The following is a 120,103-nucleotide window of genomic DNA, read 5'->3' as shown; positions in this document are numbered from 1 at the left end:
CGTAGCAACCTTATTTCCACATCGCAAATCTCAGACGAATGTGCCCAAGAACCAGCCAGGGTTGCGGGCTTGTCCCGCAAATCAGTCCACCTATCAACGAGATCGTCCTAGAATGCCAAGGACAAGCAGATAGTCGTTTATTCCTAGGAAGGACGTTGCCATCGGATCAGTTCCGATACATGCTTGGCACGAAATTCGACGACACAGCTCGAGAGATAGGGGCTTTGGTCAACTCCTACTTTATCGTTGCTGTCAATTGGAAAGCATGCAAATGTAAAATAGAAGTAGAATTGAGAAAGGTATTATTGATAATTAAAACGATTGTATACTTCATGCTATATCAACACATCACCACAGTAGATATTTCCAAGATCAAACCCATGTTCGAACAAATCGTTCCAAGGAATATCAGCGCTTGGCGTCGGCTGAGCCGAACTATGATCTGTTGGATGGTGACCTTTTAGACCAAACCAAGACATGAACTCCGTGTCAACCTGGTTATCAGCAGGGTCAAGATTGCTCTCGAAGAAGGGCAAAGTTGCCCTTCCCAGTCTTTGAATAATCCCCACGCTTCTCTCTACGACCGCTCCTCCATGGGAGATATCCCGAAGGAGTGTCGTACACGACCTGATGTTGGACTCCACTACGTCACGCGTGAGCTCTTGTCTCAAGGCGGCGCTGGCTCTGAGTGAGTACAACATGGTAACGCCCGCCATGAACAGTGACGTAAGAGCCACGAATGTGTAGGTGACTTTGTTTTTGGCGTAGAGCGCCGCATAACAACTGATAAGGCTTATTGACGAGTCTGCGCAATGGCGCAGGGCTTCGATGGTGCTGACCGGTGATGCATGCGATGGCCTGTACAGGTTCATGATTGCTTGGTGATAGGCGATTTGGAACCATTCAGGTGTTTGGTGCATGGATGTTGGGACCAAGTAACGGGGGGCCGAGATGAGCCATTGGTTTAGTCTGGTATGGTGTTGAACTCGGATAACGTCGATGTTGCTCCCTTCAAGATTTGTGTCTCCGGCGGAGTGCAGGGACTTATAGATATCGGCATTGATGCGGCGGAGCTCGATGATGTGAAGGAATGTTGACAAATCGTTCACATCGGGGCCGAAGCTCAACGGTGTTTCTTGAGATGGGTTGGCGAGAACGTCATCGGAAAGAGATAATGGTAGTGGCACAGTAATATCTGCATCTTGGATCCCGAGGGGAAGGCCGAGAGACATAGAGATGCCCCGGTCCATGGTGTAGACGCACCAGAAAAGCCTCTTACACATTTCTGCTTCAAGAGGTTCCTTGGAGGCGATTGTCTCGACGCGATGTAGGTTCATGCCTACAGCAAGCCTTAGGGCTACGCCTATCGCGTACCATAAGTTGACCGACTGGGGCTCATTGTTGCCGTAAATACAGAGCAGCAAGAGACACTGGACGCTGTCAAAGTCATCAGTTGCTAGCGCACCTCCCAGGCTGGCGGTGGCCGACTGAAAGAAGTCATCTTGCAACTGCCTATGTCGCTCATCCGTGCGGGCTCTTTCCGATGCTGCGATCGCCAGGACAATGTTAACTTGGAATAGGGACAAGTCACCGACTGCCTCGCCTTGGGAGAAGGGCAAATAGTGTTTCTCAAGAAATGTGGGTTTGTGTAGGGCAGGGAATTGAGGCCATCGACGACTGAAAAAACCCTCAATCAAGTAGTTGTTGTCTTGTAAGCTTGGGTGTATCACAGATACGGGGCCTTCCGGCGTTCGTCCGGTCGAAACACCATCCCACAGACGGGACGGGCTGTTTAGAAGACTCTCTTCTCCAGTCCTTGACGTCCCTGTTCCTGAGAATGTAGGACGTAGAAGACGATCGGTGTGTATTCCTATCAAAGCGTGTCCTTGCTGAGAGGAATGCTGGCCGGTACCTGTGTCCAGGCTATTCGCAGTTGGGGGGTGTAAAGAGTCCGCTGCAACATCTCCGTTGGCGACCGCAGCCATCAACGCCTCCAGCTGCGCGGTGAGATTCTCCACTTGACTTCGGAGCCGATCACATTCGCAGTCAACATTGGCTACACGGACAAGGAAGCGCTCCGAAGGTACGCATGGCGTGCCTGCCGCCGAGCATTGCCCGCATATCGGAAGTTGTCCGTCGCACTTTACATGAGCCCCTGTCAGTTGCTAGACATCTTCAGGCCGGTAAAGTCGGAGCCCTTCTTACCTTTTGCTTTCTTCTCCGACACCTCTCGCACGCTGCGACTCCACGTTTGAGCCCCCGCCGATGGGTTGTTGAGCGTGTCCGGGGGTTAGAGCTACCCAGGGGCGTTAGTCAGCCACATCAAGCGCAAAACTCCCCCTACTCACATAGGGGGCGAAAAAACAGGGTTTCCACGCAAAAAAGGGGGTTTCTAGCTAGTCGCATAAAAGTTACGTTTTTCTCGTTTTACTACTAAAAAACGTCTTTTTTAAAACTACGCTATAACTTAAAACTACGCTTTTTTTAATTATTTCGTTTAATCCTAGCTACTAGGATACTTTACTAGAGTAATACTAACTTAACGCTTACTAAATAAGCTATATAAGCGTTATATACTATATAATATTAAGCTTTCTACTTTAGCTACTCTAGTAAGCCTCTATCTATAGTACTATTAATCTAAGCTATTACTAAGGACTATAAAGTATCTTATATAGTAGTTAAGAAGTATCTAAAAGCTCTCTAAGTTAGTTATAACTTCTCTATACTACTTAAAAAAAGTAACTAGCTAAAAGTAGTAATAGAAGCTAAAAACTTAGTTTTAGTAGTATTTATAATATAGCTTAATATTATTAGTTTCTTAGTAACTCTAATTATTATTAAGGAGATAGCTAATACCCTCTAAACTAGCTAAAATAAAAACCCTATTTTAAAATACTTTATAAGATCCTAGAAATCTAACTACTTAGAGTTCTAAAAAAAATTAAAAATTAAACCTATTAAGGTTTATTAGAAAAATATTAAATTTAATTTAATATTAATTTAAGACTTCTTTAATTAGTATAAAGCTATAATTTAAAATTATAAACTTAAGCTTTTTAAGATATAGAATACTAATAAGTCTAGCTACTATATTAGCTACTTTAGTAGTTATATATATATTATTTTACTCTAAAGATAGTAGAAGTAAAGTAAACTATAAGAAGTTATTAATTTAGTTAATAGAAAGTTATATACTCTTATTAGTATTAATAATACTATTAGAGATATTATCTTAGCTTACCTTATTTTTAAAATATAGTTAATTACTACTTAAGCTAATTATAATATTAATAAAAGTATTTATTTTATATAATCTCTTATTATTTTCTCTAATTAAGAGATTATAATAGATTATATTAAGTATTTTAATATATATTTATTTAAGTAGTTAGTAAAATTCTAATAGTTTAAGTATATAATAAAGTTATAATTTAGTATTAATATATATAGAAGCTACTCTAATTAGCCTAAGATATATAGCATAATACTAAATACTTATACTAAGTTATATAGAGATATTCTCTAAAAAGAATCTAATATAAAGCTATATTATTTACTCCTTTTTAATAGCTTCTCTAGTTATATTAGCTTAGATCTTATAAAATACTATATTAACTTTAATATTATTATTAGTTTTTTTCCCCCTCACGCTATATATTTACTTTAACCTATAGATATAGAGGTTTTCTAGCTATTTAAGAAAGCTTACTAGATAGTATTATAAAAGTTTATATAAAGTAGTAACCTTATTTTTATTTAGAGAGACTTTATTAATAAGTTTTAGTAGATAATAGATACTATATTTACTTTAGCTAATATTATAATAAGGTTTAAAAAGTTAAATATCTAGCTAATTAGAGATAATATAATCCTCTCTTAATTAGTTAAATATATATAATTAGCCTAAGTTAATATTCCTAGTTACTTATTTTACTACTTATTAGATAATAATAAGTTTAAGAGAGCTATACTATAAATAGATATAATTAAGTAATATTATACTACTAAGTAAAGCTCTCTTATTTAAAAAGGATATAAAGTAATTAAAGCTATAATTAGTAAGAATAATCTATACTATAAGAGAAGCTAAGAGTATATTATTAACTATAATATATATATAAAGATATAGTAATATAAATAGTAAACCTAGTAAAGTATTAAACTAGCTTACTTATTTATTACTAGTATATTATTCGTAGAGATTAAAGAGTATTATAAGAAGTAAGTAATTAAAGTCTCTAAGAAAGAGTTTAAGTAGTAATATACTACTATAAAAAAAGAGGCTTAGTAGTAAGAGAAAGCGTTATAAGTAGAGTATAATACTAATAAATACTAACTAATTAATAAGTATATAAAGAAGTTAAACTTTATATTATAGTTAAAATATATTAAGAGATTTAATAACTATATTATATTTAATTTAAAAGACTTATAATAATATAAAGTACCTAAACTTAAGTAGTAGATTAATCTTAACCTTATACTACTACTAAAAAAGAGTTAAGATATTATTAAGTATTATATAAAGCCTCTTAGCTGCTTTAATATTAGAGATCTACTAACCTTAAGAGGGTACTATATTAATAATAGCAACCTAGAAGTCTTTAATAATATTAATAACCCTATTAAAAAAGATAGTAATAATACTACTTTAAGTATTAATTTAGTTAGCAACTTAAGCATTAATAATAATAGTATTAACGCTAATAAGCCTAAGTTACTACTATTATTAGCGCTAGCTTTACTAGCTATACTAATACTACACTAAGCACCTATCTTCACTATATAAGAAAGCTTAGCATACTTCTATACTTATAGTACTACTAAAAATAACCCTCTAATAATACCTCTATTAATATAAATAGTAAAAAAACAGAAATATATTATTAATAATATAGAAAGTAATAATATAGTTATCTTCTATAATATATTAACACTTATATAAGATATATAGATATTATATATAGCGGCACCTGCCCACAGGTGCCCCAGGTAGCCTATGCAGCCTAAGGCCCCCTAGTGCCTTCTTCTAGCCTTCTAGCCAGGCAGCCTACTTAGCTAGATTATCACATAGATCACTACTACTTATTTACCTATACCTCTATAGGTTATAAGCCCAGCGCTCAGATCGCTAGCATCTACAACCTCAAATTAAGTGTTTTTCTACCCTCACAATATTCTTCTCGTTTTTTGCAGTTATCTACGCGTTCGCGCAATCTAATTTAGCTAGTAAATAGTAATACAGCCTCTAATCGCTCTTAACACGTCAGACTACCACCACCCACATAAAAATTCACCCCACTAAGCAACATATTAAACAGCAATATTACCCTACTCTCTATAACTCACTTTAACATATTAATCGATAATATCTTCCCTCTCTCTCACTTTCTCACCACTCTACTTGCATCCCTCTAAACAACTAGTAATATAAGTAAAAGCATTAAGACCTTCTTATCTAGCATTCCCTAGCTAAAAGGTGAATCTAACTAGCAATCATAGCTAGTTCTTATCAACACTACTCTGTAATTAAACTAAGTCAAGAAGTATATTAATAAGGATATCCCTAAGCCTAATAGTAATAATACTACTAAGGAGATATAAGCTAAAGAGCATAACACTACCTTCACGCTACTTATTAGCTTATACAACACTCTCATTAATAAGTTACTCAACATAAGATAGAAGGATAACAGCAATCCCTTCACGCTTATATAAGCACTTAAGAAGTATATTCCTAAGGTTTCTAAGGATGCTATTAGCGCTCTTATTAATAAGTTTACTAAAAGCTCTACTTAAGACTATAAGACTTTTTATAATACCCTTAAGTATATCTAATACCTTTAGACTTATATTACTAACCTCATAAGTAACTCTTCTAACTATCTATAAGCTATACTACTCTTAAACTACTTTAAAACCTAACTACTAGATACCTATAAGCACTACACTAATAATAATAAGAAGCCTATATAGACTAATATTATTAAGACTATCTATACTCTTATTTAAGACAAAGAACAGAAGATAGGTTTATCACTCTATAAGAATAGATCCCAGCCTCAGTTATTAACCTTATATACCCCTCACACTAATAATAATAGCAATAACTTATTAACTAATAAGTATAAAGTAACCTGTGTTTACTATAATATAAACTACCTATCTAAGAAGTATTAGATAGCTTATCTAAAGCTAATCCTACTAACTTATAAGAACTAAATAAGCCTTCTCAAGAGGGCTAATAAGCATAAATGCAACAAGGACTATTAGGGAGATAGCATTAGCACTACTCTAACTACCTCTATCTTTATGAAGAGTTTATCTAGTATTCTTAGTAGCTTAGCCCTTATCAGCATCACTATATAGGATTATTATATTACCAGCCCACTAATCTACACTGCTATTAACAGCTATATAATCTATCATAATAATATCATTATTAACTCTAAATACTCTAGTTATCTCTTCTGTAATATAAAGCACTTCATAAAGTATACTCCTCATAATAACCTATTTCCCTTTATAGTTGCTAATAAAAATAATATCTATCCCCTTAGTATTAGTACTATATTCTTTTAGACTTATAATCCTCTTAACCTATCTAAGATAATCAACTAGACTATTAATAATATTAAGTACAGCCTGCTAAGTCCTGCTAACTTACTTAGCCTTAGCAAACTTTATAAGGTAGGCATTAATTATAACTATAAGTCTAGCAGCCTTATATATATAGATAATACTCACCCTATCAGTAAGGTTAAATAGATTATAAACGTCATAGTTCTCTAGACCTACATAACTTCTAATATGCCTATTAACACTACTATTACTCTCACTAGCGTTTGCTATAACCTTAAGCTAACTCTTAAGATAATATATTATTACTTAATTTATGCTTATCTATCTAAAGTTATTAAGGCCTGCTGCTATATAGGTATTATATTCAGCAAGGAGGAGATAGAGAACTTCTATTATAAAGCATACTATTTAGCTAAATTAATAGAGATTATTAGCTATAATTCTCCTCTACCTCTCACTTAAATTAAAAAAGAGATATATCTTAACTTTATTAAAATTAAACCTCTATTAATAACCAGCAAGCGCTACGCCCTATATTTTCTCAATAAGTACAGTAGATATTACTAGCTTATTCTTATACTTAACTATTACTATAAAATTATTCATAATACTATTAAGAACTTCTATAACGTCTTCACTAATATAACTAGCCTTAACATCAAAACCTAAGTTTATAATAATACTCCAGAGTTTAAAAAGGTTCTTCATAATCTATACTTTACTAACACTTATATCAACTTCACTATCACTAATACACCTTCTATAAATAGCTCTATTAAGCATACTAAAAAAACTATTATTAAAGCAGCTTACATATAGTTAATTAATACTAACTTACCTAAAAAGCTTTAGGATTACTTACTTAATTCAACTATTTAGGTATTTAACTTTCTACTTTAAGACACTAAGGGTAAGATAAGCCTTCATAAGATTATAGCTTATGAACTTAACCTCACTACTAATTGTAAACCGCCTTATATTAAGCATCTTCACACCTTTAGTTACACTACTTATATCCACAAGAAAGGTGTTAACTATCCTCCTCATTCCAGAAAAATAGAGGCTTATACAATAAAAGGACATCTTATTAGATATATATCTCTCTATAGCTATATCTACTATATCTATATCCTAGAGAAAAAGAAAGTTATCTACTACTATAATATTTACTTCTACAAAAGACTAGTAAACATAATTCTTTAACTTACATATAATACGCTAATTGCTAATAACACAGAACATAATATGCTATTTAATAAGCTAGATCTTTAGATCTAGCGCAGCATAACCATAAGCACTTCTAATTCTCCTAAGAAGTCTCTAGAGATTACTACTATAACGCTAACATCTTTAAGCGCTAATAATAACACCCTTAATATAGCTATAGAAAGATTAGACTTAATAACTCTACCTCTAGATAAAATTATACTTCACTTAACCCTATAGTCCCCTTTAGAAGATAATATAGTTACTATAAACTATAATAAGAAGGCTGATAAGTATTATAACAGTGATAGTAACTCTAATAAGTCCTTCTGCAGTATTATTAACTAAGAACTTAATAGTATTAACCCTACTTATAAACAGCAAACTCATAGAGATAAAGCTACTAAGGCTGCGTAACATAATAAGACTACCTCTACTAAACCCTATTAAGGTAACCTTAAGCCTCCTAGTTACTATAAGCAGCTCTTTAGCATCTATAACTATAACAAAAAGGCATATATTACCACTAATATTTAGGTATATAATAATACACTTAAGTACTCTCTTAACACTCTCACTATTACTACTATCTCTAGAGCGCTTCTATAAGGCTATAGCATTCTAAAGACCTTTAAGTAAGCTAAAAATAATCCTCACTAGCCTAAATAGAAAGAAGCTTATAAGTAAGAGATCTAATAGTTTATTATAAAAAAGGTCTATAAACTTATCTACCCTCCTTATAATACTAAGGTCCTTTCTAGCTAATAGGTCTTTAATATTAAGACTACTATTAATAATATTATTGCTTAGTTTAAAGCTTACTAGGTTATATATAGTAATTTTAAGCGTAAAAACTAGGCTTCTTAGGAAGTTTATATAGCAGTCACTATAGCTATAGCTCTTTAACTATTCCTCACTATTACTACTCTTTAAAGACTTAAATACTAGATATATAACTTTAACTTTGCTTTCCTTGCAGCATTAATTCCTAATAATATTAAGATCTATATTTATCAGCCTACTAGCTTTAGCACTAATAATAGTAAGGTTTAGCTTCTTAAGAAGGCACTTTATAGTTTATATAAAGCCTCCTTCTAGTAGTTTAATCTTATCTACACTAAGATGAATAAGATCAGCTTTATTCCTATTAATAGTAAGCTCTATTTATTTATAAATAAGGACTAGTATGCTTATACCTTAATATATATTAATAATAATACTATTACTACGCCTAATAAGTAGTATATTAAGAGCATCTATAATAATCTTAAGAAGGTATATACTCTTAAAAAACTTAGTAAGGCTATATAGTTCCTTAGCTTCTAAATTAAACGTAGTATCTTAACTAGGAAGATCTTCTTCTTACAGCATAAATATACTAAAGCTATCTTTTATTAATTTAGCTACTAAGATCTACAGCCTATAAAAACTCCCTTCCCCTCTTATAAAGAGCTTCTTATTTAATAAGATAAGAATAAGTGTACTATTATAAAAGCTGAGGAGTATATCAAAAAGACTAGCTACTTTAACTAGCTCGCTCAGAGTACCTATATTAATATTACTTACTATATTAGTAAGCTCTACTAAGTAAATAGAGGCTTATCTTAGATATATCTACACTTCACTAAACACCTCTTTTACTACCTCTAAGAAACCCTCTATTATAGTATTATTATTAGCAGAACTAATCTAAATTAAACCTTAGCTCTCTATAATATAGCAGACTCCTTATTTACTAATAACTAGCTATCTTATATCTCTATTAGAGGATATATTATCTTCTTTAGCAGTACCCCTATTACTTAGAAGACTAAGAAGCAGACGTTTATCACTCTTAGCATAACTAAGGCAGAGTTTGTAAACTTAACGCCTACTAGCCTCACCTTTAAATAGATCAAGAGATCTATTAAGTAGATATTTAATACTAAGATAAATACTCCTATTCTACTCTTTATAAATAGTACTAATATATACTTTTACATTATAAATCTATTAAACTAGGCTTATACTCACTATATTAATATTTAATATAAATAGATTATTAAGGAAGTACTTATAAATAAAACCTTCATGCTTCACCTTATTAATAGCTTTAAGATAGTTACTAATAGCCTCATAAAGTCTCTTAAAGTATAAAAACACTATAACTTTATTAGAATACTTAGATTAGTAGATAGATTAGAGGATAATATAGATTAATATTAGCTAGCTCTAAGATTAATTTAATCTAAAGCCCTAAGCTAATTAGAAGATAGGGATTACTTAGTAGTTTAACTAGAGATTAACTAAGTTAATATAAACTTAAAAACTCCTCAGTTTTAAGCGTTTTAGCTCTTAATAAGATTTCTAGCGTTTTACCTACTTTATACGTATTAATAGTTACTACTAGGCCTTAGAGCCTGAGGGGTAGTATGGTAGCACCTGCCCACAAGTGCTCTAGGTGGCCTGTGCAGCCTAGGGCCCCCTAGTGCCTTCTTCCAGCCTCCTGGCCAGGCAGCCCACTTAGCTAGATCATCACACAGATCACTACCACTCGTTTGCCTGTGCCTCTATATTATATATATAGCTAGATAGCCCTACTTAAGAGTAATATAATAATACTACTTTTATTACTATATAATATAGTTAAGGCTGAAAATTATATCACAAAAAGTTATTAATTTAGTAGGTTAATACTGAAAAATGCTACTTTTGGTGATCTAGGTAGAAACCCCCTTTTTTGCGTAGAAACCCTGTTTTTTCGCCCCCTACGTGAGTAGGGGGGCTAGCGTTAGCCTGCGCCGCTTGGACCCCCGGGTAGGCGTCGGGATGTTGTCGGCCTGAGCCGGTGATGAAGATGGAGAGGCCCCGTCGGCGGTCGTGTCTTCAGCCATGGATGATAAAGACTCTAATTCTCTCACTTCAATTCAATTTCAGGCTCTCCCATTGATGAGAAGTTGGTCGCGATCTCATTCCAGGGCATACTGTCTTCGGTCTGAGAAGGACAAGAGCCTGTGAAAGAATTCGGGGACACTCCGTCGGATCGATCCGAAAACCCCGTGCAGAGAGTGGGGCTTCGCTGCGTTCGGGAAAACGCCGCTGATGACGGGCTTTACCCGTTCGCCCCTCACTGTCTGTACCCGAGTGAGTGGGATGCACCTGCGCGTCATGTTGGCTGCTGCGTCTCAGAAGAATTCCAGAATATCAACTGCCTTTTCTGTCCTCAATAGGCAAAAACCAAGCCCAGGTAGGGCATTTGCTAGTAAGGCCACAATGAAGTAAGTTATCGGATTCAACACTGAGCTGATTCCTAACTCTCTCAAGCCCACCCAAACCGCAATCGGCCCCGCCATGTCTCTCGGCCGACTGCTGGGACACGCATGTTCATGTCTTTGACTCAGCAATCGGACCCTTCGCAGCATCCCGGGCTTACACCCCGGCCCAAGCGACCCTTCAGCAACTCTTGAACTTCAGCTCAAGTTTGACCAAAGACAAAGCGCTCAACATCGTGTTGGTTCAGCCTTCGCCATATGGAAACGATAACACTGTTCTGTTACATCTGCTCCGAAAACTTCGCGATGATGGGGCCCAGTCTCCCCGAGGTATCGCGGTGGTCGACATCGCACGTATCAGCGACGAAGAACTTTGGTCAATGCACGATCTAGGCATTCGAGGTCTTAGGATCAATATGCAAGCCGACGGAAAGAGTACTGACGTTGAAGCTCTCCGCAGGGTGGTGATCGAAACAGCCGCAAGGATCAAGGTCCTTCCTAACTGGAAGATTCAACTCTTTTGCGCTGCATCAATATGGGAAGATCTTTTTGGCACGATATCAAATCTTCCAGTCGAGGTCATCGCCGACCATGTAGGCGGACTGCAGGGCTCCTCTAAGCTAAAGCCAACCAGTGGAACGCAGGCGATGGATCCGACCGAACAGCCCGGGCTCGGGTGTCTGGTCAGACTGGCTGAAGCTTCAAAAGTGATCATCAAAATCTCAGGACTTTATCGACTCTCAAGCCGTGCAGAGTCCGGATACGACGACATGGAGCCGGTTATCAAGGCCCTGGCTAAGAGAGTACCTGATCGTTTAATTTGGGGCAGTGACTGGCCACACACCGGCGAGGGCAACGATCGCTTGAAACGAGGGAAAGATGCCATCGAGGAGTTCCGAGTAATCGACAATGAGCTTATTGTAAGAAATCTCAGGAATTGGATCGGGAGCGATGAGACGTGGGGGAAGGTCACGGCAAGAAACCCGAAGAAGTTTTATGAGTAGCGAAACACCCCTATTCCAACCACAATCTCGTCGAGACTATGTGTTTCATCAACAAAAGCATCACTTCTGTTATTCATGAGTGAAGTTGAAAATCTTAGTATCAATGATCGCAGCTGTCAAGAAGGGCGCTGGCACGCAAAGGCGACATTGAGGTATCGGATGTAACCGAAGAGCCAACCTCGGAGACCGGAAACACGGGCTAAACCCGTCTCGGTTACTGCGTTGCACTCCATCCGGATTTCATCCCCTTAATGCTCAGTGAGTGCCTTCTGGTGAATCAATCTTTGACAACTAATTTCACTGGCAAAATGGCTTCACTCAGAGCTTTAAGCGGCCGAAGCGCCCGCCCGCTGGCACCATTCACCACATTATCAGGTCGCTTCTCTTCAGCGGCGTCGATATCCACCAAGCTCCAAATTCGCGCCCAGAGCAGTTTGCCAGCAGCCTACTACCGCGGCGGCACATCCCGGGCCATCTTCTTCCGCCATGAGGACCTTCCGGCCGACCGCTCCGAGTGGGACCGCATTTTCCTCGGCAGCATCGGCAGCCCGGATCCGTACGGTCGGCAACTCGATGGTCTCGGCGGCGGCATTTCCAGTCTTTCCAAGGTCTGTGTCATCAGAAAGAGTGACCGGCCCGATGCAGATGTTGACTACACCTTCGTCTCTCTTGGCATAAAGAATACCAACGTCGACTACTCCAGCAACTGCGGCAACATGAGCGCTGCAGTGGGCCCCTACGCGGTGGACTCCGGTCTCGTTGAGGTTCCTGACGGAGCGACTGAGGCGACCGTGCGGGTCTTCAACACCAATACCGGCAAAGTTATCGAGTCCATCTTTCCTCTAGATGGGAAGGAGGCCGCTGCTCATGGTGACTTTTCTATTGACGGCGTAGCGGGCACGGCGGCGAGGGTGCAGCTCAAGTTTCTCAACCCTGCTGGGTCTCGGACTGGGAGGCTCTTCCCGACAGAGGCTAAGGTGGATGAGATTGAGGGCATGAAGGTCACTTGCATCGATGCTGGCAATCCTTGCGTCTTCGTCCAGGCTGCGGCTCTTGATGTCGAGGGAACCATCACTCCTCAGGGGATTGAGGATCACCCAACACTATTGCAGACGTTGGACAAAATCCGCCGAACCGCTGGTGTGAAGATGGGTCTCGCCGAGACGAAAGAAAAGGTGCCTGGAAGCGTGCCGAAAATCGCGATCGTGTCGCCACCACAGGATGGGAAGCTCAACACCCTCGTCGCGCGGGCGATGTCGGTCGACCAGCCTCACAAGGCCATTCCGGTCACTGTGGCGCTGGCCGCAGCCGCAGCTGCTACTGCGGAGGGCACAGTTGTATCTGAGTGTGTCAAGGCAAACGCTGGGGCTGGTGGTGACGTGAGGATATTCCACGCGAGTGGGACTCTGGATGTAGCTGCGGATTATGGGAAGGATGGGTCTCTGGAGTCTGCGACCGTATACCGAACCGCACGCAGGCTCATGGAAGGAAGGGTGTTCTGGAAGTGAATTATTTTGGCGTTGACTCGTACGAATGGGACGATGAAGGACAACCAGGCCAGCCAATAATGTCAGTCGCTAAATATAGTTGGAGTCACACACTCGTTCAGCTTCTCAAACGGTTGGCTGCTCCAAATGGACAGGAAAAGTGCATTTAGATCAGGGTAGCACATATTGCGTCAGCATGCAGTTGCATCCCTTACTTCATGAAAGCCTAAGGCCTCAAATCAACCAACCTCTGTTTCCCCTCTTTTTGGACGTCGTCTTTCTTTCTCATCCGCTGTTCTGACTTTTGTGTGCTCTGTGGATTTTACTCACTCCTGTGTCGTTACTGGTAGTCGAAACGTGGTCATCGTGTAAGCTCAAGATGTGGCTGATCAACACCGGCGATCTTGAGTCTCTTCGTCTTGTGGAGTTCCTGGGAGACCCTCCCAATAGCTATGCTATTTTGTCCCACACTTGGAGTTCCGACGAGGTGACATTCGAGCAATTCAATGATCTACAATCGTCGTCACTTCGGGTTGATGAAATGCAGCTGGATCACGGAGATAAGAGTCTATTCAATTCCAGTGGTTTCCAAAAGATTAAGGGAGCAGCGATTTTGGCGAAAAGACAGGGATTTTCATACCTATGGGTTGATACATGCTGCATCAACAAAGCCAGCAGCGCCGAACTATCTGAGTCTATTAACTCGATGTACCGATGGTATCAGCAAGCGAAAGTATGCTTCGCGTATCTTTCAGATGTCAATTTTACCTTGGCTCAAAACGCGAACGAAACGAGGTCCGCATTTAGGAGCAGCCGTTGGTTCACCAGAGGTTGGACATTACAAGAACTCATCGCGCCCCGGGTTGTGGAATTCTATGCTTCTGACTGGTCTTACATTGATACAAAAACAGTAAGTAACAAATCTCACCCCAAGACATCATTGTCCTCACACGACACAGGCTGGAAATTATGCATTTTGTGGGATCTTGTCTGACATTACTGGCATTGACCTTGATATTCTCGCCGGCAGGATGGCCCTACACGACGCCAGTATAGCCGACAAGATGCGCTGGGCTGCCAAGCGCGAAACCAAGCGCAGGGAGGACATCGCCTACTGTCTGCTTGGTTTGTTCGATGTCAACATGCCTCTACTGTATGGAGAAGGCTCCAAGGCCTTTATACGTCTTCAGCAAGAGATATTGAGAGAGACAAACGACCAGTCTATATTTCTTTGGGCAATAGAACCCCAAGGCGCTTCGGCAATCGACAATCTCCACGGACTACTTGCTAGCTCCCCCGAGTCATTCTCACGCCTTGAGATGAATAACGTTCGCCCGATGCCACCATTAGAATCGAACGAGAGCGTGCCAGTCGGCATCACAAGTCAAGGTCTCCGGACAAGTATGCAGCTCATCCCAATTGTCCCCGAAGGAGACGATTATTTTGCCGTGCTGGACTGCACGGTTTCCACGCCTTCGACACCTGTCGCAAAACAAGCGCCTTGTATATTTCTTAGGCGCCTATGGGGTGACCAATTTGCTCGCATTCCTTGGACAGTACCTTACGGTGTGCAATTTGTGCAAAACAACCTGGATGGGTTTCAGCGAAAGGGCGCAATCACCACAATCTACGTTAAACAAACCCCATTCTACATTCTGCCGGAAATTGAAATCAGAACATACGCCCAGGGCGATTACAGCGACGTTGTGTCTTCTTCAATCTCGATCATGGAGGCGTATCCGCCAGATCGATTCAGCACGACCCAGTCCATCGTGCGGACTGGTGAGCCCAAGTCAGGTCAAACCATTGTCATCCTGCGATTCGGAGATCATCTACTTAAGCCGCTGTTTGATCTTTCTGTTGGCCTGTTACGCATCGGAAAGCAATGGGAAGTGCAGTATAAGAAGCACCCGTACATCGACACTCAGCTTAAAGAAGTATATCTAAAGGACCCGCAACTTGTGTTTGAGTCTGGAACAGAAGTATGCGACAAATCTGGAGACGCAGGGCTTCTGACCATCCATACGACGGAACAAAACCAACGTGGTAGACGGTTCGTACAATTGGAGGTCTTCTTTACGCAGCAGCCAAATCCCGCCACTTCGACAAATGGGACCGGGTACGCGATCGTGAACGCGGAAGCTGCCATTACAAAAGCGAGCTTTGTGACAGATATTGCCGATCTGGTCGCATCAGCAACACGCAAATGCTGCTATCAGGATACCCTATGCCGAATAATTTCCAATCCTTCACAGTCCCCAGACGGAGTCAGAACAAGACCAGCGGAACGAGGTCGGGATTTTGCAGCAAATCTGACCTTGGATGTCATCAGCCATGACAAACCATACGCAGATATGGTTCGCGCTATACATAAGAAGGATCTATCCAAGATCAAATCCTTGGCCGCTGAGAATAAAGCTCTGATTGAGTGTCAGGCGGAAGAATTCGACGACTTTCGACCTATTCACTGGGCCGCTGCTCAGTGGACTTCTCAAGATAAATTCCGGATCATTAAAAAGCTGATCAACCTGAAGGTAGACGTCAGAAGTCGGACCAGAGGCGGATGGATGGCTATACACCTAGCCATCTTGACCGAGAACTTTCCAGTTGTGCTCTATCTTTTGGAAAAGTCTAGACGGTCGCGTGGCGAGTGGGACTTAACAACTGCAACAGGGGAAACCCTCTCGCACTTGCTTGCCGCGTATGCACAAGACCTGTCGTGGGGCGATAAATATTGGATGTCGAATACCTCCAAGGGCAAGGTCATAGACGCCTTGGTCATCAGGCGCATGGCAGAAACTCGGGTGAATTCCCGTGGTGAGCTGCCTATTCACAGGGCTGTTGCCAATGGAAACACTGCTGCGTTAGAAATTGGCAAGCTACTGGAGACTGCTGATATCAATGCCGCAGACAATGCTGGTCGCACCGTGCTCTTTCATGCGGCTTGTGGTGGAAGCAGGCAGATCATTGAGAGGCTAACCAATGTGGGAGCTTCACTTGAGACGGCCGACTCTCACGGTCGGACTCCGGCGCATGCTGCTGTCATGGCTGACCAGCCTGACGCTCTGGGTATACTGCTAGACCTGAACGCCGACCCAGACGCGACGACTACTGCTATCGGACTAACTCCTCTTCATTTCGCATGTCTTTACGGATTCTCGGACTGTGTTGCAAGGCTACTAAATGCTCCGAAACCTGCCGCGTTGAATTCTTGGTCAACTGATGGTGCATCTTTCCAGCCTATACACCTCGCCGTCGCAAATCAACATGCAAGTTGTATCGAAGAGCTTTTCAAGGCTAGCTGTAGCATCAACGGCAGTTGTAACAGCTATTTGAAGCTAAAGGAAGCACAAAACGAATGTTTAGAGGAGGCCGAAGTGGTATTTCTCCCCAAGCTTATGGCACCGCTCGAGCTTGCCATGTTTTTGGGAAACAATGAAATAGCTTCCTTGTTGTCGGCTTTATCCAAAGATATCGTACACGTGGGGCCGTTTTATTAGATTGCTTTTGTCGTTTCATAGACATGTCAAGCTGTTTTGGCTGAGATAACAGCTTAACTTCGTCGGATTGACATCTCAGTAGACGTGAGAAGGTCAGAAGAATCGGTTTCACGATCTTCAAGTGTGTACATCCCCGGGAGAGCCACTGTGATGACTTCGGTAGGCCCTAGGAGCGAAGTTATGGAATTTTGAAGGGAGCCTCCTAAAGTAATTGGCAGATAGGAACACGGCGCCTGCAAAGACAACTTATGTACGTGGAGATAAACAATACAAGGACCCTGACAGATATACGCAGGCGGCAACAAGGTCAGTGACCCTGATAGTCGGTTTGGCAAGGATATCGCTACAGGGGTGGCCACGTCACACAGCACTGGCGACCTTACTGGTAGGTTCAGCGAGGTATCATTGGTACGAGGCTAAATACATCTGTTATAGTAAAGCCTCTTTCTCCTGTTTCCTCTTCGCCATCAGGTTCAGTGCACTTCCTTCTCTGAAGTACTCAATCTGCTCGCCTGTCAATGTGTGGCTCAGCTCGATGCTGAAGCTTTCTCGACCTGCTGTTGTTGGCGTAATCCTGACCTCAACGTTCTTCCCTGGTTGCAAATCCTTGATACCTACAATACTAATGCGGTCAGAAGAGCTGATCCGGTCATAGTCGCTTTCCTTCACAAACTTCAGTGCCAGCAGTCCTTGCTTCTTCAGGTTCGTCTCGTGGATTCTCGCGAAGCTCTTAGCCATAATAGCCACGCATCCAAGGTAGCGCGGCTGTAACGCTGCATGCTCACGGGACGAGCCTTCTCCGTAATTGTGGTCTCCGATCACAACCCAGGGCTGCGACGCCTCTTTATAAGCCCGCGCGGTACCCGGAACATCGCCGTCTTCGCCGGTCAACCAGTTCTTCACTTGATTGACCTTGCCCGTTTCGGCATTCACAGCTCCAATCAGGGTGTTATTTGAGATGTTCCCAATGTGGCCGCGGTAGGCGAACCACGGGCCAGCGGGCGTGATGTGGTCTGTTGTGCACTTGCCCTGAACCTTGATCAGAATAGCACAATTTTCAAAGTCCGTTCCGTGCCAAGGCTCAAAGGGGGCCAGTCTTTGGAGGCGCTTCGATGTCTCAGCAATCTGGACTTCGACTTCGTTGCGACCTGTTGATGGTGGAGGGCTGTAGACGTAGTCCGTATTGGCATACCCGCGCGATGGTAGTGCATCTCCACCTGGAGGCTTGAAGCGGAAGTCAGAGCCCGATGGGGTGACTATAGAATCGGAAGTCGGGTTGAAACTGAGATCGTCTGAGAAAATCTTCGCCATAACCATTTCTGGTGAGGCTAGGAAGATGTGAGTGGCTGGGTTTCCATCGAGACGGCCAGTGAAGTTTCGGTTGTAGGATGTGAGAATGGAGTTCTTGACGCCCTGAATTCGAAGTCAGCATCTTTTCTTGTACCTCGGCTGCAATTGAGCAGCTTACCTTCTCCATATCTTGACGATCCCAAGAGCCGCAACATGGGCCACAAGCATTCGTCAACAACTTGCTTCCGAGCTCTTCAAACACCTGAAGTACCCCATTCTCCTGCAGCGTCTTCCTTGTTTGCTCACTTCCAGGTGACACAAAAAGCGGCATCTTCGGCTGAAGCCCGGCATCCAATGCCTGCTTCGCCAACTCCGCGGCCATCGACATATCTTGAAATGAGGAATTCGTGCAAGAACCAATGAGTCCTGCAGTCAAGTCCTTTGGCCAACCTTCCTTTTCCACGGCGTCTGAAAGCTTTGAAATTGGCGTTGATAGATCGGGTGTGAATGGTCCGTTGATGATGGGCTCCAGCTCAGAGAGGTTGATGTCGATGATTCTGTCATACTGAGCATCTTCATCCGCGCGCAACTCAGGTGATGCAAAGCGAACTGCATCGGCGATATCGTGGCGGTGTGTCGCTTGCAAATACGATCTCATCGCCTCGGAGTACGGGAAAATCGAAGTTGTGGCGCCCGTCTCAGCGCCCATGTTGCAAATGGTGGCCATGCCAGTTGCAGAAAGAGACTCAGTGCCGGGGCCAAAGAACTCGATGATAGCTCCAGTCTCACCTTTGACTGTAAGAATGCCCGCCAACTTGTTGATGACATCTAGATGCTTGGTCAGAAATCAAGGTAGCATAAGGTAGCTTTGAAGCATTTTTACTCACCCTTGGGCGTAGCCCATCCCGACAGCTGTCCCGTGAACCTCACACCAATGATATGCGGTGCAGTCAACTCGAAAGGCAGCCCAGCCATCACGTCAACCGCGTCAGCGCCGCCTACACCAATCGCAATCATGCCCATTCCGCCCGCATTAGGAGTGTGTGAGTCTGTGCCGACCATCATGCCTCCCGGAAAAGCGTAGTTCTCAAGAACAGTCTGATGGATGATTCCAGCGCCAGGCTTCCAGAATCCCATGCCGTACCTCTTACATGCACTTGACAAAAAGTCATAAACTTCCTTATGCGTGCTCAGGGCTTGCGGAAGGTCTTCATCCTGGCCTGTGCTGCCGACGATAAGATGGTCGCAGTGAACAGTCGTAGGCACTGCAGTGGAGTCGAGACCAGCTGACATGAATTGGATGATTGCCATCTGAGCTGTCGCATCTTGGCATGCGATTCGTCGAGGACGTAGTTTGAGCTGCGTCTTGCCACGGTGGAGGGGCTCGTGGCCGATATTGTCGGCATGAGCGAAAAGCACCTTCTCTGAATACGTCAGGGGTCGCCCAAGTCTGTAGTAAGCGTCAACGCGATGTTCAAGAATCTAGGATGCAGACTTACATCTTTCGACTTGACTCAATCCGACGCGTGAGGTCGGCATAGTCAATTGTATTGTCGGTCTCAAATCGACTCAGTCTTGCTTTGGAGCTGGTCGAGCTCACTGATGCCAGGCCTCTTCTGAGGCTAACATGTCGCTGGTGGGGTGAGCCTCTTGATAGGCGCGCCAAGGGTCTGGATGCGTGGAGGTACATCTTGGACTCGGCATTGACTGACTAATACCACGGTTTGTATTCGCCAATCGTGGGACAGGTAATCTTTTTCAAACAATTCATCTTTGGGTGTTTTTGAGCGTTGCAGGGGGCGAATATGACTGCGAGGGCGGTTGATCGGAGCGTTCCGATGCTCCTCAAGCAAGCCGAGGACCGTCGGCCCAAGCCGAAAGTGTCCCAACTGCTCTGCACCCAAGCTACGCAACGATTCCGAGGTGACGATGCTTTCACTTGATTTAACGACCCAACAAAATCCCTGATATTCTAGGCGTGTATTGTGTGCATGTGAAGCCACTCCTTCGTCTACGTGATTATCCAACCTAATCACCAGCCACGCCGGTCACACGCTCCCGAACTTCGGCGTTAATCTTCTTCATGACCCTGACCAAAGGTGCGAAATCGCACTCCTCCTGAGCCGCTGTCTCGATACTCTGCGCAACGCGGTCTAACAAGTCCAAATCAGCAGTCGCATCCTCCTCGAGACCCGGAGAGTTGATCATATTGCTAGCGATGTGGGCATATGCAATGTGAGCCCGGTAAGCGCCCAAGATGTACGAGATGGCCTCAGCTGCAGGGAACCTCCAGACATGGAGCATGAGATAGGTAAGCTCCAGGATCCGACGTGATATCCTGGTCGACAGGTCTGTCTTTGGTATGTTATCATCGGAGGAGATCGGATTAGGCGAGTTCGTCTTGAGGAGTGTTGCCTTTCGAAGCATGAAGATGATGCAGGTGTAGCCATTGAGCAATAGATCCCCCAGAATCCACAGGTTGATCATATCATTTTCGTGTGCAGATCGTTGAACCCAGTCCTCCTGCCTGCTGTTAGTGATCCCTGAGCACTCGACATATTCAGGACTAGGTCATGACTCACGATCCTCCATTCTTCGAGCAGCGACTCAATCTCGTGACAAAGAGGCTCAATAGAATTTACAGCTTCAGATTCGTTATCAAGCGTTTTGATCATCTGAAAGAAATGGATCAGAACGAAGGTTAGTCGGCTGCGGACGAGAAATGCAATGGTTGGCACTGGCGCATCGTTGTTCGGAGTCGAGTCGAGCGATAGCCACGGCAAGTTAACCTGCCAGCTGTCAAGACTTCGGAACAGCTTTGCCGGCTTGTTGTAAATCAAGTGATAGAAGAGATCCGTTTGGATAAGCTCCCACATGCCTCGGCGGTCGTCATCGGTTCTCGTGGAACCGGGTTCAGTTACTGCGAAGTAATCGTAGCCATCAAGACTGTGCAGGTGAAGACCTTTGGCATAGTCGCAAGCTAGCTGGTGCATCTCCAAACTTGAGTCAAAGTCGAACATTTCCGTCGCAACTCCAGTCTAAGAGCAACCTGTCAGCGTATTGACAGATTTTGGTGATGATAGGCTTTGGCTCACCATGAAGATGGCAGCAATGAAGTCCGTTATTGATCCGGTCGCTTCCTGCTGCCATGTTGGGATAGCACGCAAACAGCATAGGTAAAGCTGCCTCGCGTACTTTCGATCGGGACTATGGAAGGATCTAGTGTTGAGAATGTAGCATCCACGCCAAAGGATGACATAGTACACGATCAGAATACAAGGGTCGAGGGTGACATGTTTCATGGTCAACATGTCGGGTATCATCTCAATCATCTTCCTGTCAACAAGACTGAGGAACGTTTCCGTCGGCGTATAAGTGAAGTAGTCTGTGCCAAGGGGTAAGCAATCAATAAGAAGTAATCGTGCCTGCCGGATAGTCTCACTGTGGATCCAAGTCCTTGCAAGCTCCGGTGGGATGAGAACACCTTCGGTGGTGATCGCTTGCAGCCCAACAGTGCGCTTCAACCTCAGATCTCGGACCCGATCGAAGGTGTCACTGAGAGTGGAGGCAACATCGAGTGGGGGAGATCCCGGAGAAATGCCCTCGGATGGCTTTGTTCTCAAATGCAAGAGCCCTATGCTGTCCTCAACAGAAGGAATCGGAGAAGGATCCCCAGAAGGGCTCGGGGTTGAGTAGGGTGTCTCAGAGACATCATCGGTAGCACTGCAAGTAGACTTCTGCCGTCGCGACGAGGAGCCTGCAATAGGAGATGAAGGCTTAGGCGAATATTTGCCCTCAATGCGTTGCAGCCGCTCGAGAATCAACGACAGAGTCTCGCTTTCAGAACTTTTAGATGGATAGAAGCTGGTAAGCTTTTCATATTGATAGATGATGTGAGATGGAGCCAAACCTTTGATGCCGTGGTATCTCTTTCCTGATACTCTTTCTAGTCCGTCGCTGTGGATAATGGCACGAGAGACCTTGACTGTTGCATCGTTCGCATGTTGGGGTGTCTCGGCTGCACCTGACCTTGACTGGTATTAGTCAACTTGCTCTTATGGAGTCTTGTTGGTCAGCACGTACCTTCTTGCTTCTGCAATTTGTACACTGGTTTGTGATTCATCAGCCAAATTCCCGGCAATCTGTCATCCGATCCCAGCACAACGTTATGTAGGTCTCGGGAACATTGCCTCGAGGCGGAATAAGATGGGTGTGAAATGGAAGCTTACCGACAGGCCATTCACGACAACAACCCCTGGCCGATCCATGGAGAGTCAAAAACTCGGAACATGCAGGCAGAGTGCGAACGTCCGGGGTGACAGCCAATGCGCGGGGGCAGCAGATGATTCAGGGATCGGAAGTACGATTGGTGAGTACCGTGGGATGAAAGCGGTCGATATTGAGAGATGGAAAAGATGGAAAGTCCCAAGAAGACGCCAACCTGACGCTGATGGATCACGTCGTTTGTCAAGTCCACGCCGCCGAGGGCACAGCGTTCTCCACAAAGAGATCTGGATTCAGAGTCATTCTCGCCGATTGACGAATGAGAAGCTTCTCATCCGCAGCTAGTGGCCCACGTTCCCGAGACTTGGAAAACACGGATCGTTAGCTGCTCCCAGCTTACATCCGCCATTACCCCATTGGGGAGCTCCATCTGCAAGCCGCACCTCTCGGCGGGGTGGTTTGCTCGATTCCCATTGAACAACAGTTGCGAATGCCAAAAAGTCCCCACTTATCCGGCACTTCGCACTCTCCGAAAGTGCGGCTTGCCCTCTCGTCCCGCTGTTTCTGCATGCCGGGGGCGACGCCGGATCGGCCAGCCAAGGAACTTCGCACTTTCCGTGAAAACTTCATCATGTAGGTATTCATTTCGAAACTTTGACTTTGAGGCCTTCGAAAGAGTCATTCACACGCGGTGAAGCTGACCGCTGGAACATTCGGGCCCCGTCGCCAAGGACATTTCGTATTAGATGGGATACTTGAAGGCTTCGTAGTCTGCTTGTTTTCTCGTATAGTCGGGCATAGAGGTTCAGGTTTTGGTTTGATCTTTTGATTTACAAAGACTTACGTTTGATATCATATTATCACCTGCAGATACACCCTTTTGGTCGATCTTATCTCATCTTTCCTCCCTCTTAGTTGTCTCTTGTCACCCTAATCATCTCACGACCGCCCCCCAATCAGCTATCGCATAAGCACGGTTCAACTACACAGGCGCCCGAAGGCTTGTTTTCGCAATGCCATCAACGGGCCTCTTTGAACATGACGTTCACAAGACCGGTGGTCACCAATACCACCTGGATGCCGACGCCACCCCGTCTGGCCAGTCTGATGCCGAGATCTCAGTCGGCGAGGAGATCAATGAACTAGCCAGGCGCTTGACAAGCGCATCTCACCCTGGTGGCCAGGGCCACTCCTTGTTTCCTGAGCCTTCCGACAAGACACTCAACCCCAACAGCCCTGAGTTTGACGCTCGAAAATGGGCCGCCGAGTTCTACAGGATCCAGACTCAGGCACTGCTTGGCAACGCGCCAAACACCGCAGGTCTAGCCTTCAAAGATCTTCAAGTGTACGGCTTGGGCACCACTATGGACTATCAGAAGACTGTTGGCAACTTCGTTCTCGAAGCAGCATCGCTATTCTCGCCGTCGAAGAGACAACAGCGTATCGATATCCTTCACGGCTTGGAAGGCGTCGTCCAGAGCGGTGAGATGCTCGCTGTACTGGGCCCCCCTGGATCTGGCTGTACCACGCTTCTCAAGACCATTGCTGGCGACACCCATGGCTTTTATATCGCCGATGGAGCGACTCTCAACTACCAAGGCATCTCACCAGAGGATATGCGGACGAGCTTTCGGGGAGAAGCGATCTACACTGCCGAATTTGATTACCACTTCCCCTATCTGACAGTCGGAGAGACCCTTTACTTTGCTGCCAGGGCACGATGCCCCCAGAACATGGACCTCCCTGATGGCATCTCCAAGCACCAGTACGCGGAGCACCTGCGCGATGTTGTGATGGCAATGCTTGGTATCTCTCACACCAAGAACACCAGAGTTGGAGATGACTTCGTGAGAGGCGTTAGTGGTGGTGAACGCAAGCGAGTGTCTATCGCTGAGGCAGTTTTGAGCTATGCCCCGCTCCAATGCTGGGACAACAGCACAAGAGGCCTTGATTCCGCGAACGCCATCGAGTTTTGCCGGACTCTCCGAATGCAGGCAGACATCTTCCGCTGCAGTTCATGCGTGGCCATCTATCAGGCGCCTCAGGAGGCGTATGATGTGAGTTGAATCCAGACCGCCCAAAGACTTATATGATATATCAGAGTTACTTTCATGTGCTAACTGTGGATGCAGCTTTTCGACAAGGTCGTGGTCCTCTACGAGGGCCGACAGATCTACTTTGGGATGGCGACAGAGGCAAAGGCCTACTTCGAAGGCCTCGGGTTTCAATGCCCTGAGCAGAAGACAACTGCCGACTTCTTGACGTCTATGACCAGTTCTGCGGAGAGAGTGGTCCAACCGGACTGGAGTGGAAAGCCGCCGCCACGGAGCTCTGATGAGTTTGAGCAGGCTTGGAGGGAGAGTCGAGATCGCCAGCTGCTCCTCAATGAGATCGACCGTTTCGAATGCGAATTTCCTCTGGGAGGCGACACTCATGCCAAGTTTTTGGCTACACGACGAGCGCACCAATCCAAGCAGACCCGTCCGTCTTCGCCGTTCACCCTGTCGTTCTTTCAGCAGGTCAACCTCAATCTCTGGCGCAGTTTCAAACTCTTGATCAGCGAGCCATGGATGACGATCACCATGCTTTCCACCAATTTCTTCGAATCACTCATTATTTCCAGCATCTTTTACAACTTGAAACCTGACTCGTCGACTCTGTTCAACCGCATGCTCCTCATCTTCTACACTATCCTCATCAACGCCATGGGTAGTATCTTGGAAATCCTGACCCTCTACGGCAAGCGCAAGATCATCGAGAAGCATGCGCGATACGCCCTCTATCACCCGAGCAGCGAAGCCGTAGCCGCCATGCTTGTCGACCTACCCTACAAGCTGCTGAACTCGCTCTTCATCAACATCCCGATCTACTTCATGACCAACCTCCGACGTGAAGATGCGGGTCCCTTCTTTTTCTTTCTGCTGTTCTCATTCAGCATCACGGTTTCCATGTCCATGATCTTCCGCTTCCTCGGCTCGGTCACCAAGACGATCGCGCAAGCATTAGCACCCTCATCCATCATTCTATTGGCCTTGATGCTATTCAGCGGCTTCGCCATTCCTCAGGGCTACCTTCACGATTGGATTGGTTGGCTACGCTGGGTCAACCCGGTGTTCTATGCCCAGGAAAGTCTCGCACTGAACGAATTTGTCGGGCGCAACTTCAGCTGCGCGCAGTTCGTCCCCTCAGGCGCAGGCTACGCTGCTTCTTTAGTGGAGCCCAGCGAGCGAGTGTGTGACATTGGCGGTGCGGCGCCTGGTGCTAACTTCGTCAGCGGCGAGGAACATCTTCGCGTTGTGTATAACTTTGACCCGAGTCATAGATGGAGGAACTTTGGTATCTTAATGGCCCTCACGATCTTCTTCATGGTGTTGTATCTTTTCGCCGTTGAGTGGGTTTCTTCTGAGAGATCTAAGGGCGAAGTCCTTGTTTTCACCCGCAACGCCCTGAAGAAGGTGAAGCGGGCCACGAAAGACGTGGAGAACACCGGCATCAGCCACTCGTCGTCGACAACTCAGAACCAGAGTGACAGCGACAGCCCGGACATCGCGAAGCAGACTTCGGTGTTCCATTGGCAGGATGTGTGCTACGAGGTACAGGTCAAGAGCGAGACTCGAAAGATTTTGCAGCACGTCGACGGATGGGTCAAGCCAGGCACTTTGACTGCTCTGATGGTGAGTTTGAACCCACCCTCTCTTTATCTCGTATCGGTGCTAACGTTTCGCTTGGTAGGGTGTTTCGGGTGCTGGTAAGACCAGTCTTCTTGACGTGCTCGCCAGCCGCGTGACGATGGGAGTCGTGAGCGGTCAGATGCTCGTTGACGGTCATCTACGAGATTCTTCCTTTCAGCGCAAGACGGGCTATGTAACCCAGCAGGATCTCCACCTCCACACCGCAACCGTTCGAGAAGCCTTGAGCTTCAGCGCTGTTCTGCGACAACCTCAGCAGTACAGTCGGGAGGAGAGACTGGCCTATGTCGATACCGTCATCGATCTTTTGGGAATGCAGGAATATGCCGACGCCGTGATTGGCGACCTAGGCGAAGGACTCAACGTTGAGCAACGCAAACGCCTAACCATCGGCGTCGAACTAGCTGCGCGCCCTCAACTGCTTCTTTTCCTCGATGAACCCACGTCTGGCTTGGATAGTCAGACATCCTGGTCGATCTGTGATTTGATGGAAAAACTAACGAAAAACGGCCAAGCCATTCTCTGCACGATTCATCAGCCATCAGCGTCCCTTTTTCAGAGATTCGATCGGTTACTACTGCTGGCCAAGGGAGGGCGCACCGTTTACTTCGGCGACATCGGCCGCAACTCCCATGTTTTGATTGACTACTTCAGCCGTCATGGTGCCCCAGCCTACAAGCCTGGGTCGAACCCAGCTGAGTACATGCTCGAGGTGATCGGGGCAGCGCCAAAGGCCCACACCGACGTTGACTGGCCGGCTGTGTGGCGTGAGAGTCAGGAATACCAGTCGGTGCAGAAGGAACTTGCGAGGCTTTCGGGTAGCCAAGACGAGAAAGGCACACAGTCCACCGCTGAGGTTCATGACTCTGCGGCGTATGCTGAGTTTGCGGCGGATTTTCGAACACAAGTGCGGGAGGTGACGACAAGGGTCTTCCAGCAGTATTGGAGAAGCCCATCTTACATCTTCTCGAAGTCGGTCGTCACGTTTGGTTCGGTAAGTTCGGGTTTACCAGTCTTTTCTTCCGCAATCCTAACCATGCAATTCTCAACAGGCACTGTTCATTGGCTTTACTCTCCTGGGTAACGAGAACACCGAGCGTGGTCTCAAGAACCAGATGTTCGGCGTCTACATCTTCCTTTTTCTGTTCAATCAACTGGTCCAACAAATCATGCCCGCCTTCGTTCATCAACGGACGATGTACGAGGTTCGCGAGAGACCGGCGAAAGCGTATTCATGGAAAGCCTTCATATTAGCAAACATCATCGTTGAGATGGCTTGGAACTCGCTCATGGCCGTGTTCTCATTCCTGTTCTGGTACTTCCCCATGCGCCTCGACCTGAACGCAGAGTGGACGGACGCAGTGCACTCACGTGCGGTCACACTGTTCTTGATATGCTGGGTCTTCTTCCTGTTCTCAAGCACCTTCGCCCACCTCCTCATTTCAGGTCTGGGAAGCGCAGAGGTAGCCGGTGGCATTCTCAACCTGATCTTCATCCTCATGTTCGCCTTTTGTGGTGTTCTCGCAGGGCCTACCGAGCTCCCAGGCTTCTGGATATTCATGTACCGAGTCAACCCTCTGACCTACGTCGTCGAAGGCTTTCTCAGCGTGAGTCTCGCAGACGCGCCTGTCACCTGCAGTTCCAACGAACTGCTGGAGTTCAGTGCTCCAGGTGGTAGTACATGTGGCGACTACATGGCGTCGTACATCCAGAGCAACGGCGGCTATGTCGTCGATGGGAATGCGACTTCTTGCCAGTACTGCGGTATGGCCGGTACGAACGACTTTTTGTCCAGCATGAACATTAGCATCGACAATCGGTGGCGCGACTTTGGTTTCATCTGGGCGTATTGTATTTTCAACATTGCTGCTGCAGCGGGATTGTACTGGCTTGTGAGGGTACCCAAGAATGACTTCAAGAAAAGAAGTTAGAATCTGATGGCTACGACAAGAATTGAGTGTGCTTAATAGAAGGGGCAGAATTTATGTTAATTGATTAGATTCAGTTTAGAGCTTCGAGTAGAAATTGAGGACTAGATAATAGAGCCCCAAAGGGCAAGAACCCAATCAGCAACACCTCCGTGAGAGGAAGGGAAATTCAGACTGACTCGAGATTTACAAGCCTAGGTACGTGAGCCTCAATAGCTGCAGTATCCGTGGGTTCGTCAGTGAGGGATCGAAGTTCTGTTGTTGGGCGCTGTCAACCGACTCTATCGGAAGTGTCCGATGCCTCAACATTAATAGCCATCGGCCCTATCCGACAGCACTAATTACACTCCATCTACCTGATAGAGGGTCTCTCAATCACCAATCAATACTCGGACTCATCATAACTACAATTCAATCTCTTGACTTTTCTTAAGGAGAGTTGTTCCAGCTGACTTCTATTGCGCGGTACGAATATTGCCAACCAAATATTGCACGATGGCAACTTCAGCGTCAGCAGCGTATGCACCAATATTCGGGGCGGTCGAGAAACGCAAGACCCCATGGCGGAATCTGATGGTCGGCGCATGTATGAACGTTATTCAAGGTATGTTAGCTGTTATTTCAGGAACCTGCGTTTTCCACGCCTGTCCAATCACATGTCCTGACATCAGCTACAGTCACCACTCTGGGGCAGCCCATGGAAGTCATCAAGACCCACGTAAGGCAATGCAAGCCAAGCTCACTATGAGGACTACATGCTTACCAGACTACCTCGTTTCTTTGTTCAGGCCAGTGCCAACAGAACCGATACTCTTGGTGACGCTGTACGCAAAACCTGGGCTCGTGCTGGGATTCGAGGATTTTATCAGGGTCTCATACCATGGGTTAGTATCTCATCGCCGATGGTCTCTCTCTTGGGATTATTGTATTGATCTTTTTTACAGGCTTGGTTAGAGGCCTCAACGAAAGGCGCCATCTTAGTCCTTACTTCTACAGAGGTTGAGTACTACGCCAAGAGATCTGGCCTAGGTACCGAGATTGCTGGTGTATTGGGAGGCATTGTTGGTGGTGCATCTCAAGCATACCTTACCATGGGTATGACTACCGCGAGATCATGCTTCAAGCCCACAGCTGACACGACAAACAAGGCGTAACAACATGTATGAAGACTGTCGAGGTCACAAGGCAAAAGACTCCAGTGACAGCCGGCAGAACGCCAGGAACCATGGAAGTGTTCCTCCAGATCCTACGCACCAAGGGTATCCGGGGTGTAAATCGAGGTGTCAACGCAGTAGCCCTTCGTCAAATCACGGGCTGGTCTTCAAGAATAGGCATTTCAAGAGTAGCAGAGGGCCAGATCAAGTCGTTCCGGGGCAAGTCGCCGGAAGAGAAACTAGCTCCCCCAGAGAAAATTGTTGCATCCATCATCGGAGGTGCGCTTAGCTGCTGGAACCAGCCATTTGAGGTAAGATCTTCCTATTCCCAGTGTCGATGTTGATACTGATCATCGTTCATGACTTAGGTTGTGCGGGTTGAGATGCAGTCGCTGAAGGCAGACCCCTCCCGTCCGCAACAGCTCACGATGGCTTCCACCGCGAAGCATATCTGGGCAACAAATGGATTGGCTGGATTCTTTAGGGGCGTTGTACCTCGAATTGGAGTTGCTGCCTGGGCGACGGTATGTATGGTCGGATTTGGCGACATGGTGAAAGATGCCGTTGGGTCGAAAGCTTGAAATAATCATGGGCATATGATGGGGTCGGTCGCGGCACGGGGAGACCGCAATGGAGTATTGGGATTAAAGGCTTTAAATCAAATTCATGCAGGCTGTAGTACATTACATACATCGCAGACTCATCAAGGAAAACACCGATTATCGACGCCATACAGCAGAATAATACACCCATCATGATACAAACGCCGAGCATCTAATCCTGCCATCCGGCCATGGAGCTTGTCATCTCCCAGTCACCGCTGGCGCATTGTCTCCAACTGGTCGACACAGTCGCTTCCTCCGCCTCAAGCGTGCCGTCATCGGCCTGACGGAATAGTGTGATGTCATAGCAGATAGCCATCGACATCAATCCGATCTCAACAACATGCGGCTTGTGCATCTTGTAGCTCAGGTACCGGTCGCTCTCCTTCAGCACCTCCTTCAACGTCGGCTCCGAGCTCTCGGTGTACACCTCAGGATCGCCAAATAGCAGCGGGTTGCACATGATGGCGCCCTTGCCAATGTACTTCAGTGCGCTCTTGGGCTTGTGGCACAGCGCACCCCAGAGGAGCGTCTCCATCTCGATGGCCTTCGCGTGGTTGCGCTTCGCGATGGTGTTGAGGGGTCCCTCGTCCTCCGACTCGTCGTCGGTGTCATACTCGCGGCGCGGCTTGGGCTTGGGCTTCTCTTTCTTCTCCTTCTTTTCCTTCTTCTTTTTCTTCTCCTCGCCGTTCTCACGCGGAGGGGATTGCGAGGCCGACTCCTTGCGCGGGCGGCGGGCTAGTTGCTTGCCTTCGGTTTCCTGGCCGCTCGCGAGCTGGGGCTTCTTCTTCTTCTGACGCTCCTCCGCACCAGGGCCGTGAGGGGAGGGGTCTGTGGTGAGACCGAGGACGGAAGGCATGTTGGCGTTGTTTCTAAATGTTCTCGGTCGCTATATTGTAGTGTGGGAATCAGATTTAAATCGCTTTTGTGTCGATGAATGCGTTCGCTATGTTGTTGTAGATGGAGCAAGTGGTACCAAAAAAGAACAGGCTCACATTCCCGGGTGCAACGAAAGAGGGGGCACCAGCTACTTCAAATGGGGGGCAGAAAGGCAATGGGCAAAGGCAACGGGCAGACGTTACGTGGTATGATGTCTCCCGTCACGCGGCCCCAGCGCCCGTTGACGTCCTTTCTCTCTACATTCGCCGGCCGAATGAAAGATTTCTTGCTTTCCCGACCGAGGTGACGTCAGTTATCGCGACTGGAAGCTGGTATCGAGCAGGGTTTCGTGGGGGAAAGCTGCGTCGATTGGCGCCCCGCACTGCGCGGAGCATGACATCAGTCTTGCTGGCGGGATGTCACTGTGCGGCGGCCTGCAGGAGGTCCAGAACGCTGAGTCATCACCAACAGACAGGGATTGATCCCTGTTTCTGAACATGGAACAGGCGCGTTCTCGCATTCTGAACATGAGATGTTCGAAGTGATGAGGGCCCGGGAGAAGCTCGTAGATAGAAAGATGTGGTGTTTTCCCCACAGGTTGCCGCATTGTCGCTAACAGTTGAGCCACAGCCGGGGCTTGAAGCCATCGTTTCGCCGTGAGTCCCGCTAAGCTATTCTGGTCTCTAGAGTTGTCGGCTCGCTGATGGCTGACCACGATGCATGAGAAGCTACTGCTGAGTGAAAGCGTTTCCCCGCACTGGCTGCTGATGGGCTGCACGTGTCTGAGAGCGCCGTTGGCAAGTTCTAGCCGTTTCGCTAGCCTGTGTGGAATTTCAATTTAGTGATAAGCTTCTTCCAAAATTTTGTTTGGTTGTCTTGGTATCTCTTCCCATCGCTAGTCTTGTCTACATAGTACCCTTTTACTTGCAAAATTATTCGCAAGGAGAGAAAAGTCTAAAAGGAAAATAGAAATTAAAAACAGTAGGTCGTTTCTGTCACAGTAAATGCTACTGATTGCGCACCTCGAAGACATATCACTCGGCAGCCATTGAAAGAAGTTCAGATTAAAACGATGACAGGTGAATTGCACTATTCTTACACGATGATGCCACTTTGTCAGTCTGTCATTTTTCGCTTCCATTTATCTACCTCGATTCATCTAAGCCTTTCATGTTGTCGATAAACACTAATTGGTGAGGGCATCCACCAAGTCCTTGAAACTTGTTTGTTCCGTGTCTATTATTCTTCATTGAAACTTTTGCGTCGCGGCACGATTCATCCAACCTTGATATATTTGCCGTCCTTGAGACGTATGTCTCTGATGCGTTGAGCCAGCAATTCCTGGATGACACGCTTATCTCTCTCATGGTCGCGAGGGCTCACGCATGGCCGCAGCGAGATTGTGATGTCCTCCACCTTATCAAGCTTCTCTAATATTTTAACAAGCAACCCAGTCGGCATCCCCAAGCTTTCATCGTTTTCAAGATCCCATTCCACATGTATTCGATTGACTTTTGAACAAAGAGTGGACGGCATGCGAAACCCCTTGTCGGCCACATCTTTAACAGTAGTTACTGCATGATCGAAAGCCCATGTGAGCGGGAAGAGTACGATTCCGCACCTCGTAGACAGTTCAAACTCTCGTAGGACTGTCCTCAAGGACGATTCAATCGCCAGATCTGCGTTGAATCTTGCAGTAACATCAAGTTGTTCCAACATCCAATTGAAGGCTCCTCCTCCATCCTCTCGGCACTGTTGATTTCGGGCCTCAAATAGTCTGTACAGCCTTCTAAGGACGCTCAAATTCGCTCGGCGATTGATGTATGTAAGTGGACAGGCTTTGGATATCTTATTGCAGATGATGCGGCAGGGATCAGACAACTCGCTTTCTTCCAAAAAGGCAAGTTCGTTTTCCCAATAGGGGTAGTATCCTAAACGCCAGAGATTTATTGCTGGAAAGCGACCTGTGGAAGACATGAAGAGCAGTGAAGTTGCTAATTCAAAGATGATATCTTGAATCTCGAGGGGCAGATCCGTAAATTGTTTCTTGCGATGTTGTTGATCCTGCTTCGCCTTCAGATCCTTTCCTTTTTTGGTAACGTATAGAAGATGCTTTGCCAAGGATGGTGCGGATAGGCGTTCATTCTCTTTTTCGAAACACATACTGCCATTGATGAAATGGAAGTCATGCCCATCGATGCCATCAGTGTAACTCACGGGATGATTGTCGGCTTGCTTCCGCCACCATATTCCTTGCTTATCAAAGAATACGGAAGGGTAAGGAACCTCCATCTTCTTGACGAAGTTCCTTGGTTGCTGGAGAATGATGCAAGGGGGTTTCTCGCTTGGAGCTCCCAAAGATATTCGTTATTCGCACTTTTGCCTTCTGTCGCTAATGGGGTAGTGTAGTGATTGATATGGAGTCGCGCCCGATCGCGATTCGTGTTGCCGTTGCTGGTGGCGGCCTGCTGAGCAGGAATTTGTCAAAAGCCATGCATGCGTATGAGTTGTGAAGAAAAAAAAAAATTGAGAAGCTAGTAGTCTTTATAGCTAGGAAATACGTTACCCTTTGGACCTCTCTCATCAGGGTTACACGGTTGGAATGGACCTTCATCTTGTAAACTATACATTACCTTGATCGTGTCCCTAGAATTTTGAGGCAGAATTGGTTTAAGTCTCGAGGTTCGATGTTATTGTCTACAACGATTCTGGTCGTGATATTTGTAACTTGTCGTAGTCTTTGGTGTTTGCACTGGCGAAGCAGATCGAAGTAAACCACCGTAGTCGAAGACTGATTTGAATATTGCGAAGCGTCACTCTACAGTTTCTCATCACTACCTAGGTACCGTTCCCCCATTATTGTCTTGATACATTGTTACAAATTCCATCGAAAAGACCGTCGAGATACCTTCAGCCGACGTTACACGGTATTGCAACACCGGCACAGCATGTACACCAGAACCGAAAGCTCGAGGCATCTCTCCACTACGGGCAATTTCTATGACAGGATATTCAAGATCGACCAAGCATGGGTATCAATGTCTCCTCGAATAGCTCTTAGAATAAATATCTTGAATGTCACGCAGGGAAACGGATACAAAGTTAATGCCGTTGTTAAGTCCGATGCTGCTACCTTGCTATGAACGACGGGCATCCCCATCCTACTTCGCGAACTCCGCAACTCCACCAGGATTGCCCATGATGGCTCCGATTCAAGCGTTTGAAACTCCGCGAACCCGTCACTAGACTTGAAGACCATTCTCTTGGTGATTGCTCCAGACACGTAAGATGTCCTGCAAATTTTGTTGGCATTCGAAAGGGATGGCAATCAAGGGGAGAGTCTGCGAAATGAAATGACAGCTCATAATAGAACAGCTTCTTTTCTCCTAAGACGTCGGGATCACTCAACCCTGGTCTCAGAAGGTATACTCCACAATCTCAAATCCGACGACGTCGGCGATCCTCTAATTGCGACCTCGAGTAGGCCAAGGATTCCCTCGTAACAATTGAGATCCACGCACCATTCTGCGGATGGATCCCGAGTCCACGTCCCCTATCCGCCGGAGCCGCGGACGGATCTTGGCATACACACAATTTGCGCTTTTGAGGCATTCTGATATCAGGGGTACTCAAATCACATGGAGTTTTTAGCACGAGTAAACAACTGTGGTGCGCAGACTGGGAAGTCGTGAGAAGCACAGGGCACAGACAGCCCCAGGTTTGAAGGTGTCCCAGCGACTGCCCTCCATGAAACCCTGCATGTGCTCTCGGACTTTACTCTACGCCCGCGAATCTAAGGTTTATCATACTGCCCGAGGTCAATCGATGAGTGGCATCATACGGTTAAGGTTGGTATAAAGGTGACGGAATCGAACGCGGACTGGCCGGTGTTCTGCCATCTCATCAGACCTCTCACTTCTCTCCTCGATTCGAGCGGCTCTTCTCAGTCTAGCGCCGCTTCCAAGTCTACCCCAATAACCGCACATCGCACCAGTTCCCAACATGTCGGGCCTTCAAACTCTCTTCGCACCGGCTCCCGAGCCCAAAACAGAGCTCGGCCGCTATCGCGTGCTCTCCTCCACCGCCGGTGTCAGGGTCTCCCCACTCTGCCTGGGCGCCATGTCCATCGGCTCTGCGTGGTCCTCGTTCATGGGTTCCATGGAGAAGGAGGACTCGTACAAGCTGCTGGATGCGTTCGTCGACGCCGGAGGTAACTTCATCGACACCGCCAACAACTACCAGAACGAGGAGTCCGAGAAGATCCTTGGCGAATGGATGACCGCTCGCAAGAACCGCGACATCATGTTCGTCGCGACCAAGTTCACCACCCAGTATCGCAAGCAAGAGCTCGGACCCGGCAAGTGTGTCAACTACTCGGGCAATCACAAGAAGTCGCTGCACCTCTCGGTCCGTGACTCTCTCAAGAAGCTACAGACCGACTACATTGACCTGCTCTACATCCATTGGTGGGACTGGACCACTTCTATTGAGGAACTTATGGACTCCCTCCACATCCTTGTTGAGCAGGGTAAGGTCCTGTACCTTGGTGTTTCTGATACACCCGCTTGGGTTGTTTCCGCCGCGAACACCTACGCCAGAGCTCATGGCAAGACCCCGTTCTCCGTATACCAGGGTCGCTGGAACGTCTTGATCCGCGATCTTGAACGGGAAATCATCCCCATGTGCCGCCAGTTTGGTATGGCGATCGCACCATGGGATGTCCTTGGAGGAGGTAAGCTGCAAACCAAGAAGCAGCTCGAGGAGCGCCAAAAGGCCGGCGAGGGTCTTCGTGCCATGTTTGGCCAGGGTCAGTCCGAAGAGCACCGCAGGGCCAGCGAAATCCTTGAGGAGGTCGCAAAGGAGCAGGGTACAGACAGTATCCAGCAGATTGCTCTTGCATACGTAATGCAGAAGGCGCGCTACGTTTTCCCCATCGTTGGTGGCCGCAAGGTCGAGCACCTACACGACAACATCAGGGCCCTCAGCCTTCACCTGACGGAGGACCAAATCAAGAAGATCGAAGGATACAAGGAATTCGAAATCGGCTTCCCTATGAACTTCATCCTGGATGATCCCCGAGAGGGGGGTCCGACACCTACTTTGGTGGCCGCGTCTGCGCCGATGGCGTGGCAGCGCAGCGGTAAGCCGATTGGTCATGAGTGAGTGCGGCACTTAAAAGAGGGTTTGCGGGACGAGGAACTCATATCGCGATTGGTGCACCAAATGCAAATCAATTGTTGTTTTATTATCATTAAACATCTGGTCTTTTACATTCGTGAAGGTTTCGTGTCATCAATCGTGATGGATCTCAGCGTCAAGCCGATGATCTGCGCTGTCACGTCTCTAGTAGTACATAATCCTACACAGCAGAACTCCTCATATCATATTCGGAAGCTTTGGAACTGGATATTCCTTGGGCTTTCCGATCAAGGTTTTCTGCGAATCTGCAGATCTCGAAGACCCGCCAGAGGTTGATGAAGACGCCCCCGCCGTTGACATGGAAGCTCCCGAAGACGCGAGATGCAACTTGTCTTCTGGAACCTCCGCAGATCTGCGTGAAACTCTTTCTGAGCGTCTGGTCGACTTTCTGACCTTCATCTTGATGGCTTCAGGGAGATACCGAGTCTTCACCGCAGTGTCTCGGAGTAGAACCCGTAGCACGGGCAGAGTTGCCACCATGATAGTGATGGCGGTCTCCGCGGCAGCCCACACAGCCAACTGTGCACCACCATCTGAAAAGCTGTCAGCGCAGTTCGCTGTTTGGTCTGAAAATTTGTGAAACTTACGAGAGAAGTCACCCGTTGTGTCGTTCACGGAGCGCATGTAAGACGCTTTCACAAACGCCGCGATTCCGGCGCTGGGTCGGATTAGCATCAGACACCATAGTTGCAAAGAAAGTTCACTCACAGTACTCCCATACTAAGAGCCACAGATACACCGATTTTCTCCTTTTTGCTGAGAGTGAGTCCGGACGATTCTTCGGCTGGTGTCGGGCGCATGAGAATCATCCAAGGAATGGCGGCCAGGGCTAGATCGAGGAGGCCTGAGTATACTGCGAGGGAGAGTCAGTACAATGTATCTTGTATGAATCGAACTAAAACGGACGCAACTTACCACTGACGAAGATGCCGAATGATACCACCCACTTCAGGTCGTAGCATGTTCCATCGCCAAAGGGCTTCCACCTCTTCTCAAGAGGCACGCAGCCGATCCAGAATGATAGGGAGGCAAAGGCGAAGAGGATGTTCATCGATATAATAGAGAACCAAACAAACGCCTTCTTCCATCCCTCGCACATACGCAAGAGTGAGATGGCGAAGGCTGTTTTGCTCCAGACCTGGCCGACAAAGGAGCATGTGATCGAAGACAAGCCGACGATGGCAAGCGTTGTAATATTTTCAATCGTGATGGGAAACCCTGGTCGTCCAAAGCGAGACTTGATGATGAACTCATTCAGTGTAGCGTCTCCAGCTAGAACAACCTGATACCATGTTAGTGACTTTGATAACCTGGCGTGGCTTGTGGTGCTTACCCAGGAAGCTATGAGAAGACCATCCTCGAACCTGAACTTCGTATACGAATATGATATCTTGCAGTAGATCCTCAAGCCAAGGAAGATAGCCGAAAGAACAACGAGGATCCATAATACCGTCTGGATCCCTTCAGCAGTAGCATCATCATCGGCTCGAATGTTGAGGGAAAGCGTCGTCGTATCGAGGTCCGCTGTAGATAATTGCGTCGTGTTGATGGACTGTGCCAAGGAGCTCAATGCTTGCGCCCGGCTTCTTGGACAGTCAAGACATCCGTGAGGAGGCACGACGGCCATCGTTGGTATCCGTGCTGGTTACCGATTGTTGAAATGACAGCAGCAACCTCATGGCAGATACACCTAGCACATCTCTGATGACGATCGAGGTGGGTCGCAAGCCGTTGTTATAAGATCACCTGAATATGCGCAACGTCTATCAACGGCGAGAATCCGATATCCCCCTCCTTCTCCCACTTCGATGGGACCGGCGAGCAGCGCCGTTTCATTATGTACCACGTGGAGACCGTGGACCACGCGAAGACTTGACAAGCATCTTGCCAGGATGTCCATGACCAGATGGCTCTGCTTCCCAACATGATTTCGCATCACGGCACTGAGGCGGACGTGGCAGCGTCCGATCGAGCACAGATCAAGTCTTTCGATATCCGCCGGTGGGCAGAGAAATGGAGGCCTGAAAGGCAAAGCGCAGGCTAGTGTTTGCGACTTTCTGGAATCCGTGCACGAGAGCGGGAAATCCACAAGCCTGAATCTCATAGGACGGAGACCCCCCTTCGGCCATCTGGAGCGATGCCATGATTGCCAAGGGGCAGCCGACTCTTTGACCTCCTTCGTCTTGACTTGCCAGCATCGCCAGGCACAGATTTGTGGAGCCTTTCTTGGTCTTCTCGCTTTCTCTATCCACACGATCCCCGTACGGCTGATCTAGGAACCTATCGAACACTTCCTTTTGAGTTATCACCACTGTCACAGCCGTGTCGCGTCTGGGGAGAGATCCCAGTGTGCACGGTCTGGTGGTGGTTACTACGGCCTTGTCTTCGAAAAGCTTACTTCTTCAACAGATGGGTGGCGTAGGGTAGTCAGGGTATTCCCGGATTCCCGTCCAGCCCTCCATGGGCGGCAACTCCTGAGCTTGTGCTCCGCCTCACGGGCAAATGTCCTGGCGGTATCGGATTCTGGGTCGTCTGTTATCCTTAATCCGGAATGCCGCACTTCCGCTGCACATTTTCTGCACGATTTTCTCCCATCTTTAGGGCCAACGATTTCTCGATTTCGCGGCAATGGTGAAAAGGTAAGGAAACGGCAGCACTAGTGCAGGAACAGCCCTATGACTTGCGCATCGTTCTTGGAGCTAGGCGAAGCTACTGTTCCCGTGCGGGGGAACCAGCTTCTCTTCAAGGGTAATACCCAGTATGCGCCTTATTCAGTCGTTGTATGATCACCGTAAGAGACAGGTGAACGTGTATAAGACAGTTCACTATGACGAACCATCAGCTTAGCTACTGTAGGATACCTCGCCCTGTCATCACGATTCAGCTTCTTCCCCACCCGCGCGTTTCCGAGTTGCGGCGGGCTTTCCCACACGGTTTGCGGCTCTGCCCCAGGTCACCTTACCTGCACAACATTGCCGCAGGCGAGTCGCTCATCTGCTTGATGGGACGAAGGACCGCCGACACAAGCGGCAAAGTACGCTTTCCTTCATGAAACCCTGCGGTTTTCTGTCCGCTCTTGAGTCCGTCCACTAGGCCGCTGCGCGCCCCCTCCACCTGCGACAAATCGGGAATTGTTTGTGCCGGTGATGGGATCATTTAAAGAATAGAGTCCTCTGTAAGCGCCTTTAACTGTCGACGATGTGAGTCCAGAACACAGCTTCGCATGGGCTGGTTCGTCGTTGAGAAAGCCAGATCTTAGAGCCGAGTGTGTCATCGAAACATCAGAAGTTTCCACGGGAAAAACGGCCACCACGGCGCCATCCAGGAAAGAGCACGGTCTTAGTTGAAGCTGCACAGACATATTTTATGGGAGATATTATATGGCCAAGTCGTCTCCCGCGTTATAGATGCACGGCATTTTTAGCTCCTCGCTATCCATGCACCTCAACTTTGCGTCTGATGACTCAGTTATTATACACCTCTGCATATCTGAAAGGTTCGTCGTTCATACACCAGGCTTGAGCTGCAGCCTGCAGGCTTGGCTTGGTCCTTGCAGCGTCAATCTCTCGGTTTCTCATGTCAGCTCTGAGAGAGCTGAAACCCCGGCAGGGTATCCATAGCTCGGCTCGCTGCGCTCTTAGGAGGAAGCTTTCTCTTTCTCTTCGCCAGCTACCCGTGGGATAAGCATATTTAACCTCCACGGCAGGAGCCTTGCAGCTATTAGCGCCGATGATCGTGCATATTTGACGCGTCTTGGCTATATTAGCCCATCCCTGAGAGCCTGAAGTGCCGCAGGGAAGCAAGCAGTAACAGTTTGCCCACCTGTCGGCTGCAGCTGTGCCATCGGGATATGAACCGCGGGCTTTGAACTCAAAGGCTGCTGCTACTCCAACTAGACCACCTGCTGGCAGCAGCGCCGACTTCACATCTCCCGTCGGCCGCTTTTCGAGACCCGTGTTGCTGAGAAATCACAAACCCCGAATCCTCGTAGCGAGGGCGTTCCGTCGATATAGTTGCCAAGTTGATGGCCATGTTTCTGATAATGTCGATCAAGTCAAAGACTCTTCGAAGTGAGTAAAATGTAATCAGGGAGGAATTCTTCGCCGAGATGGTGTGTCCAGAGCTCGGAGAGCGAGAAAAGGTCCGAGCAATGAGGGGAACTCAGGAACATCACGATGAAAGCGTCAATGAGACAATATCGTAGATCAGTTCAAAGCGACTTTGGACGATATTCGACCCTATTCTCCGCCGGCGCTAGCTCAAAATCGTGAATGCGGTGCAGTTGTGAACTAGTTGATCGCAAACACCGGCCGCGTCGACGAGGAGCTAAGACGAACAATACCGTTGCTGGTTGGGCATCACCCGAGGCATCTGACCAGACGCAATCGAACCAGACGAACTCAACTGAACATGCGGAATGAGACTGGCATCTGAGGGCCAATCTGTGGAGGACAGCCAACCATAGCTCCTTCGACGCGCTGCGGGCAAGACGCGCCTCTACGAAATTAGAAACTGATACATGCAGGTCATAGCCTTAAGTGGTGCCGTTATCCACCCACATCGGATTTTTTGGTCTCGCTGTGAGGGGGAAGCTTGTACGTCGCCAAGAAGCGAATGATCTGCTGCGGCCGCCCAAAAGATTCGCCTGCCTAGCACAATCTGACGAGATCTGTAGAAAATCTAGTACGTGTTTCCCTTTTAATTGGCAGCGTACTCGCGGTGTCAAAACACGCGGCGTACTGAAATATTCTAGAATGGCCCGGGCCGTAGCAGCGTCCTTGAAGTGGCAAACAAGTCAGAAGTAAGCTCAGCCCCGTTTTTGATTAGGTTTAGAAATTTTCGACTGCGTCTTGACCTCCTAGATCGCTCTGCGCCGTGACATCGTGCAAGTTGGCCGAAATATCTGATACCTTTTGGCAACGGTAATGAGGCCATCGTGTAGCACATGATTGGACTGTCACCATTTGACAGATTGGTCGGCCGAAAGTGAGCGCTTGACAGCCGTCTTATCCGCACTTGCTGCTGTGCGTGTCATGGCGCTGACAGAAACGTCGGTGGCTTGTCAACTCGCAGTCAAGTTTGGAGCTAGTCATCTTACATGCCGCTAAACTTGGCCTAACCAGTATGGACTCTGCCCCAGATCTCCCAAGATCTGCAGTGATTGTATCCTACACAGCCCTGGGCGATTTAGTGGTAACACAAACTGCATTGGACCAAGCAATTAACTTGACTGATTCTTGATGTTTGATGCGTTGGTGCACCGCAGACTCTCCAAAAGAACAAAAATGGGGCCGCCAAGTCTCACAGCAAGTGGCCTATCACCTCGTCGCTGATTAGTCTCGTGATTTCGAAGTTGCGGCGCAGCAGCTGAACAAAATTCCAGCGTGATTCGGTTAGGCTGCCGTATTGATAGTAGCTCCATTTCGAGCTCGAGTATTTAACAGCGTGGCATAATTCCAGACGATCAATCTAGAAGAAATTAGATCGCCATTCGCCAAACAAAGTCCGATTTGAACAGCAAGTAGGTATTTTACATCTATGTTAGAGTGTAATGCAGTGCTGATATTGGCCAGGACCACAAGATAGCATTCATCAAAATGGTTTTCTGGAAGTCATCAGCCAAGGAGGGTGGCGACGAGGACACCCCCAAAAAGTCGCTTTACCAACGCTATGAAGACAAGAAGAACGGCCGCGACAAGGTCATTTCAGACGAGGACCTCCTGAAGTACACCGGCAAGACGAGGGAAGAGATAAACGCGTGGGCCAAAGATCGACCGGGCGTCGCAGGAAATCAGGCCGCGGGCACACTTACTGCCGGCCCTGCAACGGGGTTTGGTGGCATGGCGACAGCCGATGGCTTCGGCGGATGGGGGACTGATGCGGGGTCGGAACCGAAATATCCGCCGCAGCAGAAGACGACTCGGGCGGAGGGTGGTAGTGGTGTCGAGTCGTCAAAGTAAGAAGTGTCACGATGGTTGCGAAAACGACGACGACGACAACGGCAGGGTTATTATTAGAAATGGTCATGGCAGATAACGTTCAGACGTGTGGGCCCGTTCATCGCGTGGTATCCTGGGATGCGGGCGGTGGAGCTTGGAAACACTCGTTCGTCCGGAATAGTTTTATCTACTGTCTCATAAGATGATATGATAATGTCCACGCCCTATGCATAGCAGTTATTCAGAAACTGCTTTCGTGTATCCTCAATCGTTTCTGGTTACCGTCGGTGCACGACAGCTGCAGTCGAAAGTGATGATGCATACATCAGATGGGCTGTTGTCACTTTGATTTGCCAAGAACTTGCTGAAGGTAGTCACAAAGTATCTTTAACAAACAGAAACATTGCGGTCAAGTAAGCTTGTTGCCCAGTGTTGCCAAGTGAATGAGCGTAGATCATCATTGATATGTGAGATCATTGGGAGCTGGGAGCTCCACCTTTGGATGCCGCCGCCTTCGTGACCCCATGACGGCCAAACAAGGGTGTAAATGCTTTCTATGCGCAGATAAGGGTCTCATCCTTTCAGCCCTACGATTATTGGCGACTCGGAAATGTTCTGTGATGTTCGTGAAAGCCGCGTTCTGATTAGTCGGAGCTTGTTGTAACCGAGGCGAGCCCCGGATCCGAAGAGGATAGTAGCCCTGCTAGATAACTTCGTTTTGGCACCTCCATGTCGTTTCTAGCATTATGCCATCACATGTTTGAAACAAAGTTCAACATGCTGGATTATTCACAATCTTGAGTTGACCTGAGTCAGTTCTTCCAGCTCCAAGTACGGGCAAGCTGAGATGGAGACTGATATGTTAGGCTACTCACTGCCCCTACCTAGTCAAAGACACCTTAAAGGCGGGTTTTGATTAGATTCCGCAGAGACAGGCTGTCATGCGTGTTCTCACCTACCATCACCCACCTTGTGCGTATGTCGTTCCTTTTATTTGGCGATGGCCTAGACAACCAAAGGATGACCCACGTCACGTCTTGCTAGCAACACACCATTTCATAGTCATGTACTCTTTCTCATTAAGCTCGTTCTGATGGCTGATCAGAACATATGTACCTTCCTTAAGATAATACTATCTCGATGACGTTACGATCATTCGGTCGAATCGTACAACCCTGCGCGCGCGAAGATGGGCGTTGGCCAAACATCCTCTCAGCCATAGCTATTTCTATTTGGTCCTTTATGGGACAGTTTCTTGGCCTTGGATTTGGCATCATTTCAAGCCTTGGGCTTGTTCTTGAGCTCGACTCTCAAGTGCATGCCGTCAACAGGCTTCGAAGTAACCAGATCGGTCTATTACATTGCGAGTCAGTAGGAGCACGTTGTGAAGCGGCGTTCATAATCAGTGCGGTACTTACAGAGAACAGGGTTCCCTTGGTCTTGTAGTATCCTCTGTCATCGAGTTGAGGCTTTCCATCTTCCGTGAGATCCAGCTCGCCCAAGCCAACCTTGACAAACTCGAAATGTCTCGCGATAATCGCCAGCACAACCTTGGACTCCAGGTTTGCAAGCTCGGATCCGGTGCAGCGTCTAGGACCTCTCTCATACGGTCTGAAGGAGCTGTCGGGGATGTTGGCAGCGTCGGGGCCGAGCCAGCGCTCGGGTCTGAACTCATCCTTGGTCTCTCCGAAGATCTTGGGGTCTCTCTGGATGATGTAGGCTCGCGGACTCAAGCAGAGACCGTCGACAACAAGGGGCTGGCCATTGGGCAGGGTGATGGTGTAGTTGGCACCCTTAGGGGCGACACGAGCGGTGGTTCCGGGCGGGTGGAGACGCAGGGCCTCCTTGATAATGGCGTCGGTGTCTAAGTGGATTAAATGTCAGCATTTTCAATGTTGCATCAATGATGAGTGACACTTACAAGGGAGTCGGGCCAAGAGCTTTCCGGCCTGGGGACCAGAGAGCTGCTCGATGACGGACTTGGGGCTGGGGTCGGGACCGAAAACCTCGTCGAGTTCTTCCTTCAGATCCTTGGCAGACTGCGGGCGTCTGTGAAGCTCGTAGAAGCACCACTGCAGCAGAATACTGGTCGTGTCGTGGCCGGCAAACAGGAATCCTCGGCAAGTGTCGCTAGTCTGTTGGAGAACCTCGGGGGTCAATACGTCGATGTCGTGAAGACTCAAGGCTGCTACACTGCGGGATGCAGTCGCGAGGCCGGCCTTGAAGTCTTTGTGCTGTCTGATGATCTCTTCCTTGAGGATGGCGTCGAGTTCCTTGTCAAGACGTCTGATCTTGCGCTCGTTCTCCGAGAAGTATCTCCGAAGCCAGTGCTTGCCCAGCTCGCGCTTGATGTAAGCGTGGGATAGGGCGCGGTATGTCGTCAAGACCTTGCTTTGCTTGCCCTCAACCTGAGCGTTGAGGTCCATGTCGAAAGTCACAATTCCGATGACGTCGAAAGCCAGGTTCGTGGTGTACTCATCAATGTTGAAGGCCTCTCCGGAAGCAGCCTTCTCCTCCATCAAGTTAATGAAAAGCTCCGTCTTGTCCAGAATGACCTTGACCAGGGAAAGAAGATGCTGAGGCTGCATGCCGGGCAGAATTCTCTTGCGAAGACCCTTCCATTCCTCGCCGTCAGTGGTGACAAGAGATCGTGCTCCGACCAAAGGAGCAAGATCCTGCATAGCCGGGTGCTTGGGGACACTAGTGCTGTACTGCTTCGTGGGCTTGGTGACCTGCTCTGCGACATCGTTGTTGAGAATGAAGAGAATCATGAAAGACTCCATCGGGCGCCAATCAACCAGGAGAACGGGAGGGAAGCCAAGCTTCTGAGCTTGCTCGTAGAGGAGTTCATCTACAAAATCATTCATGTTAGCGACTCTCGAAGATGTTTCAATGTTCGCCATTCGCTAGCAAGCGGCGATGGCTGCCTGCGCGGAACGTACCGAAAGACCTTCGAGGGTCGCCCAGCGCAGCGGCCTTCTCGATCCATGGCCAATGTCCTCTGTTCGGGTCGGCCTCCTCAGGCTGCGGGAAATGTGAAAAAAGTTTGATGTCGAGGGGATCAGCCTTCGACCTCCTCAGGTAGAAGACCACGGCGAGCGGGATCGCCGCCAAGATGAGAAGCTTCCATTGCAGGAGGGGAGCTAGAGAAGCCGCGTCGAGCTTATTGAAGACGCTGAGCAAAGCCATCTTTCAATCTGGGGGAGCTGCACCGACAGCTCGACTTGCCCGCGAATGAATGAGAAACGGTGGCTCAGGATGGAATGCCCAAACTATCCAAAATTTCTGCCTGCGCCATTTTTGGAGGGGTACAGCAGGTATATATTGGCCGAGGAAAAAAAATAAACCACCCATGTAACTGTGTGCTTATGACGAGCGTCGCAACGGGCTCCGACGATGGACGATCGTCGGTAATGCCACCCTAGTCGCTGTGCCTTGACGAGGGTTCTTCAACAGCAACCCATGTGAAATGGTGCTGTACGTACTGGACAACAGGTACAAGCAGTTCTCCGGCTGCGAGCCCACCAGTTCTCCAAAATTTGCCCAGACAAAATTTCCTGATTGGAAAGAAGCGTCAGCATCACCTCCTCATTGAGCAGCTCGCCCGCACGTCGAGTACATCTGGCAGTTGACGGGAAACGCCGCCCATTGCCGTGGCTGGGGGAAATGAACAGCCCACTACCCGTTGAGGGGTTCATCCATCCCGCTTTCCAGTTAAATTGCGGTTAAACCGACGTAATGCCAAGCCCCAGTGTGGATGGGCCTGTGGGTGGAAAATTCTTCAATGGCGAGACTCTGCGATGCAGCTCCTCGAATCAGATGCATCTCATCTAATCTGATGGCATCTTATCTGATCCGATGTACCCTCCGATGTTACCTTCCTCATACAAAAGCGGGTCATTAGCGGGAATCCGAACCCTCAATGCGCCGACCACGGCATCCCGGAGACATCCGCATGCAGCTGTCCTCAAAAGGGCTGATGGCGCCGTCTCTGTCCCGGTCGCAAAATTATGTGTGCTTCGTGTGCATCTGTGGTTCAAAAATGGCTGCCCTGATCTGATAGCATCGATGATAGCCTGCCATGCTGTCAGCAAACCGTCTGAACCTTAACCAAATGTGGGTGTCTGTACATCGAGAGCGGAGTCAAGCTTGTGAAGAACATACGAGCTGTGCTCCAGTCCAATCAAAGCCATGGACTGGCAACTTGTGCGGAGAAATCTGGGTCAACTTCCTGACGCCATCTGCGCTAGCGGCCGGCGGGATGCCTAAACACGAGAGGGTGTGAACTAGATTGTTCACATCTCGAGTCCAGGTATTGAAGCAATTCAACCAGGCCGTTGTAAAGGTATTTTTGGGAGCTGTCTTCAGGCTTTTGCCATCTAAAGATATAAAAATGTAGTTCTGCTTACCTGCGGAAAAGCAGCCCGGTTTTGAGACATTGATACTGACATCAATCACACATCTTGTCCTTAACTACCCTGACACGTACACTTCGCCAGTGCAGATCAATTACCTTTTCATCTTCAAAGAACTTACTGGATTCTCTTCGGGGGAGACTTGTTAACTTGTAACATAGGTCTTCACTGTTTAGAAGTAGACCTTGCTCGTTCAAGCCTCAAGGTCTTCGAGACCCCGATCATTGACTGCCCGGACTGACGATATTGAGCTTTTGCGTCACGAACATCTGCTTAGTAAAGGACGAGCCTCATACGCCTCCCGAACGTTCGGGTCGTTGGGGCCTTCGCCATCCTTGTCATACAGTTGCCAAGCGGGGTTTCTCCAAGAACCCGTCGGCGATCCCACATCGGATAGCATTTCACATAGGGCCATGCTCTTATCAGTCGGCAAGGATTTCTGATTAAGGCATTTGATGTTCAGCTATGGACAGATAGAATTACTTGTTTTCTTCGGAAGCTCCCAGTATGGTGATTGCACCCATGCAGCATGCAGTCGCAGAATTGACAATGAACTAAACTCATAGAGAATGAGTGGTTTTTCAGTTGCACGCCACAATCTTAAATAGGCGAGAGGGCGAGTGTACTGGCCAAGCTCAAAACATAGATATAGATATGGATGACTGTTTCGCTTGTAGCGAAACATGACTAACTGATGTGAAATTATCTTATCACGGCCTTCTTTTGCATGTAGATTGAAAGATATTGCTGTTTTGGTGTAAGGTTCTGGGGCCAATCTTGTTTTGTTGGTCGCGTCGGGGGGCTCTCAGCTATGTTGGTCGGCGCTGCATGTTGGTGTGGCTAGGTAGATAACTCGGTGGCCTACCCGACATAGTCTAGGCAGCATTCAAAGTCGAGGTCAGGAGTTTCTTTCAATCGTGTTCTATGAAACTTCATAGCTTGGTATGTACGTTCAATACGGAGAGACGTTTATGTTCTGATTTCTCTCGTAAACTTCGCTTCCCCTCCTTGATTTCTTATGGTCCAAAATATTCAGTTGAAATAGACGACCTCAAGCGACCGTCGATGAGAAGACAAAAGTGCATTGAAGGCTTGTTTCCCTCAAAGACAGAGGTATACAGTGATTTTATATGCAATTAACGTTCCCCTTTGACCAGAGTGGCCTGAAACGATGAACCTTAAGATTTTCTCCAGTACGACTTACTCCATGAACTGTTCCATGTCGCTACCGACACTCAACCTCCATACTCTATCACGAACCTACGCAATGGCTACGGACTAAGAGACACCAAAGTTCTTGACGAACTTTGCGTGTGGAAAAATCCGAATCTAGTGCAGGAAAACTAGTACAACTATTTTGTTAACTATACCACATAATCATTTGACAATCCACTAAGTTGCTTCGACTATTTCAGCATTTATAACCGTCTGTAGAACGCCTGTTATACGAAGTATGGAGATATCCCTCGCCTTGCCTATGTTTCTCACAGTCATCCTTGGCAATGGAATTTATTTCGTTCGTGTGCCATCAGTGCTGAAGCACTGAGACACCATAGTCAAAAATGCGTAGTTCGGCCAACTCTCTTTACGAATGATGGGTTACCAGCCGCTGAAAGCCCATGTTTCGGTTTTCAAGATAAGCCCGACACCAGACTTGATGTCACTACGTCCGGCATCGACTCATATCTCTAGCATGTGGGTATATCCTTGGTTGGACTGAATTCTCAAGGATCTGAGTCTCTTTGGCTAAGTGATGCACCGATTACCGCCCTCTTTGGTGCTAACACCTCCACGTCCACTGGGCCATGGCAGTTAACTCTATGTGCCGCACATCTCATGCTTGGTAATAACACTCTTCAATTATACTGCCGGTTACATAAGCCTTCGTCGAAACGAAGTCTTATCTGAGAATCGCTTATTTCAGTTTGTCACCACGACCAGCTCCAGCAGCGTCCTTAGAAGCTTAAGCTAAACCTCTTCCTCTGGTGGTAGAGACAATATCTTGCGGGACCTACAGAATGTCAAGTTACGCTTTGGGTTTGCTCGTGTTGGTGAAATGTCCGAATCACAATATTCCACCGATCGCTTCACTGTCCTGGGTGACCTAGACGAGATTGAGCCGACGACGTGCCGGTAGATAATTGCATGTGGTGCAAGACTGCCAATTAGTTGCTAAGGAATCCAGTTTTCATGTGACAGTACTTGCTCTTTTAGATACCTTCACATGTTCAATGTTTGGATAAGATGATAACAGCGGGTTCTAGGTTTGTTGAGGTGCTACCTAACTGTTCATGTTAGATACCCGACACCTTCATCAGATAGCCGGGGTACCACGCGGTTTACAGACTTGTGATGGTGACTTCCATCATTGAATCCACAAGTGCATGTGATTTCGGGTGTTACTTTCATGGTATTTGGACCAATAACCCTCTGGGTCCTGCGAAGATAACACTAACAGTATGGCAGTCTCACTGAGCCCTGTAGTCAGCGGTTTCGTCGTCGTAACTTTCCGATTCTTATCGAAATGAGGCTAGACCTCAAGAAGATTTGACGAACACGTGTGGGAAGCCGGACACCCGAACATCTATCGGGATGGGAACGGGACGTGACGTTGACGGGAGCTTAACTCAAATCACGTTCGAGCCTCAAGATCACATGTAAGAGGCCCGAAACTGTTGAGAACCATGAGCTTGATCAATCACACTTCAGAATGTGAGAGCAAGAAACCAGAATTGAATCCAGCTCCGCATATCCTTTCAATCACAAGCCAAATTCTCGTGGTCTGACGTCTTCCGTGTCATCTGTGATAAGCAACGACACGCGAAAATATGCTTTGCAGATGCAGAATCTAGAGAATTGCGTAATCTTTCAGTTGGAGGCCTACAATGCGCTTTCAGTCGGACAGTTCCACGGTAAGTCATCCCGGATCATGTTATGCTACGACTTCAAGTACTGAGTTTCGACCCCTGAGTCATTTACGGCTGTACTGATGATAATGAAGAAGCAGTGAATGAAATATTTAACAAATGCATAACGCCACCCGAGATCAATAGATGCCACTCAGATGTAGCGCTCCTGCTTTTGGAAAACTACCTACTCAGATAATTACACAATAACGATTCCAAGTCCTGTATTGTAATGACAATGGCTGTCGCAAGTCCCATCAGACCTACGCCTCCTTCCATGGGTCTGCGCTCTCAGCGATCCACCCATCGTCTCAACCAGATTGAGAAAATCCGCGCCAACGGCATCGGCGATCTGGTTGACCTGCCTCAGCTGGTGGTTTGTGGAGATCAGTCGGCTGGCAAAAGTTCTGTTCTCGAGGGTATCACAGGCATCCCTTTCCCTCGCCAGGAGGGTCTTTGCACTCGCTTCCCCACTGAGATTACGCTTCGTCATTCCACTGGCGCTTTCCGCTGCACAGCAACCATCAGGCCTCATGCTGGCCGGCCCGCTGGGACCTCTCAGATTCTCCGCGGCTACCAGCGTGAGATGAAGGAGGATCTGTCAGATCTTCCAACCGCCATCGAGGAGGTCTCAAAGCTCATGGGAATCCGCGGGTTTACTTCCTCCAATGACGACTCTGCTTTTGCCTCAGATGCTCTCCGGATTGAGATCACAGGGCCCATCGGACTGCAACTCAGCGTAGTTGATCTCCCTGGTCTCATTTCCGTTGCGAATGAGGAGCAGTCGGAGGCAGACGTCGAAGCGGTCCACAGCATGGTCCGACGCTACCTCCAAAGCACCCGCACAATCATCCTAGCTGTCGTTCAAGCTGGCAATGACGTCGCAAATCAGGGCATCATCAAGATCGCCCGCGAGTATGACTTGGATGGTCAGCGTACCGTCGGCATCATCACCAAACCTGACCTCATCAACGCCGGCACTGAGGCGAAACTAGCCAACATCGCCAAGAACAAGGATTCAATCAAGCTTAAGCTTGGCTTTTTCCTCCTGAAGAACCCTAGCCCTGTCGAGATGAAGGCTGGAGGAGATGCTGCTACCCGCTCTAAACGGGAGATGGAATTTTTCTCTTCCGGTGCCTGGAAGACTCAGAACCTCGACATGAGCCGGGTCGGTGTTGACAACCTCAAGTCTTACCTCCAGGACCTCTTGGATGCTCATCTTGAAAGAGAGCTTCCCAAGGTCAGGGACGAAATCAGACGGGTCCTCAGTTCAACAGAGGATGATCTGAAGTCTATGGGTCCCGAGAGACGGTCGCTCAACGACATCCGTTCGTTCATGACCAACCTCAGCATGCGCTACTACCAGCTCGCCGAGGCTGCCTTGGCTGGCAACTACCACAGCACCGACCAACAATTCTTCTCCAAAGACAGCGGCACCCGTCTTCGCGCCATCGTCCACCAGGAGAATGGTAACTTTTCGGCGGAGATTCGCGACCACGGCCACAAGAGGCAGATAGCAGATGAAGCCCGCCCAAAGAAGTCTGGAACATCTACACCTGACGGACTGCAAATCTTTGTCACCAAGGAGGAAATGATTCATTGGATTCACACGGTAAGTCAATCTGCCTGGTCTGTCAAACTAATTGTGCTTTTGCTGATTTCCACAGACCTACATCCAAACCAAGGGTCGCGAACTGCCCGGGAACTACAACCATGTACTTCTCGCCGAACTGTTTCATGAGCAATCCAGCCCGTGGCGCGACCTTGCCGAGCGGCATGTCTCTACCGTCTTTGACCGGGTTTCCAAGTGGGTTCAGCAGGCCATCACCCGTCTCTTTCACGAGGAACACCTCCGCAGGGACATCGACGCCATTTGCCAACGGAAACTTGAGGACTCTCGTGAGAAAGCTTTTGAGGAGCTCAACAAGATTATGGCTGATGAGGAGCGGCACCCTATCACGTACAATCATTACTACACGGACAACATACAACAGGCGCGCAGCGACTCGCAAAAGTCGGCTTTCCAGAGCGCTTTGACTTTGACCCTAAGCAACGGTTGGTCTGGCAAGATGAACAGTATCACAGAAGCTTCCCAGATGGAGAAGTTCTTGGATTGTCTGCAACCGAAGATCTGTGTGGATATGGACGAGCAAGCTTGCGAGGAGGCGCTCGCGGGCTTGAATGCGTACTACAAGGTTTGTGGGTCCCTTCCTCACTTTGTAGTGGCTCCTTCTAACCGGCATCTCAAGGTCGCAATGAAGACTTTTGTCGACAACATATGCAGACAGGTTGTGGAAAGACACATCTTGTCGCCCTTGCCTGAAATCTTCTGGCCAGCCACTGTTTCCCAGCTTTCTGACGACGAGCTCGTGAGGATCGGCACCGAGCCCGAGAAGGAGATTGCTCGGCGACAGAAGCTCAGTGCCTCTGCCCAAGGGTTGCGAAGCAGCTTGCTGGACTTGCAGAGCATCTCAGGTTAGATTGTGCCTGATATTTGTGTGCTTTGTAAGAAGATGGCCTAGATAGATCCAGTGCTTGCTGATTCCTGCAGGTGGTCCTTTTGCTAGACGTGCTAACAAATCACTGGTGACACTACTGGGAATAGATGCTGCGCTGGCTTTGTTTTGTTTTATATTTGGCTGATAACAGGCGGGTTAAGAAAGCCGGAGGTGGCGTTACAAATTTGGAAGGCTCTGCTTCAGATTCGCTCACTCGCTCGGGAAGATAGAGATATTGTCGGACACATAGAATGTAGATGGTCCACATAGAGTTATTCACATTCGTTTGCTAGATATTATCCCCTGAACCACGACCGAATGCATCGACTTTTGCTCAGCAGTGGCTGGCAACCTTACATGTGGAACGCTACACAGCGTCTTAACCGGAAACATTCTGACGAAGATGTCTAGTGACAGCCCAGGAGATTCCGAATACTCTTGGTCGCTCGAGTCCTGAACTAAAAGAAGGAAGAGAGCTAGTGCCAACTGCTGCTCTTCTTCATACACATTCAACCCCGAGATCTCCTGCCATTGAGTACAACGTCTCCTGCTCCTCACAAGAGTAACGTGTGATACTTCCTGTGTGAATATACTGACCAACAAATGCTGCCGAGGTCGTAGAGGTGATTTATGGTCCCTTGACAAGCCCATGGTGAGACTCCATGGGTGATTCACCGCTTTTGTAAATTTCGCAACTCGGTAAACAACCCCTTCTTTCGGTGCGGAGTCACGAGCCATTGATCTCAAAGCAGAGCCATTCCCTGATGCTCACGGAACTTGTGGAGTGGGCTGGACCCCCACGGGTGAGTTGCATCCGATATGAGGTCGTAAATAGTCTGCAGACAGCTGCTGGACTGCAGATTAGTATCTAAGGACCAGGAACATCAATCTGGAGAGCATCCTTCAACAAGAATGCAAGAGTTCTTGTCCGCATAAGTTACCAGACCACTGGATGACAAGCTCAACGACTCGAATGTCAGTGGCCAGACATTCTGCGCCCAGCCGATCTCAGCCAGCATCGCTGTGTCGCTGGTCCTCTGACATTTCTTGGTGCTCGCTTGAGCTCCCTGCATGCCGTTACACTGTACGTAAGTAACAAACATCTGACCAGGGTCGTTGGCATCTCCCGACCGGCACCGGACAGTGGCGAACATCAACGACGCCCTGCGGCCAGCAGAAGGGCGCATCCCACACCGTAATAACGTGAGCAGACAGGCCGCTTTGCTACGGCTACCGCTGGCTGCTAGCGGAGAGGCAGAGGAAGCGAGCGGAGGTGGGTAAAAAGTCAGGAGCTCCGAAGGACCACGGCCAAGGCTTTACCACTGAATTTTCTTCCTCCTCCCCCACCCCCATGTCCAAATTTCGGAGCCCTCCCCCGACCCTCGTCCTCTCAGTTCCCGCCGAGCCTCTCGGCAATTCTCGGCGCGGCACGGCATCCGCCATGGCGGGCCAATGGGCGGACGTCTTCCTCGCGCCAACGTTGTCCTAGAGTCATGTCTTACGCTGCCAAATGTGCACATCTTCTTGGTCTTCTTGGTAACGAGCCTTGGTGATTCTTGGATGATAATCCTTCTCAGTCAAAACCAGGTCAGCAACCCGAGGGACGCTTCTCGTTCGCTTGTTACCCAGTAGTCATTATCACCTGTCAGCATCGGGAGACGCTGAGGAGAAGGATACATGCTTGGCGTGGCCTGCTGGGTTTTTTTTTTTTGGTGGAAACGAACCCTCTTCTTTACCCCAGATCGGGAACCGATTGAAGCCTGTTGCAGGAGATGTTTTCTAGAACATCGATCATTAGAGCGCTGCCTTCAAAGAACCGGTGAACTGCGATGGCCTGTCGAAGCTGCAACGTTGCGATGCGGTAGATGAGGCTCTTCGCCCCCGGCGCGCTTAACCAACACAGGCCTCGTGCATCTCGCTGAAGACGGCGGACAAGGTCCGTCAACGGTTAACGGGGCGGAAGGTCGCGATAAAAGCCCCTGTCGTCACCGCCAAGTAGACAATCAGGCCAAGGCCAATACCCAGGCAAACACCCCAACGCAACAGGCAGATTCGGCCAGTCAGTTTCGACGGCATTATCTCTTGGTCATCCATTGGGTTTCGCCCCAGCGGCCCCCTCTCTTTCAAAGTGTCAGTTTACGAGGAATGCATTCGGCGTCTCTTGATTCTGCTGTCTTGAGTGGCATCTACAGCCTTCTATCACCAACCGGTCACGCCGGTGAACCTTATCGTATCACACGCCAGGCTCGGTCAGATTTCGCCCTGTGTCTCTCCACTTTGTCTTGTTCATCCCACGTATGTTCGCCGAGACCTATCCCCGACTCCCCAATCCGGACTCATGGATCACCCAAGAGTCCAAGACCACCCCAAATCGCCCGGCCCTGCATCGAACGCGACTGGTGGGTAACGCGGGGATGGAATGGATCCTCTTACACCTTCCTTTCGCGTGAAAGATGCCAATTGCTGTGCCTTCTCTCAGCTACGATTCCCTTCCTTGGCGGCAGAGATATGCCACCCTCCACCCTATCTCGGTGGAATTCTGCCCTGTCAACCTTCTCGTTCGCTAGAAAGCCTAGCCCACCCATCGGTCGCACACGCGAGCATCGGGTCTCGTTGCTGAGGGGCCACAATTGCTCGAACATGTATCCAAATCTGGTCCTTTTGACCGCTCGCATCCAGCCCGGTCCCAGCTCGCCACGCTGATAGACAAGACTTCCCACTTGCACCTGCTCCTGCTCTCCCTTGGGGCTGGTCTGCCCCACGTACCGACTGTCTCTCGAGTATTTATCCTCACTTCGACCGCCGATCAGGGTCTTGGGAATGCGTTCCTTTTTCCCTCGTCCTTTCCCTCAGTGCGGTGTCGAACTTATACCGGCTCGTCTCTGAAGTCCTGACTCCTGAGGAACCCGCCAACCACCGACGATAAGCATCTTCATTCACTGCTCCTCAAGTCGATTCAGGATGGAGAAGACAGAGATGGGTGCGGCCAACAAGTCGGTCCCGGAGAACTCCTCCATGGACCAGGTGCAGCAACAGACCTCGGTCGCCTCAGGGCAGTCTGTCGAGAAGAAGAACCCTTGGTGGCATCCGATCATCGAGCCTGGCTCTGCAATCCAGATCATCATCGCTGCTGCCCTTGCAGTGGGCATCGGTCTCGGCGTCAAGAGCGCTCACCCTGATATCCCCGACGCTGCGACCACGATCCTCATCATCCCCGGTAATCTCTGGCTGAGGGCTCTAAAGGCTGTTGGTAAGTTTGGTTCAACGTCCGTCCTTAATTGACGGCCAGGGTTTCCTTTCAATTTAGATCGATTGGTCGTAGGCATGCCAGAAACTAACACGACGCCAGTCCTGCCAATGATTGTAACGGCAATGATCCTCGCAGTGCAAAAGCTAAAGGAGATCAGCCACGGCGGCGCAAAGCTGGCGAAATGGACAATCGGCTACTACGTCCTGACCACCATCATCGCAATCGTTCACTCCATCATCATGACCTCCCAGGTCTGGGCTCGCTTGATGACCGTGGCTTCAGCAGAGTCTATCGCCGTTGACGGGATGTCCGAAAAGGACCAGGAAACATACGACGAACGTCAGGAGCAGGATATTCCAGCCACCGTGACCGAACTCTTCAACTCCCTCATACCGGCGAACGTGGTCAATGCTCTCGCCTCCGACCACCTCCTTGCCGTTCTGGTATCTGCGGTGGTTGTAGGATATCTCATCGATGACCGCGATGGAAGATCATCTCTCATGAAGGCTTGCAGAGAGATCGAGGCCATTATCCTCGTCGTCATCTCATTTTTGATCTCTCTGGCCCCTATCGCCATATTCTTCCGTCAGTAGAATCCTTCCTTGAAAGCTCGGCTTCGAACCTACCAAACTAACGTGAGCCAGTTATTCTTCCGAATATGTTCAAGCTCGATATCAATGACATCGGTGTCAACCTCGGCATCCTGATGGGCGGCTCCATTAGCTCGATGTTCATCCACCTATTCGTGGTTCTGCCCCTCATATTCTTTGCCTTTACTCGCATGAACCCCTACACCTTGTGGTTCTCCTGCTCTCCAGCTTGGTTGACCGCCTGGGGAACTGCGTCATCCGCCGCTACACTCCCATTGACAATGAAATGCGTCCGCGAAAAGGCCAAAGTCCCCAACACCATTGCTAAATTTGCAGTGCCCCTCGGGTGTCTGATCAACATGGACGGCACGGCAATTTATTTCCCAATTGTCGTCGTGTTTCTCGCACAGACACAAGGCCATGTTCTCAATGCCGCAGACTACATCATCATTCTCTTGCTTTCGACTCTGGCGTCCATCGGCACTACCCCTATCCCTAGCTCTTCCCTCGTCCTGACCGTCATGATCTCCTCGAGTGTCGGTATCCCGCCTAGCGGCATGTGTATGTCATATTCTCTTCGTTTCTGCGGATACTTTGCTAACCTTAACCCTAGACGGAGTAGTTGTAGCCGTGGACTGGTTCATCGACAGATTTAGGACTGCAACAAACGTGTCTGGCGACCTTTTTGCTGCCGTAATCGTCTCCAAGATGACTGGCATCACGGATCCTGAAGATGGATCCGAAGATGAGGTGACGGAGGTCAGACAGAACGACGATCGCGTCTAATCCATTCTCTGGGAATCAATAGTGTAACAGATAATGTTGTACAAACGGAGCGAATACCATTTGATTCAGTCCTTTGGCATTGACGGTCTCCAAATATGAAATGACTTCTTGCGTTTGCGGGTGAGAAAAAGTCCTCCAACTTATATACGTTCGAACGACCTTTGGTGGCACATAACGCGTCCGGTGTCGCGCGGTCAACTGTCGAAAATCCCGCTTGAGAATCGCTTATTGGCATAGATATCTAGGCGGTCCCACTCCTTGTCCATTCTGAGGTTGTCTCGGCCTTGAGTACGACGGTGTATCGGCCACTAAACCTTTTGCCGTGTGTAGAGTCCACTGGCGGGGCGAACTTTCGTCTGGCCGATATTTACATTTGAGAGGTGCTCGCGGAGGGGAACTTAGTTATATCAGAACGCAAAATCATCCCTTTTCTTTCAGCCACAGTGATTGTGTTAAACAAACACATACTTCATCGCGTAAATCTCGACAATTAGTTACTTGAATAAGCCATTTTTCGTTCACTGAAGATCAACAGTAGAACGTAAGCCGGACTATTTGAACGCCATCCTATGCAAACCGTAAGCACCCCCGTATGAAACAATTTCTCCTAAAAGCCCGGCCGTCCCAACGCCATTCCTTGGAGACTCATTACGTCCTCCTTCGCTTGGCCCTGTGCCAGTACGGCTCCCGACTCTCGTCCTCTGTGGTGACAACCTTCATCCAACCAATCTCAGACTCACCCATGTTCGGCTTATCCAAAAATGCCTCCTTCACGCCATCTACCAACTCGAGCCGTCTCTTCGACGTGTACTTCGGGGTCTTCGGCCCAATGCGTGCTCGATTGTCGCTTAGCGCTATACGTCGATCAGGCCTTTGTTGTGGAGCCTCTGGATGTCTCCACGAAAGCCTTAGTCCCTCCGGCTGAATCATGTTCCACAAGTCGCAGTCCTCGTCGCCCTCGAACCAAGGTTTCCATGGGGGCCATAGTCCTCCACTCAGGTTCTTCATCACTTCGTATGGGCTTTGAAGTAGTTGTAGACCAATGGCAGGGCTCCAGGGCGACAACGTGTGCGAGATTACCGGGGGATCAAACACCGACGATGCTGGGTAGAGGCGGAGCCCCGGCCGGAGCTGCGGGTCGTCCCAGTCGCCCGTCCAGCCCGTGTTGTCTGCGTTACGCTGGAACCCGGGCCACCAGGGCATGGGCGAGTGGCGTTCCCATTTGTCAAACGCCGTGGTGTCGAGATGTACCGGGAGAACACTCTCGTCAATTTCGTCCTCCTTGTACGTCGTTGGTACAACACGCATCACCGGCTGAAAGTATCTCAAGCACGAATCCGTGGCCAGAAGAATCTGTTTCCTTTTTCGAAACCCGAAGGTGGGATCGGACCCCTGAGGTGTTTCGCCATACACCCTCATCTCATATACGAACTCCGCGTCAACGGTTTGTGTATCAATGTCCTTGATATCGTGATCTCTCAGCTTGAACTTTTTGCGGTTCGGCCGGGTAAACGTGATGATCTCGGTGTGGAAGAAGTCCGCCAACATGTGCAACATCTCGTGGTAGCCGGCCTCTTTGGGCATTCCGGCATCTGGCCTGTTGCTGCAGAGGGCTCGGAACATGCTCATCTTGCCCCAAATCTCTTCGTCGTCTGGGTCGGCGCATCTGGCCGAGTCGGCGAGAAGTTGGCTGTACATGCGAAAGCGTTTTGCCCGGCGGACAGCGTGATGAGCGCCCATATTGGGATGTTCATACGTCATGTCAATAAACCATTTTGCGGCAAGACACTTAATGTCCTTTGCCTTCGTGGGGTTGTGCTCGACCAGCAACCTGCGAGGTTCTTATCGTCAGTATCGGTGTCTCATTTGTTTTCTGCGAACGACAGATCAGGGAAAGATTCAACTTACGCCAGCGCATACCACAAGCTATTCTCGTTTTTCGGCGTGGGGCCTGCCCAAAACTTGTACTCCAGATTATTCTTCGAGCCAGCAGGCTTGTCCTGGGGATGCATGAAATGCGGCTTGGCCTCGAAGCCGTAGCAAGCCAAGTCGTCAAAGATATCCTCGTTCTCACGTTTCTTCGCATCCAAGACCATGAAAGCTGTGGGAAGCCACGTCTTTCCCTTCCTAGGCCGGTCACGCGCCAGCTGTGCCACGTCTGCACGCGCGTAATGGGCGTTAAACTGGTTCACGCTCAGGGGAACTTCAACACTTTGTGACCAAGTAGCCGAGGTGATGTCTTGTGGCAAGTCCCAATTTGTCAGTATATGGTTAATCGATCGCCACGGCTGAATTCGGACCTTTGTGTTGGGTGACCAACGCGGGTGACCTGGGCGTCGGATACCAGCTATCGTGTGTATGGCCGAAAGGACGCGCTTGTTTGCCTCGATGACACGTTTCTGGGGGACGTCGCCCGGAATGATGTCTATCTCGCTTACATTCTGTTGGTCACGCCATATGCGGTTGAGAACCCTATTGCACCAGTGTGTGAACAATTTCGGCTTCGGGCGGTAGCCAGTCGGGCGGGTTGTTGTTGAGTGAAGACCTAGAATTCTGTAAGCCAGCTGGACGTCGCCGTTGTCGGGCTTGCATCCTAGAATCTCCGTGACCGTGGGAAGCCGCCGTTCTATCCAACGTGCCCCTGGTGGGTTTGCGAAGTTGATGGCGTTGGCCATTTTGGAATGCTTGAAACTTTTGAAACGGTACTGGAGGTTTGGATAAGTTGCTACTCGGGGTGGAGTTGCAGAATTCATCATGGGACATAGTTGTCTTCCTGCATCTTTTATGTTTTCTGTCTTGATCGGATGAATGAGAGTACATCTTTTTGGCCATTGTCTACTTACTATTTAGAGATTGTTCACTTTGTACAGAGCAGTTTGTAAAAGAGCTTCATCAGAGCAACACAATGAATACTTTTGTCATTGTTATGTCAAACTCAACGATGTTCAAATGGGCTTTGTTGAGGGAAGAACTAACTCCGATGTCCATTATCTATCAGAACAAGGTACTATTACTATAGGTAGCCTTTGTTTATGCCTACTTTGTCTTCAATGCAAATTCACAAACTGCGCGGTCTTGACATGGGAAGCTGTCGAGACGTAGGGTTTTTATACCGGAGTTATCACATCACACTCAGAGGAAAATGACATCAAATAACAGTGCAACCAATGATATATTTCTCTAAAAGGCGCCTCTATCCCAGGCACGCCATGCAAACCGATCCAGGGGAAAAAAGAACAAACCACAAGCCCGCACAATCTTTCTCTCCGCTGTTCACCATCCGCTTCTAAAAAAAACCCACAGCCCAAAACAAAATTCTCCAAGGGGCGGTGCTCCCATACTCCGTGACAGTCTTTCGCAAAGCGCGGGTATGAACGGGGGGTAAAACCAAAAGCAGAACGCAAAGAGAGAAAGAGCTAGTAGTAGACATAAAGAACCCCCCAATGTCTCCATTCCAATCCCTTTCCTTGTTTGTTTTTTCCTCTCTGTCGTATGAATGCATGGAAGAAAAGAGGTACCAGTACATGATATAAACCCAAAAAACTCCAGGAAGCATCATGATGACGCCAGCTACGAAACCCTAGAACGAGGCGACTTCCTATGAATCGAAGATGTTGCGTCTTGTTGAGTCGCCTACCGCCGCTTCGTCGGACTTACTCCGCCGCTCTCGAAGCTCAGGTCAACGCTCCACAGCGAATCCCAGACCACGCTCCTCTTCGTCGGGCTCGAACTCTCCCTGCTCATCTGGCGACGGAGTCTCTGAGGGGATCTGGCTTTCTAACCGCCGCGGAAAAAGCGGAACGGGTATCAGCGAGGGAGCTGCGACTTTCACGGTCCAACGAGAGAATCGATCATGTTTCGTACCTCGGGCGACCTGGACCTCTCCTCGGACGGGCCCTCGGTCTGCGGCGAGCTGGCTGAAGCCTGCCCTTGGTCTTGTCCGTTCGACGACGGTCCTGCCAGTCCCCCTTGCGGCGGGCTGGTGCCCGTGGGTGTCTCCGGCGCCACGGCGCGGAGAGAGTTGGTCTCGCTGCCCAGCGCGTTACCCTTGAGCAACGCAGCTCCTCCGGCGCCAACAGCAAAGGGGATGGCCTTCTTCGAGTTAGAGCTGCTCCGACGACTCTCCAGACTTCTGTTAAGCGCCTTGCTGACACCCTCAATGCTATTGACGCTGATCCGGTGCTTGTCCTTGCCGTTCGCCTGTGCGTGGGTGTGCATGTCGGCCATGGCCTCAACGTTGTTCGTCGCTATTGTCGACTTGCCCAGACCAGGCGTCGCAGGCGCACCCGGCTTGTCTTCGTGAGCGTCGATGAGATACCACCTCAAGCCGTCCGACAGCTGGAAAGGGTTGTCGTCATCTTCGCCGTTGACGGAGTCGGTCTCGGCCGGCCTCGTCAGGCTCTTGGAGAGGTCCACGACGCGCTCTTGGATACGCGTGATGCGAGCGACGAGCCACTCGCGAGAGCGTAGTCGGTGGGCGTCGGTCTCGCGCAGGAAGTAGTGGGGGAAGCCGACGTTGAAAGCGGCCCAGGCGCCGGCTGTCTGGTTCCTAGTAGGAAGGAAGAGAGCGAGATCGCCCTCCTTGAAGTGCTTGAACGCAATCTTCTCGTGAGAATCCCTCTGCAGCGTGTGTGCCTTCTCTCTATAGGCACGCGCGTCGCGCTGGAGCTTACGAGCGAGGTGCTCAACATCCTTGACACGTCTGTAAACCGTCTCAGCGAACAAGTCCATGTCGAAGCTACCCAGCTTGGTCATGAAGGCCTCGTATTTCTCAGACTCGACATCGGCATCGCTGCCGTTCATCCAGTACAACAGGTCCAGGTCGGTGCTATCGGCCAGGGTGCGACTGGTGAGCATGCCAGAGCGGCGTATCGTAGACTGGCTTGGGTCGGAGGAGTCGTTGGCGTTGTGGATCTGGCTCATGGTTCCTCTCTCGGATCTCGGGACCTTCTGGATAGTCATTGTAGATTCTTGACGGGTGACTGAGAACCCGAGTCGCTCCAGCAGTCGACACAAGCGATCGTTGTGAGAGTACAGACGCTGCGTCAAGTCCTTGGTCTTCTCTGACCTGGTGTCGAAGTGGCCAGTGACGGTCGTAAGCTTAGCCTGGGAGGCCTGTAGCTTCTCCTTGTAGAGACGCAACTCCTCTTCCAGGCTGCCCACCTGAGACTGTCTGGAAGCCAGCTCCTCCTTGATTGAGGTGATGCGCTCTTCTTCCTCGTCAAGCTTCTTCCGCAGACTCTCTGAGCCCGTCTCGCCGTCGGCAATCTTGGCTCGCAGCTGGTCAAGCTGCTCTCGGCTCTCGGCGGCCTCTTGCTCAAGGGCAGCCACTCTGGCTTTTTCTCCATCCAGGTTCTCCTTAAGATGTCTTGAGGTCTCTTCCTCGGCCGCAAGCTTCTCCTTAGTCTCGGCGATCTCCGTCTTAAGACTCTTGACATGCTCTTCGGCCTGTTCGAGGTCGGCCTTCAGAATTGACTTGTCGTTGTCCAGGGTCTTCAACTTGGCAGCAACATCAGTGGCCTTATACACGAGTGCTTCGATCAGATCATTGAGGTCTTCGGTGGTATCGTCGTTCGGCGAGAGTTGATCATGAATGTCGCGAAGAGCCTTGAGCTGCGTGTCGACCGTCTCTTGAGCAGAGCCCAGGCTCTTGGTCAGCTTCTTGGCTTCGTCGTTTGCGGTCTGAAGCTGCTTTTCGAGAGCCTCGTTCTGCTCCCTTTGCAGACGCGCCTCATTGCGGAGGAAGTCAACCTGGCCCTGGGTCTTGAGGGAGTCGTCCTTCTGATCCTTTTGCAGGCGATCGATCTCGGCCTCCATTTCGTGCACCCGCTCGATGTAGGTGGCCTTCTCGTTCTCCCTAGACTCGCCAAAGTTCTCGATGTCGTCCTCGGTCTCCTCAAGGCGCGCCTTAAGTCCCTTGATCTCGTTCTCGAACGATTTCCGCTCTATGACGAACTCTTTCTGCAACGCCTCCATGTTCTCGAGTAGCTCCTTCTTGGTGGCGTTGGCCTCCTCCATCTGAGCCCTAGCCGCCTCTACCTGGGATTTTGCCTCGTCCACCCGTCCCAAGACTTCGTTGTGCTCCGTCGTCCGGGCAGTGAGATCCTTCTCGAAGGCGGCTGCCTTCTCCTTCTCCGCATTGAGCTCATTCTCGAGTTGCTGGATCTTCTGCAGAAGGGCCTCAGAGTTGCTAGCTGCGCGACGGCTGTCTTCCGGCGGTACAGACCTGACGGAGTTCGTAGAATCGTTCCTCTCGTGACCGAACAGCCCACCGATGCCAGGACGAGAGGAGGCCTGGCTCTGCCTGTGAAGCAAGTCCTCTAACCTGCGCACACGACTTTCTGCAGTCTTGAGCTTGTTCTGGAGTTTAGTGTTGTCATCTCGAAGCGTATGGTTCAAGTCGTCGTCTCCACGAATCATTAGGCCACTACGCCCAAGGGCAGCCTCGTGGACACTCCCGTTCTTGAATGCCTTCAACCTCTTTGACTGCTGCTTCGTGGGGTTGCTCAGCTCATTGACAAGCTTCGTCACGTCCTCGATGATTGCCACCTCAGCCTGCTGTCTTTGGAGGTGTTCCAGGAATTCCTCGAGGTCGCGCTTCACCATGCTCGGCCAAGGCTCCTCCTCTCCTAGCAAGTTGACCTCCAGACCAAGAATGTTGGCTTCCAAGTTGTCGCGGCCATACATGCTACCCACCATCTTGTGCCACTTTCTTCGCCTCTTCGATTCCTCGTCCTGAAACAGAGCCATTTCGTTGGCCAGAGTCGATGAGTCCGTCTTGATCTTGTCGGACCACTCCCGGCGGCGGATCGCCTCCGAAGCGAAGGAGGCATACATGTAGGGCAGCTGGTTGATGAGCCTCAGGTAGTCAAACGTCGTCATAACGTCCTCAGCCTGGTTCAGAACTGTAATCTGATTCTTGACGCTGCTATGCATGGATGTAATCTCAGTAATGTTTCGCATAAAATCGATCGAATCCGCTGCGATGGTGTTACGCGCCTCTGTGGCGTAGTGCAGCATGTCAGCCATCTCTGCAGCGCGCTTCTTCAGGCTCGGAATCAAACGCGACGTGTGGTTCTCCGCCGTACGCGAGGCCTGCAGGACATTCGCCTGGGTGTCGGCGTACTCCAGCATCGTGCTGTAGTCCGTTTCTATCTTCTTAGCCACAGCCTCGATATCCTGGAGCAGTTGCGCCGCCTCCCCGCTGCGAGCCAAGGAAGACCGGCCGACAAGGTTGTCAAACTCCCCAAAGAGCCGCTCCACCCCGGCGTACATCTTGTCGGCCGTCTTGTCGAGGTCTGCCGCCTTGGCGCTGAACTTCTTCAGCAACGTCGGCGCCAGCTTGCCCGACTTCCTTGCCGTGTCGAGATCGATCAGGTCCTCGAGCGTGGCCTGCTTCTTCTTAAGGTCACGCGAGGTCATGAAGCGCACCATTGCCGCTGAGATCGGCACGCTGCGCGCAACCTCCAGACACCGCTCCCAGCTCTCCGCCAGCTGCTCGAACTCGCCCATCGACGGCTCCACCCACTTCTTGAGCTCCGTGTACTTCGGGTCGATCTGCTTGACACTAATCTCGAGATTGGTCACCGCCGCGTCGAGGCACTTGATCATGACATCCATCTCGCCATAGCGGTCCTGCACCTCTGCGGCCAGGCGCGCAGAGTCACCCACGATGCCGAGGGCCCAGGCCTGTCTTTCCTTATAGAGAGCCTGCCATTCGGACAGCACGCGGATGTCGCCGATGTAGTTCGGGGCGTTGGGGACGGTGTAGCGTTTCGGGAGGGGCACTTCGGACTTGGGAGAGGGTCCGCCGGGGGACGTCGGTGAGGATATCCGGATGTCGTAGACGTAGATCTCTGTCTGGAGGGTTGTCAGCTTGCGCTCCTCGCCTTCGAACCTTTGAAGCCCGTTACCTCTTGATGCAGTGTCTGCAACTTCACCGCCCGTCCTTGGGAAGTCAAAGCGACGACCTGATGTGCCGGAATCGACGTGCTCCTCGCAATCCACGCCTTCAGCTCATCGAGCCTAACACCACAGAGTCAGTCTCCCAAAAGTCTGCCCCGCAACAGAAAGAAGATATCCTACGCGGCAAACTGCGTTGTGTCCACCTGCAGGCGCTGGCCCGTATGGGCAATCAACACCTGCGTCGCCATCCCGGAGCATCTCCCGGCCTCAGCTGCGATAGCTGGCCCGCCGCTCGGTCTCGGGGTATGTTGACGAAGACTCTCGTGGCCCGTCTAGCTTGTCTCCGAACGTTGCGTTTCGAACTGTTGTTGAGGCACGCGAGGACAACAGCGGTCGTCGTCGTGTTGTCGTCCTCGTCGTTGGGGGCGCCGGTCGGTAGGAAGGATGCAAGGACGCAGCGGTTGTTGCAAAGGCGCGAGCGTTCGTTCCGCCGGGCTTCCAAAAAAGATGACCGCTGAGGCGCCCGGAGCTCGTGCAGGCTGCAAACCCGCTAAAAACCTTGGTGGGCGTAGCGTGATGTCGCCTCGTGATCCTTGTTGTCATTTGATTGGGTGGTCTGGGAAAAGGCTCACTCCAGCCACAGATAACCTAATAATCGCGGCTGACTCGCCCGATAAGAAAAATCACAGGCAAGCCAGGAACGATGCACTAGCCACACTGCCACGTTTTCGGCTCCGGACTTGCAATCCCAGCGCCAATCCACCCCCGCCGGATCTTGTGATTTCGGGCGGGTTCAAGCTGAGAGTCGCGTACCGCGTTCCGAACGCGGGCGGACGATATTCGGGCTCACTCCACGGAAGCAGTCAACGAGGAGGGTCCGCATTCCCCAGCCCGATGCCAGACACGCACACCGACGAACATGGATGAGCCTCAAACCCAGGCGACCTCAACGTCCAAACAGGAAGACGAGGTGCCGCCATACCTTTTATCCAAAGATGAGCAGCGCGTTCTGGAGCTCTACGATGAGCTGCGCGACCTCGAGGTGAAGATTGCCCTCGTCAGAGCGCAACAGAGTTACAGACCAGGTACTTCTTCCCCATTTAGTCTATGCTTCTGGATTTCATTTTCTCACATGACGAACCAGATTCTTCAGCTCCAGACAGCCAAGATGATGTGCGAAAAGCGCAGGAGGACGCGGCCAAGGCGCGTGCTGGATGGCTCTTGAGGAACGATATCACGGATAGCGTTATGACCGCCAACCCCATCCTCAAAGCTGTGCATGGAAGCACACAAGCCACGCCCATTGAAGTGTAAGCTTACTCCCGCACTCGGAATCTCCCTCACTCGGGCTTCATTTCGTTTGTTTGCTCTTCTTCCCTTGGTATGGAATCTGTCAATCCCACCACTAACACACCCAAGGGACCTTTTACCGCACATCAACTCCCGCGATACCTCGTCCGTCGCCCTCGCGCAGACATCTAATGAGATCCGCACGACTCTCGACAACCTCACTGACGTCGAGGCCGAGAGCCTCCGTGTCGGCCGGCGCAACGTCGAACTCACCGCCGAGGTGCTCCGATTAGCGGAGGAGGCTGAGAGGAGGAAGGCCGGCGAGACCGACGATCCGGCCGTGCAGGCCCAGATGGCAAGCTTACAGGCCGAGTTGAAAGCGAGCAGACAGCGGTGGAAGGTCATGAAAGGGACTGCGAGTGCCGTCGTGGCCGGGAGCGGTGTTGATTGGGCGAGGGACGAGGAGTTGAGAGAGATGGTGCTGGATCCTGAGGATGACTGATCGATGCAGAGCCCGTCAATCGGCAGTGGTTCTCTCTGGCTGGCAGCCTCTCATCGAAATGAATATTGACGCGACATCTCACGCTGGCAGCAGCATCGGTGGAGTCGGTTCAAACATGTGGCCTGGGCCCGACGTATCGCGGACGTTCCGATTTTCGTTACTTCAAGACAGAAACACGCTGCTCCATTGCCCGAGGCCAAATTGGGTTCGTAAGGACGTGGCCAAGGTGGACCGGAGTCGGCTCTGATCCGTTGTCTACGATCGCCAGATGCACAGTACCTGACCTATGCAGGTACGGACCGTACGGGACCCTAGGAGATCTCACGGCTACAATTGCTCCTTTCTAACAGCAGGGCAGACAGAGGACCCTAGATCACGGTGCTCGCCCTGCCCTGCGCACGATCGATCAGTCGTGCCTCGCCTCCGACTGCGCGGCACCGGCACTTTTGGCCTTTTCGTTTCCCAAACTCATGTTCGGCCCCTGCCGCCTCCACACAATCTCACCACTCAGAAGCTCGGAGGAAGCTTGACAAGGCTTAGCGTGACCAGGCGCTATGACCACCGTGAATAGTCACGTGAGTCATCGTCCGCCGCCAACCAGTGCCTTTGATGATAGTATTGAAGATGTCGCGATCTTGTTGTAATGAAGAAATTTTGACGGACCCAAATGCGCACGTGGAAGCTCTGCCGGTACAAGGTCTCCTAATAAGAATTCTAAGTTATCTGATTGCAAGTAGCCCAATGCATGCGTCGGTGCAAGTCAGCGCGCCACTGAGGGGAAGCACGCGATATCCTCTCAGAAGACGTTGCAGAAGGTTTGGGGTCATCCACAAAGTCAACGGAGTAAGGAAGAGAAAGAGAGGGAGCAGTCGAGGAAACCACAGGCCGCAGAGGTTCGGGGGAGGGCAAAGCTCCCCGTCAGTCAAGCTCTGTCTTTGCAGACCAGATCAGCTCGGAGGGAGTGGAGCTGATTGGCGTTGGCTTACACTGCAACATGTACCTTACCTTACTTTCGCGTGCAGGTCAGGTCGTGAGAGTGGGCAAGGCGACTGACAGTGTACCGCCGTATGGTTTGGGAGGGGGTGTGTGTGGGAGAGGAGAGTGTCCTCAGGGAGGGCGAAATTTGCCGGGGGAGCATCAGGTACAGCACAGTATCAGCAACGCAAAAGGTGACTAGCCCAGCGAAATTGCCTGGCCCCGTGTATCCGCTGCAGGTCGCGAGTACCTTGCGCACTTTGCTGGCCAGCGCGCCGCCTAGCCCATTGCCAGGGCCCTCTCTTTGGTGCCAGCCAAACAGGGAACAAGCGAGCAAAAGCAAAATGGCTGGGCCCGGCGGGCTGTCTGGAATGTGCGGAACCGTCGTGCTCCTGGCAGACATGGCCTGTCTGGCCATGAGCCATGGCAAAGTGCTGTGCCGGCCTGTGAAGTTGCAGAAGCCGCCTGCATTGGCAGTGTGCATTGGAGAGGGGTCTCTCTGACCGTGGTAGCAGGCATTACCCAGCATGGCGCCTCGAGGGTACACATGACGCCCGCACATTTCTGCGCATAACAAAGTATTCCCACTCTTCTCTCACTGCCGAGAGCGTTGCACTGCCTGGCTACTTCGCCGTACCCCAACTGAGGAGCTTAGGCGGAGGCACAAGACGAGGCCGAAATACAGCGAGGTGCGCCGACGACCTCGGCGTTCTATTGCATGTACATTGATTGATAAAGCTCCAAGAGAAACTGAGCACGCAGCGCCCTTATCCGTAGCTGATAGCTTGATAGGCCGGCGATGCTACCGCTTGATCTGATTCGCGTTGTTGTCTCTGAAGTAGCAGCTTGGACGGATGAGCATCCGTAGCATTCATTCAGTTGTTGAGGCCAGTCGGTGACCAGGGATTGCCTAAGGTGGTCAATCAGTCTGCATCGTCTATTGTTAGCATCCGTATGATTCCAGCACGTGCTACAGACTGGCCTCTGGGTTTGAAGAGGAAGAGGGAAAAGAGCAGCAGTTGTTGATGCACAAGGGAGGCTGGGGAGCCCAGAAAGTACCGTCAGCTGGGGGCGAGAGTGATTGGGCGCAATCGCCCAAGCTGATTCCGGTCGTGGTGGACCAGTTTCGAGGTACTTCGCGCCATGTAGCGGTACATGGCAATCTCGTATGACGATACATGGGGCGTATGCATGAATAAAGTACCCGAGTTTTGTTTCGGCCATCTGAGTGATCCCCATCAGTGATCAGTCAGTCTTTATGGCCTCCCGGTCGTCCCAACGTCGCATCTCCCTGAGCAACGCAGCGCAGTCCGTTTGGTGCAGCAGTACATGGCTGCACTTGATGCCGTCTCGTCAAACAGTCGAGTGTATCCGTACGACCACAGAGAAAATGTCTCTGTTTCCCTGCTGGATCGAGGCAGTGTGCCTTTGCAACACGGTGAAAGTAGTTAGGATTGCGTCGTCAATGGTGACAAGCAGCTGGGAGCTGCCTCGTGTTGCACCAGGCTGGTGCTATTGCTGCTCATGTCGCGGGCGGAAGGTTTCGAGGTCTCGTCAAGTCGCGTTGAACCGCGGTGTGGATGCGCCGATGTAAGGTAGGAACCTCCCCGGAAGTCAGCTAATGGTGTTGCAGTTTGGGCTGCACGGGACAGCCACTACTGGAGTAGCAGTATGTATCCTGTCTAACCGCGTGGATTTGCAACCCAGGACAAGCCTGGCATGGAGCGTTTGTCGAGAACTCTGCGCTGAAGTACTGGTGGGCTTGGTGTGCTTTGGCAGACGATCTCATTAGTTGGTGTGATGATGATGGGACAAGCCACTGGAAGGAGGGGGAATGGACAAAGTGTGTCGAGTGGTGTTTTAGTGTGGGCGAGATTGCGCAGCGACGTCCAGACACAGTGTGTGCGCGCAGGGTGTCTTGTCTCCAACGCGACGACTTTGCAGTCATCCAAGAGTACCCAGACGTGGTGCCCCATCTGTTTCCTCACCTCACACACCAGACCAGCTCAAGCTAGTTGGTAGTAGTAGGTCTTGGTGTGTTTTTGGTGAGGATATCCGAATGCTGCGAAGCTTGTCGACATATGACGCTAAATGGAGAAAGCCTCTAAGCATGAGGTCACCAGCATCCACAGCCCCAGCAGATAGGAACAAATCTGGTCCTCTTGTCGTATACGTGCGGTCTGTCGTATTCAAAGTTTGCGTTGATAGATAGGGTCTTTGTAAGTGACGCAGTCCCAAAATTTTAACACAAGAGATGCAGTCTCGTCGAGTGCCAGGGAGACACTGCTCACATTAGCCGAATGACCTTGTCCCAGTACAGTGAGAAGGGACGAGAGCTGAGTGTGGAGGGGACGGTACAGCAGGGGTTGAGGCGAAGCCTGTTGCTGATTATTGATTTCTGGCTTCTGGCAATCACCTCCGAGTCCCGTCTTCTCTGGCCTGCGCGACGCGGACTACCTTATGCTGATGCCCTTCGTCTAGGAGCAAGGGACCCGCGGCGGCAAGGCGACTTGCAAGCTGGGCCAACCTGCCTATCAGCAAGCCAATTGGCGGTAGGGGGGCAGCCTTAGCGCCGGTGAAGAAGAGGAAATGATTATGCCTGGTCGAGTCCTGGTTCGGTCAGTGGTGGTAGGCGTGTCACTGCGCGTGCTTTCGGCCTGGAGGTGTCCGTATCCGCAACAAGAGGTGAGGAATCCATACGGTACGCTGCCATGGTATGGTCCATGGCTTGCTTGGTTGAGGGAGGGAGCTGGACTGCAACTCGACCAGGTGAGGTATCCGTAGAGGAGGGTGCAAGTAACATGGACTGGCGCAGAAATTTCTGGGCATTGTGTCCGGGTTGCGAGAGAGGAGCCGGCTGTTTTAAGTGATGCAGAGGAGCGAAGAGCAAGAATTGTGAGTGACGGCCAAAGAAATCGCGGGTGCTGATCCGTGTAAGTGGAGTGGACGACCTGGAACCGTACGCGCAAACGAAGCCTCCAGGCAAAGTTGTATGTATCTGCATACGCAACATGTTCGCATGCCAACGACTCAGAGCCAGCGATGCAACAGCTCCTCATCCACAGCAAAGTGGATCGAACGAGACCAGGAAAACACTGAAATGACGGGAGCGCAAAATTGAAAAGACTGTCCGGTGGCTGCGGGCTGCGGGATGGGAATTGGAGCTCTAGGAGCTGGAGCTGGAAGTGAAAGCTACCTAGGATGGTCTGTGTGGATGGAATATTGTGGTTTGTGCCAGGTACAGCGCAGTGCAGGTGACGGAAGGCGGCGGCAGGTGGGGTCAATGGCAGAACACTGAACCAGCCAGCCAGCCAGAATCCGGATCTGAAAGTGAGGGAAAATAAAAAGCACGTCGAAAGACCGGTGTTGCGTGCAAGGAAGGCGGCATGCCTGGCAGACGGACGGACACACATGGAGAGAAAAGATAGGTACATTGGCCGGAGGCAAAGGGAAGGCGCGACAAAGTAGCCAGTGCGAAAACCAGTCCGAGGCAGGAGGTACAAAGCGCAAGTACAGTACTTTGGTGCGGAGTTTCGCGCGCACTTTGTACCTGTACAGTACCACACATTTATAGCAGCGACTAGCATAGAACGCGGCAGGAGAGCAAGGAGGTGCCAGGTGCGAGGGGGGAGGGAGGCGAGGAGAGGATAAGGTCAGGGACAAATGGATGGGCAGGAAAGACGGGACGGAAAGAAGAGTGGAAGATGGCGGCGACGTGAGGCAAGGCAAGACGCAACGCACGCAACGCACCTGGCAGTAAGGTAGGTAAGGTAGCAAGCAAAGCAAAGCAAGGCAAGGAAGGAAGGTGAGGCGGCACAGGCACAGCTGCCACTTGCCAGTGCCCGGCTGCTGTCGCTCTTGTTGCTGCTCTCCCATTACCGCTTCTCGCTGCGACTGCCGATTTCGTTGCCTCTGCCTGCGTCCTACATACGTCCTCTCACCTCTCTCTGCGCGTGCCCACGCCAGGCCATGCCATGTCTGGTGTGGCCAACCTACGCAACGTACTGGTTGCGTGCGGGCACACACCGCGTACCAAGCAGAGGTAGGCGCAAGGTCCCTTCCCGTACTAGCCAAGGCCAGACGATACATGGCGCAAAAGCAGCAGCAAGCTGATTGACGGTCCCCCGCCTTTCCCTGACGGTAGGAGGAAGGGGTAAGGTAGGAAAGGAAGGGTAGGTGGAAGGAACGAGAGGTACCTTCCCTGGTCTTGTCGGCCGGGAGGTACATGAGACACTACCCGCACCTTCCCACCATACCGTGCCTTCCTGACGGATACTGCGCGCTTTTACTATGTAGACAGTAGGTACTGGCACGGCAGGTAGACTGACTTGCTTGCACTTGCACCTACTTGCTGGAGGGGTGATGGGTAAAATGGGTGGTGGAGGATGGGGGAAGGAAGGGAAGGGGACTCTGGACTCCTCTGGCTGGTCTCTTCCACCTCACCTCCCGCCCGCGTCAGTCCTCGCCCTCACAGTTCAGGGAGGGAAGCCGCGCCCACCCATCCTGCTCTTGCTGTTTCCACGGTCCTTCTCCTCTCTCCTGCCTTTCGCTCCTCCTTTTCCGCGTGTGCCCAGTCACACCTCCCAGTATTTTCTCCCGGCTGCTAGAGTCCTTTGCCCAGTGCGCCAGTGCGCAGTCCAGTTTTCGCCTGCTGCACCCATTCAGCAGCCAGAACTAGCCCAGCCCAAGGCCGCCAGACCAAGCAAGACCAAGGTGACCCCCTTCCCCTTCCCCTTCCCCTTCCACTTCCCACAGTGCCACCCCTCGTCCTTACCCCCCCAGTCGCAGTCGACCGCAGAGTCCCAGGCTTCCCAGCAAAAACAAGTGCGAAAGGCGCGTTGCTGCCGCACAATCACTCCCCCATAGTAAAAAGGCTGCTTGGCCCTCCCCCATACGTTTCCCTCCCTCTTCTTTTTCCCATACAAATCTCCCACCCAAATCCTCCTCCCATACAAACCACTCTCTCGCAATACACACATACAACCAGCCTCTGCGCACCTTACTTGTGAGTACTTATCGCACTCCCAATCCACATTGCACCTCAGCATCACGCCCATATCCAATACCCTCAATATCTTCCGACGCCCAAAAGTTATTTTCGCAATTATATTGCGCATCTTTACTTTTGCTCAAAGTCAAAACCCTGTGGCTTTCTGGCGGACTTTGGAGCGTGCATCCCCCTCCGCGATCTTTCTTCGCACCTCAACCATCTTCCTCAACTTCACCCAAAGGAAGCTTGACAGCTAACGGAGCTTGACGCGTCAGACCCCGAATTCCACAACACCCTCTCAATCTCTTAAAACCCCGCTCAGGTATGCTTCACGATCTCTTTACTAGGCCTTTGAGCTTCAAATCTCAATTATCGCGCGTTGCCGACCGCAATTGCACTTGCGACCCATCACCACCCGCGCCTAGGGATCCGCACCATCGCGCAACGCTGCCTTGCCCAGTGCGCGGCGCAATGCCACCAACCCTGCGCAATATACAACCCACTTTCTTTTGAAAACGCTGCATCTGCCGAGTTCCTGCCATTCAGCAAAACTAATCGCTTTCTCATAGACAACATGCCTAAGGCAGCAACCAAGCGTGGCGCGGCCGGCAAGGTCGAGAAGAAGCGCGGCAAGAAGGGTACGTTTATCTCTTTCTCTCGTTCAGTCGACCGCGGTCTCGTCGACGGGTTACTCGAGTGCTGGGTCACCACGGCCTTGAACATCTCCTAAGGCATTTGAAAGACTGCCCAACGGATGTTCTCGGCCGTCAGCCATGCTCTCGCGAAGCCTAACGGCGCAGTGTCGCAGTCGTCTCTGCTCTACTCACCAGATTATGTCTAACACTGATCCAGACCCCAACGCCCCCAAGCGTGGCCTCTCCGCCTACATGTTCTTCGCCAACGAGCAGCGTGAGAACGTCCGTGAGGAGAACCCCGGTATCTCGTTCGGACAGGTCGGCAAGATCCTCGGTGAGCGCTGGAAGGCCCTCAACGACAAGCAGCGCGCCCCGTACGAGGCCAAGGCTGCCGCCGACAAGAAGCGCTACGAGGACGAGAAGCAGGCCTACAACGTAAGATACCCTCATGCACCTCCCTTGATGTGTTGTGCTGAAGCTAATTAGTCCTACTGAAGGCCGACCAGGAGGAGGATGAGTCTTCTTAGGGTATTCGTTGTTTCTGTTGTATCTCGGGCCGCGGCGTTCAATGGTGGAATGGCCCATTATGGGTTATCTTTAAATGGTTTTGGGGCAGGGAAGGCTCTCGAGTGTTACTCGAGTGTTACCACGTCTGGTAACGGGGCCACAATGAAATAACGAATATCTCGATTTGAGAACTCCTGTACAAGTAAAGTATTCAGTGGCTTGGCTTCGTCGTTCCGAATTGCAATGCTGCACCAAAGCAAAGAAGTTGTGTACACATGGTCATCGGCCGATGCACCGTGCTCACTGAATGAAGGGTCGCTTCCCCGGACCCAAGGATCTGGACGTCCAGGCCTTATTTTCGGTCAACCAGTCAGAATGTCCTGATCCTCTTGATTGCCAGGGCATCGTATCGTGGGGGTGAAGGGGGGAGGCACGCAAGCCAGAACAGCGGCTGGGATCGGCCTGTCCACTAATGCAGAGTGCACGCGGCCGGGGTCGACCTGCCGTGCCGTCCGGGGGCCTTGGGCCGACTTGGGCGGCTTGTGTGGCCCGTGTCTGGCGAAGGCGGCATCGGTAGCCATGGAGCGGGTGCCGCGACTGGAAGTCAGGGCGAGATGGTGGTGAGCCGGTAGGCTTTCGTGGCTGCCGATTAGGTAAGAAAACTAGCAAACCCGAAAACGGTGCGACGAAATCTCCACACTTTCCCGTCCGATCCATTGCCGGGGCCAGGGTGGTCTCGGTGTGTTGAGACACCGCGAGATGGGAGGGGGCCGGTCATCTCACTGAGGTTCCTGCATCCAGTATCTCGTCGCAATAGAAGGCAGGAGTCGATGCAGGCTGGCTGCCTCCTGCCTTCCCAGCGAAAATCAAGATGGATGCCTGATTCTGGTCAGGTTACCGCCTGTCCCTCGCTTCCTTCCAAGGTCCATTCTCGACCTTCATAAGCCAGCAGCATCCGCAATAGAGCTCCTCCGTTCATTCTTTCGCGAACCTCCCATCCCCACGTAATCGTACCGTGCATCTCCATCGACCATGTCGCGCGGGTCGACAGAGCATTCGAGTCTCGACAGCCTGCTTCTCTAGCATGGGGACAGATGATGTTTGCGCCGATCTGCTTCGCCAGCCAATTGTCACCACATGCCAAAGTATCTCGCCCACTCCTGGTGGTGGGCATTTATTCATGAGATGAACCGGTCGATATGGTGCAGCTCTTTGCATCAGGGAGGGCTTTGTCAAGTTCCGTCCCATTGTTCCGTCATCCCGTCTTGCGCACCAGACAGAACTACCTCGCCTCGCTGGGAAGGAGGCTCTGCGCATTGCACCCCGCGCGAACGGTTCGAATGAAGAAGCGACCGATGCCACATCGCATGCATTTGCGGGGATGACAAGAATCATAGTGCATCAACGACCAGACCAATGTGGAAGGATATGGCATCGTGCTGCATCTGACCATGCATATGTCAACACTCGGTCGTCGGTTGCCACGATACTTGCCCTACCACGACCTGTTCGTCTCCTGGGTTGCGTCTACGACACTCAACCCCGTATATTTGGATGCACCGCCAGCGACGATCGAAGAGGGCACGATAGCAATGCGACGCTGTGCTATTTTGCCTTTGCGCCCCTACGCTCCGTTCTTGTCGAGCTCTTCGGCGCGTGGTGCACACATGAGAACCGTCAGCCAGTCGCTGTGTATACCTTCGTCGAAATGCCGGCCATGAGCCAATTTCCTTCGGTGCCCGGAAGGTCTCTGCTAGAAGCAAGTGTTCATCTGCGTTATCCAGTTTATGCAAGTGCTAGTCGCCCAAGCCTGAACCCCGCCGGCTCCGGCCCGGCCTCATTCGTCCATCGCACCGTCTTGGACGTCTAATGCATGCAGAGGGGGAAGCATACAGGTCCATGGGGTCATCCTCAGCAGTCGTGGCATGCTCTGGCTAGTCGGTCGTCAGGTCAATATGTGTTGAGCCCACACATTCTGCTTTGGCAGCAATCTGACAGATGTGCCCTCTTTTCTTTCCCTACCTTTCGGCCTCCTTCTTCAGAGTTTCTTACAGAGCCTCTCCTAACAATTTTTGGATCGTCGGTCCATTCGGTTTCGGTGTGTTTTGTGGTTCCGCCTTGATATATTCGGCGTATGCATCGGTCAGTTGACTCGGTGCTCCGCAGTGATTGACACACAACGCGGTTGGCGGTGAAGTCAGTGCAGGCCACCGAATGCCAAACTCAACTCCAACCAGCTTGCACCCGTTCAGCTCCGGGCATAGTCGCAACCGCCATTGAGACCCGACGACAAGGCATAGCCAATCTTCAATCGACTCGAGGCGGCCTTCTTCATAAACAACAGCCAGTGCTTGCCAACCACGGAACACTCGACACGTCAGATGTGATCAGCCTGTGTTGGTGTTTGGGTTCGCTCGTACTGCCAACACAGAAACCAAAGGCAGGACTGAATTCGGAGTCTGGCAGGGTGTGGTGGCGTGTGTTCCCGGGTTGGCCGCCAAAATCGAGACCTGCAGCTCCGAATCGCAATTGCAGCCGCTTTCCACCCATTGAGTGAGCGCCTACCGTTGTGGCCACACATTACCACCAGAGGAAGATCATGCCGAGCACAGGAAGCGGGTCGCCTCCTCTTACTCCTCTTCTCTTATCACTGTATTGTCTGTCGCTATTTCAGGACGATATATCGTCAGATCTTGTGAGCTGCTCAGTATCGCTTTCGTCTACTTTTCGGACTACATGCCGCCTGTGCAAAACATTGCTACAACACACAGAAGTTTAAGCACCAGCCGGGCTTTGCACCGACGGTTGGAGAATCCCGCCGAGCGATGAGAAGGTGAATCGCATCATAATCACCCATTCCAGTCGAGGACGCCGCCGAATCCGCCTAAAATGGAGCTGAGCCTACAGAAAGCCGACTTCCATCTCCTTCGAGGATGCTGCCTCGAGGCCGAGCGCGCCGATATGGTGTCAGTGCATCTTGAAGGTCTTCGCCAGGCGCTACCGGAGACCTACGGCGGCCATCTCGCCATGCTTGTCGAGGAGATGCGGAGCAGTGCAAGGGTTCTCCGAGACCTGGCCGATCTATCCCAGATGCATTTCAACCGAGTGCCAATACTACTCAACTACCTCAACATTGTTCTTCCGTGTCTGTCCAGGACCCTCCGCGACATCATCAACTTTTATGAGACCCGGACGCTGAGCAAGGAAATGCGATGGCGGAAGATGTACCATACGATGACACAAGAAGTTGGCGGGCTGCCCTTGCCACAACGCTTTCTGCTTTATAACCATTTTTTGACCAGTCTGAAGCAACTCCTTATAAGGTAAACCACAGTCTGTGGAGGGTGCCTCCTGTGGGGATATATTGACAAGAGTATAGGTCGCCAAATTTCGACCTCAACGGCTTGGAGAGCCTGAGAACACGGATTATTGGACTTCGAGAAGCGCGGGGTCTTCGTACGCAACTGCTTGGGTTAATTTCAAGTTTCATCTCGCTGACGTTCAGCCAGCCACTCCGTCCACACAGGTCGGTCCCGTTCTCAGACCAGAAGTGATGATCCTGCCGACGCTCCAAGATCCCGTACGTTACCCAATAGTGGATCGATATTCTGCTGACTGGGACTCTAGAATGCGCACTGGGCTGAACAGATCTTCTCGCTCCCGCTACCTTCTCGGACGGCATTGAAGCACAACAGGTCGTCGGAAGCTCGCGGCCAGTTTGTAGCATGGGGCCAACTTAATATCCCGAAGGAGACCAAGATGCTCTTCAGGCGGTACGGCAACAGATTGCCTCAACGCATAAGCCGTACTAACTCTCGTTAGACCGTTTGACGACGATCGTCTCTGTCTCATGATGTACCTTAATTTGGTGAACCAGACACCTTATATCCTTCTTCGGACATTCCACCAGGGTGCACCATGGTTCAGCCTCCGTGGAACCCACGAGCTTGTTATCCACAGGGAACACAGTAACGCCCTGCATCTTAATCGGTGGAGTCAGGTGGACCGAATGCCGAAGTTGTGGGCTGGGCTGAGCTTCAAGACTTGGGAAGGTAAGCCGTTACCAAAGTTCCAACAGGCTTGGTGGCTTGCATCTGACGTGCGCTAGAACTGGTCTTATTCCATTGCACGTTCGTCTCCTTGAAAACCAGGAACGCCCTTACAGTCGACATGAACGCGAGAGAGTTCAAGCTTAAAGGCGAGGAGAGACTCTTCCAGGCGTAAGGCTGCATCAATCCCCCGGTCTCATGTACGTCAAAACTAACGTCTGTATCCAGCCAAATTATTGACGATGGCTTCAAACACTCTTTGATAGTCTATCGTGACTCCGGAACCAAGGGCCTCCGCCTGCATGCCGCCGTTTGGGAGGGTGAACTCCGCCAATGCCCAGTCTGGACGGCCTTCGGTACGCCCTCCGTCTCTATATACCCCCCTCTCTAGTTCCTGTTCCTGGTCCGCTCTAGAATTATTAAAAACCCCTCTGTCCTCGACCCACCAATGTTGTTTCTAACCTCGACTCACAATCTTCAGTAACCCATCAGTCTGCGTCTCCGACTTGGCTCCAACGCAAATCCAATCACCGCGTCTGGCTCAAAGACGTCCAGCTCTACGTCTTCTGCCACCGATACCGCCAGCAGAACCAAAGAAAGGGACAAGCTGGCGCATTCGAGATCAACTTTGTCTCCGACGAGGGGGCCAAACGGTTCCGCGAAGTCTTTGCTCCCGCGCCTGAAGACACGTCTGAAGTTTCGATGGAGGCGATCGAGGGTGCGAAGTAGTCGTGCGTGCGAAGTACCGGGCCGAAGCTCGACTGACGAAGGGCCGGCCCAATATTCCACCACCGATCGATATCTCGCCGCCCGACCAGCCCCGATACTCCACACAAACTCCAGCCGTGGTCCCCGATTCCCCGTGGTGGAGCCGCTTCGTATCCCACCGTACCCACGTTACCTCTCTACCTCCCGTCCCACACGCCGGCTCGCCATTTCCAGGAATAATCGTGGATCAGGCCCCTGGAAATCCACTTCACCTAGGGGATTCCTTGGTGTTCTACGGCGGTCCGCGCGCAGACCGCCTTGCTATTCGAAACAGGTCATCCATCTCCCTCCCTCGCCCCTTCGCATACGTTTTGTCTTGTCGGGTCTGGAAAAGTTTGGACTTGATGGAGATACCCTGGGAAGACTGATATGATTGTGATGTCGTTTTGATCTTGCTTTACTTCGTTGACATGCTTTTCCTTGATTGTGGCATGACATGAGCGTAGCGTTTCTCTCTTGCATTGCGTTTGGCTGTCATTGCCTTTCTTTCTTTTCCTATCTTTCTCTTTGCTCTTCTTGGTCTTCTTTTTCCACAGAGACCCTCTCTTTCATGTCTACTTATTCACTTCTACTACTATTTCCATCTTTGATGACGCACGATTAATGATAATGAGCTTGGAAAAGAATGCAACAAAAGAAATGAGGTACCTGCAATTGAGCAATTGAACAATACGTCCCTCCGCACAGGTTCCACAACTTGAGAAGCAGCATGCAATTATTAGGTTGATTTGATTCAATTTATGCTGTCGTGTACCATCGTAACATCATCCACAGCAAACCAATGCTGGGCTTCTCTATACTGAAGCGCACCTTTTTACCTCCTCCTCCTTGTTTTATCTTCGTTCCGAATCATACAGCAACTTGCACGCGCTTATGTCTTGACATCAGGCTCGTCACGGCCGATGAACTCCTTGAACTTGAGCAGGTCCGTGGCCATCTTGATCTCGGGCTTGAGGAAGTCCTGAGCGTCCTGGTCGTAGGTGGCGGGGTCGCTGCTGTGCTGCTCGAGGTACAGGCGGATGGTGGCGCCGGAGGAGCCGGTTCCGGAGAGACGGACAATGATGCGGCTGCCCGAGGAGAAGGTGGCGTACAGACCCTGGTTGGAGGAGACGGAGCCGTCGAGGTCGGTGTAGGAGAAGTTGCCGGCGCCAGTGACGGTGCGGTCTGTACATATTAGCTGCGTGCTCTGGACATCATGTAGGAACTGATACATACCTCCGACCTTGCTGCCGATGAAATTGGGGTCGGCAACGAGGTCCTTCAGGACACCGACAACCTTGTTGGCACCCTCGCTGTCGACATCCTCGTAGTCGTAACGGGTGAAGAAGGTGCGGCCGTACTCGGTCCAGAAGTCCTGCTGGATCTTCTTAATGGAGGGGGTAACATCGGGGTTCTGGGCGCCGATACCGGCAATGATGTTCAACCAGGCGACAACGGCCCAGAGACCGTCCTTCTCGCGGATGTGGTTGCTACCAGTACCGAAAGACTCCTCACCGCAGATGGACAGCTTGTCGGCGTCGAAGAGGGCGCAGAAGAACTTCCAGCCGGTGGGGACCTCGTAGCAGTTGAGGCCCTGCTTCTTGGCGACCAGGTCGACGGCGCCGGAGGTGGGCATGGAACGGGCAAGGCCGAAGACGCCGTTCTTCTTGAAGTAAGGAATCAGCTGGGCGTGGTGGGCGATGATGGCCAGGGAGTCGCCAGGGGAGACGAAGGCGTTGGCGCCGTAGATCATGTTGCGGTCACCATCGCCGTCAGAGGCAGCACCGAAGGGAATATTGTTCTTGTCGACGACCTCGACCAGAGAGTGGGCGTAGGTCAGGTTGGGGTCGGGGTGGCCGCCGTTGAAGTCGGGGCTGGGGACACAGTTCTGAGTGGCGCCCTTAAGGCCAAGCTCCTTCTCGAAGATGGCGGTACCGTAGGGGCCAGTGACACCGTGCAGACCGTCGAACAGGACCTTGAAGTCGGGGTGGGTCTGGAAGAATTTGCGGATGAGGTCGAAGTCGAAAATGTCCTTGAGCATCTCAACGTAGTCGGTGGTGCTATCAACGATCTCGACCTCGAGGGAACCGTAGGTCTTGGTGCCAATGGTGGCGATGTCGACATCGGGGATGGAGGCGATCTTGTAGGAAGTGAGGGTCTTGGACGCCTCGTAGATCTTGTTGGTGACGGACTCGGGGGCCGGGCCACCGTTGGCAAGGTTGTACTTGATGCCGAAGTCGTTCTTGGGACCTGTTGGAGCTATCTTAGCTTGTGGCAGATGGATTGAAGGGGAGTGTGCTCTTACCGCCGGGGTTGTGGCTGGCCGTCAGGAGGATACCACCGGTGGCCTTGCGCTTGCGGATGACATGGCTGGCGGCGGGGGTGGACAGAATACCGTTCTGGCCGATAAGGAGCTTCTTGACACCGTAGGCGGCGCCAATCTTGGCAATCAATTGGACGACCTCGGGGTTCCAGAAGCGACCGTCACCACCGATGACGAGGAAAGAGCCTGGGAAGGCGGTCTGTCAGTTTCGGGAGTCGCCACGACGCGTGGGAGTTTGTTTACCCTCAACACCCTCGGGGATGGAAAGCAGAATGCTCGTGACGAAAGCCTCGCTGTAGTGAGGCTGCTGGAAAACGGTGACCTTCTTGCGAAGACCAGAACTATGGCATTGTCAGCGGTGCGTCTCGATCGAGGATGCAGCGTGCGAGGTGGGAGCTATGGCGGGGTAGCAAAAGTTGGGGTGATTGGCGTTGGGAATAACGTCAGAGGGGAACTTTTCTTGCTTGGGATACGTACGTTCCGGGCTTCTGGTCCTGGAAGGGCTTGAACTCGACAGTCTGAACGTCCATGATGATATGCAATGCCACGTAAACGATGGTGCTGGAGGAGGACGAGATGAAGGAGGAAAAGGAGGTTGTTGAGGTTTGGGTTGTCTTTGTAGGTAGGTATGGGTTGAGCGTAGGTACGGCAACTCGAATTGACTGGGCCAGACCAGAGCCGACCAGGGGGCCATGGCCGGTCCAGGTGAATGAGGGGCGCTGGCCTGGGAAGCTTGCTGCGGTGAGGCAGGTGAGTGGCAGCAACAGTGAATCGATAGTGCGATACGATAGGCCAGGATCGATTTTGCTGGATAGTGGGGGTTCACGACTGTTGCTTGGCCAGTGATATCATTCTCAGCGTCGACGTGGGCGGGGTCGCTTCCAGCAAAGGAGGGGCAGCTCTGCTGAGAGGCCCCTCACCCCGCCAGGGGCATCGCATACCGCCTCAGCGCAGGGAATGCTGGCGAATCAATGCGGGGCTGGGGAGCTCGTGTTAACGCACTGTTTGGTGCAGTCCCAATTTGGCTGGCGATACAGTATTCATCCAGTTGGCTTACTGTCACTCGAACTCCTAGTGCGTGTGCAGGTGTTGGTTCATCATCTACTTGCATTCAAGGGGCCACCTCGATTGATCCTATTCAACTTTGATATTCACCAAATAGGTGCATCCTCTACAGCAGGTTGTCCGCCCAAGCCTCGTCCTCGTCCGTCTCGGTCAACGGTGTCTCCTGGGCGCTGCCGTCCCCCCGTCTCCATGTCAATCCAAAAATGGCCTCCCTGTAGTACTTGGCTTCGGCAATGCTCTCGAGGATGTCCTCCTTGGCCTGGTGCAGCCCCTGCTTGACAGGCACGTTGTCCAACACCTGTGTCGGGGCCCACCGTTTCGCCGCCTCCTTGATGGAACTGACGTCCAAGATGCGGTAGTGAAGGTGGTCCATGACCTTCCGGTACGGCTCCTTGACCAGGAATGACCGGTCAGCATGCACGCTGTTGCCGGCTAGTAGCGCCGTCCGCTTCTCCGGGACGTGCCGCTTGACGTACGCCAGAAGCTCGTCCGCCGCTTGCTCCGGCGTCGTTGTCGACTTGATGACCGCCGCGGTCAGGCCGCTGTTTCCGTGCGTCTTGGTGCACCAGTCGTCCATCTGTGCCATGCGTTCCTCTGACTGGTGGACCACGCAGCCCCAGCCCTCGGGGTCAACGACTTCTAGGTTGCCAGTTGTGATGATGCAGAATATCTCAATGATTTCCTCCTCGTCCGGGTCCAGGCCAGTCATCTTGGAGATGTGTTAGCCGGGTTCTGTTTCTTCAGACTGGTCAGACTCACCTCACAGTCGATCCAGACAAGAGGACCGTCTGATGCGGACTGCATCTTGGGTGCGAGCGCTTTGGGTTTGAGAAAGTCCATGGTGGTTGCTGCTGACTGATTCTCTCAAGTAAGATTCCTGGCTTCCGGTTGTTCGCGTGACTTAGACGGCCTGAAGGTATTCGCGAAATCTCTTTCTGCAGTAGATAGGCAAGGTAGGCTCGGCCGAGAAGCACTAGGTAAGGTATAGAAAGGACTGCAGCAGGTGGGGTCGAACCGGGACAGCTCCAAACGGTCAAGTGTGGCTGCCCGCATCGTTACATCACTATGGTGGCGCACGAGGCATTTGGCGATCGGGTGGCAGCACCTTTCCACTGAAAGTGACACTTTCATGCCAGGCCAGGTCTTCCCGACTCACCGCCAGAGCCAGAGGGGGAAGCTGCCACCCCGCCATCTCAAACGCGGAGCGTAGCTTCTTGTTGCGCTTTCTTAGATAAGATAACGACAGATAAGATAAGCCCGGCCCGGATACCGGGCACTTCAAATGCGAGACCGTTGATTGGTCAGACGCCGCAGATCGCCCCGCTTGGCAATGCGATCCGACAGCTGTGAACCGCCATTGCTCTTTCCCATCTTCACTCATCCATGCTTATCTGCCTTACCTATCGTGACCGTGTTGTACCTTCCTCGTTTCCTCAACATCAGAGATTACACCGTCCAGCACCAGCTACATAAAGCAGAGATTGAACCAGCACCCGTGAAGTCGCAAGGTCAAGGGACCAAGCTCCTCCAGAACCAGTGTCCGTCGAGCTACTTGGCGTCCTTCGACAAAGAATCCAAAATGTCATCCATCAAAAAGTCGGGCTCGCCCGTTGCGGTGCCCGCAGAACCCACGATTGTGCCGCCAGAGAAACCTCCAATGTCCGATTCCCCACCGCGCATCCTCATCATCGGCGCCGGCTCAAGAGGCCAGGCATATGCCACCGCAACAGAGACATCCAGCAACGGTGTCGTGGCCGCCGTTGCTGAGCCCATCGCCTATAAGCGCCAAACGTTCGGCCGGAGATACATCTGGGGCTCTAGTCCTCCACAAGAAGGCCAACAGTTCGCGGACTGGACCGAATTCGTATCATACGAGACGAACCGCCGTGAGAGAGAAGCTGCCGGCGAGACGGTACCACCTGGGGTCGACGCCATCTTCATTTGCGTCCTGGATGAGATGCACCGCGACGTCGTGGTTGGAGTTGCTCCGCTCGGCCTGCACGTGATGTGCGAGAAGCCTCTAGCAACGTCTCTGGAAGACTGTCTCGACATGTACACGGCGCTGAAACCTCCTGCTGGCCAGGAACCCAAAAATGTCTTCTCCATCGGCCATGTCCTCCGCTACAGCCCGCACAACATGCTGCTTCGCAAGTTGCTGCTGGAAGAACGTGCCATTGGCGACATTCTCAACATCGTCCACACAGAACCGGTGGGCTGGTGGCATTTTACCCACTCCTACGTCCGCGGCAACTGGCGGAACGAGAAAACAACTGCCCCAAGTTTGCTAACCAAAAGCTGTCACGATATTGATCTCCTCCTTTGGCTTCTCAGCGCCCCGATAAAGGCGGGACAGGGGACACCTCATCTTCCGTCCACCGTATCTTCAAGCGGCTCGCTTCAGCTTTTCAGAAAGAGCCGCAAACCTGCAGCAGCAGGAAACGCAACCAATTGTCTGTCCTGCCCGTTAGGTGGCAATGGATGCAAGTACTCGGCGAAGAATATCTACCTTGGTCCAGACCTCAAAGGTTTGGCATCGGGGAACACTGACTGGCCCGTCAGCATTGTGCTCCCCGAAATCGAGGACTTCGGGACCGCTTCCGAGCGAAACAAGGTGCTGGCTTCGAAGCTTGCGGAAGACTACGACGATTCGACCCCGAAAGAAGTTGTCTCATCGCGGAACTGGTTTGGCCGATGTGTGTTTGATGCAGACAACAACGTTTGCGATGAACAGACGGTGACCATGAGCTGGGACGACGTTGCAGCCGAATCTGAAGCGCCTAAGCTCTCCAAGTCAGCTACACTCCATATGGTTGCGCACACAAAGAAAATCTGCGAGAGATACACGCACGTTTATGGCGTCGATGGCGAGATTTACGCCGATTCCCGCACCATCACCATCGAAGACTTCAACACTGGTACCACTCAGACCTATCACCCGACGATTGAGGACGCTGGCCACGGTGGCGGTGACAAGGGACTTGCGCGACAGTTCATTCTGGCTGTTGACCGCGTGAAGAACCACGGTTGGACCGCCGAAAGAGCGCAGAATGAGTATATCGGGTGCACCCTGGAAGAAGTAATCCGGTCGCACGCCATGGTTTTCGCGGCAGAAGAGGCTAGGACGGGCAAGAAGGTCGTTGACTGGGAGCCTTGGTGGGCAAGTAAGGTTGCCAACACGGGCAACGCTTGAATCAGCTTGCTCTCGGGGAAGACTTCCGTTGTCGTTCTCGGCCAACATCACCGCCTCTGGCCGATGTGTTGAATACCCAGGACGCCAGGACAGAGGCACGACCATATAGGAATTGCTCCCGAAGTTGTGCAGAATCAAAGACTGCTGTCATGCCGCCGCGTCGGGGACACGTCGCCGACGGTTTCTCCCCGACATGAGTCTCTCGAGCATCAAACTAGCTCTGCGGTGCCATAGAACGGTGTGAAGGAACGCGTGTGCGCCCCTGCTCTCTCGATATTTCATGTGCAGACGTTGGGTTGCCACCAAAGTCATCTCATCTTGCGTCTCATAGTATGGAATGAGAGTTTATGGCCTGTCTGTCCCAACCGCGGCGAGCTCTGTGGCAGTCGTTGGGGTGAATGGTCAGCTGAATATTGCACTGTTGCTGTTGCGGCATAACCGCTGAGGGGCAGGCCAGACAACGTTGACAACTCGCAAGATCGTCCTCATTGCGCGATCTCATCTTCTGACGATTTCAAGACCTCGAAGACACCCAATTTTCTAAGCCCTTCCCGGCGGTCTTGTCCGCGCCAGACTTTATGTCTAGACAATATCATCAGACATGGCGGGCTCTTCATCCAGTCGCATCTTGAGCCCAGAAGCTTGAGCACTGGCGCTTATTTTTCGATCCTCGGACAGCGTTCAGAGGCAACACGATTCAAATTTGGCGCACCTGCTCCCCGTCAAGGTTATGAGCTGGATCTTGATGTCCATCTCCGCGATGATCACTGGTAACGGCCGTCCCCGCCGGTCTCTCTCCCCGTCATTGGCAGCAAAGCGATTCTGCCGGGGAGGTTGCCGGCACAGGGCATGTCGAATCAATACGGAGCACTCGTTTTCGGGAAAATTGCTTTTATGTCGTTGAGGCCAAAGGTTGGCGGTTCTGAGAGGCAATGTCTCGAGCCGTTGCAGGCCGTTGTTTGGAACAGTTCCAGAATCTGTCGGCCCTTCCCCGAAGTTCGGATCAAATTGTGCCAAACCGGACCACAATATCTGACAGCCAGGCATATGTCATCTAATTCTCGATTGTTTTCATCGTCAGATCAAAGATGATGTGTAATTGAATGCGGAATTTCTTTCACGCAATCCAAAAGTCCGTCGAAAGCCGCACCATCTTGGCTCGAAAACAATACGATGTGTGCACAAAATCCATAACACAGCAGGTCATAGTGCCGGTTTGTTAGATGAGCTCCGACGGAGCCAACCGCCGGTGACATGAGTCGCTCGACTCGGTCCCAGCGACGCGACTTCTCGCGAACTCCGGTCTGACGGGTTCATCGGGGAGCGCGTATCCACTGCCAAGCTGAAGCAATATGAACCCCAAAGTCTATTCCCCCATATGCTGAAGACTCCCCGACTCAATCAACGAGAAGTGCCGCTTGCTAGCTTCCCCGAAGCTCAATTACATAGTGCCGCCCAAGCGCCAAGCGACAACTCCAGAAACCATGACCCGTTTCAGAGGAGCTCCCCCTCACCATTGGTGAAGCCATCCCTGCCGCGGCCTGCACGTCGAATCCCAATTCCCAAAACGCCAGAAAAATGTTGAGATAGCGGCGGCACCTTGCCGCGGGGTAGTCAGCCACTGAGCTAACGGCTCCTCACTCTCACTCTTGTGCGCCGCGGTACTGCAAGGCTCGGGGTCTAATTCCTTCTGCACATTGAAAGTGCGCTGGGCAGCAGAGTGGCGTCAGCACTTGGACGAGACGAACCTTGTCCTCTCCCAGCCTCCGTCTCGACTTCAGCCAGTTGAGCTGAGCCAAGCACGAGACATGCGGCCATCTCCAAAACTTCTGCGGCAAACAAGACGCGCAGGATGCAGCTATTCGTCTTGTGTCAGCTGAGAGGACAACAATGAAGACACACATTGGATCTAAAGCAGTGCCAGCTGGCTAGGGAGGAGCGAAGACACACCGCACCGCGTCGGCGAGTGCCCCCGAGGTCCCGTGCGCCGCAAAAGGCAACGGCCGTAGCATATGCACAACCTGCAGCTGCCTTCATAAAAGACCCCTCCGTCCCATCCCACCTCCTTCCAATCGCAACTCAAAGAAACCGAGGACGGCATTGATTAGTCTTCTCTCGCTGAACATATCAGACGATACCGAGGAAGCTTTCAATCTCGAAGAATAAGAACCCCTTAGACGCGCACGTCACTTTCACTCCGTCCACTCGCAACCCACGCTTCTCCCCGTCAGACCTGTCACCGAACCTTGCGCCCTCCCTGCGTCTTAGCTCCGAATACTAGCTTCGAGTCTTGGCACCTTCGCCAAAAGAGCACAAGCACTGCCGCCGCAACCATGTCGTCTTCCGGAGCCCCTCCCGCACCGTCCGCCGACGAGCTGCCGTTCGGCCCGGTCTCTCGCCACATCACAACCCACAACGAGCAAGGCCGCGCCGTCTTCTCGGATGCCTTCCCGGTCCACGTCACCCCGGACCCGCTGCCCAACATGTACTTCCACACCTGCTTCACCACCCCGGGCCAACCAATCAACATGGACGGCGAGCAAGACCTGACGGCCTACTCGGCCAACCACCCGCGCATGCCCACGCTCCACCTCCCCTCGGGCAGCGTCCTGCGCGTCGTCGACTTCGGCCCGCACACGGGGCCCATGATGCACCGCACCGAGTCGCTCGACTACGGCATCGTGCTCAAGGGCGAGGTCGAGTGCCACCTCGACGACGGGGCGATGCGCACGCTGAAGGAGGGCGAGATCATGATCCAGAGGGGGACGATGCACGGCTGGAAGAACGCGACGGATCAGTGGGCAAGGGTCATCTTCTGCCTGCAGCCTGCGAAGCCCGTCGAGGTCAACGGCGAGGAGATGAAGGACGACATTCCGTTTATGAAGGTCAGCCCCGAGAGGCAGGCGGATTATGAGAAGTTTATGGCGGAGCAGGCTGCCAAGAAGCAGTGAGGCGATTGAGTGTGAGTGTGGTGGATGAAAAAAGGTGGCTTTTGTGCCTACGCATGACTATAAGGGTATGAATATAAAGTAGCAAGACAACTGAGCTGTCGAGACAATACGTGATCACTGTGAGAGACTCATATGAGACCTACATGAGTCTTCCCAGTGATGATCTCCCCAACAGTGCTCGATTGCACAGATGAGAAGCTTGTATGGATTCAAGAGCACAATGCCAACGAAAACTCATCAACCAACACAATGTGGTCTTCAGAAACACTGTTTTCTCAATACATGAAATTCACGAGTCTAGCTGTGTACCCCTGAGCTCCATTTGTCAGTATAAGAAGCCGATCATCGCAGTATCCTAGTGTTCATGGTTGTTGATCACTGCCCTCCCTTGTAGATGATGTGACCACGTATTCGGTCATTTGCCGCCCGCGCACGTCTGACGAGGTTGTTGCCTCTTCATTTTGGGAATAAGAACGTATGTAATTGGAATATTGTTTTTCAATGTGAATGTCGCAGCCCCCGGAAGAAGATTGGCCCCATCTCTCTCGCAAATTAGAGACTGGGTTTATGTAGGCACACCGGCCATGGTAGAAGCGGCGAGTGTTCATATATTCAAGTCAGTTGTTGTAGTCTGGCCGAGGTAGGGAAATCAAATGCGTCCCCTGATAGTTGCGTTGTGCTTGAATATCAACCTTATGATCCTCATCAAGCATCGGAGAACGACTACCAAAAGACGTCACAATCTACTACCGCAACTATGAAAGACGCGACCAGACGTCCATCATCGTCTACTTTGGTGTATTCTCGTTGATCACAGTCTATTCAATGCGGTCTGTGATGCCTGCTTGTGTGATGCCATCCGGATAGGATGCCTAGAGTAAACCATATTCCGTCTGGATTGATAGCATAAAGAGGTTCCTAAAGTGTTCTTCAGAATACCCACGGGTGCACGATTTTTATGCGTGTCACGAGAATTGAACCGGCCGCTCTTTCAACCTTCAGTCGTTAGTCTGTTGATGCGTCGACGCGTTGCTGGCTTTAGCAAGTGAGATGTGATAGGGGAAGGCGGAGATTTCTGAGCCTCGAGCTTTAACTGACGGAGAAGCCTGTTGCAATGCCTATATTTGTACGACGGGTAAGACGAATCCCGCTTTTGACAACAATTCGCACAAAATCTTCCCGTGACGGTCTTTCTCATCCGCGAGATACGCAGGTTTCAGTAACGAGTGTAGCCCATTCTAAAACGTCACACGCGTGACGGCGGCTAATAAAATGAATCACTAGGTGGTTTTATCGTCCATCATCGTACATTTTCCGTTCATTCAACCACGTATGCTTGCTGAATGCATATGTACCCAGTTCTGAATAAGACTGTTTTTTGTTTTGTCTAATTCCTAAATCTAGAGCAAACGCCTCACTAGGTGGGATTCGACGTTCTGATCGTATTGATCTTACAAGGCAGACCCAGAGACTCATTTTGGCCAGATTCAACATTTCTGTGTTGTCAAAGATTATTTATACCCCTCGATACGGAACCACGGGAGCACGTGGCGGAGTTCACATGACGTACCTGTGGGACTCGCGAAATTCCATGATAGTTTGAGTCAGTTTAAATACGTCGTCTGTTAGTGTCACTGGATCTCCAGAGAATGAAGATTGCTCATGTTTCCTAACCTGCTGACGACGCCGCCCAGACATCAGCAACTATTGCGTCTTAGCTGCCTCCTGGCAGTGAACGCCGCAACCAGCCGTCTCCCGCCGTCCACCATTACATCTGTTTGTTTATTCGGTGTCGTAAACAGTCATTCTGTGAACATTGTCTTTGATATGCATGGATACGAACAGGAATATTTATCTATCCTTTTGGACCTTCTACACTACCGCTAATGAGCACATCTCGGCACTGAACCAGATGCTAGACCACGAGTTCCAGAGGAGTTTTATTGCTCGTTTTCAAATTCTCTAGATCTTTACATGAATGATTAAAATACAGGTAAAAGTTTTGTTTAATGTAAAGTAAAGCAGAATTCTGAGCTACAGGTTGGCGTTATTGAATTCAATGTTCACTGGATGCAGCGTGCGATCTACCTATAAAGTAGCTGACTAGCTTATTCAAGTAAGCAATTAAACAGGAACAAAGTACGGTGCCCAACGTCCATCTCGTTAGCTCACTCAGTACCTCTGGCCTTTGACTAAGCTAAATGGAATGTGTCCCTGTCATAGTCTGTAGCAATTGTACGCATGTACGGCTTTTGCAGTCCGTCATTTTGCGTTGTTGATATGGGTCTCATACTATAGATCCAGTATTTTACATCTGCTACTATCTTGCAATGGCTCATGGAGTGTCGCCGCGTGCTCTCTACCACTCTGGTATCTAGACTTCTTTCCTAGAGTTGAATCCTACGACCAAGGAACATTCAAACATGGTTTGCCACCTAGCATTTCTGGTGAAGAACATTTCAATTGAAAGGGTTCACAAGAGCATTTAAATACCTTGGATACTATAGCTGAATATAGCAAGCTGCAAAATTAACTAACTGTGTTTTTGTGTCAAAGCCTAGCTTGATCGAATCAATGAAATAAATTAGAAGCTGATTCAAGGTTGAAGTCACCAACGCATATCACCAGTGAGCCATTGATTGATCGTCTCAATTGGGTTGACTGAGCCGCCAATGTTGGTCTCGAAACTCTGGACAAGGTATCGGCTCTATATCTGTAAAATAAATGACATTTAGCCCACGACTTGGCCAGCCGCTGGTGAGAGTTTTCTTCTGCTTCTTGGTGCATAGTGCAGCGAGATTCTCTACATGTCCCCTTTGTAGTCCGTCATCATCATTAGTTGATACAGCTCCCGTGTTCGATCACAAATTTCCTCCACCCTTAGCTGTCTCACTACGGCACGTTGTAGTCTCGCATCTTTGTCTTTACCACGTCTCCATTGGGCCTTATTCTGAACCATGCGGCTAAGATTCGCCATGGTTGTTCTGGTGTCGGGGAGGGATGTCACCCGAGAACTCTTCACCCTAGCGGTCTAGTTCAATAATCCACGGATCCGTGTAGGATCTCAAGACCGACGAACGAGAATTGGAGAACTTGACTTGTGTGCTGATTCAATTGATCCAGGCACACTCGGCACGTATGAATGAACAGCACATCCGTGGTGCTGTGGCTTGCTCTTCTGTGGCGTCCACCGAGATCACCTGGCCTTGGATGTCCAAGAATGACGCAGTGCTCAAGATATGGTGGACACTTCAGCTAGCCACGATTCCCGGCGGCGAAGTAAAATCAGCCGGCCACAGGACTAGTATCTGACCACGGGCGGGGGCTCCTTGGTTGGAGCGCCTGTTGGGAAGAGGGGCAAGGAAAAAAGCAAAGGTAAAAAATGACCGGACCACAGGGAAAAGAACCGGCTTGCAAAAGAAAGCCATCTGAATCAGATATCACATTGTGTGTTTATTCGATGTTGATTTATGAGACAATACAAGGCCGTCTGTTCACATTGTGCTACCGTCAGTGCTCATATGGTGGCAGTGGACAAAGGCTAGAATGTATCCAATACCACTACCACTGTCTTGGGATACCGAACGCGGCCGATAGGCCTGGCTGTCTTTCTTTCCATGCGCCTGTTGACCGAGTCCTTCCTTTTGGTGTTTCAATCAGACAGCCGCCGTTGTGACCAGCAGCCGAAGCACTACGCGTATCTTGGTCAAAGGACGGTGGTTCCACGGTTGGTGGCACGGTCGCGACTTCGCGGCTAACGCCCAGGTGGCCGGCCCCTGGCAGCGCCTGCCAAGAGGAGAGGCAGATCCACGCTGGGGGGCCCAAAATATGCCGGTGCAATGGCGAGTCTAGCATCTTGCCTAAGAATGGTAATCTCATGAAGCAGAGAGCAGGTGATGTTGGATGAGAAGACAAGGTCCTGATGTCGTGGGCGAATGAGCGAGCTCCCCAGGTAAGGTACTTTACTTACCTAAGGTAGAGCACGGGGATAGAGTTATCGACGGGCCTCCGCCCCAAGCGGCGCTTGATACGGAGTTTAGCCGAGGTCGCCCGAACGCGTCTGAGGTGGTGGTCTGATCACCTGATTTAGGGGGATACATCAGCAGCACAGCTGACGTGACGGACGGCAGCAGAGAGTCATCAGTCATCGCTCCAACAAGGTCCCCCTCAGAAAGCCCAGAAAGAAACAGCCCCAAGGTGATAGATCTCAACGCCGTTTTGCTTATTCTCGCAATATCTATCAGATCAACATTGTGCCCCCAGTGGGTGCATCCCCGCCCGCAAGGCAAGGCAAGGCAAGGCAGCCCTCGTATCCACTACCCCGAGTACAACTGCGCTGTACCCCTGATCCACCCCGAGAAAGTGGGTCATCCACGGACCGTGAAGCAAAAAAAAAAAAAAAATTGGACATGCCGTTCTCACTTCCGTCTTCATCTCATCTCAACAAACAACTCCCTCTCACAAACAGCAACCTCGTTGTCCAACGACCACGGCCTCCGTCGTCAGTCGACACCTCGGTCGCACTCACAACAACGAGCGCCTTCTTCTTCCCCGTCGCTGACCACGACGGCCACGGCCACGCGCACAACTACACGCAGCTCCTGCTGCCCACGCAAACCGCGACCTTCACCCAGCCGCCGCAGCGGCAACCGCAACCGCCGCCTCCGCCACAACAGCAGAAGCAGCCCAGCATGCCTCGACGCGCTGCCCCGGAACCTAAGCCGCGCAAGCCGCAGTACTCCCCGGAGAAGCGTGCGCGCATCGCCGTCCTCTCGGAGCTGGGCATGTCGCTCAAGGAGATCTCCGTCAAGGAGGACGTCCCCGTGTCCTCCATCAAGGGCATCGTCACGCGCTACCGCCTCCAGCAGGCCGGCCGCGACCGCCCCCGCCCCGGACGCCCGCGCATCCTCTCCGACCGCGACGTCAAGACCGTCCTGCGCGTCCTCAAGGAGAAGCCCGATATCTCGTACGCCGAGCTGAAGCGCGACGCCAACCTTACCTGCGCCACCAAGACCCTCGTGCGCTATCTGCAGATGGAGGGCATCAAGCCCAACAAGCCGCCCCCGGGCGACTCCGAGGAGGAGGCTTCGAGGATGCGCGTGCTGGCTGAGCCTGAGCCTGCCGACGAGGAGTGAGTGGCCCACGAGAGAGCCAGTTCTTCACGAAGCAAGCCGAGCCTGGGGATGAGTCGTCGTGCAAGCGATGAGATTCATCGTCGTTGGGCTTGGGATTATGAGTGGTAGCTTCTTATGAGACGGACGACTTGTAAGCGACGCCCGCGTCAAGATATCGCGTGCATGAGCTGATGATTGATGGCAGAATGAATATGATTACCGAAAGGCGAGGAGCAGGGAGTTGGGCGTTACCGCCACCATGCCGGGGGTTCACCCCAGGCGATTGAGTTTTGAGGAGCAGCATCATTAGCGATAGCGCAGCCGCGACGAGGACCGGCAGACGGTGTACAGAACGTCAGCTCCAATTTGCTTCATTTCCAACAACCCTTCGACTTTCCTGCGCACGCGCGACGAGGCGCTTGCTGAGTAGAGCCTGCATGAGCAGCTCTGCGCTGGTCAGAGGAGGGGCTCCCATCACCATCTGACGTCAATTCATCTGATGGACATTGGTCTTGGGAGGATGTGTATCGAATAGACGAACCAAAAGACAGAATCATGGCTACAAATCAACCAAGTATCAAGAGATTAATCGAAAAGAAAGAATCCCGCTCACTCACCTAGTTATTCGTGTCCTTAGGTCCCATAACCTCTTCAACATGAGCCGGGTAGGTCATGCCGCCTTTCTTCTCAGAGCGATCCTTGGGCAGCATACCTTGAATCTGAGCCCTCACCCTCCACATCCCCCAATCCACATCGACGACCCTGCGATCAATAAACACCAACCGGCCGCCCTCCCTCACAGCCCCGCAAAACACCTTGACCCAGTTGACCTCCCCGTCCACCTCCCACTCGTCCACCTCCCAGTCACACAGCTCCCACCCCGGCGACCGCACATACTTACCGCCGCTCCGCAGGCCCGCGATGACCAGGTCCTGCAGCCGCAGACAGCGGCTCATCTCCGCCGCGCCGCGCCGGATGCCTTCGTCTTCCGGCTTGCCGCGGGCACCGCGGTACCCGCGCCCGTACGACCGCAGGTCGAGGAACACCGTCTCCAGCTGTGGCATGACGCTCCAGTCCACCTGCAGCATGCTCGCGCCGGCCTCCACGAAGAACCGCATCCCGAAGCCGACCTTGGGCTCGGGGTTGCGCCGCAGGCGGAGCCGGAACCAGGGGTCTTTGGGGACGCTGTGGAACATCAGGTGGCGGGGCAGCTCGCACATCTGCGTTTCTGCCGTCCGCACTGGAGGGTGGTCCGGCGAAGGTTGCTCTGCAGGGTCATACTCACCAAAGACCAGGCCGCCGTGTGCCATGTACTTACCTATGTCATCGTCGGGCGCCCGTGGGAAGATTTGGTGGTAGCGCTGAAGTCGGGTTCGCTCCAGGTCTTTCAGGGCCCAGTCCATGGCTGCAGGAAAGCGTGACTTGAGTTCTTCGATGGTCCGACATGGGATGTTGTTTTTCAGAGGGAACGAGATGTGGTCACCTTCGCGATGTACGTTACCAGAAGTAAAAGTTCCTCGACCGCCATTTACTCCTCGGGTGTAAACTTGGGTTCTCTGTAGATCATACGCGGCGTTCACCGGGTCGTTTCCGTGAGAACAGACGCCCCATTCTGGGACAAACAGAGCAAAGACACAGGGGCTGCTGGTCGAGAGAAGTTCTAACAAGACGTGATGCTGGATTTCGACTGGCAGGTTAGTTAGTCGGTCGAGCACGGAAGGGCCCGGAATGTCGCCCATGGTTGGCAGCTGAGTTTCCTGCCAGGTAGTCGACCGCGATGAGGCTTGAATTTCGAGAGTTACTCAGTGTGGTCTTCCAGGGCATCTTATACCCCAGACGCTGGTTTCTTCTTGGTTCTCGTCACAGCGTGACCGATCGCGGCCTGGCCCGCTTCTTTGTTCTCGATGCCACCACAATGCCCCAGTTCTTCAGCCTGAGAACAATGCCATTGAAACTCGGGCCTTGACCCTCGAGACCTCTAGGCCTGGACCTGATCAAAGCCTCGAGCAGTGCGGGCCAACCAACCTGTTCTTGCCTCTGCTCCTGAACACAAAGTCAGCGGTGGTTGGCTCAGAGCTTCCACGCGTCTGCAAGTTTCGCCCCAGCCAACGGTCTCGGGTAAAGGGCTCATGGAAATCGTACTCGTAAGCCAAGACTCAAATACTCAGTTGGTCAAGCATGCCCCCCGTCGATATGCTCCTAAAGCTGTCGTCTAGAGCTGCAGAATCCCGAAGGCTTGACAAGCCTCGTCGTCGGAATATAATCAGCTGCTACTCTGGTGCCTTTATCTCCAACTTATTCGGGAGTTAGAACGACAGAAACAATCGACGATGACGTTGACCAGACCTGAAAGCTGGTGTTGTCTCATTGATCAGTATCAGACACCCGAACCCAGGGTCCTTGCTCGTACTGCCTGCCTATGGGATGGGCTCAAGGATGGCTTCTCTCTCTCTCTGCAATAACTCCAGCCACATTGCTATGGTGCTGGATGTAGACCTTGGTGATCAGCACTGTTGAAAGAACCCTTATCGCCAGCTGCCTGAGAGTAGGTAAACATTGATGATGCCGTCTTCTACTCGAAACAGGCTACGAAACGGGACGGCATTCAATAATGTTATACTTGCAATACTATTATGCTTGAATGCTTACAGCGCGATATAAAGCCGATCTTTTACTAGATTGAGACGGAGATTGTAGAAATGGGGCTTGTAGTTGTTCGCGTTCAACCGTCAAATATACAAGATCATGTTATACAGATCCACTCCCGCTACGCACGCCATGTCTGTTGTAGTAAAAATTGCCCACTGAAGACCGATGTCACTGTCGCTACTACATGCTACGATTCGGAATACTCCTGGGGGTCTAATGTCTATAGACAGAGCCAACTTCATTAGACACTCGGGCTATTTATTACAACCATTCATCAAAATGCTCATTGCTGTCATACTCTTTTTCATCGAGAAGAAAATCTCTCCTCCCTTGTCAATGCTTAGACCGGAGAAGGTCCCGCCCTGAGTGCCATACACCCTTTGCACCTCGGGCAATCTCGTAGCGTCCGTCATACAGAGGGTATACTACAACCGCAAAGAAAGCAAAGAACTGCCAGATGATAGCCACCGTCGTCCAGCTCTTGAAGAAAGTCTTCTCAAAGATGTAGTCGCGATATAATGGCATCGGCCAGAGAATAAAGGTGACCAGAACGATGCCGACGAACATGTACCAGGCAATGCGGTACCACTTATACAGCAGCTTGATCGTGTCTTCGTCAAACGGATGACGGACGTCGTCCAAATTGACCTCGCCATTCAGAATAGCATCCCTGGAAAACACCGCAGCTGGGGTTTTCTCGTTTCCAGCCGTTGCTGCGGTTCGTTCCGGGTCCGATGCCTTTTCAGGACTCAGCAAGGACGGCGCCGGTCTCTGTGACTCGGAAGTGGACGAGTTATTCCCATCGTCAGTGTCCTTCTCTGCTTCGGTGCTCTGTTTCAGCTGGACTTCCTCCGCGATTTCTGTAAGCAGAAACCTCCTCCAATCGAACTTCTCAGGCTTGTATTGCGAAAGAAGGACCGAGTACAGAGCAGGTGAGAAGAAGGAAGCGGTTGCCCCGTACAAGGCTGGCAAGCTCCCCTCAGTTGTCTTCATGTTGATCTCGCCGTAGATTACGTGGGCTGTTCCAAGCCAGATGCCCAGTCCGGTGAGGAAACCTAGGATGGGGGAGACGATTGCTGCCAAGCGAGTCTGACCTGACCAGCACAGAGTCAGACCCAGTGGAATGATACCAGGACAGGACAGAATCGGGCGGAAGTAGCCGATCCATGTCATGTCGGCGCCTCCGTAGTTCAGAGCTAGTGAGATGGCAGTAATGAAGACTGCGTGAAAGACGACGGTCAAATGACTGACGTGCACCAGCTTCTTGTCTGAGGCTTTGGGGTTGATGTAAGTCTTGTACACGTCGAATGACAAGATGCTGCTGACTGCAATCATAGATGACGAGACGGTGCTCGTCAGTGCCATGAAGACCAAAACTAGGAAGGCGTCGATTCCCTGATCACCGATCAGTGCCTTGACGGTGTAAGGCATGACGAGTCCTGCGTTGACCTGCGCCAGCGTAAATTCTTGCGGGTAGGCAGGCCAAATTGGAGTGTTGTGAAGCGCTCTTGCGGTAAGACCAATAACGGTGCCGAGACCCCATGGGATGCCGAAGATAGCTGCGGCCGCCAGGTTGTATCCGGGAACGGTTGCGTTGACTTCTGTCGCGAAAGACTTTTGCCAGAACGCAGTGTCCTGTTAAAAGGGTCAGTTTCATAGTCGTAGGAATACTAGAATTGAAAGTACGTACCATCACAACAAGAGCCAAGTTACCAAACTTCAGAATCAAGCCCCAAATGATTGCATCTCGGGACTTCATCGTAAGCAAAGACCCCTTGTAGTTACCGTCGATCATATTCTCCGAAGCTGTCGCTACGACTTTGTCGTAGAGACCTCCGAGACCACCAACGGCATCGTGCGTGAGAACCTTGAGCGTGAAGTAGATAATGAGGACTAGAGCAATCAGCGTGTGCAGGTAGTCGGTGATGAAGGTGGCCTTCAATCCGCCAACAGCGGTGTAAAGCACGACTGCATCGCGACTTATTAGTTTCAAGTTTCCATAAGATCTGCAGAGAATACCAACCTCCAAGTGGGATGAGAATCGTTGCAGCCACGAAGTGCATTCCCGAGATACCGTAGATAAGCTGTGACCCTGTGAGGATCATGCCTGCACAACCAAAGACGTTGTTCGTGATATTGAGCACGATGAAGACAATGTGTCCAATCCAGCCGTAGCGCATTCGAATGATTTCAAGTGACGTGTGGGCGTATGGAACTCGGATCTTTGCCAAGACGCCCAGAGCCGCCATCAGAGCGATCTGGAAGCAGAGACCCGTTGACCACCACTGATGACTGTATTAGTGACCACTTCGAGAGAAGAGTGAGTTGAACGCACGAAGGGCACTGCAAGGCCAAATTTGTAACAGAAAGCCGCCGAGAAAACCGTTTCGTTGATCCACATCCACGAGGAAAAGACCGCCGACGCCGTCAGCCCAGTTCCGACAGACCGGTTGGCCACCATGAACATCTCCGAAGTGCCCGAGTCTTCAGCCAGGTATGCCTTTTGGATCTTGACGGCTGCGAGAATGACACCGCAGAACCCGATGCCCAACCCGATGAGCATGCCATAGCCGGTCGACTGGGGGATCAGGGTCTCCCCCGACACGCCCAACTGAACCGACATCCTCAAAGCCTTGTCTTTTCTTGGTATGGAGAATAAAGAAGTGCGCCAAGGCAATCAAAGACAGAATGTTGGCTCGAGGACCTGTGAGCCACTCTTGGCCGGCCTCCTTGGCCCAGGAACACCGTCTCTTAAGAATGATCGTGGCTGCAAAGCTTGACTTTGACCCGAGATCGGTATCTCAGAGCCCCAGTTCTCGGTCACATCTTAGATGCCCCGCATTGCGTTATGTGAACTCAATCCATGTTGGCAGCTACCCTGATTATTCACATGTATAAATTCAATTCCGGGTCCATACCACAGGAGCAAGTTGGGGGCTGTTGCGGGAGAAGTTGGTGGTATCGGGGGATTTCGTGAGTGGGGGTCGACGTCTCGGTAGATCGCAATCGGTTGCGTGCGATGGTGCAATATGTCGAAAGAGCCACCCATGCGTAATCCCGCCAAAGCTATTGGGTCTTTGTGGTTTCGAAACACGCGCGATCGGCAATCCTTCAAGACGAGATAACAGGATAAAGTTAAGATGGTAAATCGACAAGATCCAAGCAACGGCGTGTTCGAGAGTTTGGTTGAAAGCACTTCTCCGCAAACAGAAATCCCAATTACTCTTGCCTTTGAAACATTAAAAACATATTCAACATGGCGGACACGACAAACGCTCAATCGAGCGATAACACGGCCAAAGTCAAAAAGCAAATCATTCTCAATGCCTTTGTGATGAACACCCCCGGCCACTTGGCCCCGGGTCTCTGGAAGCATCCGCGGAACAATACCGACCAATACAAGAAACTCTCTTTCTGGACCGAGCTTGCGCAGTTGTTGGACAACGCCGGCTTTCACGCCATGTTCATCGCCGACACCCTGGGCCCCTACGACGTGTACAAGGGTCCGGCGAACGTGGTCCCGGCCCTGGCCTCCGGTGCGCAGTTCCCCGTCAACGACCCACTCTACTTGGTTCCGGCCATGGCGGCGGCCACCAAGAACCTCATCTTTGGGGTTACCGCGAGTTTGACCTACGAGAAGCCTTATTCTCTGGCACGCAGGCTGTCGACGGTGGACCATCTGAGCGAAGGACGGCTGGCATGGAACATTGTCACTTCATATCTGGACAGCGCCGCGCGAAACCACGGCTTGCAGGAGCAGATCCCCCACGATGAGCGCTATGCCATTGCCCATGAATATCTGGAGGTGCTTTACAAGCTTTGGGAGGGCAGTTTCCGCGACGATGCAGTCTTGGCTGATCGCGAGAGCGGGACTTACATCGCCAGCGATGCGGTCAGTCAGATTCATCACAAGGGCAAGTACTTTGAGGTACCAGGACCGCATTTCGTCGAGCCGTCACCACAGCGCACGCCGTTTTTGTTCCAAGCTGGTGTCTCCGAAGCTGGAAATGGTTTCGGAGGCAAGCACGGTGAAGCTATCTTCATCGGCGGTCAAACTATAGAAGGCGTCCGGAAGACGGTGGACAATCTTCGGAAGATCGCAGCCGAGGAGGGGAGAGACCCTAACCACATCAAGATCATCTTGGGCATCAACGTTATCGTGGCAGCAACAGATGAAGCGGCCGAGGCAAAGAGACAAGACTACCTAAAGTACGCCGATACCGAAGGAGCCCTCGCGCTATTCGGCGGTTGGACGGGAGTCGACCTGTCCGGATACCCAGATGACGAGGACTTTCTCATGACCGATTCACCTCGTATCCGATCCATCGTCCGTCGCTGGTCCGACACCGTCCCTGGTACAGACAATCTTCCCTGGACGAAGAGGCGAATCGTTGAGTACCTCAGCATCGGCGGCATGGGCGCCAAGATTGTGGGCAGTCCGACGACGGCCGCTGATGAGTTGGAGCGATGGGTTCAAGGAGCCGATGTTGACGGCTTCAACCTGGCTCATGTCACGAACCCCGGTACTTTTGAGGATATCATTGAGCACTTACTTCCTGAACTTCGGAAACGCGGAATCTTTAGGTCTGAAGTCGAGAAGGAGGGTGCGACGGCAAGAGAAGTGTTCATTGGGTCAAGGAGGCTGCCTAAAGACCACCCGGGAAGCAAGTACAAATGGCAGGCTGGTGAGGATAGACCACCGTTTTTGGGAAAGGACGACGAGAAATCAGGCCAACTTTAGAGCGTCTCACGGATTCAACAGGTATGGATCCTGTGCCCTTACATATTACACATGAATCTTATGTACCCAGAAATAAACTCTTTCATTAGGAGAAGCTATTAATACCCTTCTATAATTCTTTCGTCAAGTTAACGAAAAAAACCAATCCATTGGGGCTATCGCTCTGACTGCTGCCTACTTGGGTTTGTGTTCGCGGTTACGGACTCTTGCTGGCTGAGTCAATTATGCCCGTAATTTGAGGGGAGGATCAGCCTCCGAGGTGAGGATACTTGAGGGTTCAATAGAATCTACAAAGTTGTGCCAACAAGTCTGGCCTATCCCGTGTGAGCTGAATACTCGACAAGAAGTAGTCCACACAAACGACGATGAGCGCACTCTCTGGTTTCGGCACCTTTAGCATCGTAAGTAACACCAAAAATGACTACACCCTATTCCACATTGTTTCATAGAACTTTCGCAGCGGAGCTGCCATTGTCACATGGACACGCACCAAGTCGAGACATCGCGTTATGTGTATTTATGCTTCCCCGTGAGATCGCGCGTCAATCTTGCCTACATGAAGCTCTATCGGGGGAATCAAGCTAGGCGAACAAATTGCATGTTCTCCTCGTTTCTCAAGCCTCCAATGAAAGCTACAAATGTTACAGATTCTAACAGTATTGCTATGAAGACGCAAATCAGTGCTGGGCACCGTCGATCGCACAGGCACAGGCTGCTTAACGCATTCGAGAACAACCGTGATCCGTTTTGCGACAAGATCGTCACGAAATGGGCATCGTCGCTCGTGTCTCAGACCACTAGAAGCTTGCTTCACTGGCGTCTTTCATTGCTTACAATATCGTCAAGAATACCCATCAGGCATGAGTGGCCAGCCACAAGTCGGTCCCGTCCGTGATTGACAAGCGTGGTGTTCTGGAAAGCGTTACAGGAAATAGCTGAGACAGATGCTCGAACAGATGCTCCATATCAGCGCCCTATAGCTCTGAAGAGAAGGCAAAGTAATTCGCATTCTTAAAAACGATTTAAAGTCTGATGACTATACCATGCCGCCAAATAGTTTCTCAAATTATGCCCTATCTTCAGTTTAGACCCCCTGAAAAAGGGAAAGCTGCTCTGTTGATATAATTCTCGGCCCAAAATCGCGAACACCAAGCGAAAAGCGTGGTAAGATCATTTAGAGTCGTACGAGAAGGAGGCGCATGAGAAAACTGGACTACTATGCTGTGAGCCGACCACTGTCCATTCTGTATCATGCATGCCGGCTGTGAAGTATTCTATGAGAAACGATGCCCGACGACGACAGTAATAAACAAACAATAAACCTCGGTCTGTTTTGACATGAACGCCTGAAATCTAACCCGACGTGTATTTAAGATAGATGCAGAGGTGTTCTTGAGGCTGCCCAAGACAGGACAATTGTCCGGTGCAGGCTGCGATGTATTGCTTGGTCGAACGCTCTGGCGACATTCTTCTTAATTAGAAGCTCCGAAACGAAAAGCTTTCAGAAAAACAAAATCGCTCGGAGGCCGAACCACACACATCATCCGTCGAGTATTCGCACAGCATACACTGGGTCCAACAACGTCCAGAAAGCAAAACAGAGCATCGCTGCAGGGCCGATCGATCCGCGCGTTCCCAGTAGGTCGATCAGACATTGCTCCTCATCTGTAGAGATTAGTGCACGTGTCATGAGCAAGAGGACAAGAAGACATAAGCGAATCGAATTTGCTGGCATTGGACATGCAGATGATAAGTGCCACATTTAAATAGAAACCTTGCCACCATGGTACGGTCAATACCGACGACTTCCACATTACCATTTTTTAAAATTTCTTTACGCAGTGCAAACTTCAAATGTTTTCCTCTCACACAGCACTCTGTTTTTGGAGGTGTTGTAATAGACCAATCAGAAAACTCCTTCCCAAAACTCCGCCGGTCGCTGGCCGGACGGTGCCGTGGCTCCGGTGAGAGTGGGCCACCGCGGTCCGTGACCCGGAGCTTCGGTATCCTTTGTCCGGCTCACCTGCCTATTCCGTTTGTATCGCTCCGTGTCACCAATGAGTCGTACCCAAAAGCCCTCCAAAACTGTATTTTTCAAAAGTCTATCAAAACATCATTCCACTTACCGAACGGCACAATAGCACCTAACTACAAGAACCAAAAGAAAATCACCACAAAATCTACCTGCGTCAAGGATCATAAATATCAGGTTCCCTCTCACTCACCTTAACCTGCCCACCTTGCACCTGCCCTACCATCTCCCCAATCAGCGGCCCGAACCCCTCCTCCGCCATCCCCATCCCTCCCATGTCCACCTCATTCGCCTCAATCGTCTCCCAATCATCCAACAAGTGCAACGCAGCCCCCTCCCGGACCGGATCAGGCTCAAAGTTCATACACTCCCAAAACACCGCATCCCCCTTGTGCAGCCTCTCCTCGCACACCCGCGCCTCAGCCACCAGTCCCAAATCGACCAAGAAGTCAACAACATCGTACTCCCCCTCCGCGCCCTCCTCCTCCTGCGCCCACGCCAGCAGCCGGATGACGCCCATATACTCCGCCGGCGCCACGTCCCGCGACCACTCCAGCAGCCGGCAGCAGATCTTGGCCCACGCCGTGATCCACTCCATGTCCAGCGTCCCCGCCGCCTCGCGGAACTCCACCGTGTCGTGCTTCGCGTTGAAGAACATCCGCCCCGTCTCGCGCTGCTCCGCCACCGCCCCGATCGTCTGCATGTACCCGAGCGCGTACCCGTCGAACTGGTAGTTGATGTGCTTCCCGATCACGTTGCGCATCATCTCGCCAATCTGCGCCGACGTCATGTCCGCCGCCAGCAGGTCCCGCACGCCCGACATGACGTCCGTCCGCTGGGGGGCCACGCGCGGCACCGGGTTCTCGAGGGGGCCGGCGTCGTTGCCATAGACGTCGTAGCGCATCAGGTACGGCTTCAGGAAGTCCGGGTCCTCGCGGCAGTCCCGCCTCATCGTGCTGGGAACGCGGGGGTACTTGCGCTTCAACGGTGACGGCCGAGGCCGCGGCGGCGCGAACTTCTCCGCCGCGGAGGACATATACTCCTCGAAGTCCGCCGGTCTCGGGACAGGCGCCTCGTAGTCAAGCACCGGCTCCCCGAAGTCGTCGGTCGGGTTCGAAGCAGGCCCCTTATTTACGACAGGCGGGGGAACCTGAGGTCGATGAGTCCACGGCTCCGACTTCAAGACGGCCACGTCGTCCGCTGTGTACATCTCCATCTCTCGCAGCATCTTGTCTTCGTCAGCATCCGCAACCAGAGACTCACCAAGCCATCGATCCCTCCCGAGATACTTCACCTTGCCCATCCAATTTGCGGGGAACCCAAACGGGCGACCCTTCTCCAACTGCTCCAAGAGGCAATCAGAAGGGCCCTCGTTAGCTCCCACCCTGTTGATCCCGTTGACGCGCGCCGACTGGCTGTACTTCGTGATCGCTCTCCAAGGTGCGTGGAGTCTACTGATGAACGGGTCAGCAGCCCACAGTAACGCGGCAAAGTTTCTCAGTGTTCTCGGGTCGATCCTCTCGGTTAGACCGTTGCCCACATGTACGTGAAAGCCACAGGTCGGATTCACGCGGCATCGAAATTGGGTCGTGATCGTGCTCACCGCTAGGCGAATCAAATCGAACGAGATTGGCATGTCGTACATGGCGGGGGAGTTCACTTCGACTTTCGTTATCAAGTAATTTTCAGGCCTGAATTCGCGGAGTGAGCAGTCGTCCACTATCCTGAATGCAGACATGACTTTTTCGCTATGGCTTGCCTGGACGGATCCCGGGACCATTTTCTCTTTGCTGCCGAAGACGGGCAGGCCGGCTTTGATTAACGCTTTTCTTATTTGTTCGCGAACCCAGTCGTCCGGGATCTTGTGTTTACTCTTATCTGGGTATTCTTCGTCGTATGGGACGACAGACAGTGGCTGAATGTCATTTTTGATGGGCTCGTCGGGATCGGGGCTGCCTTCGAAAACGTATGCAACAAAGAACTCGAGCTCGACGCCGAATGAGACGCGAGGGGCAGTTGCGGCTATCTGTTTCCCAGGCATGGTGATGTTTGGGTGAGTTGGTTGCGTTTTCTGTGAGGGTATATGGATCTGCTTCAGTCAATGATGCAGTGGTTGCGAAGAGCTGGTTGATTTGCTGTCAGGGGGACAATACTGGCCACCGACCACTGGGTATTATATCCATCGCGATGCCTGGTGTAGCTCGGGTTACTGAACAATGTGATTGTGTTGACATAGCAAAAGAACCGTCTGGGAATCAGACAATAACTGTCATTGCCCTTTGAGCTGTCTGCAGGGTCGTAAAAGAACACTGTCAGTGAACCGTTGACAACGTGGCCGAATCTTGGCGGCCTACCTTTGTTGGGCAGGCCTTACAAAGAAAAGAGCCTATGGCGGAAGGCAGATGGCCCCGAAACGTGTCAGAAGGGACAGGGGATTGCAGAACCAATTCTTCATTTCTTTTGTCGTCGTCTTGACTGTCTTTGATCATGCCTAAACGCGAAATGCATAGCAAACATTGGGTAACACGACCCATCCCCCGTAACGCACTGACTCCTCCTCGAACTTCAAAATACCATACGGGTGGGAATATCCATCGTCTCCATCGCATAATTCCACGTATTCCTCATCAAAATTAGGGTGCCGCGTGGCAAGCACGCGGGATCGGGTAGTAGGGAAGGTGAATACAGAGAAGTGAAAGCGGCTGCAAGCTCGCCTCGTATTCAAGGCGAAGCCATTGCTAAATTGGGCAGCCATGATCTAGAAGATGTGCATCTAGAGCATGTAGGCGAACAGACCAATCGCAGCAACAGCGGCAGCATTGCCATAGCGGGGAGCGGCGGTAGGGGCGGCGTAACCGGATGAGCTGGAGGAGGCGGGGGTCTGGGAAGCTTGGGAGCCGGTGCCAGTGCCGGTAGTCGAGCCGGAGCCGGTGCCAGTAGCGGCGGCAGAGGTGGTGGTGGAAGAGGCAGCGGAATCGGCCTGGGCGTCGATGGTACCGCACTGGGACTTGATGGAGTCGGTGCAGTTAGTCTGGCCGCGGGCGTTGCCGACGTTGGCAGCGATGCAGTCCTCGAAAGCCTGGTTGCAGATGAAAGTGGGAAGGGTCTGCTCGTAGTACTCGAGTCCGGGAGCGGTGCCGTTGGAGCAGGTGCAGGTGTAGTTCAGGGTGGCCTGCAAAGGTGGAGTTAGCTCGGTCGGATCACAATGGGTGCTGGGATTGTTGCGCCAGGTTTGCGACAACTTCAGAGGCGACTGGCGACTCAATCGGCGCAGTCTGAAGGAATAGAGGGCAACTTACGGGATCACACTCGTTGGCAGTGGCGCGGTTGCAAAGGACATTGCAGACGTTCCGCTCACCAGTGCACCAGGAAGCTGTAGAAATGGTCTGTTAGCACCAAGGTCTAGTTGTGATCGGTAAGGCCGGCCCCGATATGAATGGAGCCGGGACCTTTTTCCCTCGTATTCTTGGGGCCAAACATACCTCTGGTCTGAAGGTTGACATTGGCGACATTGATGTCAGCGGCAGAGTAGACCTTGCGCTGGGCAGAGACAGCGGTGACGGCCGAGATGGCGAGAACGGCGAAGGAAGTACGCATGTTGACGGTGGTGATTGTTGTTGTTGTTGGGTGTGTGGTGATGTGGTGCGGAGAAAGTTTGTTGGGTTGATTTCTGTGGCGGAAGAAGACTGGAGCGTTGTCTGATAGGCAAGCAAGCAATATTCGGTCCAAGAATCGGATAGACGGCGGTGAAGATGTTTCTTTGCCTGATCTGCTTCGTGGGGATGTTTGACGAACGTTGGACGGGAGAAGAGAAGAGGTCAGTCAAAACAGAAGGGCGAGATGGGCAACGATGTGGTTTTATTATGACGGGAGGCAAGCATGCAGTCAGTAGGAAGGTACCTTCTGCAGTAGGTCGGTAAGGCAGGTAGGCATTGGGTAGGTACCTTTGGAGCAACAACAGCGACAGCGGTGGCGGCAGCTGTTCCAGCAAGTCCCCAGTCCCACGTTCTTTCTGTGCCTGTCTTTCCGATGCGGTAAGCGCGATGGGGAATACTGGCTGGACTAGAAAGCAGGTGCAGCTTTACAGGGTGTCCTGCCGCACCTTCCCTCTTGAAGGGGGAAAGAATGGCAAGCCGGCCGGGCAGGTGCCGCAATCAAAGCGTGTGCGTACGCAGTAAGGTAAGGTGTGTTGCGGCTTGCCCGCTCGCCCTCACTTTCCCTCGCTTTCCCGTCCCTTCCCTTCCTTCCCACGATGATTCTTAGTCGCAGGTTGCTGGTCTTGGCTGCTGCCCACAAACAGGGTGTATTCGTGCAAGGGTGGGCGCACTAACAGTGAGGTGTGTGGCTGGGGTCCACACATCACTGAGGACGGCGGGTGGGGGGGAGAGGGGAACCTTCCTAGCCAGGTACCTACCTTAATGACCAGGAAGTGGTGTCTAGCGCGGCCTTGGCGTGTCTTCTCCAACGCGCCCGCCGTACCTCCGCCGTATCTCTTCGAGTTCCCACCGAGAAATTCGCATTCTGGTCAAGTGCTGGGCGACTTTTTCTCGTTCCTTGTTGTGGTGAAAGGCGACACCGAGGCGAGGCGCGAGGTCAGAACTGTGCTGCCCGACTGGCCATCACCCACCCACTTACTCACTCACCGCGATGGACCGTCATCATATCCATCTGCACAGACAGCCAGGCCGCACCGGGACGGACTCTTATCGGCAAGGGCGGTCGCGAACCGTCTGGCCGGGGTGGTACGTATCCCAACATCAGATACGCTTGCTTTGCTTGAAGCGGGTGGCCGCAGCTGCAGCACACCAGCCAGCAGCTCCAAGCAGCAGCTCTGAGGCACTTATGCAACTAACCTCGCACAGAAAATAGCTCTGGAAAAAGCTAAGACAGCGCCATCCCGATGTTTTGGTGTGGTGCGAGCGCGCCGCGAGAAGAAATCAAATCGAAGTTTGAAATTTGCAGCGCAATTTCACCAGACTAACACGCTGCAATCAAGCCTCGCCCTCAACCACCCACCCGCCAATTGGCAAGGACCGACACGCCGCCATGTGGATGCCAGTGCTGGGCAGGCATAGGCTGTCCCCGACTCCCCTGCCGCGGTGCCTGGCCCTTGTCGCCTCAGACTTTGGAGACTCCGAGACTGAAACTTTCGTCGGTCCCTCGTGATGGCCTCACTCGCCTCGTCGCATCTTTCTCTCGCTTCTTCCATTTTTAACCCCGGCGGTGCACATGTTGGTCATGCCAAGCTGGAGGTTCCCCCTCGTCATTGCACGAGAGCCCGAGGCAGCCTGCCAACTGACTGAGGGAGGTGCTGGTTCGGTACGGACACGAGCCTCAATGGCAACGATGGTCAATTGAATTCGCCCCTGCCTCGACCACACCGTTCCTCCTGTCTATCCAAACTCTGGCACACACGACACACAAACTGAAAGCGGCTACTGCCCGCGGACGCGACCTGATGGGACGGACTACAGACAGGTTGGGATGGGATGTTCATTGGGCCTAGGCGACGGTCGCAGTGCCAAGCCTATTCAAATCACATTCCTCGGTGGTCTCTGTCTCATCATAGACTGCCCGAGGGGGACGACGAGATTTTTTTTTTCCTTTCCCACTCAGATTTTCCCATCAGGCCCGGGCTCTTCATCTCGGGCTAACGTTACCCAAACAGCTCCACCTTCCGCCGTTCTTTCCCTCTGACTCCGCGCTGCAAAGCTATTGGCTGATTGCCCTTTTCTGGAGTCGGCAAGACAGCGCTAGTCCAAAGAGGGGATGGACTCAGAAGGGTGCACCAGCCACAGATATGCAGCTTTGGGATGTTGCCGTGGCCCGGGAGACCTGCAGCGTGTGGGGACATGGGTATCTATTGCCAATCAACTGGACGCAATCCATTTCCCTGTTGCAGTGGTGCCGTCGCGTCCGTTGTTGCTTGTTCTTCTTCTCAATGGATGGAACCGCGCCCATCTCTTCTCCTCGGAGTTTCCTCCAGACTGCCGGTAGGAACCCGGACACAACCCTCTCAGGCTCAGATCATCGATGACTTTTCTTACGCGCCCAGCAAAAAGTGGTCCAACCCACCGCACCTTGTGGACCGCTAGGCTCTTGTCCGCCGCCTTAAACCCGTCGTCGTTCATGTCCAACAGTGGACTCTCCCATTGAACGCTGGTGCTAACCCCTCAGTGGGCACCCAACTGCGTTCAGTGCTCAAGCTGAACCATCACCGACGAATACACAAGACACATGCACAACACAACTCCAACCATCGGCCTACACAACCTCCTCCGCACTTGCACTTCACAGTGCCGTACCATCGCCATCACCTACCACTCTGGCAGACACAGCGTCTCATCTTTCGAAACAGTCCTCGCCCTCACCAACCCCTTCTCACATCACAACCTCCTCATTCTCGCTCTTGGCAGTCTCTGGCCGCTGCTCTCCAGGGCTGGCTCATTTGGCCCCCTGCCGCATCCCAGTGCCATTCCGTGTTTCTGTTGGCGGCCCCTTGCTTTCAAACATCTCTTGCAATGCAATCACCCTACGGATAATCACCACCCCAGGCTCATAAGCATTCAACCATAACGCACGGCAGATGCCATTGGCCTCCGCAAACCGATGCCCGCTGCTTGCTAAGCACTGGCTTTTGCGGTCGAACCCGGCACCAGCTCCAGTTTATTTTTCTTTCCTTGCCGTGCCTTATCACTGCTCATCTTGGCACCTAGAAGAAACTACTCTCTACTAGGACGAATACTGCGAAGTTGGTACGCTGCGCTAGCCCTGAGGTGGCATCCAGCACCTAAGGTATCGGCCGACGGACGGACGTTCCTGCCCAAAGCTCCAGCGCCGTTGCAAGCGCCATCACCAACTGGCAATCTGCGTTGTCAAAGAGGCCGCCTCTCCCCTACCAAAACCGGGGCTGAAATCAAGACAAGACGTTCTCAAATCGGCTAAGCGGCCAGTCAGAAAGAACAATACAGGACCTCCAGCAGTCCACCTACAGGCCCAAGCCTGCAAGCACGCTGTTGCAGTAGTACCGCCGTGGGTACCACCGTCCGTGGCACACGCTACCTGCACACGCTACACGGTGAGCTGCCTCCCACGGTCCTGGGCGCGGAGCTACCACGAGCTCTTGGTCCAATCATGACGGCCAATTGCATGCCGAGCTTTCCACCGATCGTCATCAACAACATCCTGGAGCCGTTTTTCTTTGCCCGCCGTTGCTCCGTGAGGGGTTGGTGTTCCCGAAATCGTCTGACGGTTATCACTTTTGTCTTTCTTCGATTTGATATCCCGCGGCAACGACGGCTCCGAAAGCATTGAACCGGCTTCGGTTTCCCGAGAGGCTGGTTGTCTGCCCAATATGGAGCTCCTCGTGCTCATGCGACATTAATTCCTGGTTGAATTCCAGTCGACCAGAGGTATGCGGCCAATAGCCAATGTCTCATCGGCCTTTTTTTCCTGCCCAGCCCCAAAGTCTCTCTAGTCGAGCCATCCCCAGCAACCATTCGGACCTGCCTGCGCCGTACAGATTCTCCGCATTGTCTAGCTGCCTTTTCATCCAACCAGTACGAAACCGTCCAACCAACCTCCCGAAGAAAAAGTGGTGTGTGTACTGCTGCAGTTTCGTCGGATTCTGTTCGCAGACGAGGGCTAGACCTGCACGAGGCTGCCGATACGAACTCTGCCACACCGTGAGGGTTGCTGACGTCGCCGCCAACAACCCCGCCACGAAGCTTACGAACGCACCAGCCCGCATCGTGCCAAGTCTTTGACTTTTGATAGATGCGCGGCGTGATGGGAGGCGCAGCTTGCGCGACTTTCTCTATTCTACCTCAATAACTCGCGACCTCCGAAAACTCAGTGGAACAAGTACTCCCCAGGTCTTCCCCAGCAGCACAACAGGCACCAAAGTCTGAGGAAGCGACGGCTTCGGACGCACAACCGTCTTGACATGGGATTGTGGAAAATTCCATCGTCATAGATCCAAAGGGATCTTCCACACGCCATGCAGCCGCCCCCAACGCCGTCAACTTGGCGGGCCGGGACTGTGGGGCCCGGACGTGGATCTGAGGTTCCGGATACCCGTCCTGCACCAAGATGTCACTCGTCGTCCAATCAACAACCAGTCGCGTTTCTGGAGCAAATACCTCATGCAACAAATCTTCCGACGTCGCCATCCGACATATGCGGCTTGTGCCGGCCTCTGTTGCCGTGACACCTTCTGCGATGGAGAACACATTGACAGGCACTCGCAACCTCGAGAGATTCTCTATTCTATTTGACAAATACGCTCGCCTTCCTACTTTTGGCTTCGTGTGCAGATCTATCCTCTACATATCGGGCACATGCAAGATCATGTCTCATGCTCTCCTCGCAACCGGTTCTAAACCGACTTCGAGGGTGTCCTTCACGAGGCCCTTCTCATTCCTGACTTCCTCGCCTCCGCTGCGTACCCATCGATTCCAAGCCACCAGCTGCATACACTGCCCTTCCATGCTGGTGCATTTGGCTTGATATCCCAGGCCGCCGTCTTCCACTCGCCTTCGCGCATCCGCGTCGTTGATCAGCGCAGTGACGGAGCCAGCTATACTCGCCGGCTGCATCATGTACAGCGGCATACTCGGTTCCGAGAAGATCTTCTGCAGCACTGGTACGTGCCAAAGCAGCAAACAATACGCCTCGATACAGTGGGCGAGAAGCAGCAAAAGCACAGGCGGGGGGTACTGGACGTGGAATGGCGTTACGCTCACTGATCGGATGAGTGTGTAAAAGTCTTCGAACGTGGGAGGCGCCCCTCCGTCAGTCACCAAAAATGGACGCGCTGCCACCTTGTGCGCGTGAGGTCCGAGAAGAGCGGCTTCGTATTGCAGATGAGCCAGCGCAACGTTGGCTCCATGCACCCAGTTCTGCACGAAGGGCGCTGTGAAGGTCGGGAAGCTGGCCATTCTCAAAGTTGTGCCGATGAGGTAGTCATCCTTGTGGCCGTAAATGACGTTTCCAGGTCGGATTGCGCCGGTACGGAAGCCTCCATCCTGCAACGGGTCTTCCGGTATGTCATTGGCACCGCAGATGAGGCGCTCTGCCTCTGCCTTGCTCCTGGCGTAGTTGGCGAAGAACTCGCCATGAGGACGCAGAGGTTTCCAAAAGTCCAACTCATTCAGCACCTGCACGAAGTTCGCCGGCCACTGCTTGAAGGGCGAGTTGAAGAAGTTGACGGGCTTCAGAGCAACACTGCACGACGACGTGAAGATGAAGACGCCGGCGCCGGAGGCCTTGGCGGCAGCAAGAACGTGAGCGGCACCAGTCGTGTTGACGCGGGAGCAGCGGTCGTACACCATTGGGCTACGCTCAGACGGGCGGATGACGGCGGCAGTGTGAAACACTGTCAGAGGGAGCTGAGCGACAGACTCAGGCCAAGGCCTTGCAAATGCAGCAGAGGTTGCTGACTCTGAGGATATGTCAGCCTGGGCGAAATCGACCTGCGACACGGGGCCTTCGCTCATATCATCGCGTAAGGGCTTGCGGAAGTCGATGATACGGATCGCCTCGGGGGGGTGACCGCGCGCAATCAGCTGAATCGCAAGTTGTCCTCCAACCAAGCCTGTGACAAAGACGGTCAGCGCAATCAGATTGGTATCATCAAAGGGGCCATCGTACCAGCTCCGCCAACAATAACATAGCGTCTGTCCAGCTTTGGGGGTAAGTGTGGTGTCCAGTCGATGGGCTGCTTCTCCATGCGTTCGAAGACGCGCTTAACTCGGTCTGGCGTCCATCGATCCGGCGACACCCGCTGAGCCTCAGGCGGGGTATTCGACATGGCCCAATTGATCCTCCAGAGGTACAGCACCGCGGCCGCCACTAGGCCGAAGACGAGTTTGGCAGTCCATGATTCCAGCATCATGGGCTAGTTAGTGTTGGGCGCCGCCGGTTGACCGTTGCTTGCTCTAAGGTTCTGCCCCTCGTGGAGTTGTTGCTCTTTTCGTACACTAACGGCGGCTTCCAGACAAAGAAGATTTCCGGATATAATGGCGCAAGAAGCTTGTTTTTCATGACGCAACGCTAATGAGGGGGGCGGCGGGAGCTTTTTAATGCCAGGTGCCTCTCGAGACCGAGCTCCCCTCGCCGGTCGCACCTGCTTCCCGAGCCGATCAATGCGCTAAACATTTGGAGTCCTCGAGCCCCCACCACTCCGGTCCTTGCGCAAATATCAAATCGCTCCTCCAGGACTGCGAGTCGAGTCCTCCTCCGGCGGTGAGAACCGAGGTCCCACTGCTCCGCTCCGATATCACCAAAGACAGCGCGCAGAGAAGCCGTCCATCGAAAGACGCCATTCACCAAGCCCTTGCAGGCAGAATTTAAACGAGGGCTGCACTGCTCTTATTCGTATCCCTCGGGTCGATCAGTGTAACCTGCACCGACTTACGCACCTCCAACGGCCTGGCACTCTTCGACGCGTGACCGGTGCGACCCGAAACCGATTTGTGGTGGGGTCCGCGGCCGTCACTCCCGCGTGGTTTGCTTGTGCGGAGAGCTCTTCGCTCGTGATGTGACGTTCTGATTGGGCGCGCACGCAGCTCTCACCCCCGGCAGCTCCCCCGCACATGCCCCGTGTGCTACACGAGACCTGCAGCACGCGGTGCGGTGGGTGGCTTCAATGTCAGAACCTTATGACGACAAGATCCCCAGGGCACGTCCGTAAGCAGTAAGCACCTGCTCATTGGCTGTGCGAAGCCGTGTGGCAGATCGACTGAGCGTTTTTCTGAGCCGCAACTGGGCGACGACCGTCCTTGGGTCAGTCCTTCCGTCAAAGATGCTGATACCGCTCGTGCCATAATTAGACCTTGCGTAACAACCCTGCTTCCAGTCATGTCCGAAGATTGGGCGGTATAAAAACAGTCGAAGCCCCAGGGAGTGTGCTTCTACAAACAATCGCATCTGAAGCAAAACGGTGCCTAAAAACGTGGACCCAGAACACAGGTTATACTCAAACCTTACGAATTAGGCGGGAAACTGTGGTGTCTTCCTGTCGTCGATCCCACATCAACGGAATATTATGGTTCAACACCCGCCAATACCTGCCAAGAGACAGACCATCCCGGAGGGCATAGACAACTTGATGATGTCTTGGTGCTGACGAACCTGACGGACTACCCAACCTCTGTGAACCAGGAAAGCCTTATCACATGGCGGCGAATCACGTTGGACTGTCCCTCCAATCACTCTAATGATGATTTTGAACCATTGTCTGGCGATTGTGATACTGCTTGCTACCCCTTGTTATACTTATCATTCCGAAATGTCTGCTGCGAGTCGTCACTCCTTAGATGAGTTCGACGTTTAGATGCAGTCTGCTGAAGAGTATAAGTATAGCTGTAGATTGCCCGTTCAGCAACACGCGCAGGCAACCGCGAAGGATTTTCCTTATCTTTAAATAATCTCGATCTGTACTAAGCCTATCGCATTCGCCAAGGCCGGTCGTTGCGCTTCCTTCGCAAGGCCGCCGTAGCGGAAAATTTGGGAGATGCCGCACTCGTCGTCCATCGGCTCTGGAGGTTGGATCTCCGGGTCTATGCTTCTTGACCCTAAAAATAAAATTTGGATGTTGTCCTGTTATGTTAGCCCCAGGATGTCACCAGCATGGTCACTGGAGACTGGCATTGTTGAGCTAGCGGTTTCTATCGAAGGTATGCAGTGCTTTGTAATTTGGTCGTGGTTTTGACCGACTCATTCTGCTCAATTAAATCAAAATTTTCATTTTCGCCCCCTTATATACAACGAGAACTTGTGTCCGCTTTGAGGCCAACGCAGAGCGCGATACTTGGGCTGCAAGCCTACGATAGAATGTTACTCGTCAGCACTCGTTGCCTGAGGATTATAAAAAGGCTACATGCCCACTCGACATTTTCTTTTCCTCGCAAGTAATCTGACTTGTGCAGTTAAAAAGCCGAACGCGTCGAATGGCCAAGGCAGCCCTCTGGGTGCTTCGTCACGAATCCTCGAGTTTCCCGCAGTATTGGCCTGCTTGTGGTATCGGCCATCTCTGGTTCTAGGAAGCTATTCAGTCATTCTTAACGCTGTTAAGCAGCAGCAGAAACCTGACCCCAAGAGTATCAGAAAGTCATGGGCATCAGGAACGTACGGTGTACCACAGACGAAATTAGTCCTTGCGGCAACCCAATAAGAGGCGGAAATTTTAGTTTGGCGGTTCGATCAAATCTTAGAAAGACAAGCTTAAAGTTAACTTATGCATCATAGGCTATCAGGGCATAGCTATCTATGACCTTGCTTCATAGCTCGACGGACGAGGCCACGAAAGACGGGTGGTGCCTATATATTGCCGACGAGTCTTAGGAGGAGAGTGCTCACCAATCGCTTCCGAGCCTTCACTTTTTTATTCTCAGCAGGAAGACTATGGTGAGTGGCTCATACCTGTCGTCGTGTCTTTCTCGGAGGCGAATCAAAGAGCAAGTCATCCATACGACTTCATGGGCCCTTGCCTCTGATTTTGTCTGATGATTTGCCCCGCAGCTCTCGTGGACGTCAAAGAGATGACGCTGTAATGTAATTGAGTTGAGAAATCTCGTGCTCTACAATTATTTAGGATCAGATGACTGCTTACCACTTCATTCCTCGACTTCTGTCCTTTCAATAACACAGTCAACTGGCTAAAGTCTGGGCTACTTATAAGACTTTCGGGCTATCATAAATCATAAAAAGTCAGACTTCTCTCAATTTCGTCATTCAACGCGCAATGGTCCGGGGGTATCAGGTTCTATGTCTCACTTGATTCTGAACTGCCTAAGAGGCTTAGAAAGTTCAGTGAGATGAAAGTCCCTAACTAGAAACCTCTCAAGGTAGTCTCAAATGGAATGTCTCCAGACTCTGCCTCTGGGTGAGTATTCGCTGACAATCGGTCGATGCCAGGTGAACTTCCCACATGACTCTCATCGTTATCGAACGACCATCACTAAGTACCGATCGTAAGCCTCTAATTACCAAACTATGATCGACTCCCAGCTGTCATCTAAGCGAGACTATGTGTGAACGCCTGACATTCGTCAAGTGAAAATTTGACAGTGATATACTCCTCACGAACATCAGCAGCCATTGCTCTTCCAGCTTGCCATATTATAAGCCACTCTTGAACAAATTGTCGCGATCATGGAAATGAGCTTACGAAATAAGGTGTGTCTAGCTGTGCAGCTTACAAAAAGAGTATCTAGACGGTGCTTCTAAGGCTTCTGGTTTTCCTCTTAAGAATGGGTAGTAAAGACTGGTCCTAGAACTTAGCTGCACTCAGCCTGTGGATATGTGCAGCCAAATCATGGCAAATAGGGCGTCCCGATAGCTGAAAGCAATTGTATGTCCTGCTTGGCCTTGGCTGTCTGCTCTACGATGTCATTCATTGTCGATTCCGGGTTTATTCAAATAATGAAAAAAAAGACCGACTAATCACTTTCTGACATTGGAATTGGCTTCTGACACGATCGTTTGTTTTGAGGCTTTTTCGCTGCCGATCAAGTCGCTCATCGCGATATTGTTGTGTGAGAAATGTTTCCGCACAAGACAAAATCGACATTTCAAGGCGTCAGGGAAGTTTTCTGGAAAGAAAAAGTGGCTACAGAGCCGTCAACAAGTTGTTGCGGGTTTGATAAGCTCAGAAATGTTGGATGCGAATCGCACGTCGGCCGTTGTTCATCATTAATAAGACAGCCGCTTGGCTTGAAGAAGCCTGGCGACAGAAGACAAATACTATCCTCAGATGGCTGGTCACCAAGGCGGTAGGACGGGGATTTCAGCAGTTCAAACCCTATTTTATCTTTTGCCCCTAGCGCTCGAAAGGTAATCAGCCGTAGGGCCTTGATATCACAACTGCAGAGAACTGCTCGATCTCTCAAAAGCTTGGCCGTGTTGAGTTTGAAAGGAGAGATTTCAGAAGAGTCACGTTTTCGGGGCTTTGATTTGAGTCTCAAAGCTCTCAAAGACTTCATCGCCTGTTTCAATGAAAAATTCATAAGCCTTATGCTTTGATATACCTAGACTATTATTGACGCCCTTTGATTCAATTCCAGCTTCGTCTTATCTTATAAATAAGCGCACCGTGATTTGGAGGTGTTGTCGACCACACACAGCCACGGACATTGACCAGGCTTCAAGAGTCAGTAAGGTGATTTGATCCCTTTCAAATAGGCTGATGGTTCATCTTACTGTTAGCGACAAATTCATGATGAAATGGAGCCGGGATAAATGCCATGGGAATCCCGAGGATTGTGCCAGTTTGGTGTATACTCCGTGGGTGCAACTACGGCCTCACGATATCTCGTCCACCTAGCCAGACGAATATCCAGCTGATCATGATCATGATTTTCCTCCTCCAGCTTCTCGTCCAACCCAAACTCCCAGATCTCCAAGCCAGCCAAGCACTCATTCCAGTCCATTCCTGTCGCCCTCCAATGATACCATCGTGGCGTCCCAAGTATGCCAGCAGAACCCTCTGCTTGTAACCAAACGGTTTCACATCTTCTTCCCTTCCGTTCAATGTCGTGGTGAGATATTCTCCCTTCTGCAATGCCACCTCAGCTAGCGTGGGCAGTGACACCCCATCAATGTCTGCTGCATCACCCAACGCGTACACATCCTTCATTGGGCTCCCATCAGGCCGCAAAACCCTCAAGTACTTGTCCGTCAGTATCCTCGGTAGTCCGTGTTCGGGCTTCTTGACATCCAGCTTCTGCACCAGCGAGCTTGCCTTGTTCCCTGTAGCCCAAATGATCAGGCCTGAAGGCAACCTCCCATCCTCTTTCGTGATGATCCCATCAGGCTCCACCGACGAAATGTGCGAGCAAGTCTTGAGCGCAACTTGTTTCCCCTCCAAACTCTGTGTCGCGTACTCGCTCAATCTGGCATCGAATGTCGACAAAATCGAAGGCGCGACATCATGGATCGTGATCGTCAACTTTCCATCCAACTGGGGGAACAAGAACCTCATCTCCTCAAACCACAGATCCCACAACTCCGCCGCAGCCTCGATACCAATCGCCCCGCCGCCCACAATCCTGATGCTCAAAAGATCTCTCTGCTCCTGCTCCGTCGTCGTCGGCAGCGACGCCTTATCCATAATCTCCAAAATTCTCTGCTGAATCAAACGCGCATCGTTCGTCGTCTTCAGAAAGAAAGCATGCTTGCTCGCACCGGGCGTCCCAAAGTCCTGAATATCGCACCCCGGCGCGATGCACAGCTTGTCGTACTCAACGTCAAAGAACTCGGGCTCCTCGTCGTCGCCCTTGATGTGCGTGTCGGACTTGCACCGGATGACCCGCTTCTCAAAGTCGATGTCCTCGGCGAAGGCCTTGTAGTAGCTCATGTCCGTACGGCTTTTTCGGCGGACGGGCTCCTCCGCCATGCGGAAGTTGAAGAGGCCGCATGCTGCGCTGGCAAGGAGCGGGGTGTACTGGATCGTGCGGATGGGCGAGATCACCTTGACGGTGTATTTTGACAGGTCAATCTTCTGGGTCAGGGTGAAGCCGCCCCAGCCGGAGCCGATGACGGCGAGAACAGGCTTCTTCGAGTCGACCATTTTCGTGCTGTATGTTGAGATTGCCCTTTTCACAATAAAATGGCTTTGTCCGGCCACCCGCCTACTTATGTTTCCCCCTCATTCTTAGCGGGCGAAGGTTCAGCATCGCAAGCTTGACGTCACGCGTTTTACGGTTTTGCGATAGTTCCTGGCAAATGTGGTGATCGGCTGCGGAGTAGCTATTTCACTTTCGGGACGTCATCGACTTTCGGGAAATGGAGATGTTACATTTCAGGCAGTTTAGCTAACGATTTAGGCGCTTTGATTGGTCGCAGCTGGTTGTCAGCTTGTAGATGGCAGATGCCGGGAGATCTCCGTGGCTGAATACCGAGATCCAGAATTGACGAGAATCCGATTTATGGAGAACACGGAAATCCGGCATACGAACTTCTGCCTCTTTCACAAAAAAGCGCCCCCAAACAATTGGTCTTGAAAATACACTTGCGGGGTGCATGGGAGCTAGATCTTGGCAAAGGCAATTCTTCATTGAAACCATCATTAGCACCGCCAACATGGTGATACCTAGTCTACTAAAACGATACGTACATATATACAAAGCCAACGCTTACAGGCCCTCGGGAGCCTGGGCATATTTCCTCCAAACAGGATCATTCAAAAGCCTCTCCATTGCCTCATGCTCGACACCTACAAAAACCTCAATGCCGCCCTTCTTCGGGTCCGGCAGCACAATCTGCATCGTGTGCGTTACACCTACAGATGGCGGGCGGACAGCCAGGATCTTCTCACCGAACGCAGAGCCCCATTCGATATCGTAGAAAGGGAACTCGCGCCATGATGACTGCAGCATATGGTTACCAGGCATGTCAAGGAACATGGTCGGCGCAAGCCTAGTCACGTCTTGGAGCCTCTCAACCAGCGCATTGAGACTGTCAAGGTAGACATCCTCGGTCTTGGCTACAGCACGGCGGACGCAGATGGCCAGGTCCGCGAGTGTTGCTTCGCTTTCCAGAGACACGACCTCACGAACATCGAGAACGGCCGGTGCGAAGCCAAGGATGTTGCCGATGGTGTGCTTGTGCACCGGCACGCCCGCTCTCCGGCGCGCATCGAGAGCGATGCCCATCACGGAAGGTGAAGGGGTCGGGTCTTCGGAGACGAGGCGGATCTTGGTGCTGTGCTGTGCCGACATTGTCGCGCGCCAGATAAGCGCCGACAGAGCGTCGTTGGTGGTGATGTACTCTGGAATGCCTTCTCGACCCCTGAAGAGCTTGGCGTTGGCAGGGGATGCATCGGCCTTGAGGGCAGCCAGGGCAGAGGGAGAGAAGTACCAGATGTGGCCATGGTGGATGTCTGAGGCGAGCTTGGGTGGCACACCAGGGGGAGTGAAAGGAAGCTCGATGTATTCTGCATGGTCTTCCGGGCGGCCGGGCTGGGCGCCGGTGGACTTCATCACCTTGACTCTGTCCTCTACGGGGACCTCGGCCGGGCGGGTAATTGGGATGCCTTGCAGGCGTCGGACTTCCTCAGCGAGGAGCTCGGTGAACTTGTAGGCCGTCGTGCCGTCTGCGTAGGCGTGTAGGAAGAGCATGTTGAGAAGGAGACCTCCCTTGATGAAGTTGGCTTGCATCCATGTGACGTTCAGCCTGTCACCAGCCTGAGGCCATTCGCCACCCAATCCACGACGGCAGACCTTCTCGGGGAGGAGTGCCGAAGAAGGGAACCCGCGGGCCTTGAGCTCAGCGAAGGTAGGGAAGGTCTCATCGCCACGGAGGTCCTTAGCAAGGAAGTCCTCAATCTCGTCACCATAGTGGCGGAGCTTGAGGAGACCTGCTTGCTTTGAGTCCTCCAGGGGCACGACCTCGCAGCCGGCGATGGGGACACGATCCTTCATTGCCTTGTAGGCAGTCTTCAGAATGTGTGTAAGGTGGTCGGCATCATAGTTATCGGGCAGCTCAAAGTGATAGATACAGCGAATCCATCCTTTGGGGCCGATCTGCTCGACGGGAAGAAGGGGAGGGGCAAGGTCGAGATTCGTTTCAGTCGGCGAGGGGATTTCCGTGGCTGTTGTGACGGAGACAGTCTTCTCAGGCAGAGGCCCAGCATCAGTCACCAGACTAGGCTCAGTCAATGCCGGCGTCATCTTGAGAAGTTGAGAAAGAATTCAAAATTGAAACGAAGATGAAATGTCTATTAGACCCGAGCGTAGAGTATGGTCGATACCAGGCAGTTTGGACGTCTTTGGAGAGCATGGGATGATGGGCTTTTGAAGAAGTGAGCTCTCGTCGCTGGTCTATCATCTCAACTGGAACTTCGATCCCCAAGGAGCTTTCCGTCGCTCGTATGATAGTTTCTGCCGACCTGGTCGCGATTCTGCAGCTCGGGTGGCGTAGTACATGCAGTTCAGGGGAACCAACAAGATCTTCAGGCCCGGCCAGATTGCAGCGTCTCAATCGCTGCACTCTAGTTGAAATGTGATTACAGGCTGCACGTATTCGCTATCCCGAACAGGCAAATGCCTCGTTCC

At 51.4% G+C, this 120,103-nt stretch overlaps 30 protein-coding genes across 30 annotated transcripts; 16 read left to right on the top strand and 14 right to left on the bottom strand.

Moving 5' to 3' along the window:
• Positions 1-12,354: 12,354 nt before the first annotated feature.
• mii-2 (3-methylitaconate isomerase) lies at positions 12,355-13,554 on the top strand (the record flags this gene model as incomplete). Its single annotated transcript, XM_036641529.1, has 1 exon — positions 12,355-13,554. One exon carries the CDS (start codon positions 12,355-12,357, stop codon positions 13,552-13,554), a length of 1,200 nt encoding a protein of 399 aa, XP_036492994.1.
• A 431-nt stretch (positions 13,555-13,985) lies between these two features.
• Positions 13,986-14,447, top strand: CGCS363_v009679 (uncharacterized protein; the record flags this gene model as incomplete). The annotated part of the gene is made up of 2 exons (XM_036641528.1): positions 13,986-14,020; positions 14,066-14,447. The coding sequence occupies 2 exons, from the start codon at positions 13,986-13,988 to the stop codon at positions 14,445-14,447; spliced, it is 417 nt and encodes a 138-aa protein (XP_036492826.1).
• A 117-nt stretch (positions 14,448-14,564) lies between these two features.
• Positions 14,565-17,033, top strand: CGCS363_v009678 (Serine/threonine-protein phosphatase 6 regulatory ankyrin repeat subunit C; the record flags this gene model as incomplete). The annotated part of the gene is made up of 1 exon (XM_036641527.1): positions 14,565-17,033. One exon carries the CDS (start codon positions 14,565-14,567, stop codon positions 17,031-17,033), a length of 2,469 nt encoding a protein of 822 aa, XP_036492833.1.
• A 429-nt stretch (positions 17,034-17,462) lies between these two features.
• Positions 17,463-20,013, bottom strand: CGCS363_v009677 (Aconitate hydratase; the record flags this gene model as incomplete). Its single annotated transcript, XM_036641526.1, has 4 exons — positions 17,463-18,446; positions 18,502-19,151; positions 19,211-19,773; positions 19,823-20,013. 4 exons carry the CDS (start codon positions 20,011-20,013, stop codon positions 17,463-17,465), a joined length of 2,388 nt encoding a protein of 795 aa, XP_036492837.1.
• Positions 20,014-23,560: 3,547 nt separating this feature from the next.
• ZRA1-8 (ZEB2-regulated ABC transporter 1) lies at positions 23,561-28,167 on the top strand (the record flags this gene model as incomplete). The annotated part of the gene is made up of 5 exons (XM_036641525.1): positions 23,561-24,604; positions 24,680-26,221; positions 26,280-26,694; positions 26,752-27,230; positions 27,289-28,167. 5 exons carry the CDS (start codon positions 23,561-23,563, stop codon positions 28,165-28,167), a joined length of 4,359 nt encoding a protein of 1,452 aa, XP_036492836.1.
• Positions 28,168-28,659: 492 nt separating this feature from the next.
• On the top strand, positions 28,660-29,899 carry YHM2-1 (Citrate/oxoglutarate carrier protein; the record flags this gene model as incomplete). The annotated part of the gene is made up of 6 exons (XM_036641524.1): positions 28,660-28,768; positions 28,842-28,882; positions 28,953-29,048; positions 29,109-29,259; positions 29,313-29,629; positions 29,687-29,899. The coding sequence occupies 6 exons, from the start codon at positions 28,660-28,662 to the stop codon at positions 29,897-29,899; spliced, it is 927 nt and encodes a 308-aa protein (XP_036492838.1).
• A 193-nt stretch (positions 29,900-30,092) lies between these two features.
• Positions 30,093-30,779, bottom strand: CGCS363_v009674 (uncharacterized protein; the record flags this gene model as incomplete). Its single annotated transcript, XM_036641523.1, has 1 exon — positions 30,093-30,779. The coding sequence occupies one exon, from the start codon at positions 30,777-30,779 to the stop codon at positions 30,093-30,095; it is 687 nt and encodes a 228-aa protein (XP_036493305.1).
• A 4,022-nt stretch (positions 30,780-34,801) lies between these two features.
• On the top strand, positions 34,802-35,962 carry CGCS363_v009673 (putative aryl-alcohol dehydrogenase AAD14; the record flags this gene model as incomplete). Its single annotated transcript, XM_036641522.1, has 1 exon — positions 34,802-35,962. One exon carries the CDS (start codon positions 34,802-34,804, stop codon positions 35,960-35,962), a length of 1,161 nt encoding a protein of 386 aa, XP_036492835.1.
• Positions 35,963-36,175: 213 nt separating this feature from the next.
• On the bottom strand, positions 36,176-37,625 carry CGCS363_v009672 (uncharacterized protein; the record flags this gene model as incomplete). Its single annotated transcript, XM_036641521.1, has 5 exons — positions 36,176-36,531; positions 36,586-36,656; positions 36,707-36,851; positions 36,914-37,280; positions 37,332-37,625. The coding sequence occupies 5 exons, from the start codon at positions 37,623-37,625 to the stop codon at positions 36,176-36,178; spliced, it is 1,233 nt and encodes a 410-aa protein (XP_036493302.1).
• Positions 37,626-41,595: 3,970 nt separating this feature from the next.
• CGCS363_v009671 (uncharacterized protein) lies at positions 41,596-41,958 on the top strand (the record flags this gene model as incomplete). The annotated part of the gene is made up of 1 exon (XM_036641520.1): positions 41,596-41,958. One exon carries the CDS (start codon positions 41,596-41,598, stop codon positions 41,956-41,958), a length of 363 nt encoding a protein of 120 aa, XP_036493304.1.
• A 1,257-nt stretch (positions 41,959-43,215) lies between these two features.
• Positions 43,216-45,126, bottom strand: stcS-7 (putative sterigmatocystin biosynthesis P450 monooxygenase stcS; the record flags this gene model as incomplete). Its single annotated transcript, XM_036641519.1, has 4 exons — positions 43,216-43,290; positions 43,356-43,801; positions 43,859-44,788; positions 44,880-45,126. 4 exons carry the CDS (start codon positions 45,124-45,126, stop codon positions 43,216-43,218), a joined length of 1,698 nt encoding a protein of 565 aa, XP_036493303.1.
• Positions 45,127-49,496: 4,370 nt separating this feature from the next.
• On the top strand, positions 49,497-51,738 carry mx1 (Interferon-induced GTP-binding protein Mx1; the record flags this gene model as incomplete). Its single annotated transcript, XM_036641518.1, has 3 exons — positions 49,497-50,870; positions 50,926-51,453; positions 51,508-51,738. 3 exons carry the CDS (start codon positions 49,497-49,499, stop codon positions 51,736-51,738), a joined length of 2,133 nt encoding a protein of 710 aa, XP_036492626.1.
• A 2,979-nt stretch (positions 51,739-54,717) lies between these two features.
• Positions 54,718-56,382, top strand: SLC1A1 (Excitatory amino acid transporter 3; the record flags this gene model as incomplete). Its single annotated transcript, XM_036641517.1, has 4 exons — positions 54,718-55,006; positions 55,106-55,591; positions 55,651-56,157; positions 56,210-56,382. 4 exons carry the CDS (start codon positions 54,718-54,720, stop codon positions 56,380-56,382), a joined length of 1,455 nt encoding a protein of 484 aa, XP_036492627.1.
• Positions 56,383-57,030: 648 nt separating this feature from the next.
• CGCS363_v009667 (uncharacterized protein) lies at positions 57,031-59,057 on the bottom strand (the record flags this gene model as incomplete). The annotated part of the gene is made up of 2 exons (XM_036641516.1): positions 57,031-58,213; positions 58,291-59,057. The coding sequence occupies 2 exons, from the start codon at positions 59,055-59,057 to the stop codon at positions 57,031-57,033; spliced, it is 1,950 nt and encodes a 649-aa protein (XP_036492720.1).
• A 1,004-nt stretch (positions 59,058-60,061) lies between these two features.
• On the bottom strand, positions 60,062-64,535 carry ATG11 (Autophagy-related protein 11; the record flags this gene model as incomplete). The annotated part of the gene is made up of 4 exons (XM_036641515.1): positions 60,062-60,151; positions 60,247-64,242; positions 64,296-64,407; positions 64,468-64,535. 4 exons carry the CDS (start codon positions 64,533-64,535, stop codon positions 60,062-60,064), a joined length of 4,266 nt encoding a protein of 1,421 aa, XP_036492721.1.
• Positions 64,536-65,206: 671 nt separating this feature from the next.
• Positions 65,207-66,079, top strand: CGCS363_v009665 (uncharacterized protein; the record flags this gene model as incomplete). Its single annotated transcript, XM_036641514.1, has 3 exons — positions 65,207-65,372; positions 65,432-65,597; positions 65,707-66,079. 3 exons carry the CDS (start codon positions 65,207-65,209, stop codon positions 66,077-66,079), a joined length of 705 nt encoding a protein of 234 aa, XP_036492718.1.
• Positions 66,080-72,618: 6,539 nt separating this feature from the next.
• Positions 72,619-73,206, top strand: nhp-1 (Non-histone chromosomal protein 6; the record flags this gene model as incomplete). The annotated part of the gene is made up of 3 exons (XM_036641513.1): positions 72,619-72,682; positions 72,897-73,114; positions 73,177-73,206. The coding sequence occupies 3 exons, from the start codon at positions 72,619-72,621 to the stop codon at positions 73,204-73,206; spliced, it is 312 nt and encodes a 103-aa protein (XP_036492719.1).
• Positions 73,207-76,075: 2,869 nt separating this feature from the next.
• CGCS363_v009663 (uncharacterized protein) lies at positions 76,076-77,964 on the top strand (the record flags this gene model as incomplete). The annotated part of the gene is made up of 8 exons (XM_036641512.1): positions 76,076-76,509; positions 76,566-76,642; positions 76,696-76,766; positions 76,814-76,959; positions 77,009-77,238; positions 77,295-77,406; positions 77,464-77,591; positions 77,717-77,964. 8 exons carry the CDS (start codon positions 76,076-76,078, stop codon positions 77,962-77,964), a joined length of 1,446 nt encoding a protein of 481 aa, XP_036492724.1.
• A 910-nt stretch (positions 77,965-78,874) lies between these two features.
• On the bottom strand, positions 78,875-80,835 carry pgmA (Phosphoglucomutase; the record flags this gene model as incomplete). Its single annotated transcript, XM_036641511.1, has 5 exons — positions 78,875-79,167; positions 79,219-80,232; positions 80,288-80,491; positions 80,549-80,646; positions 80,783-80,835. 5 exons carry the CDS (start codon positions 80,833-80,835, stop codon positions 78,875-78,877), a joined length of 1,662 nt encoding a protein of 553 aa, XP_036492725.1.
• Positions 80,836-81,476: 641 nt separating this feature from the next.
• On the bottom strand, positions 81,477-82,210 carry CGCS363_v009661 (Oligoribonuclease; the record flags this gene model as incomplete). Its single annotated transcript, XM_036641510.1, has 2 exons — positions 81,477-82,079; positions 82,130-82,210. The coding sequence occupies 2 exons, from the start codon at positions 82,208-82,210 to the stop codon at positions 81,477-81,479; spliced, it is 684 nt and encodes a 227-aa protein (XP_036492722.1).
• A 739-nt stretch (positions 82,211-82,949) lies between these two features.
• yjhC (putative oxidoreductase YjhC) lies at positions 82,950-84,560 on the top strand (the record flags this gene model as incomplete). The annotated part of the gene is made up of 1 exon (XM_036641509.1): positions 82,950-84,560. The coding sequence occupies one exon, from the start codon at positions 82,950-82,952 to the stop codon at positions 84,558-84,560; it is 1,611 nt and encodes a 536-aa protein (XP_036492723.1).
• Positions 84,561-86,893: 2,333 nt separating this feature from the next.
• Positions 86,894-87,511, top strand: CGCS363_v009659 (uncharacterized protein; the record flags this gene model as incomplete). The annotated part of the gene is made up of 1 exon (XM_036641508.1): positions 86,894-87,511. One exon carries the CDS (start codon positions 86,894-86,896, stop codon positions 87,509-87,511), a length of 618 nt encoding a protein of 205 aa, XP_036493274.1.
• Positions 87,512-92,202: 4,691 nt separating this feature from the next.
• Positions 92,203-92,646, top strand: CGCS363_v009658 (uncharacterized protein; the record flags this gene model as incomplete). The annotated part of the gene is made up of 1 exon (XM_036641507.1): positions 92,203-92,646. One exon carries the CDS (start codon positions 92,203-92,205, stop codon positions 92,644-92,646), a length of 444 nt encoding a protein of 147 aa, XP_036493273.1.
• Positions 92,647-95,607: 2,961 nt separating this feature from the next.
• On the bottom strand, positions 95,608-97,897 carry DUR3 (Urea active transporter; the record flags this gene model as incomplete). Its single annotated transcript, XM_036641506.1, has 4 exons — positions 95,608-96,909; positions 96,965-97,242; positions 97,298-97,559; positions 97,610-97,897. 4 exons carry the CDS (start codon positions 97,895-97,897, stop codon positions 95,608-95,610), a joined length of 2,130 nt encoding a protein of 709 aa, XP_036493272.1.
• A 633-nt stretch (positions 97,898-98,530) lies between these two features.
• Positions 98,531-100,015, top strand: dmoA-5 (Dimethyl-sulfide monooxygenase; the record flags this gene model as incomplete). Its single annotated transcript, XM_036641505.1, has 1 exon — positions 98,531-100,015. The coding sequence occupies one exon, from the start codon at positions 98,531-98,533 to the stop codon at positions 100,013-100,015; it is 1,485 nt and encodes a 494-aa protein (XP_036493271.1).
• Positions 100,016-102,204: 2,189 nt separating this feature from the next.
• Positions 102,205-104,088, bottom strand: CGCS363_v009655 (uncharacterized protein; the record flags this gene model as incomplete). The annotated part of the gene is made up of 1 exon (XM_036641504.1): positions 102,205-104,088. The coding sequence occupies one exon, from the start codon at positions 104,086-104,088 to the stop codon at positions 102,205-102,207; it is 1,884 nt and encodes a 627-aa protein (XP_036493270.1).
• A 732-nt stretch (positions 104,089-104,820) lies between these two features.
• CGCS363_v009654 (uncharacterized protein) lies at positions 104,821-105,644 on the bottom strand (the record flags this gene model as incomplete). The annotated part of the gene is made up of 3 exons (XM_036641503.1): positions 104,821-105,219; positions 105,347-105,420; positions 105,530-105,644. 3 exons carry the CDS (start codon positions 105,642-105,644, stop codon positions 104,821-104,823), a joined length of 588 nt encoding a protein of 195 aa, XP_036493269.1.
• Positions 105,645-110,401: 4,757 nt separating this feature from the next.
• NSDHL (Sterol-4-alpha-carboxylate 3-dehydrogenase, decarboxylating) lies at positions 110,402-111,939 on the bottom strand (the record flags this gene model as incomplete). The annotated part of the gene is made up of 2 exons (XM_036641502.1): positions 110,402-111,642; positions 111,699-111,939. 2 exons carry the CDS (start codon positions 111,937-111,939, stop codon positions 110,402-110,404), a joined length of 1,482 nt encoding a protein of 493 aa, XP_036493268.1.
• A 4,404-nt stretch (positions 111,940-116,343) lies between these two features.
• On the bottom strand, positions 116,344-117,618 carry CGCS363_v009652 (putative NADH dehydrogenase; the record flags this gene model as incomplete). Its single annotated transcript, XM_036641501.1, has 1 exon — positions 116,344-117,618. The coding sequence occupies one exon, from the start codon at positions 117,616-117,618 to the stop codon at positions 116,344-116,346; it is 1,275 nt and encodes a 424-aa protein (XP_036493267.1).
• Positions 117,619-118,183: 565 nt separating this feature from the next.
• CGCS363_v009651 (Trichothecene 3-O-acetyltransferase TRI101) lies at positions 118,184-119,719 on the bottom strand (the record flags this gene model as incomplete). Its single annotated transcript, XM_036641500.1, has 1 exon — positions 118,184-119,719. One exon carries the CDS (start codon positions 119,717-119,719, stop codon positions 118,184-118,186), a length of 1,536 nt encoding a protein of 511 aa, XP_036493266.1.
• Positions 119,720-120,103: the final 384 nt, after the last annotated feature.

The sequence above is a fragment of the Colletotrichum siamense genome, assembly GCF_013390195.1.
Source record: "Colletotrichum siamense strain Cg363 chromosome Unknown KSG_Cg363_contig06, whole genome shotgun sequence".
NCBI lineage: Eukaryota > Fungi > Ascomycota > Sordariomycetes > Glomerellales > Glomerellaceae > Colletotrichum > Colletotrichum siamense.
Note: the sequence above shows the minus strand (reverse complement) of the source record. Positions and strands in the feature narration are given on the sequence as shown.